This window comes from Zalophus californianus, chromosome 15, assembly GCF_009762305.2.
Source record: "Zalophus californianus isolate mZalCal1 chromosome 15, mZalCal1.pri.v2, whole genome shotgun sequence".
Classification (NCBI taxonomy): domain Eukaryota; kingdom Metazoa; phylum Chordata; class Mammalia; order Carnivora; family Otariidae; genus Zalophus; species Zalophus californianus.
In genome coordinates, this window is record NC_045609.1 from 57,816,401 (window position 1) to 57,938,296 (window position 121,896).

General features: G+C 41.4%; 2 protein-coding genes across 9 annotated transcripts; one reads left to right on the forward strand and one right to left on the reverse strand.

Annotated features, from left to right (window-relative positions):
- Positions 1-1,909: 1,909 nt before the first annotated feature.
- Positions 1,910-98,502, forward strand: R3HCC1L (R3H domain and coiled-coil containing 1 like). Of its 6 annotated transcripts, XM_027596425.1 has the most exons (10): positions 1,910-1,999; positions 22,234-22,342; positions 26,856-27,083; positions 28,470-28,538; positions 59,185-61,004; positions 80,722-80,897; positions 86,030-86,100; positions 86,977-87,072; positions 88,155-88,295; positions 89,491-89,724. In XM_027596425.1, exons 5-10 carry the CDS (start codon positions 59,199-59,201, stop codon positions 89,613-89,615), a joined length of 2,415 nt encoding a protein of 804 aa, XP_027452226.1. In that variant the 5' UTR covers positions 1,910-1,999; positions 22,234-22,342; positions 26,856-27,083; positions 28,470-28,538; positions 59,185-59,198; the 3' UTR covers positions 89,616-89,724. The 6 variants fall into 6 exon arrangements, 4 of the variants coding, with proteins under 4 accessions (XP_027452226.1, XP_027452227.1, XP_027452224.1 ...); XM_027596426.1 differs by lacking the exons at positions 26,856-27,083; positions 28,470-28,538; positions 89,491-89,724 and adding an exon at positions 97,728-98,502; XM_027596423.1 differs by lacking the exons at positions 26,856-27,083; positions 28,470-28,538 and having other exon boundaries at positions 89,491-89,723.
- Positions 98,503-101,229: 2,727 nt separating this feature from the next.
- Positions 101,230-121,112, reverse strand: LOXL4 (lysyl oxidase like 4). Of its 3 annotated transcripts, XM_027586786.2 has the most exons (15): positions 120,986-121,112; positions 116,243-116,545; positions 115,507-115,685; positions 114,405-114,610; positions 113,011-113,049; positions 112,646-112,865; positions 111,603-111,786; positions 111,272-111,426; positions 110,343-110,510; positions 109,106-109,268; positions 106,794-107,037; positions 105,622-105,737; positions 104,787-104,923; positions 104,348-104,459; positions 101,230-102,231 (listed from the first exon to the last, which is right to left on the reverse strand). In XM_027586786.2, exons 2-15 carry the CDS (start codon positions 116,508-116,510, stop codon positions 102,161-102,163), a joined length of 2,262 nt encoding a protein of 753 aa, XP_027442587.2. In that variant the 5' UTR covers positions 116,511-116,545; positions 120,986-121,112; the 3' UTR covers positions 101,230-102,160. The 3 variants fall into 3 exon arrangements, with proteins under 3 accessions (XP_027442587.2, XP_027442602.2, XP_027442594.2); XM_027586793.2 differs by lacking the exons at positions 101,230-102,231; positions 104,348-104,459 and having other exon boundaries at positions 104,808-105,291; XM_027586801.2 differs by lacking the exons at positions 113,011-113,049; positions 114,405-114,610; positions 115,507-115,685; positions 116,243-116,545; positions 120,986-121,112 and adding an exon at positions 112,213-112,327 and having other exon boundaries at positions 112,646-112,688.
- Between the last annotated feature and the right edge of the window lie 784 nt (positions 121,113-121,896).

Below are 121,896 nucleotides of genomic sequence, written 5' to 3' on the forward strand. Positions count from 1 at the left end.
TGGAAGAGAGGTCGGCATGGGTGCAATGAATACCCAGGAAAGAGGCAGTAGTTTTTCTTGGGGGAGCTCAGCAAAGCCTTCCTGGAGGAGGCAACACTTGATCTGTGTTGTGAAGGATGGGTATGTTGGCTCAGGCCCTGTGCTTCTAAACTGGCTAATGTAGCTCTGCTCCCAGTAGCCCACATTCAACCTCCCCTCTGCTTGCCTGGGAGTTATCAGCTGACTCAGCACAATCCTTAGAAAATCCTTCCATGTGCTGGTGTTCTATTGGGTTTGTTTTTAGTCCAACAGAGGAGAATTAGACAGGATAGAAACTAGTAAAGGGAGAAGGGGAAGGGTTTTCGGAACAGAGGAACAGCTTTTGCAAAGGTGAGAGAGCAAGTGCAATCCAGGAGTCTAGTAAGTCTAGACATATGTGGGAGGGAGTGGGAGGAGATTAGCTCCTGACGGGTTTAGTTTGACAGCTGATTCCCACTCTGGGCTGGAGGCGGTGGCAGAGGGGAAGGGAAAGGGACTGGTTGCTTTTCCTGCAAAATTCTTATCAGAGCTGGTAATTGTGAGCTTTGTTTATTATTGTTGGTTTTGTTTTTTAGTATGTAATCATTTGATTAATATCTGTCTCTTTCAAGAGAATGTAAACTCCATAAGGGCAAGGATTGTCTCGTTCACTAGTCTTTTCTCAGCCCCCAGCACAATGCCTAGTGTACAGTAGGCAATAAAAAAAAAAATCCTTGTTAAAAGAGTCAATCACCTGGGGAAACTTTAAAATTTGCCTATGCCCACCTACCCTAAAATAAGTCTCCCTTCTCTGAACCTCCTAACCATAATATGGGATGGGGATGGTGGGGGGCGTAGTGGGGCTGGCATTCTTGTTTTGTAAAAGCTGCCTAAGGGATTCACCTCCACACCTCTCCCCAAATCCAATCGAGTGAATTCTTTAAAGGATATTACCAAAAGTATGACATGATTAAATTTGCCATTTGCACAAATGGGCCAGATGGCAGTGGGGAGGACTTAAACAGAGGTGCTGAGGTGCTGAGACCTGTAAGGAAGCCAATGCAAGAAATGATGCAGGTCTGAGTTAAATCACTGGCACTGGGTGTGAAGAGAGAACAAATTCAAGAGATACTTGGGAAAAAGACTCTTAAGATTCGGTGACCATTTGGGCATGGGTGGAAGAGGAAATGAGGTAAGGAGGAATCTAGGTTGGAGGTTGGAGTGACTATTAGTGAATGGGGGGGGGTAGAGGGTTGTTTCCTTGTCAAGTTGCTACATTTGAGATGCCTGTGGGACATGGATGAGGAGGGGGCCTCTATGAAGTTGGGAATACAAATGTGGCACTCAGCCCCCCCCACCCCCCCAACCTTCATTCCATCGCCAAGAACTCTGGAAAACACTAATGTTTAAGAGATGGGTTAGAAAAAGAAATCTTGAAGGAGATTGAGGATGGCCTGAGAAGAAGGAAAATTCAGGTAGTAACATAGAAAGTAAGTGATAAAGAATGTCCAACAGCCTCAAATGGTGCCTAGAGGTTAAGTTAGAATACCTGAAAATTCCTCCTGTGAGTCTGGCAATGAGGATAATGATTGGCAACAAGGGCATTTTCGGGGGGGCAGAACCTGCAGGGCAGAGCACGCAGCAAGAAGCGGACACGAGTTAAATTGCCTTTTTCAAAAAACTTGGCTGTGAAAGGAAAAGGAGGGATGGTGTGACCGAGCGGGATGAGAGGCGGTCTGAGCACCTTTATAGCTGAGAGGAAGCGGGGAGGGTGCGCAGACAAGGGCGCAAACGTCTTCCCATCCTCGCAGTTTTTGCCGGCCCTCCCCCACGTGACCGGGAAGCAGCTCACGCAGCACCGACCTAGAGGGACTACAGTCCCCAGAAGGCCCCGCGGCGCGAAGGGGGGGCGGAGTCTAGGCCTGGCGCGCGCCCCAGCGGCGCGAGCGGAAGAGCAAGAGCTTCGAGGAGGCGGCGGAAGCAGAGAGCGACGGCGTCCCCGGTAACTAGCAATCCCGCGTCCTTGTCCCTCCCTCCACACCCCCAGCCGGGGCTGGTCGCTCCCACCTCTCCCCACTTTGGACAAGACTTCCTTTCCCCTTTTGTTTGTTACCGGTATTTCTTTTCCCTCACGTGACGCGAGGGGCGGGTCTCCGCCTGGGGCGGAGGTTACTGGGAAGCTGCCGCCCTTCGACCCTGCGGGCCCTGGGTTGCGGGGTTCCTTCGAGGCCCTTTTGCTGTCCTAAGGGGCTGCATGCCCACCTTGGGCCCTCTTCCCAAGTACTCTCTGTGGAGAGGACATTTCTTCCCCGGGTTTCAACAGGTACTGAGCGGGTCCGTGGAGGGACCCCCCCCCCCACCCCCAGGGTATGGGGCTGTAGGCCACCGAGGCCGCCCCGAGAGGACCCCGGGGCGGCTGGCGATTTCCGGGCTGCGAGCCTTTCGAGTGAGTCCGCTCGGCTGGCCCGGAGCCCCGGGCTATGGGCTGTGGGTTGGGAGTGAGCTGTCCGTACGGGAGGATGTACTTCCTGGTTTTCTTGGGCGGCCCTCGGAAAACCCCAAGTCCGATGATTAAAAGTTTTCTTTATCAATAAAGCCGCCTCTCAGAGTTGAGAAAGGGAAGAAGCATAGGATTTGGAGTCTAATGTCCTAGGAGTCTCAGGTCTGCCACTTGTTGGGCTGGTGATCTTTTGTAGCCCGTTTACTGCAGCCTCGGTTTCTGTATTTGAAAAATGGGGATAATAGTCTTTGGCCTGCCTGCCTTCCAGTGTTGGGGAGTTCAACAGATGTGATATATGTGAGAAAGCATGTATCAGATACAATCTCACTATCCTGTCTTGAGTGTAGGTCAGTTGTAGTTTAAAACCGCATTTCCGTCTTTATGAACTCGATTATAAATATGACCACGGTCTTTGTGAAAATGAAATGAGTTAATAAATAGGTGGAAGTGTCTCAGGAAAGGAATACAAGCCATACAAACATTCTTAAGCCATGTTCCTGTTGAAGAGGTGACATTAAGGCTCTAGCACCTGTGGAGTCAATTTTAAACTTCATCTGGATTTTAAGGTCCCCCAGAATTTGGACACTTCCCTTCCCCTAACATACCCACCTGTCTACCCCTTTTGCTCTGTTACAACCTTCCTTCATTACACAAGTACAAGTATCTCAGCACTTAATGTTCCTCAGTTGTGCTAACCTAATGCCTGTCTCCAGCAGGTCTTGTGTTTTTTTCCCCTTTTCAGATACTACTGGTGCTAAATCTAGCTCTAACACAATCCCACTAACCTTGTGTGCATACTAGCTGAAATATTGGGTTTACCTTCACCTGTCTCCTAGGTATATGTGCTAGAACTCTGTTTCCTCATAGTTAGAATTCAGAATATAAATAGCCCCTATCCTAGTCTTCTGACAGTTAAGATCTGAGACTCCAAGCAGGTGGCTTTTTGTCTTATTTCCCCCTTATTGAGAATGGGATTTTACAATCAATTTTTTATGGGTTTGGAGGTATAGTAATTAGGTAATCCTATATTTATACTGAAATCACTGGTTGAAAAATGCCTGAATGCGGTTCAAAAAACAGGATGGCGGTATAGTGAATTAGTTGAATGTACAAAATTGAACAAATTGAGTTCAACTTCTGGTCCTGTGACTTCTGCTTTGACTTTTGGCAGATTGGTTGACCTCTCTAAGCCTGTTTACTAGTCTTTAAAATAGATATAATATTTACCTCACAAGGTGTCTATAAGGATTAAATGAGATTGAGTATAAGGAGCTTAGTACCTGGAGTAAGTGCTCATTGTTTTATTGCTATTGTAATTGTTGACTATGATGATGATCAGAAATGATAATTTTAGATTATGTATTTCTTGAGAGCTTTTTTTTTTTCCCCTGTAAAATGAGGTAGCTGTCTTAAACCCAAAAATACTGTAAATAGAAGTACTCAGATTGCAGGGTGTTTTTTAGCAATTGCACTTTATGTAAAGATTATATTATGTCATTTTTTACTTTTAGAGGTTTCCAGATGCTGTTGTGAAAAGGTTGGCAGGATGTGCTTTGGACTGGTGCTTTACTTGTAACCTGTAATAAGAATGGTTTTCTGTCTGCACATTGTAACTTGTAGTAGAGTAATTATCTATGTTTATGATTTAGATATTAACTATTGACTAGGACAGAGTTTTGTAGAGCATTTTTTGTCTTTCCCCTCACCCCTGCCTTTTTTTTTTAAGTTAGGCTATTCAACTCTAAAAGTTAGCTTAGTGGGTAGGTTCCAGAAGGCTTGGTGACCTCATTTTTTGAGGGTGAAACTCTTGGTGACATTTGTGTATGTGCATTTGCAAGGAGTGAGAGTTTAGAGAAACCAAGAAGGAAAGTCTGATAGAGAAAACTGATTTGTTGGTCAAAGCAAAATCTTAGGTTTAAGAATTGAAATGTTTATTTTTAGTTCCTACAAATGGGTGTTGACTAGAAGATATCTGCAGACTCAGATACTTAGGAAATGTTTCCTTCACTTTCTTTGATGTGGTATCCTCTGGCTCTGCCTTGCCAATTTCATTCTTTTATTTATTTATTTATTAAAGATTTATTTATTTGCAAGAGAGAATCTTAAGCAGGCTCCACCATGTTCAGCACGGAGCCTGACATAGGGCTCCATCTCACAACCCTGAAATCACGACCTGAGCTGAAACCAAGAGTAGGACTGCCACACGGGCACCCCTCATTCTTACTTTTAGTTACGAATCAGCAAGATAACTATTTTTTCACTGTAGACTTTTATACAAAGCTATGACAAAAGTCACTTCATTAAAATTTACTTTGTGTGCTATATAATATGTTTTTCTCCTTTGTTTTAAACACTTGTTCTTTGGCTTTTTTTTACTTAGAGAAGTTTTGGAAGGTAGACTCATTCTCAGCTGTAGCATCTAAGTGTATGTAGTAGATATGCTCAGTTAGTAATGACTGTGCTGAATAGTTCTGAATAAAAACATTTTGTTGATTGTCCTATGTCCCTAAGGCACACTCTCAAGAGACTGTATGGTATTGTGGAAATAACCTAAGCTTTGGAGTTAGATCAAGTTTTGAATCCAGGCTCCACTACTTAATAGTAATTTATGACTTCAGTTTGTATTATCATTCTGAGTTCATTTTCTTATCATCTGTCAAACAGGGATAGTAATACCAACTCCATATGACTGAAAAGATTAGAGATTATTTGAACTAGGCACATACTAACCAGGCTTAGCAAAAGGTAGATTATGTTATTATTATTTCTTTAAAAATTTTTATTACACTTTTCTGATAGTCATTGATTTTGGTAGTACATCTGTATTCATTCCCTTAATGCTTCACATGATGAGCTTTTTTTGTTGTTGTTTTGTTTTTTTATTTTTGTGGGTTTTTTTTGTTGTTGTTAGCCAAGGTTAAGGTTGGTGACTGTGACCATGGAACCCTGAAACACGGCAAAGCTCATTGCCAGCATGTTTGAATCTATGACCCTGTCCTCATTAGCTCCATAAGCTAACTGCTCAGAAAATAGCTCACCAGAATGAATAATAAAACTGGTATGTTGTTGATGTAGCACTCATGCACTCATTAGACATAAAAGAATTAAATGAATTATTGCCAGAAGTAAAAGTATAGACTTTTAATTGTAACCCTGTATAAATATACTAGCTCTCACACTTTAGGATGATCTTTGACAACCACTAACCAGAGTTATAATTTAGACATTTCTTTTAGTTGTTGAACTGTATTTGTTGCAGATTTGCTACTCATAGGGGAAGTGAGAAGAAATGGAATTAGGATATTCATATCTTGAAAGAGAACCCTCCTTCTACTGTGCCACCCACCAGAAAATGTGCACTTAGCTAGTGGAGAAAACATTTAGAGTTCCCCGTTAATGAGCCCAGCAGGATGGATGAAGCCCATGTAACTCATAAGAGTTTATTGAATTACAGAGAAATTCCAGTTGTCAGAGCTTTAGGTAGAAGAGAAGTTATAGGGTGTTGCTCAGCAAGCTATAAGCCTGCATTTGAAGAGGGTTTTCTCCTCTCTCAATAAAACATAGACCAGTTGCTCCCAGTCTGTGGTGTGCATTTTTCACTTGTCTTATGCTAGTCTTCTATATAGCTTTCCATTCTTCAAATTCACTCTTCAGTTTTATTAATATTTGTTGTCCCTCTTGTATCTTTTTTTTTCTTTTTATGTCAAACATAGCTGTTTTCAGGCTAGGGATAAAAATAGAAAAGCAGAGAAGCACTGTTGGAAACAGCAGGGTCTGGTGTTTAGTGTTGTGAGGTTCCCAGATAACACAGGTTAACCTGTGAATATAATGGTATTGATTTGTGACAGCTCCTGACCATTTAATTTGTCACAGAGGCAAAAATAGGGGAAAAAGGTATGTGGCACTCCTTAATAGGAGATTTGCTTCTTAGGAAAGAATATACGTAATTTTAATATTGGCTTGTAGTTGGGCTGTTTCAAGTTCTTTGCCATGGAATACCAGAAGAGTTTTTAAGAACGAAGAGAAGTATTTTGATTTAAATCCTAAGCTCTCAAATTTATACCAGTAGTCCAGTTTGTGTTTTCTTATTATCTGTAAAATAGGGATAATGATAGCAATCCTGCTTGTTTACAAAGATCAGAGGGAAAAGGTAACAAGAATGATTTGGAAATGGGGTGGGTAGCTGGCGGGAAGAAACTGACTGAAAGGCACAGTGTAAGAGAGGAACACAAACTCATACATGAATTTGTGAGTTCCGAAGCCTCTCTGACCCCAAGAGTTTTGGATAAGGGATTTTGGACTGGAATTAAAAACCTAGCACTAGGAAAAATGAATTTATTAGCCTATATATGGCTCTAAACTTCTTTATTCTGTGAATCTTTTCAGACCTTTTGTGCTTTCATTTCACATTTCATTTTAGGAAAAGACCCAGAGGAAAATAAATAGCCTTGATTTGTTTATGTGGTTGGTAATTCTCTGCAACCATCCCAGATAACAGTTTCAAACTCAGTGTGACCATCTTTCAATACAGTTTCCAGTGACCTTTTTGGCCTCTTGACTCTTCTAGTGTGAGAACCAATGATTTATTAAGTACTGGAGTTGACAAGCCCCATGAGCCATGTATCTCTTGGTTTCTGCCACCACTATTGTTAATGTGACATTGCTTTTCTTTCCCTGCTTGCCATAGTGTTTCTTTTTTTGTATTGTGCTTCTTGTTTGTTTCCTTGGGTAGCCTGAAACTTTTCTTTGCTTCTGACACTTAAGTTCACAGCCAAGGAATTTATCTTTGACTCTATAATGTTACACAGTTTTAATTTTGTAAGTATTTCTTATTAATATTATTATATATTCAATACGTGCTCATTACAGAGGATTTGGAAAATATACCTGTATTTTCACCATTTGGAAGTAACTATTAACATTTTGGATTATTTCCTTCCTTTCTGTTTTCTGTGTATTTTTTTAAATGTAACACAGACACACTTAAATTGGAATCTCTTGCTATTGTTTATAAATTTTGTATCCTGATTGAAAAAAAGTAACATGTTTATGAATAGTGTCTAGCATAATTTCTAGAACTAGCATGAATTATATATTCTGGGCAATGATCTTTAAATTTGTATTCATTTTGGGTGGGAAATTAGAAGATAGGTTCAAATACTGCTTTACCATTGCCAAACTGAAAAGCAGGGCAAGTTGTAGGATATCTCTGGGCTTTCATTGTGGCAGCTGTCCAACAAACTTTCTGAGGTACTTGACACAACTATCTGATGAAAGTTAACCTTTTCCTTAGAAAATCACTCATACACAGAAGAAGACCTAGTCCGGTCGGTCTTTGAGATTCTTCTAGTTCTGCTACTGGATGATCCTTGTGTTGAGGAATACAAAATAGAGCAGTATCTGTGAGGTTATTTGGGCCTCAAGGAAGAGGAGGATCTTTTTATTTTCTTTAAATTTTTTATTGTTATGTTAATCACCATACCTCATTAGTTTTTGATGTAGTGTTCCATGATTCATTGTTTGTGCATAACACCCAGTGCTCCACGCAGAACGTGCCCTCTTTAATACCCATCACCAGGCTAACTCATTCCCCCCCTCCCCCAGAACCCTCAGTTTGTTTTTCAGAGTCCATCGTCTCTCATGGTTCGTCACCCCCTCCGATTTCCCCCACCTTCATTCCTCCCTCCTGCTATCTTTTTTTTTTCTTAACGTATCCTGCATTATTTGTCTCAGAGGTACAGATCTGCGACCCAACAGTCTTGCAGAATTCACAGTGCTCACCATAGCACAGACCCTCCCCAATGTCCATCACCCAGCCACCCCATCCCTCCCACCCCAACCCCACCCCAGCAACCCTCAGTTTGTTTCCTGAGATTAAGAATTCCTCATATCAGTGATGTCAAATGATACATGTCTTTGATTGACTTATTTCACTCAGCATAACACCCTCCAGTTCCATCCATGTCGTTGCAAATGGCAAGATCTCATTCCTTTTGATGGCTGCATAATATTCCATTGTGTATATATACCACCTCTTCTTTATCCATTCATCTGGTGATGGACATCTTGGCTCTTTCCACAGTTTGGCTATTGTGGACATTGCTGCTATAAACATTGGGGTGCACGTACCCCTTCGGATCCCTACATTTGTATCTTTGGGGTAAATACCCAGTAGTGGAACTGCTGGATTGTATGGTAGCTCTATTTTCAACTGTTTGAGGAACCTCCATACTGTTTTCCAGAGTGGTTGCACCAGCTTGCATTCCCATCGACAGTGTAGGAGGGTTCCCCTTTCTCCGCATCCCCGCCAACATCTGTCGTTTCCTGACTTGTTAATTCTAGCCATTCTGACTGGTGTGGTATCTCATTGAGGTTTTGATTTCGATTTCCCTGATGTTGAGTGATGTTGAGCACTTCTTCATGTGTCTGTTGGCCATTTGGATGTCTTCTTTGGAAAAATGTCTGTTCATGTCTTCTGCCCGTTTCTTGATTGGATTGTTTGTTCTTTGGGTGCTGAGTTTGATAAGTTCTTTATAGATTTTGGATACTAGCCCTTTATCTGATATGTCATTTGCAAATATCTTCTCCATTCTGTCGGTTGTCTTTTGGTTTTGTGGACTGTTTCTTTTGCTGTGCAAAAGCTTTTTATCTTGATGAGGTCCCAATAGTTCATTTTTGCCCTGGCTTCCCTTGCCTTTGGTGATGTTTCTAGGAAGAAGTTGCTGTGGCTGAGGTCGAAGATGTTGCTGCGTGTGTTCTCCTTTAGGATTTTGATGGACTCCTGTCTCACCTTTAGGTGTTTCAACCATTTGGAGTCTCTTTTTGTGTGTGGTGTAAGGAAATCGTCCAGTTTCATTCTTCTGCATGTGGCTGTCCAATTTTCCCAACACCATTTGTTGAAGAGACTGTCTTTTTTCGATTGGACATTCTTTCCTGTTTTGTCAAAGATGAGTTTACCAGGGCACCTGGGTGGCTCAGTTGGTTAAGCGACTGCCTTCGGCTCAGGTCATGATCCTGGAGTCCCGGGATCGAGTCCCACATCGGGCTCCCTGCTCAGCAGGGAGTCTGCTTCTCCCTCTGACCCTCTTCCCTCTCGTGCTCTCTATCTCTCATTCTCTCTCAAATAAATAAAATCTTTAAAAAAAAAAAAAAAAAGATGAGTTGACCATAGAGTTGAGGGTCCATTTCTGGGCTCTCGATTCTGTTCCATTGATCTATGTGTCTGTTTTTGTGCCAGTACCATACTGTCTTGGTGATCACAGCTTTGTAATAGAGTTGGAAGTCTGGAATTGTGATGCCAGCAGCTTTGCTTTTCTTTTTCAACATTCCTCTGGCTATTCGGGGGTCTTTTCTGGTTCCATACAAATTTTAGGATTATTTGTTCCATTTCTTTGAAAAAAGTGGATGGTATTTTGATGGGGATTGTATTTGATGGGAATGTGTAGATTGCTCTAGGTAGCATTCACATCTTCATAGTATTTGTTCTTCCAATCCATGAGCATGGAACGTTTTTCCATTTCTTTGTGTCTTCCTCAATTTCTTTCTGAGTATTTTACAGTTTTCTGAGTACAGATCCTTTGCCTCTTTGGTTGGATTTATTCCTAGGTATCTTAGGGTTTTGGGTGCAATTGTAAATGGGATTGACTCCTTAATCTCTCTCTCATCTTGTTGGTGTATAAGAATGCCACTGATTTCTGTGTATTGATTTTCTATCCTGCTACTTTACTGAATTCCTGTATGAGTTCTAGCAGTTTTGGGGTGGAGTCTTTTGGGTTTTCCACATACAGTATCATATCATCTGCAAAGAGTGAGAGTTTGACTTCCTCTTTGCCGATTTGGATGCCTTTGATTTCTTTTTGTTGTCTGATTGCTGTGGCTAGGACTTCTAATACTATGTTGAATAGCAGTGGTGATAGTGGACGTGGCTGCTGCGTTCCTGACCTTAGTAAGGGGAAAGCTCTCAGTTTTTTCCCATTGAGAATGATATTCGCTGTAGGTTTTTCATAGGTGGTCTTTATAATATTGATGTATGTATCCTTTATCCCTATACTCTGAAGAGTTTTGATCAAGAAAGGATGCTGTACTTTGTCAAATGCTTTTTCTGCATCTATTGAGAGGATCATATGATTCTTGTTCTTTCTTTTGTTAATGTATTGTATCACGTTGATTGATCTGCAGATGATGAACCAGCCTTGCAGCCCAGGGATAAATCCCATTTGGTCGTGGTGAATAATCCTTTTAATGTACTGTTGGATCCTATTGGCTAGTATTTTGGTGAGAATTTTTGCATCCATGTTCATTAAGGATATTGGTCTGTAATTCTCCTTTTTGATGGGGTCTTTGGTTTGGGGATCAAGGTAATGGTGGCCTCATAAAACGAGTTTGGAAGTTTTCCTTCCATTTCTATTTTTTGGAAGAGTTTCAGGAGAATAGGTACTAATTCTTCTCTAAATGTTTGGTAGAATTCCCCTGGGAAGCCATCTGGCTCTGGGCTTTTGTTTGTTGGGAGATTTTTGATGACTGCTTCAATTTCCTTGTGGTTATAGGTCTGTTCAGGTTTTCTTTTTCTTCCTGGTTAAGTTTTGGTAGTTGATACGTCTCTAGGAATGCATCCATTTGGAAGAGGAGGATCTTAAAGGAAGTGATAGAATAACAGATTGACTGGAGAGGACAGAAGAAAATTCCACACAGAGAGGAGCAATGAGAAGTTAGAAGCAAAAATGAGTACAATATGTGAGTTGAGTGAGACAAAAAGGGAATGTTAACAGTATTGGACAAATGAAAGGTATGATTTTTACTGATAATGAGTAGTAAAGAGATGTGACTTGTTAGGTTTATATGTGTGTGATAATGAGGAAGAATTAATGAAAGGCTTTGAAGGCTAGGCTGAAGAATGTAGATTTGGTCCTGTAGGTGATGGTACTTCTGTTGAAAGTCATATGATGAAAACAGTGAGAAAGGTTGTCTTGGTAGCTTTGTGGGATAACCACAAAGCTGAGAGTTTTTGGAGAGTATTTCAGTAGGACAGTGGTGGGGTAATGTGGAAACAAAACCTGATAGCTCTTGTGGAGGAAGAACAGTAAACATGAGTTTGGAAGAGCTGGAAGAATCAGAATACCTCAAAGTTTTTAGCCTGACCTAGCAAGTATATTGTGGTGTAATTGATGGTGTCATTGGGAAAGGAGCTCAGATAGGCCTAGGGAGAAAGATAATGAGTTCAAATGCTAATACAAATTTTAGGTATTAGATAATTTGAGTGGTAGTTAAAAAAAATCTGGTGCTTTAAAACTAAACTTAAAAATGAATCTTATTTCTAAATTGTTTTTGAGGCCATGCATTTATTTTAGCAAATAAATATTCTTTGGAATTTGTCTTTTGAAACTGCTTTCAGAACCAGTAGAGTCATACAAGAAAACCAGTCTTATTACTTGATGATCATATCCTTTGTCTTCAAAAGAGTATTTTCTAGCTCGATCACTCATCTTATTTACTGATTGCAAAGTGATATTTGACAGTTTCTAAAAATGTAGAGGCATAAAATTTATTACCATGGTGGATGTGTAAATGATTATAGTGTGGTCGCTGAGGACAACTTAAAAAGTCTGAAGCTGTAATGGCATCCTTAGAATAAAGTGCTAGTGTACTCTGGTTAAGAGGGTCGGTTCTGGAAAGCCTAGGTTTGAATGATCTCTTTGTACATTAGTTATGTGTCTTGAGCAAGTTATTTAATTTGTCTGGGGCTCAGTTTCCTCATTTTTTAAAATGGGTATGGTGATAATACTCCTTACTTCATAGAATTGTTGTCAGGATTAGCTCTTATACTGGGAACAGTGCGTGGCAGATATTAAGAGCCCAGTAAATAGTAGCTATTGATGAGCGTCACAACAACCACTGCTATTGCTACCATCACTACTGTATTTATTTTGTTTTATTTATTTATTTATTTATTTATTTTTTAAAAAGATTTTATTTTATTTGACAGAGACAGTGAGAGAGGGAACAGAAGCAGGGGGAGTGGAAGAGGGAGAAGCAGGCTTCCCGCTGAGCGGGGAGCCCGACGCGGGGCTCGATCCCAGGACCCTGGGATCACGACCTGAGCCGAAGGCAGACGCTTAACGACTGAGCCACTCAGGGGCCCCTATTTTGTTTTAAAAATCACTTATGTTCCTGTTTAGTTATGTCTTAGACAAGTGAAATCATAGGCAGCTGGAGGTAAAACTAGAGCACAAATAAAAGACGTGTGTGTGTGTGTGTGTGTGTGTGTGTGTGTGTGTGTGTGTGTGTGTGTGTGTGTGTGTGTGTGTGTGTGTGTGTGTGTGTGTGTGTGTGTGTGTGTGTGTGTGTGTGTGTGTGTGTGTGTGTGTGTGTGTGTGTGTGTGTGTGTGTGTGTTGTTTTGTTTTTCAGAATGTTGCCCTAGGAGAAGAGTGGAAAAGACCGAGGGTGGGATATTGGTGAATACTTGTGGTAAAGGTTTGGGAAACAAAAGGGGCTGGCAGAGAAGCAGGTGGAGATTGTTTAGAGAAAGAAAGAAAACAAGGAGTGGGGCTTAGTAATAGAGGTTATACTAATTAGGATTAGATTTGGTTGCAGCCAAATAACAGACACTTAAATATCATAGCAATGTATTTCTCTTCATGTCGGGAATTCCGAGAGCAGACTAGGACTGGTATGGTTGGTGTGTTGTGTTGCTGCTCTTCTGTGCACGGATTCTGTTCTTTTCCAAAGTTCACTTTATGGTCGGAGATAATTACTGGAGCTCCAGCTGTTTCATTCATGTTCCAACCATCAGAAAGGAGGAAGAGAATACATCTCCTTCCCTTTAAGGATATTTACTGAAAGTTAAATGTGCCACTTCTGCTCATATTCCATTGGTGAAAATTCGTCGCTTAGCCACACCTTCCTGCTGGAGAGGTTGGGATTTGAAGACTATTTTGAGTGGTCAGTGCCTGGGCATAAAGAACAGGAACAATGAGGATAATCCAAATATAGCTAGATGAAGAATATAGGGTAGATAACCGAGTTAATTCTCCCTTTAGGACAGTTTGCCATTATTGGTAATCCTTGACAGAGTTTCTATACTTAGGAAAACTGCGAATATAAAACCACCCTTGTCAGATTGTGTCAATAGTACTTTGTTTTTAGGGTGTAATCCTTCACGAATCCTTGTTTAATAAGGATTATCAGTCTCATAAGGAAAAAATTATTTGTATGTACATGTATGCATGTGTGTATACAAATACATAATGTGTGTGTGTTTTTATATATTTCCTCATTTAACCTTGGCATTGGCCTAAATTACCTTATATGGCAACAATGTGCAGTAAAATGTTGGTAAATAAGCCTCTATATTTCTCTTTTGTAGTTTTAAGCCCATAATTTTACTTAGCTTTCCTTCCACTCTCCAGTTTGGTTGTTTTGGGCAATGTTTTAATCCATCTGTGTCCTTTTATATTACTACTCTCTTTTACTGCTGTTAATTGTACTTCCCAAAATAGATAAATGAGCAAATTTAATTAAATGTTATTTGCACTCTCCTGATCATTAATGAATTTGTAAGATCAGACCTACAATCTTTCTAGTATTAAAATTACTGAATTCTGTCCACTCAAGTGGTAATTATTTGCTTTAAGATTTCTTTATTTTTAAAGCTTCTATATTTTGTGTGTTTGTGTTCTTTCAGTATTGGAAATATGAAGGTTTTCCAAAAAAAAAAGGCGGGGGGAGAACTTTTTTCCTTAGGATTTTTTTTTTATTCCTTTCAGTTGGAAATATTTTATTTATATATTTTTGAATGATGAACAATACATTTAAGATAAGAAATTCATCAGTTGCTGTTTTTTTGTATTTTATCAACAGACATACAGTTTAAAATAGACAAGTTTTAAAAGTCATATAGTAAAAAAGGGATTTATAACAAAATATAGTGAATCTCCCTGCTCTCTAGTTTCCTCCCTAAAGGTAACCACTTTCAGCTCCTTAAGCTATTTCTTCTCGCATTTATGTATCTCCATGTTTCAAAATAATATATGTGCAATGCACTCCTTTTTCATTATATATTGAGTCTCTATTGTGGGAGAGAAAGCTGTACTGTTCTTAAACCACCATCACCACTACTGTTCTCTAGCTTCCTAATTTAGTTGTAATATTCGGTTAAATGAGATAGTTCATGTTGTGTTTACATTATTATGCCTGTGCAAATTTTACTTGCTGATAGTGTCTGAAATAGTAGCCTCTCAGTGCAGTTTTCCACAAGGTCAGTCACAATAATCTGTCAGTTCCAATTTTCTTTCCTTTTAAAAAATATTTTTGGCAACTTCTCTTCTGGAGACCTTCATTGTCCTCCTATCTGGGCCTAACTGTCTGGGCCTACTTCACAGCTCTTTTCCTGGGAAGATTTCCCTTTGTAATCTTTAGACTTTTCTCTCCTTTTCAGTTTGATTCCCAGTATTATAACTCTTAATCTTCCTTATTCCTCATTTACCCTCTTGCTAGGTAGAGCACATCCTCTAGTAGTTGTGTTGGATGAAAAAGATGGTAGTATGGCAGAGAACATGGGGATGACAACCTTCAACATGCCTGACTCTGTCACCTAGCTTCAGTCTGAACCGGTTGCCTTCTACTTTTGGTGCAGTTTGCATCCTGGAATCCTGGAATGTCCACTCACCGATATTCCTTCTCTTTTCTCTTGTGTTGGATATCCTGTTTTCCAGACCCCATGCCTTTCTTTGTTTTGGTTTGTTTCTTCATTTGGTGTCAAAGGATGATGAGACCATGACACCCTATCTAGAATATCTCATCAGGCACAATCTCCCTGAACAAAGAGGATTGTTAATTCTTACATAGTGGTTTTGGGGAGGGTGGAGTTCAGGGATTGGAGGATTTTAAGAGGTGGAAGTGGGTTAACATCATCTATAGAAGCATGGTTACTTGGGTGATGTCGTTCATTGGTTGGCACTTGGGAGTGTATTTATTGGAGTGAATCTGTCCCTATTGTTTGGCTTGTAAAAGAGTGCCTCCTGTGTTAAGTTGTCCTTATCAATTGAATGGATTTAAAACTGGTACTTCTGGCAATTTACCGTGGCAACGAATAATCTGTCTTTTCTTGAATTTGTTAGAATTTTAAATTTTCAGTCCTCCGGTAATTTTCTAAGAAAGTGTATACGTGGGAGGTAATTTTTTGAGCCTTTCCCTGTCAGAGTGTCTTTTTTTTTCCTCCCCGTCCTCACATTTGGTGAATATGGTTTGGATGAGTGTAAAATTTTAGATTGGAAATGTTTTTCTTTGGAATTTTGAAAGCATAGTTTTTTCTCCTTGTCCTCTGTTGCTGTTGAGAATTCCTCAGCAAACACAAATCCTCTTCTTTTGTTTGGACCTACTCGTCGGAAGCTTGTTGGAGTCTCTGCTTTGCACCCAGTACGAAATTTAACAGTGATGTGCCTTGGTGTGGGGTCTTTGTCTATTTTTATGTAGTGCTGGGTATTTGTAGGTCCTTGGAGGTCCTTGTAATCTACAATTTGCATTTTTTGGGGAGCTGGTATGTGGGGATGGGGTGGGGAACATAGATCTTAGCTATTAACATCCTCGCTTAATCACCCTGTTTGAAAGACCACTGCATTTTTGTAGTCAGCCTAGAGATCATCTTTTTTACATTCTGCAGAGATAACCTCAAGTTTTCTTTCAAGGCGGAGAACGGAATCTAAGGATCTAACTGCTTCTCAAACAGTCTCCATTTCACTTCCAATTCCAGAGGTGGTGCTGGCTGTAAATTGGGTTGGGGCTCAGCTTTCTCTACTGCTGGATTGGGATTTGGCTCTCCAGGACCTGCTATAAATACCTGTATATGTTCCAACTTCCAAAGTTGTGTTACTCTTTTCTCCTCTTTCCATCCTTGTTGATTTGTATGTTAAAAAAACCCCAAACTTTTATATTAATAGGATTTTGTAAAGAAGCAAGTTTATATGTGTATGTCCATTCCACTTTCTTAATCCACAGGGCTGAAAGGATTTGATAAGACTAACTGCAATATTTTTATGTGAAATGATACTACATGATCATTATAATTTTAATTCATGAAAGACAAATAACAGGATATGGTGCTCAAAAACAATAACTGCATATGGGTCTGCAGAGAGGGTACTGTTATAGTAAAGGAAGAATGTCATGCCCCCTTGACTGCAGGCTATCCCTTTAATCTCTACAGATAATTTTTGGTAAAAAACATAAAAATGATTCATTTTCATTATAAGAAATCTAGTATATACTGATAAGTATGAGGAAGAAAATAAGAATCACTTTGAATCCTCAGTGTATTTTCTAGTCTTTTCTGTGTATTTACTTACGTATCTGTGCAAGTATGTTTAAATGAAACGTGTATTATTTTGCTTCCCCCCCCCCCCCATTTTTTCCCACCGTAAATGTATATATCTCTTAAGAGGATTGTTTTGTGCAGAATCTAAAGATAACAGTAACAACTTCTAACAGCTGCCATTTGTTTGATTACAGATTATGTGCCAGGTACTGTGCTAATATCTTTTTTTTTTCTGTTTAAGTTATGTTGACGTTATTTCAGACTGCAGGAAAGTTAGAAGAATACAAAAAATTTACCCAGATACCTCAGACGTTAACACTTCTGTACATTTCCCTTTTCTCTGCCTCCTTCCCTTTCTCCTTTTCCTCCTCCTCCTTCCTTTTCTCTCCCTCTCTCTCTATCTCTCTATATATACACACACATATATATATACACTCTTTGTATATGCATTTCTTTTTTTTTAAGATTTTTTATTTATTTGACAGAGAGAGACACAGAGAGAGAGAGAGGGAATACAAGCAGGGGGAGAGGGAGCCCGATGTGGGGCTTGATCCCAGGACCCTGGGACCATGACCTGGGCCAAAGGCAGACGCTTAACGACTGAGCCACCCAGGTGCCCCTGTATATGCATTTCTTGAACTATTTGAGTTAGGTGCAGGCCTGTTTCCCTGTATACCTAAATACTTCAGAGTGCATTTTCTGAAAATAAGGATTTTTTTTTTATGTAACTACAGTACAGTTGTCAAAATCAGGAAATAGACATTGATTTAATGTTATTATCTATAGACTTGTTCAAATTTCAACCCTTGTCCCAGTGATGTGCTTTTATAGCAAAAGAAAATTCTGCATTCCAATGGTCATATCTCTTTAGTTTCCTTTAATCTGGAGCATTTCCTCAGTCTGTGTTTTTTTCATGACATTGGCATTTTTGAAGAGTGCAGGCCAGTTGTTTTGTAGAATGCCTCTAATTTGGGTTTATCTGATGTTTTCTCATGATTGGATTTAGGTTATCTATTTTTGGCAGGAGTACCATAGAAGTAATGTTATGCTTCTCAGTGCATCATGTCAGGAGGCGTAGGATGAATTACTAGTAATGTGATCTTGGATCACTTCATTAAAAATCCATCCTTGTTTTATACCTTTAGAAAAAAACACTTTTTTTTTTTTTTTTTTTTTAAGTTTTTTAAAAGGTAGTGTCTGCCAGGTTTTCCAGTGTGGTTACGGTTTTTCCTTTTGTAATTTTTTTGGTGGTAAAACATACATAACATAAAATTTACCAGTTTAGCTATTTTTATGTGTATAGTTTAGTGGGGTTAAGTACATTCACTTTTTTTTTTTTAAGAGCGAGAAAGCTCATTTGTGCACACGTGTGAGCAGGGGTTGGGGGGTGAGGAGCAGAGGGAGAGAGAGAATCTCAAGCAGGTTTCACGCCCATTGCAGAGCCCAAAGAGGGAGGGAGGGGGCTTGATCTCATGACCCAAGAGTTGGACACTCAACTGACAGAGCCACCCACATTTTGTTTGTAATTCTGAAGTATCTTTGAAAAAAACAATTTGGGACTTTATGAATGTCTTGTTACTTCTTGAACTTTTACTCACCAATTTTAGTATTTAGTGATTTCTGCCTGAATCATTTTCATGATGGTTCCTAAATGGTGAGTTTCTAATTCTGCCATTTTTTTTCTGCACTTATTTATAATAATACTTTATTTAATTTATTTCATAATTATTTGTTTTGTTGCTGTCCCTGATTTAGCCAGTGGGAGCCCCTTCAAGCTGATTCCTGTCATTCTTTTGGCTTGCCCTTCTCATTCTTTGAGTACTGCCTTACTTTTTACCACAACAAAATGTTTAGGCTCATCCTGTACTTTCCCACCCTGAGCACTGGAATGAGCTATTTCTTCAAGGAGCTCTGGTTCCTTTTAGTAGAGAATGGTTTTAAAAGCCATGATTGGGACTCCAGATGCCCTCGTTACTACTGGGTATTATTGCTCCAGGACCTCTGGGCAGGCATCTAGGAAATAGATGTATGTGGTATTTGTGTGTGTGTCCGTGCACACTCAGTACATCTTCATCTGTCTACTGAAAGCACTGAGTTTATACTGATAACCTCTGATCCCAGCCAGTACTACAGGGTTTATTCTGTCCTTCCTTTATTCTGTACTTATAACTCCCTCTTCCAACAGTGAGAAATATAGCCCTGTTATTCATATTTTTACTTATTGGCTCAATCCTGGAATATCAGAAAATAGTTTAAGAATTACTTACTCATACCACTATTTAAAAGATACCTACTAAGGATAGTTCAATATATAGGTTTTCCTTTAGCCTAAGGGTATGTAGTCTAAATCTCCACTGTCAAATAGGGTAGCTACAACACATGAATTGTGTCCCAAGTGTAAAATATAGATTGGATTTTGAAAACTTAGTATGAAATAAGGAATGTCAAATATCTCATTAGCATTTTATTAATATCTTTATGTTAAAATAGTTTAGATATATTAGATAAGATATATTAATAAAATTAATTCCACCTGTTTTATTTTAATGTGGCTACTGGAAAATACTAAATTACATATGTGGCTCCCATTATGTTTCTTTTGGACAGTGCTGATCTAAAAATCATGTTTAAAAGTTACTTGGATTAGTTTTCTCTCTCCAGCATTCTTCCCTCCCTCCCATGGTTATGTTAGTCATTTGAAATACAGTTCAATTCTATTTCTGTTCTGAGTTTTTCCCCTTGTCCTAATTGATCTTCCTTATTTTTGAGTATGTGAAACATTAACATGGTTCCAAAAGTCAGAATTGTACAAAAAATACATACTCAGAGCAGTGTGTCACCCTTTTCTTTTTCCTTACCACCTGTTTCCACCCACCCTCTATAGATAACCAGTTTCATCATTCCCTGAATTATCCTCACTGTGTGTTTTTCCCCCAGGAATGATGAGATACACGTATATTTTCTTATTTCCTCTTCTTTTTTACACAAAAGGTGCATATTCTAGATAACTCTTTTGTACTTTGGTTTTCTCAATTAACACAATATATTTTGGAATCCATTCCATATCAATTTATAGACTCACTCTCCCTCTCTCTGTCTTTTCTTCCCCCTGACAATTGTGTAGTACTACTCTATTGTGAGGATATTAACTATTCTTTTATGCTGTTTGCAATATTTTGCATTTACAAACTGTGCTGCAGAGACTAACCTGGTCATATACATTTTTGTATGTTGGAAATAAATGTTTGGGTAATTTCCTAAAAAGGGATGGTTGGGTCAGAAGTTTAAAAGCATGTGTAGTTTTCATAAATATTGCTAAATCCCCTTCTTTGGGGGTTGTATAAATTTGAATTCTCACCAGCAGTGTATGAGAGTGTTCATTTCCCCACAACCTTGTCATCACAAGTGTTGTTAATACTTCTTAATTTTTGCTGACCTTATAGGTAAGAAGTGGTATCTCCATATAGTTTTAATGTTTATTTCTTTTGTTTGTAGTAGGGTTGAACATCTTTTCATATGTATAAAAGTCATTTAAATACCTTTTTTATGTGAATTGTCTTGTATCTTTTTATTAATTTCTCTGTTAGGGTTTTTTTCTCCTTCAGTTTTTTTTTTTAAAGATTTTATTTATTTGAGAGAGAGATAGTGAGAGAGAGCACAAGTGGGCAGGAGAGGGAGAAGCGGGGTCCCTGCTCAGCAGGGTGCCCCATGTGGGGCTCAGTCCCAGGACCCTGAGATCAAGACCTGAGCTGAAGGCAGCTGCTTAACCGACTGAGCCACCCATGTGCCCCTCTCCCTCAGTTTTTAAGAGTTCTTTATTTTTAGGGATATTAGCTCTTTATAAGTCATATATGTTAAGATATTTTCTCCCAGTTTGTCAGTTGTCTTTTGACACACGTGCATGTGTGTGTGCACGTGTGTGTGTTTAGGCTTTCATTTTATCTAGTTCACTTTTTCAGTCTTTTGTTGCATCTGAATTTTGGGTTATAATTGGAGTACCTTTCCCTTTCCCCTGGGTGGGGAAGAATTTACATATTTTCTTCAGATATTTGTATCATTTTAGTTGTTTCATTCAGATCCCTGCTCCATTTAGAGTTTTTTTAAAATGAGTATTATACAAGTTTAATAATCTTTTTCCAAATGCTAATTCGTTGTCCTGGCATATTTTTTCTTTAAAAAGTATAATTTTGCCCCAGTGTGTTTTGAGGTGCCCCCTTTAGCATACATTAAGTTTCCATTGAGTTTATTTCTGGACTTTCTTTTGCACTGATCTATTTCTGTACCATTATCAACGCTTTTAATTATAGAGGCTTGATAATATATCGAGGGATAGCTTTTAACATTTTTAATATTTCAGTGGTTATTCTTATATCTTTATTCTCTTGAACTTTAGTAATCAGCTGTCTATCTCCATAAGAAAGTTTGCTCAAGTAAGATTTTTATTGGGATTATGTTAAATTCATAAGTTACTTGAAGGAGAACTGACATCTTTATGATGTTGAATTGTGTTGAGTCCATTTGTTAAATCTACTTGTGTGTCAGGAATGTTTCAAAATTTTTATATTGGTTTTATACACTTCTTGTTAAATTTTCCATTTTTAAAAAATGTTTGTAGGTCTTTATATCAATAGTTATAGAGCTACATTATTCTTTCTAATGACTGTATTTTTCTATAGTTGAGATGTACCATAATCTATTTAACCTTGCCCGTATGGGTGCACATTAAAATTTATAATTTCTCACTATTATAAAGAGTTCTGGAATAAGTCTTCTGATAGAAGTTCATTATCTGAAATTTGTTAAAATGCTTTATACATTAATAAAATGTGTGCCTCCACTATCAATGTGTGAATGTTATTCAGTCTCCATTTACCAAAACAGGACCTTATTGCTCTTTTTTTAAATCTTTGTCAGTTTGACAGACAAAAAAAGGTACATTTATTTTGCTTTCTCTGCTCACTGATGTGATTTATTTTTTCTTAGCTAGTTTATTTTTTATCCATCCAACCATCCATTCAGTATATTCTTATTGAGCATCCACCATGTGCCATCCTGTAAGTTAGAACTATAATGATGACTGGAAGTTAATCTTTTTGTGTTTTTCATCATTTGTATTGTTTTGTTTTTTATCTCTCTCTTTTTTTAATGGCAGTTAATAGGCACTTCTGCCCTCTCAGATTAGTTCTCATAGGGCTGAGAGTGAGAAAAGATGACATTTTTATTCTGTTTGGGTCATGAGCTTCCAAGAAGTATTTTTGTTATTTGTATTTATTTTCATTGCACATTCTATGGTAGGTAAATGACTGTGTTAAGCTCTTAGTATTCACAAAATGAGATAATGAAAGTTAACTGCATACACTAGTGTCAAAGAAGTGATAATTACATATTTTTATAAAAGTAACTTTTATTATTATTATTATTTTCCAGGTGAGGCTGCTCTTTATCAGAAGGAAAGCTCTGTGTCGTTTGCCTTCAGACACAATCTATCTGCGTGTTCTAAGGTTTTATTATTCAGAAAATAAATGTCATTTATTTGGTAAGTCAGTTAATTACGACTTTTGCATATATTATAGAAATATTTATTACTCTAAATATTTGCTTGCTTGCTTATATTTTGTTTCTTTAGTGTCATTTTATTTGTAACTCTCATGTAAAAAACAAGTTTAAGAGTGGCAATTACCTGAAGGACTAACGGTCTCTTAAAGATTTTCTTCTATTCACTGTTCTTAATTTTGGTGTTTGTGGTAAAGAGAAAAGGGGCTGGTTAAATATTAGCATTAGTTCTCACAGCTGGAATACTAGTTTTGCTCTTTTTAGTCTCTCTCCATCTAAGAATTGAGAATTGACATCCTTCCTGTCAAGCTCTAGAACTTCCGTCTCGTTCATACAGGGAGCAGTTCAGCCATCCCTGGTGGTCTAGTGGGTAGGATTCGGCGCTCTCTCATACAGGGAGCAGTAAAGAAGCTGTGTTATTGTAGAGGTTTGAAGAACTGATTCAGGAAGAGTAGATGGTCAATTATGTCTTCAGTAAGGCATAATGAAGCAGAATGAAAATGCTATCAAAGGAATTATAAATGAAAAATAATGAGGTATATAGTGAAACTGATTTTAGTTGTTTAATATTACTCTGTAGGTGTTTTTTTTTAATTAAGTTTTTTTCCAGGAAGATATAAGTTGATATGATCACTGTTTTTTAAGAGGTTATTCTTACCCACATCCTCATAATGATCTTTTTAGTCTATTCCAGGTTCTGATTCTTATGTGTCACCAGTGATAACTGGGAAGCTGATATGTAGGGTGAAGTCTTGAGTGGTATCAAGAGGGTTAGTCATAGCACATGTCAGAAGATAATCATACTTGGGTGCTGCTGAAGCATATGGCAAAAAATTGGAAACTAATGAAATGATACTGGTGACTTGCAGAACTTTCTATTAAATGGTTTTACGTAGCAATATATAATGAAGAGTAAATATTGACATTGAGAGCTGAGCTTAAAAGTATTCTCAAATAGAATCTAAGGATGAGGAGCCACAGCTATGGAAAAAACAGGGAAAGAAGATTCTCTTTTCATATCTTTTTTGGTAATCCCTTTGCTTTTGTTAGCATCAGAAAGCTGACTTCTGATGTTCTTAGAGTGTGTGTCTGCCTTGTGTGAGTAGAGGGTTTGGATTTCATTGTGCATGAGTCTGAAACGGCCCCGATCTGAGAGCATACCAAAGTGAGTTTTAATATTGGTTATTTAAAATCTCCTTGTACCTGTCTTATTAGGAGTATTATTTTTTTAAGAAGAAACTAATTTGCAACTGCTATAAAGAGTGACATTGTGTCCGGGAAAATGCTGTACTAACACACTGTGTTGTCCCACAAGAGTACTTCCCAAGTCCCTGAACGCAGTGCTGACAATCTGTGACGGCCTGTGAATGGTTGGGCAGCAGTTGGGGAAGAGCGCCAGCAGAGTGAGGTGGTTGTGTGTAAGTCATAGAGGAGGTGGGGAGGGCAGCAAATGAGAGGAGAGCAGAGCAACTTGGGTTCTGTGGGCAGTTTGAATGGAAGCTATTGTTAGCTCTGCTAAAATGACTGTGAAGTGAGCAGCCAGAGAGTGTGGGGGGCTTTTGGTGGAGCAGAAAAATCGAGTATTTCACTTTTCTTTTCAAAGTGTCATTGTTTCATTCTGTCTCCAAACTGTAAGGCTAAATGTTCTATTGATGAGAGTATGGATTGGATAGATTTAAAAATTTTGAAGACACTAGAAATACCACTTCATGCCAGGAAATGAGACTATAAAAATCAGGGTGATAGGGATGGGACTTATCTTTTCCAGGAATTATTGTAATGGTAGTAAGGCCAGTTAGCATATCTAGATCCGGAATGACTGGGCCTTTATCTCAGACAAATGTATATCCTGTTATTTATTTATATATTAGATTTTTTATACATTTACCTCCAACTGGTGGTGTTTTAGAAACATTTGGCCAGCTAGAGCAGTCTTCATCAGACATCAAGGCATGGGTTTCTGAGTATTTCTGGATTGTGGAATAGAATTTAATGTGGGGCAAGTTATGGTTCAGTATGGTTCAAGCTTTGGCTCTAGCTAGACTAGTGTCTTTAACTGTCTTCAAAATAACATTCTTTGACTTACTGCCTCTTCATATTGTTCACACTGTTCCTTCTCCTGGGAATGTCTACCTCTGATTCTCTTTCCCTAAACCAGCTTATAAAGGCCTCGCTCCACTTCCACCTACTTTATGACATCGTCAACCATTCCAGGCCCTTACTGATATTTCACTTTCTATGTTTTTATCATTTACTGCTTTTCTCTTTATTTGGCTATCATATATTACCTTAAAATTTTTTTTTTAGATTTTGTTTATTTATTTATTTGTCAGAGAAAGAGAAAGCATGCAAGTGAGCACAAGCAGGGGGAGCGGCAGGCAGAGGGAGAAGCAGGCTCCCTGCTGAGCAAGGAGCCCAATGCACGAGACTCAATCTTAGGACCCTGGGATCATGTCTTGAGCCAAAGGCAGATGCTCAACCGACTCAGCCACCCAGGTGTCCCAAAATTTTTTGAAAAAATTTTTTTACCTTCCCAATTAGGTGGGGACAACTTAAAGGGGAGGTTACATTATTCATGTGGTTCAAACCATGTTATATTATTGTAGTCTTACTTTACAATCTCCACTGTCCCAGCATAGATCTCAGTACAGTATCTGCACTTAGTAAATATTTGTTTTGACTTGGAGAAAATGCCATTACCTGTTGTTAGCTTTTCCAGTCTTTAACATATATCTTTCTTTTTGTATCATAAGAATAATAGATTAAAATGCAGTTTAAGTACCTGAGTTATGTTTGTTCAGTACACTGTACTTCTTGGAAAGTCTTCTGTAGTGCTCGATACAGGCCTCCTGATTTTTTAAAGGAGGATTGCTCTTAAGATACTATATTCTAAGGTAATTACAGTATTTGTTTTTCTTGAATCTCTAATTAGTAAACCTTTAATCTGCATGTAAAAGAAGCTCTTATTTGTTAATTTTCTAATGTTTTCTTTGCCTGCTTTGAAGTGCAACTTGCTTCTTTTGGTTTTTCAGATTCTTAACCAGCCACATTTGGCCTTCACACTTGCGAGCATAGCTACATGGAGGGAGGAGACAGAGTTGTGACTGTATCTCTAACAGAGGGATTCCACTCCCTTTGCAATTCTCTTACTGCTATTGCACTTCTTTTGTTTTGTTTTATTTTTAAAGCTCTTCTCTGCTATCTGTTGTTTTACCCCAGTTTTTCTTTTTTGGATTTATTTATTTTAGAGACAGAGGAGTGCCCATGAGCAGGGGAAGGACAGAGGGAGACAAGCAGACTCCCTGCTGAGTGGGAGCCCTAAATGGGGCTCAATCCCAGGATCCCGAGATATGACTTGAGCCAAAACCGGTCGTTTGATTTAGCCACCCAGGTGCCCTTACTCCAATTTTTGGAAGGCATGTATTCTAGTCGGCTACACTAGTTAAGTGCAGGGACTTTGGAATCGTAATCAATACTTGGAGGCTGTGTGATTTTAAGTAACTTAAGTTTCAAATTTCTCATCTGTAAAATTGAGATAATCATAGCTACCTCTTAGTTTGTAGTTGGGATCAAATGAGGTAATATATATAACAGCACAGATTAAGCCTACTGGCATCTACTTTCAAAATTTACTGTGTGGTTTATTAGATTTAGTTTGTGATTCCTAAAGGGAAAGAAAGATCAAGGTGAATGCATGTCAGGTTTGAGGTGCAGTCCTAAAGTCTTGTCCATTTCAACTGTCTTGTCAACTATAGGATATCAGTGAGTGAAACCCAGGATAGACCCAGGAGAGAAACTAATTTCTAATAAGTCTAGAAATACAGACCAACCTCCAGATGTCTAGTAAGGAAAGAAGTTTTAGGAGGGAGTTTTTCCTTTCTCTTTTCCCCAGGTATATATGCAGAGTAGGAAGCAGAATTTTCTTTCCACCTTTCTATTACATGTTATATTGCTGTTGTTCAGTTATATTAAAGTTTTGGTCTGACTGCCTTTTGAGGTGGTCAATAAAAGGTGCACTAACATTAAACTTCGAACAGTTAAGTTGGTGAACTATGGGGTTACCATGTCAGTGGAGTGTGAAAGAGACTAAGCTTCAGACTGTTTCCCAGCCTATAAAGCGTGAAATCAGTTGGTGCCGATGCATGGCGACTCTAGTCACTGGAGTGTAAAATAACTTGAGGACATGAATTGTGTTTCATTGTGAGAAAAAGCCTTTCATGCCATGGTTTGTTTATGTGTTTTGGTGCCCCTACGATCCTACTGGAATCATGTATCCTGTATATAGTTTCATTGTCTTGAAAATCAGATTTTCATGAAATATTTCTTCCAGTTATGCAAGCTGTATTCTTCTGCAACTGCATGTAGAGAGGCAAAGGCTGTAAATCTCCAACACAGACTAATAATAAAATACTGTAGCTATTATATCCTGTTTAAGATTGTATCTGAAAATACCATCTTCAGTAGGTATTTGATGTACATGTTTCTTCTGTTTTTAGACTCAGGTTTGAAAGTGCACTCTACATTCTGCTTTGAAGCTTCCTTCAGTCTAAGAATTGTGTTACCAGTTTCACTGGTTGCTGTTCCCACGTTCACATGTGCTTCTGGAGAAAGGGAAGTATGCAGAGAAGGACAATGTTTTCAAATGGTTGGGGGAGTTGGAGGAAGAAGTATAGAGATTATTCTTGTGGGGAATAGAAGAGAGGGAGTTCCTCTCCTGACACCTGGTGAGATTCTTCACCATATGGCTTTGAGGGTGAGGCAAGGTGAATGAGGAAGTTTCAGAGACAATAGTGAATTATTATTGTCAGCACTTTTAAGGCTGGAGGGTTATTGGAAATAGGCATGCCATGAAAGCATTCAAGAATGGTTCTTTCATTCTTATCCTCGGTTTTCGTGTTTTACTTCAGCGGTGTTTTAACTCTGGTTGTTTTTGTATTTATACAGAAGCAAATTGTGAATATTTATGAAATTAATACATTATTATAAGAAACCATCTTGCTGAATATCAAGCAGTGTATTTGTAGCAGTTAAATGCAGGGACTTTGAAATCCTAACTGGTGCTCAGAACTGTGTGATCTTGAATTACTTAAGCTTCAGGTTTCTCATTTGTAAAACTGGGATAATAAGAAGCACCTCATGGTATTATAGTTGGAATCAAATGAGATCTCTTATATATGTATTTATATATATATATATATATTTGTTTTTCTTGAATCACTAATTAGTAAACCCTCAATCTGCATAAAAGAGAAGCTTCATATTTGTTAATTTTCTAATGTTTTCTTTGCCTGCTTTGAAGTGAAACTTGCTTCTTTTGGTTTTTCAGTTTCTTACCAGCCACATTTGGCCTTCACACTTGCGAGCATAGCTACATGGAGGGAGGAGAGAGACAGAGTTGTGACTGTATCTCTAACAGAGGGATTCCACCCCCTTTGCAATTATATATATATAAAACACTTAGCATAGTCCCTGTCACATGGTAAATACTCATTAAATGGTAGTTGGTTATTTTTTCCTCTTTTTCTTCCTCTGTTACTACTCTTGGTACTACTCTACCACTTTTTCAGTTTTGCTTGTAGGGCCTAAACCTTAATGAAACAGAAAACATAATTAGAGTTCACAGCAGCAGATTTTGGGTGAAAAATATGTCGTTGTTCTCTTAGCCATGGCTTAATAGATCCTAACCAAATAGAAGCTCTGTAAAAAGACTTTTTTCATGAAAGGATTGTTATGTTGACTTAGTAAGATAGCCTTACAAATAAATATAAAAAATTATTTTAAAATGTATTTGGTTAATGCAAATAAAATAGCCTTTCTATGAACTTAGGGAGTTTACAGACATAAAATAAGAGTTCAGAGTATTGTCATTTCTTGTTACTCACTTAACACAAGCTGTTTTTTTCTGAGGAAGTGCCTTTTTAAAAATTCTTAGGAGAAATGTTTTGTCTGATGTTAAGAATAGTCGTAGTAGAGTTCCTGTCTAGTGTATGAGGCACTTTTTTGTGGGAATGGGATGGAAAAGTCTTCCTGATCATTTATACTAATGGAGATGAGCATTAGTGTGGGTAATATATTTGGTTTTGATCTGCATTATGTGATTCTTTTTGCAGCATAATTAACTCCCTGATTGACTTCTGTTCAGCTAGTATTTCTGGAGCACATACGGGGTGAAAACCTGGGTAAGGCAACTATGATGAGGATAAAACTACTAGTTTTAGTTGATATGAGACGTGGGTTTTGATCTCAGTTCCTACTCTTAGATGAATTCCTCAAGCACTTTTCCTCATCTTTAAAATGAGGAGGTGATACCACTTGGTTTTCAAAGATCTTTTTCATCTGGAAGCTTTTAAGATAGATATGGAGGTAGCTTGGCAGTTGGGAAATGCAGCAGTGACACATTTTGGCCACCAGAGTTTGAAGTCCATCAGTCAGCTTGTGCTATGTTTTAACAAGAAGGTAAGCCAGCATCCTTGGAAATGAGGAGGTCACGTTGCTTTTATATCCGTTTAGTTTAAATAAGTTATGGAGCTTCTTGCTTTTCTGATTCTACTTGGATTAAATCTATTTCTGCTTTTGTTATTTTCAACCTTCTAGATAGGACTGTGAGAAATATGTAAGAAGGGAGAAGAGTAGAGGTTTCTAGTTGTCAGGGATTCATTAAATTTTTTTTTATTAAAGATTTTTATTTATTTATTGAGAGAGAGAGAATGGTAGAGAGCATGAGAGAGAGGAAGGTCAGAGGGAGAAGCAGACTCCCTGCTGAGCAGGGAGCCCGACGCGGGACTCGATCCCGGGACTCCAGGATCACGACCTGAGCCGAAGGCAGTCGCTTAACCAACTGAGCCACCCAGGCGCCCGGGATTCATTAAATTTTGTTCTCCAAGATAGTGAGTGGCTCTCAGATGACCCATGGGCAACTTTGATGGGAGGCACAATAGTATGGGTGACCAAATTCAGTTATTTTTGGTCACCTTCTTCCCCCCAAATACACAGGCACACACACAAATGATACTCAACCCTAATTATCTCCATTGTCTTTGAAATCCCAAGGATGAAAATGAAATGTCTGAGAAATATAATAGAACGAGCACAGCACTTATAATTAAAACCTATGTTCCAGCCTTTCTTTGTCACTTAATATCTATTTAACCATGGACATCACAACCTCAGATCCTCAGTTTCCTTATTTGGAAAATAAAGATGTTGAATTCTGACCTATGCAATCCCTTTCAGTAGTGTAATTTAAGATTCTGTAAAAATTCTTTAATATTTATGTGAAGGGCAGTGATATTCTGGATACATTATAATTAAGTAGTATTTTATAAAAATAGTACATAATTTGTTTTTTGGGGGGGCAAGAAACAGGACTATAAGTGTTGTTAAGGCATTAACGTTAAAATATTAAAGTCAACTACATAAGAGCAAGAAGAACAGCACTCCACTGAGACATTTTTCTAACCCCACAAACAAATTCTCTAGACCGTAGGCTCAGGGTGCAACAAGTCAACCAAGAGGGGCCATACTAGGCAGGGACCAGGCCAAGCTGATTTGGGGTATAGCTGATAATGAAGCATTCATAGGGGAAGTCATTTGGGGATAAATTAGCTTGAAAAAAGAGGGCATCTATATCACAAAGGGAATCTATATCAAAAAGCTGGAGTCCGAATCCGTTTCTTCCAGCTACACAAGTGAAAATAACTTTGATACAGAGTCCAGTTATGAGAGTCTGAGTTGCTGTCTGAGAGCACTGGATAATGGATAATGTGGAAGGAACAAAGAGGGCATGGAGTCCAAATAGACAAGCTGAGTGTCTAGAAGGCGACAGAGCAAATGGATGCAGGGGCGTGCTTGTGAAAACGAGCAAGGATTAGTACTTAGATTCGATATTTACACAAGAGAGTAGAAGCCAGCCAGGCAGACTGGATAGAAACAGAATTTTGGGATTATCCTGACTTTAATTAAGCACCATCCTTGGTGTTGGTAGGCAGGGTCTGCTTGGTGTACCCAAGGCTCCACACATTTGAGGCTAGTGATTTTTATCTCTGACAAACCCTACATGGTTGTATGGTTCTGATGGCTTTACACTCCACCGGGTACACATATTCACAGATCTGTGCACTAACACTGCAGAGTTCATTTCACGGAACTGGCTAGTAAAAAATTTGGCAGGCAAGCTAGCTTTCTGAGTGCTCCTAGGAATGGAGCCCAGCTGTTCCCTTTGGGCTTTGAGCTGTTGGAATTCATTGGGATAGCAGCTAGAAAGAATGAAACTGTAACATTTTCAGCCTAGTTCATGACAGCAAAGCAGAGGTGTTAGAATTTCTGTTCTAGAGGTTTACACTGCAAGTAACTTAACCTGCTTGTGTGTCTTAATATTACTGGGCTTCTGACCGCTGAAATATGGCTTGGATCGATGGTGGTTTGGAGAAAGTAGAAAGAGGTCTATCCATCATTCAGAGGCTCCGTAGAAGCTGCCTGATAATGCTGCTTTCACCAAGCAGCCATCTGTCCATCCATCCATCAGTAGGATGAAATGAGATTTAGCGGAACAGGCAGCCGTAACTCTGAGACACTTTCTGACCAACAATTGCAGCCCTGGCCCGAGTCTGACCACAAAGCACAGCGCTGGGGATTGGCGGGATGTGGCAGCAAGTGCAGTCTCATTCCCGTCAGTGCAAGCAAGCATACTGAATGTGTTCAGTATGAGACCAGAGCACAGCCATACTTCCCATACAAAATTTTATAAACTTGGGGTGATCAGCAAACAGTAATGTTCCTTTAGCTCCATACTGTTTTACAAGTTGAACAGATCCTTTTGCTGGAGAGTTTTTTGTTTGGCTTGGAGAAGAAATAGAATTAAGACCTGATTTCCTTTTGCTGGAATCCCACCACAGTGTAGCCTTTAACCTGTATCTTATATTGGCAGAATGCTTTGTAAATGCAAATGAATCAGGATGATCACCTTTTTCTCCATTGAAAATACTGGGTACTTTTGGCAATTCCCAGTTTGTCATAGTATTGAGGGATAAGGCTAAATTAAATTTGAGGATAATTCAGTGATTTTATTTTGTACAAATTCTTTTTCCTATTAAATTGAAATTTGTACCTAGGTTGTTAGGTGGCAGAAATGGAATTTTCTTTCTCTTATTTCTCTCTACTTTATATTAGTGGTGTCAATATGAAGGAAAGAAAAGAAAATATGGATAGAAAAATGACTAAAAGACTAGAAGCTAGAAGCGGATTACTCCTAAAATGGATAATCAGGCTCTGAGTGATTGACTGTTAACTGTCATCTTCCTCCTTCCCTGCTTTTCCAGGGCCCTGAGCCGTCTAAAAGCCTCTTGGTCAGTACAGATCTCCTGGACTAACGATGGGGTTATGTTCTGATAAACCCATTGTAAGTTGAAAATATCATAAGTTCAAAGTATGTTTAATATACCTACCTTAGGGAACATCAGAGCTTAGCATGGCCTAATCTAAATGCTCTCATTTACATTAGCCTGTAGTTGAGCAAAATCATCCAACACAAAGCCTATTTTATAATAGAGTGTTGAATATCTATTGTATTGAGCACTGTACCGAAAGGGAAGAGGTGCAGGTTGGCTTTAAGTCTATCAGTTGTCTCTCCTTGTGATGATGGCGTGGCTGATGGGAAGCTGCAGCTCACTGCCGCTGACCAGCATCACCAGAAAGTATTGTACCGCATATTGCTTGCAAGCCCGGGAAGAAATGAAAGTTCGCAATTCAAAATATGGTTTCTGCTTAACACATATGCATTCCCACTGTTGTAAAGTTGTAGAATTGTTAAGTCAAACCATTGTAAGGCAGGGACAATGGGTATAGCTCTGTGCTCATGTTGCCTATCCTGGTACCTTTCCTACCCTGGCCAGCTTCCTTTGACTGTTTTCTTGCAGTGGTCACTTCAGACCTCAGCTCCTGCCCTTTGTTCTGAAGCCTTGCTTTTCATTTCAGATTGGGGGAGGGGTCGGGGGAGCCTAATGTACCGGAGATGCCTCGGAAATGAGAACCTTGGATGAATTCCTGGGCCTATTGATCCACCGGCAGTTTATGCATCCTGACATTCATAATCTCAGTAGGCTGCTGATGTTCCTGATTAATGGGCCCAGGGGCTGTCCATCCGTCACTTCACATTAATTACTGAAGAGGTGTTTTTCCAGTGATTTACCTGACAGTGGGCTGTGATAAATACCCCTAAGCAGAGTGGGCAGTGATTAATCATAGGGCCACACCCCTCCCCCCCCCCCACTTTCCTTTCCCCCTAACCACAGGCCAGCATTGGGACCTGACCAAAGAGTGCCCCCTCCCCGTAAACTATCTATCTCCATAATTGCTTGTGGATGCATATTTATTGGGGCAATGGACGTGGCAGATAGCATTCTAGAATTTTTGCCAAAGATGATGAAAAATAAATCTTCCCAGTAGGAAGAGTAACTAGTATGTTTTTACATGGGGCAGAAAAGTATGTATGAGCTGCCTTTATGTTGCTTTTAAGAAATCTGATAGAAGTATTGCCTACCTACTCTGCATGTGCTCAGCACTGTGGTAGTTGCTCTGTGAGCTTTAAAAGGAGGAGAAAGTATAGTTTTTGTTTTTGTGAAATTAAATTCTCCCTATTCGGGGAGAATCTGTGAACACATAGGAAAAATTAGAGAACATTTCAAGGCCCTAATATAATCTTGGCAGGATTGGGGTAGAATTCCAGGATTTCAGTTCTTGCTTTGGCCTTAGAAAATGAAATTTAGTAAAATATTTGAATATTAAGTATTTTCCATGTGTCTGGCATTCTGTTGAACCCTGGAACTATGAAGATGAATGTGAGATACAGCACAGACCTCGGGAAGCAAAGGCTAGTGCCCTTGGCTTCAGTTTCTCAAGCTTTAAAATAAGGTTTTCCAGGAAGTTAAATATTTTAAATTAATTTAAAATTAATTACTTTAAAATTTAAAGTGATTTAAAATTATTTTTTTTAAGTAGGTTCCACGCCCAGCGTGGAGCCCAACACAGGACTTGAACTCATGACCCTGACTAAGATCAAGACCTGACCTGAAATCAAGAGTTGGAGGCTTAACTGACTGAGCCACCCAGGCACCCCTAAATTTACTTTTATATTAACTTTCACATTAATGTTTTTTCTTGGGATATTTATTGAGTACTTGTTATGTTCCTGAAGATATAAGAAGCATGTGAGAAATAGTATTTGCTCTCAAAAAACTGTATTACAGAATATGAGGTGACATTCAGTGAAACATTTAAAGAAGCATATAAGTTTGTATGTAATGACATGAATACCGTAGATATGAATGCACATGAATTCACAGAAGGGTGAAATCAACGTGTCTTCAAACAGTTAAAGGAAAAAGCTGGATCTGAGATAAGTCTTTTGAAGGAATGGTGACTAGGAGGTGCGTTTAAACTGAGACAATTCAAGGAGAGCATTTCAGAAATTGGAGTGAACAGATCATGAGGCCATCTGATGCAGAATGGAGGATTTGTGTCTGAGAGTGATAGAAATATGATTGGAACAGTAGAGTGACACCAAATTTTGGAGAACCTTGAATCCTGGGTAAGATTATTCTATATCTTGTAGACTCTGGTGAGTCACTAAGGTTTTGAGCAAGGGATTATGAAAAGAAGGTGTGTTTTAGATAAAAGTATTATATATTGATGTACCTAAAGTTATTTGGAATTACCAGAGTATCTTAGAATATTCTCAGTGTCCTCTTCTCTGAGGTTGTTCAGAGTAAAACTATCCAGATTAAAAATATAGTTTGATATATCTCCCTGAGTGCAATGCAAAGATTGTGTGGTTTGGTTATATATAGAATAGATAATAGACTAGGTTTTACAATCTTTATTCATGCAAAATTGAGTGAGTCAGTGGGAGTTTTAAGTAATGACTGCAGAATTAAATTAGGAAAGACTATAGCCTCAAGTTTTAAGAAACAAATTGGTCTTTAGTCTTACTAATGTAACTTCATTAAGCTTGGGCTAATTACTCACTGGCTTCTTAAAGCCAAGAATCAGGAATTAAGAAGTCAGTGCGGTCACCTATATTTTGATAGGAATTTCTGGAGGATGTGATTTTTTTTCATTAAATTAATATATAATTTACATACAGTATAATTTACTTTTCTTAGAGTATATTGTGTCAGTTTTGACAAAAGCATGCAGTCCTGTAACTCCCACACAATTAAGATACAGAACAGTTCCATCAATCCAAAAAATTCCTCTGCCCCTTTGTAATCAACCCCTCATCTGAACTTGAGCTTCTGGAAGCTACTGATACATTTTCTTTCTGTTAAGTTTTGCTTTTTTCAGAATTTCTTATAAATGGAATTGTATTTCCCTAGTGATGTTGAGCATTTTGTGGTGTGCTTATTTGCCATCTTTATATCTTCTTTGGTAAAGTATTGTTCAAAATGTTGTTTGTTTTTGGATATTGAATTTTTAGAGGCCATTATGTATTCTGGATAAAGTTCTTTATCAGATACACATTTTGCAAATATTTTCTCCCAGTCTGTGATTTGTCTTTTCATTCTCTTAACAGTGTCTTTGAGAAACAGAAGTTCTTAATTTTGCTGAAGTCCACTTTATTGATTTAAACATTTTTTTCTTATTTTATGGATCATGCTTTTGGTGTTGTATCTAATAAATCTTTGCTTAACCCAAAGTCAAAAAGATTTCCTTCTATATTTTCTTCTAGTAATGGTATAGTTTTAGGTTTTATATTTAGGTCTGTGATTCATTTTGAGTTAGTTTTTGCATATGGTGTGAGGTATGGATAGAAATTATCTTCTTGTTATCAATATGAATTTTTAATTGTTTCAGCACCATTTATTGGAAAGTCTGTCTTCATTGAATTTCTTTTGTACCTTTGTTGAAAATCAGCTGATCATATATGTGTGGGTCAGTTTCTGGACTTTTTCCCCCATTCTGTTGATCTTCCCCCAGATCTGTTGATCTGATGATTTATCCTTTCTCCAATACCACACTGGTTTGATTACTATACAGTAATCAGGTGAGGTAGAGTAAATTGTCTTAACTTGGTTCTTTTTTCAAAATTGTTTTGGCATTTCTGGTTTCTTTGCCCCTCTATAATTGTTTGAGAATGAGTTTGTTAATTTCTATAAAATTCCTTTTGGGATTCTGATTGAAATGTAAAGACAATTTGGGGAGAATTGACATCTTGATATTGAAGCTTCCCATTCATGAACTTGATTTAGATATTCTTTGATTTATCAGTGTCTTACAGTTTTCAGTGTAGAGACTACATATATTTTGTTAGATTTATACCCAAGTATTTCATGTTTTTGAGTGATGTTGTAAGTGGTACTCTTTACATTTTCTGTTTTTATTTGTTCATTAATAGCACATAGAACTATTTATATCCTGTTACCTTGCTAAACTCACTTATGAGTTCTACTGGCTTTGTTGTAAATTCTGTGGGATTTTATTTATATGTAGAAGGTAATTCTGCAAAGACAATTTTGTTTCTTTCCAATCTGGATGTCTTTCTTCCCCCCCCCCCCCGCCCCGCACCCTTGCCTTATTGCATTGGCTAGAACCTACATTTCACTGTTGAGTAGAGGTAGTGAGAGTGATCATCCTTACCTTGTTTTTGGTTTTAGGAGGAAAGCAATTGATTTTTCACCATCAAGTGTGATGCAAGCTGTATGTTTTTTCCATGGTTTCATTTTTGTGTTTTGGCTTTTTGTAGATACCCTTTATCAAGGTGAAGAAGTTCCCTTTTGTTTCTAGCTTGCTGAGAATTTTTTTTATTATGGATGAATATTGAATTTTGTCCTACTTTTTGTGCATCTGTTGAGATGATTATATATTTTATCTTCTGTGGTCTTTTGCTACGGTGAATTATATTTTGTTTGGCTGAGAAAGTTTTTGTTCTTCAGTTTTGAAAGATATTCTTGCCGGGTGTAGAATTCAAGTTGACAGTTTTTTCTGTCGGCACTGTAATGATGTCTGGCTTTCATAGTTTCTAAAAGTTCTTGTCTTGTTCCTCTGTATATAATAGGTCTTTTTCACTATGGCTGCCTTTAAGCTTTTTCTTTATCTTTAATTCTTTTTTCCTGCAATTTAAATATGATGTGTCTAGGTGTTGGTTTCTGTTGTTGTTTGTTTGATGCTTGGTGTTCAGTGCTTGGTGTTCTTTGAAACTTTTGGATCTGTGGTTAGACATTATTTTTAGAAAATTCTTAGCTATTACCTTTTTTTTTAAACAAACACAATTACATGCCTTTACATCATTTTTTAAAAATTTTTTTTTAAGATTTTATTTATTTGTGAGAGAGAGAATGAGAGACAGAGCGCATGAGAGGGAGGAGGGTCAGAAGGAGAAGCAGACTCCCCGCCGAGCAGGGAGCCCGATGTGGGGCTCGATCCCGGGACTCCAGGATCATGACCTGAGCCGAAGGCAGTCGTCCAACCAACTGAGCCACCCAGGCGCCCTAGCTATTACCTTTTTAAAGATTGCTCTGTCACATCTCTCTCTTTTATTTCTTGGGATTTCAAGTACACATATGTTAGACTATTTGATATTTTCCCATAGTACTTGGATGCTGTCTTCTGTTTTGTTTTGTTTTCATTCTCTTTTTTTTGTTTGTTTAGTTTGAGTAATTTCTGTTGACCCCTCTTTACTTACTCTTTCCATGGCTGTGTTGAGTCCACTGATAAGGTCATTGAGGGTTTTTTCTATTACTCTGTTTTTATTTCTGGCATTTCCATTTGGTTGGTTCTTCTAGTTTCTGCCTCTCTGCTTAAATTGCCCATCTGCTTGTACATGTTGTCCACATTTGCCTTTAGAACTTTCAACATAATCATAATTATTTTAAATTCCATGTATAATAGTTTCAACATCAGGGTCATACTGAATCTGGTTCTTTTGGTTCCCTTGTCTCATAACAGTGCAGGTTATGTTTGTTTCATTTTTGATTTTTGTGTTTTTGCCCTTTTTTATGTTTTTTTTTTGTTAAAATCTGAATATTTTGTATAGAGTAGTAAATAGTATTTATGCCTGGAAATGAGCATGCTTTTATCTTTTGCTGAGATGTTTCTGTGTGTGTGTTGAGGGGAGAGGGCTTTGAGCTAGCCCAATCTGGTCAGGATTTTGAGCTGAGTTTGTTTTTTTTAAGATTTTATTTATTTATTTGAGAGAGAGAGAATGAGAGATAGCACGAGAGGGAAGAGGGTCAGAGGAAGAAGCAGACTCCCTGCTGAGCAGGGAGCCCAATGTGGGACTCGATCCCAGGACTCCAGGATCATGACCTGAGCCGAAGGCAGTCGCTTAACCAACTGAGCCACCCAGGCGCCCGAGCTGAGTTTGGGTTTGATCATAGGCTTCAACTTTCTCTTGTGTTAATTTGTGTTTAGGGTGGGATTTGGCTTGCGGAAGAAGAGTTTCTCCTAATTTCTGTTCTCCCCTCGGCTTTAGATCTTCCCCTGAACTTGCATCTCAGAGAGGTCTTTGTGCTTTTGTTCTTCCCATAGTAGTCAATTGCTGTTACGTCTTACTAGCCTGTTGTTGGGGTAAGAGGAAGAGGGCATGGCATTTTTTGTTGGTTTGGTTCAGTCTCAGTTTTAGGTAGATGCTTTCCCCGAGTCTCAGAGGTGGGGCTTTTTCAGCACTCTTGCCCCTTTAGGCGTAGAGGTGTTATTGTTTTTGTTGTTTACTTTCCCTAGCTGCAGTGGATCTTCACCTGCTGCCTGAGGGCAACATGATTTGCTACCTTTCCCCAGTTACTTAAGGCTTTTTTTCCCCCCATAGGGGAGGTAGGCAAGAAGGATCCAGGTGGGGCTTGGTACTTTTCCCACATGGGCTGCTCTTTCTTTCTCCCAAGTCTGCAGCACAAGGCTAGACTTAGACTTCCCTGTCTCTTGCCTATCCTTAGTCTTTTGAGCCTTCAGTGAGGTCTGTGGAAAAGATTCTGTGAGTGGTGAGAATCCCCCTCCTTTCTGTGTTTGCCAAGGGTTCTGTCTTCTCACGGTAGTGCACATTTGGCCTTTAGCAACATTTTTTTTTTTTAAAGATTTTATTTATTTATTTGACAGAGAGAGACACAGTGACAGAGGGAACACAAGCAGGGGGAGCAGGAGGGGGAAGCAGGCTTCCCGCGAAGCAGGGAGCCCGATGCGGGCCCGATCCCAGGACCCTGGGATCATGACCTGAGCCGAAGGCAGACGCTTAACGACTGAGCCACCCAGGCGCCCTGGCCTTTAGCAACTTTTTAAAACACTTTAACTGAGTTCTTCATAGTGGCTTTTATGGTGTCCGGTGTTCACTGCAGGTAAGGAAGTGTTCATGTTCCATCTCTCCTTTGAGGACCCTGGCTTCTTTCCTTAGATTGGGGGTTAGTTGCTTGTCCTGTGACCTTGCTCCTCTGATGAGTTCAATAAAATCTGTGATTGTGCACATTTTCCACATTTAATTTTGTTTGTTAAGGGTGGAAATGACATTCTCCAGCTTTCTACACCATAAACAGTGTCTAGAAGTCCTCCTTATTTGAGGATGTGATTTTGATGGGATTTTTGTTGATCAGAATCTCATTTAAATCTGTCCTTTTCAATTTCTGCTCTCAAACTTATTTTTGTTTGTTCATTCATTCATTATACAAAAAAAGAAAAAAATTATTTTGATTCTATGCTATATGTCCAGGTGTGGGGGATACAGTGATGGGCAGGAAGACATAATTCCTTCTCTAATGAACATATAGTACAGTGGTGAAGACCAGAGAATTAAAGAAGTAATTGTAATCAAATATAAGAGCTGTAACAGGAGAGGTATATGGCAAAGACACCTCACCTAATCTAAAATGATTAGGTAAGGCTCTTAAAGAATAATGTACAGACCTAAAGGTTAAGTAGACATTAGGTGAAGTGATTAGGAGGCTGCAGGGGAGTAGACTAGGTAGAGGGAAGAGATTGTGTAGAGATGAAAGATGATGGAAAAGATGAACCCCCCCCCGAAAATTAATAACCTGGAGAGTTCAAGAATCTGAAAGAAGTTTGATGTGGCTATATGGCATATGAAGACAGCAGTGACAGGAAGCTAAGAGAAATTGATTGGAGCCAGGTTAAGAAGAGTCTTGTAAGCCATGTTTAAAAAGTTGATTTTATCATAAGAATGATGGGAAGTCACTGAAAGATTTTAAGGAGGGGGAAGCCTGAGCAGCTAATTGTTTTAAATGGGTCATTCTTGATGTAAGGTGAAGAATGAATAGAAAGTAAACAACACAGGCCAGTTAGATGGGTTTTTATAGTAATCTAGGCATTTGTATGAATGGGTTTAACCTGGAGTATCTTTAGGGATGGGGAACACTAGACAGATTGAAAAGATACTCAGGTATGAAGATCAGTGGAACTTGTCAAGTGATTTGAGTATAGAGAAGAGAGAAGACTTGAAGTATATTGAATAAGAGGACCCTATCTTCTTTCCTTAGATTTAGGGTTAGTTGCTTGTCCTGTGACTTGCTTCTCTGATGGGTTCAAGAAAATTTGTGATTGTGCACATTTTCCACCTTTTATTTTTTATGTGTTACGGGTAGAAGTTATATTCTCCAGCTTTCTACATCATCAGCAGCGTCCAGAAGTCCTGCTTATTTGAGGGTGTTTCTGCAGAACCTCCAAATTTCCTTTTGTTCCTAAGAAAAAAGCAGAAAGAAAAGATATTTGGTTTACTTTATACCACCATTTATGGCCCATGATTCAAAATTCATTGAGGTTTTGGGTGGAAGTAAGTCAGAAAAGTATATACAGGGAAGAAACATCTAAATAATATGTAAGCCATGGTGAATAAAGTTGGTTCTTTTCTGTTTTTTGAGTACTAAGAAAAACAGAAGACTTTGATTCCTTCATTGTTGATGTTTAGCCTGTTGGCATATAAATGAATAAAATCTGCAAACTGGCTTCCTTGCACTTTTGGAACAAAAATAGCATACAATCGATCTTCTGAAAGAGCTGTTCCATGCAGAGAGAAATTTACTATATTTAATCACTTAATTTCCTTGTTTTTTTCAGATGTTTTTATTCAACATTTCATGCGGTACATACTATAAAAACCTTTAGAACAAGCATTAGAGAGTACAAGTCTTCTAAGACTCCAGTGTCACCAAGGTGGTGATCACTGCCACTAACACAGTAGTGGATGCGGACAGTGTTTTCATAGTATGGAGGAGCAAAGTCTTAATTTTCAGAAAAGGGGAAGTTGGTGACAAACGGCCTCTATATGATTCAAGGTTTTAGTGGTTAAATTGGGAAAGTAGATGTGGAGCTCATGAAGGTAAACCATTTTCCTTAATTTTATGTCTCAGAATGAAGTTAAAAATAAGTACAGTATGTTATCACAGTGTTAAAGTTAGTGTGATTCAGAAAATTCAAGAGTTGTTTTGTTGAGGATATACTGTAGGGTGTGGAGTTTTAAGCAGTTACAAGCTTGAATATCAGTCAAAGCTAGGTTTCAGTTCTGGTTCCAACGCTTACTAGCTAGATGTATGACCTTGATTCTTAGTGGCATTATCTTTAAAATGGTAATAGTTGTACATACCTCAAGGACTTGTTTATGATGGTTAAATGAGATAATGTATATGAGCACTTAGCATAGTGCTTTATTTGTCGACTTTAGTGCAGCACAAATTTAAATTATGTTGCCATGTACAGTTCTTTAAATTCAACATACTACAAGGTTTTTGTAATCTCGGAAACATTTATAGTCTTAGCGCTTTTCAGCATCTCATAATTGGAATATGTATGTTAACTATCTGTAAAAATGGGTAATAATTTAAAAATATAGAGCATCATTTCTTTGATGGTGGTAGTGCATTGTGGTATTTAGGAATGCAGCAGGTATGGGGGAGAGGGCTTTAACCTGGCTCTGGTTTAATTTTGCTCTCACCATTTTTGCACATAAGGTCTCTTTCTGTAAATAGATATGTACCATGTGTCATATATACATTTAAGAAAGGTCCACTTGTGGGGAAATAGGTAATGAATAAAAAAAATAGTACAGGGCGCCTGGGTGGCGCAGATGTTAAGCGTCTGCCTTCGGCTCGGGTCATGATCCCAGAGTTCTGGGATCGAGTCACGCATCGGGCTCCCTGCTCCTTGGGAGCCTGCTTCTCCCTCTGCTTCTCTCTCTCTCTCCCTCCCTCTCTCTCTCCCTCTGTCTCTCATGAATAAATAAATAAAATCTTTAAAAAAAAATAGTACAATGGGATGGGCACCTGGGTGGCTCATTCGTTAAGCGTCTGCCTTTGGCTCAGTCCCGCATCGGGTTCCGTGCTCGGCGGGAAGCCTGCTTCTCCCTCTCCCAGTCCCTCTGCTTGTGTTCCCTTTCTCGCTGTCTCACTCTCTGTCAAATAAATAAATAAAATCTTTTTAAAAAAATAGTACAATGATAAAGAATTCTTAACTTTCATTGAGAACACTTACACCTGTTGAATCTCAAATTAAGGAGAAACATCTGGATTAATATTGCTTTGTGTTAGGAACATTTGTTTTTATACTCATTTATTTACCAATTATTTATTGAATGCCATCCATTGCCAGGAGTGGTGCTGGGCACTGAGGATATAACAGTGATAAGGCATTTTTTGCTTTCAAGGAGCTAAGGTATAATTGAGATTCAGGTGAGCTAGTAGTTTGGTACGGCAGCAGGGAGCAGAAAATACCTACCCCACATTTACTCAGGGAATGTTTATTGAAATCTACAACATGCAGCAGGCATTCAGAGAGATCATTTAGGCCTGCATCTCAAAAGGAACAGTCCTAAATCATCCTTGGCAAGTAGATCTTCAAATGGTAATGGAGAGTCTTGGATTTGGATTCACTATAGAACAGGTATGGTGTAATCTTAGACAAGGCTAGACCTCTGAAAACTTCCTGAACAGCTTTGTTGACCAACTGGTGTTCCTCTGGCTTTTCTTTACTTCCATGGCTCAATTATGTTTTTTGGAGCAACTTTTGAAGAAGCGAAAGGTGGTAGTTAGGGCTTCTGATCTCCTGAGCATCAGCTAATTGATGCAGTTATTCCTATTTCTTTTCCCCAAAGGATTGTCAGAGATATTAAAGCTGAGGGTACTAAACATACTGGGATATTCATATTGTCATAAGGCGGCAGAGCATATTGTCAAAAGGAGAGTTAGGAGCACACACACTGGAATCAGATTATCTAGATTAGAATCAGCCACATTCTAGTTCTTTGGCCTTTGATGTATTGTTTAGTATCCCCGTGGCTTAGTTTTCTTATCTGTAAAATTGGACTGGTAATAATACCACTTTGTAGGGTCCTTGGGAGGTTTGAATGAGGATGATGATATTTGAATATCATCAAATAAGCAAATAATATCTGATAGGGGGCCAAAATAGTCATCATAAAGTTTATATATATATATAATACATATATATTTTAAATATTTATTTGACAGAGCGAGAGCAGGAACACAAGCAGGTGGAGTGGGAGAGGGAGAAGCAGGCTTCCTGCTGAGCAGGGAGCCCGATATGGAGCTCGATCCCAGCACCCTGGGATCATGACCTGAGCCGAAGGGAGACGCTTAACAACTGAGCCACCAAGGCATCCCATAAAGTTCATATATTAAAGTTCATACACTTTGCTCAAATAAGAGGCATCTCTGATCCTTACTTAGAAGCCTTTTATTCTTATTTTATATATACTTTGAACAGTGGAATTTACAGCACTCATTAGATTGAGAGAAATGAAATGGTTAGAGTGGCAAGAAATGACAGGTGGTGAAGAGACAGAAGCAATAAAAAGCAGGTACTCTACTAAAAAATAGTAATGTGGAAGTCATAATATAGTTGTGTTGTATGTGGGCTGAGAGCAGACTTTCACAGTGAATAAGACCCTGATGTGTTAGTTTATACATGGCCAGTTTAGCAGTTTGGATAATGCTTCCCATTAATGAATCTGTTTCCTCCATACCTTTGAGTAAAGTCTATGTAAGGTCCTCTAAATGAGTGTCTAAAACTTAATTTTTTCAGTCCAGAGTATGTTAAAAGAAGGCCCTAGAGTCATCTCTTCAACTGTAGATACTAATGTATCTATAAAGACAAATTATTGTCTTTATTATGTTGATTTGAAATATAAAATATATTTTGTAAGCCTGGTTTGAATAGAAGTAAGAATAAACCTTCAAGTGGATGTAGGAATTATTTTGTGTTTTCAGAGTATAAAATATGTCATTGTATTAACTAGTGCAAGTGCATTTACGGAAGGATGCATTAAGAAAACTGCAGCAGAATCAGGTGTGGTTCATTAGCAGATTTTATAGTTTTTAAATATGAAGCCATTTCTCTGCTGTCCAAGTATAGTTTTTTATGTTGTTATATCACACACACGTGCTTCTGTGTTGTGTTTAGGTCAAGTATATTTTAAAGTGAAGCTCTTTTGCAGAGGAGGGACATTTCTTGTTTTCTTTATTTGCAGAAGTGTGTTCAACCGTGAGTAGAGGACCTTAAAAGTGTGGAAAGAGTAGGTATAGATATATTCCTAATTTTATTATTTTGCCAAAGACTCCTGGTCAGGTGGTACAGTCTTCTGATGTTTTAATTTCCCTTTTATCTTGCTCTACAATAAAAATCTAAATCATTTGAAATAGAGAATGTTTTCTATGTCTGCTGTGAAAATTTCTGATATGAATATGCTCTTTAGAGTAGTATTTTTCAAAGTCAATCAAGTAAAACAACTTAGTGAATAAACTGATTTTAAATTATAAGAATCTACATTTTTTAAAAATAAAATAAGATTAAAAAATAAGAACAGTGCAAATAGGGTATTTTATTGAATCTGTTTCAGTCTCATCTGTGTGTGTGAATCTGTACTGTGTCATGATGTGAAATGTCTTTAACTGGAGTGCAAGAAAAAAATTCGAAAACAAAACTGGCTTAGGAAGTCTAACAGGAATCTATGCTCATAGCAGAGAAGTCTCACAAAGCTTTTTAAAAAATACGAAAAGGCCTAGAAAAATACATAGCAGTGTTAATAGTGATTATCTTTGTAAGGTGAGGATACAGCTTTTTTATTTTGGGGTTTATTGTATAATGTTTTTGCATTAAGGAAAATACTGAAAAAGCTTTACTTTTTGAGTTTTATACTTTATTAAATATTTTTTAATGAGATTTTCCGTCTATCACAGACCTTTCTTTGAGCCATCTAGTTATCTTTAAAAAAAGGTAACCTGTCTGAAGAAATTCCCCCCCCCCCTTTTTTTTTTACTTGGAGACTTCATTCCTCAGGTAGTAGCCCATAGTGACCAAGTAAAAGAACTTTGTAATCTAGCTTGGCTATCAGAACACTGAGTACTCTATAAAAGTTGTAAATGAATATTAACTGCTACATTCCCAAGATCATCACCCAGTACTCCAAAGTTATATATGTCCATTGCTGAAAGAGCAGAATTTATGTATTTGTGACTGAATTCAAGTGACTGAAGAACTGATTTTGTACAGGCTTTAATGAATCCTGAACTTTGCTAAGGTACAAATAACTTTTAAGAAAGATGTTGAATGTGTGAGCTTGATTTATGTATAAATACCGAGGCTCATGGTACTTTAACTGGCCTGAGGTGAATAATTGAGCACTTCAGAATATTATATTCTCCTTAACACTACCTTTGCATTTCACTTGGTTTCTGGGATACTACATGCTTCTGTTTCTCCTGTTTTCTTCTTCATTCTCCTTTGCTGGCTGCATCTCCTCTTCCTGACGTCTAGAGGTCATAGGTTTTCCCCAAGACTCAATCCCCTTGGCCTCCTTTCTCTGTCACTCCCTAGGTGGTAGTCTTCTCTTGTTCCTTGGCTAGAATCCTTATGGCGATGACTCCCCAGATTTTATCTCCCAATTCTTGCACCTCCCCTGAGCTTCAGACTTACATTCCCGGTTGCTTCCTTAGCAACTCTATAGGATGTCCAAATACAACTCCAAATACAACTCTTGATTTTTCTTTTCCTATTTCCTTCCCCCAGCTACTTCCGTAGCTTCGTAAATGTAAGTGTCTTCACCAAGGTCAATCAGACCAAACTCTAAAAGTACTCTTCTTTTCCCTTCACATCCCATACAGTCATTCCACTAAGTTTTTGTTAGCTTTGCCTTCGGTATATAGCATTACTCTGGCTACTTTTTGTGACCTCCTCTGTTGAAGGAGACTAGTTTTTAGATTTTTTTTTTTTTTTTTTTTTTTACAGATTTTCCTTCTTCTGCTCTTACCCTTTATAGTCAATTCCTCACGTTTCTGCCAGAATTATCTATAGCAAAGGTGAGTCAGATCATGTCATTCTCTTGCTGAAACCTTCTAGGGATTTTTTAACATGTTCAAAATAAGTTCCAAAGCTCTTGCCTTGGCCTGTGGGCCCCGCCTTGTTTTGACCCTTAGCTATCGTATAGTGCCCCTTCTTATTCTCTTGTTACTATACCTGTTTTCTGTTATACCTTGAATGTTTCAAGCTTGTCTTGCCTCAGTGCTTTGGCACTTGCTCTTCTTTTTTCCTAGAATTCTCTTTTCCCTAGATAATTTGTGTGACTCACTGACTCAGTTCAAGTATCAGCTCAGGTATTAACTCAGAGTGATCTTCCCTGCTTTACTATATGGTTTTGCTTTCTAAAATAACCACATACCCCATCACTCTGTATCTGTGTCCCTGTCATTTTACTCCATTGCATTTATCCTATCAGACATTATATGTCTAAATGTTTTTTTTTTTGTCTCCACTACTACAGTATAAGCTCCATGAGTCCAGAGACTTTGTTTTGTTTATTGTTGTGTTCCCAGTGCCTAAGACGGGACGTGGCACATAATAGGTTTTCAGTAAATGTTTGTGGAATGAATAAATGTATGGGGCCCCAAATCTCAGCTGGAGGTTAGGAAAGCATCTATCAAGAAATCTCACTTGCCACGATTGGACAGGTAATCATTTAGTGTCAAACGTAGTGCTGTGGCATTGTAGATACAAAGTTAAAAAAACATTAACCCTACACTGAAGGAACTTGATGTTCAGAAGAGAGATAAACAAACACCTGACTGTAAAGCAATATGATAATTGCTTTGATGAAGGTATATGTAAAGGTATATAGTGAGTGGGAACTTATTGGTAGTACCAGAGCATATCAGGGAGAGTCAGTGATGAAGTTACAGAGGAGGTAACCTTTAAGGTGAGAGTTGAAGGACAGGTAGGAGACCATTAGGCAAGCATCCAACAGAGAAGGTAGTAAGTCTTAAACCACAGAGGTGCAAGAAGGCAGCTGGGCATGTTTCTAGTCGTACCAGGAGTTGGAATTGATGGAATATAATGTCTGAAATGAGGAGTGGCTGGAGATGAAACTAGGCAGATAAGTAGTTTTAGGGGTGGCTGTGGAGTTAGATCACATAGGGCCGAGTATGCTATATGCAAGGTACTTAAAGTTGGTATGTGCTAAGGAACCACTGAAGAATTTTGTACAAGGAAACAGCCAAACCTAATTTGTATTCTAGAAAATTACTGGAAGCAGTGTAGAAGTAGAATGAACAGGGCTTGGTAATTGATTGAAGTGTCAGGGATAATGACTTCCAGGTTGCTGGTGTGAACAACTGGGTTGACCGTGATTCCATTCACCCAGCCATGAGATTGGGGAGGAATGGGGAATCTTTCTGAGGGGATGGCTAGAATTTAAAAGTAGATCATTATTTTAGTGCTCAGAAATCCGTTCACTTGTGTCACTTAATATATTTTGTATGTTACATTTAATTATAAACATTATTAAATTTATTCTTAAGATATTTTTATTCCTTACAAATGGACATACATGTTGTTGAACTGGAAGATTTTGGCATTTCTTAGTTTTGCCAGTTTGTAAGTAGACCAGTGAGAATAAGAATGCTCTTGATATAATAATAGCACAAAGGAAGCTTTATTAATATGTAAAGAAATGATTCTAAATCTAGGGCCCTCAACAGTTTTAAACATTCATGAAAAAATGCACCTAAGTTTGAGTTGAGGGTAACTTTTACCATATAGTTAATCAGTCTTACTTTCTTTTTTTTTTTTTTTAAGATTTTATTTATTTGACAGAGAGAGACACAGCAAGAGGGGGAACACAAGCAGGGGGAGTGGGAGAGGGAGAAGCAGGCCTCCTGTGGAGCAGGGAGCCCGATGTGGGGCTCGATGCCAGGACCCTGTGATCATGACCTGAGCCGAAGGCAGATGCCTAACAACTGAGCCACCCAGGCTACCTTACTTTCTGATTTGTAAAATATAAGTAGACTTTGCTTCTTTTGATGCTTTATTATTATTTTTTTATCATTGTGAACTTATGGAACATTAAAGTGTTTTGTCTGTGCAGAGATAAGCTTATCTACACATTTATGTTTTAGTTGATTTCTTGGTTTGGTGTATTCCCTTGTTGAAAGTGGAAAATTCTGAAACAGGTAAGACACAAGAGGAAAAGCAGACTGTTACTGTGGTATTAAGGATATGGCAAGATCTTAGACCAGTGCTATCGAATTAGACATATAACATAGCCCACAAACATGAGCCACATCTGTAATTCTAAGTTCTCTAGTAGTCACATTTGAATATACAAAAATAAACAGTTGAAGTTAATTTTAATGTGTTTTATTTAACCCATTATATTCAAAATAGTATCACTTCAACATGTATAAATTTAAAAATATTAGTGAGACATTTTCCTTTTGTTTTTATTTATTTATTTATTTTTTTGGTGTACCAGGCCTTTGAAATCCAGGGGGTATTTTACATGCATAGCACATCTCAATTTAGACTGGCCACTTTTCAAATGCTCAATAAGTACATGTGGCTAGTGGTTATGTATTGGACAGTGTTGTTCTAGATCATTCTTAGACCAAAGAGTAGAAGTTGCTCAGCATTCTGCAACATTTGAGGGTATCTTTCCAACATCAAGTAATTTATATGCTACTTGTTTTATTATACTGTCAGGTATATTAAAGAGGTTGCTCTTTTCTCCATTCATCATTTTCCTACTTGGAGTACTTTTGTCCAATATCAATTTTCATTGTCTTTGCTTTCTCCTCCAGCAAATCATGGTAATGGCCTCTTATAAAAAACAATAGCATATCTTTAAATTTTAGGGGTTTTATTTTTAATTACAAAAAGCCCCATAGTTATTGTAACAAATTCAAACACTACTAAGGTATATGTATAAAAAGATAATTAATCCTTAATTCTTTTTCATCTCTCATTTTCTTCTCTCCAAGGGGTAACCACTGTTAACAGTTTAGATGATAGCCTTTCTCCCCTTAGAAATATACATTTATGAGAAATTCTAAGTGAGAAAATTGCTACTTTGAAAATACCTCTTAAAGTGTTTCTTAGTAATGAAAAAAAGATTTGTTAGAGACCGTTTTCTGAAATAAAAGCATTTATTTTACCATGTATTTAATAAAATTTAGGTTTTAATTACGGCTATACTAATTCTCCATTAACAAAGAATGATAAATTTTCTTGGTATAATTTTTCCACTAAAACTGTGTGATAGTCTAATATAGCATCCTTCACTTTGTTTGATTTTCTTAGTATTTATCATACAGACTAGACCTAGTGCATCAGTTTTAGGAGAACTATTGAGAGCTTTAGCAGTTTCTCAAGGGATTTTTCTTAATCCCTTGACATTTTCTTTCTTGTTTCCTATTCTGTCATCATCCTTGTTGCATTTTCCCTTCTTCAGATGTTACTGGTTTGGTTCAGCCAGATCTTCATTTCCCCAGGGTTTTGCTGTGAGATGAACACTTCCTTCAATATTATTTTCATAGACTTCATGAAATCCTACATTTTTTTCAAGATTTGTATTTTCACTTTACAGCTGAGTTGCATTGTGTTTACTTTGAATTATCGGATGTTTACAACATTAGACTTTCAGTGAGTGGTAAGCAAAACCAGGATACATAGTTTCAGTAGATGTTAGTGTTAAGTAGAAATGGATTTTATAGGTGATCAAGGCACGTTTTGAATATTACTATATTATAAGGGCTTTTGATTCTCTCTGCAAACTTGTAACTTAAGGAACTCAACTACTTATTTACACTTATTTAAATAATAGCTAACTTTTATTGAGACTTTACCATGACTGGCAAATTTGTATACATGGATCATTTTATTTAATCTGTTCAGTGTGCCTATGAATAAGTCTGTTATTATCCTCTGAGTAAACTGAGGCTGAGAGTGGTAACTTTTGCCCCAGTGAAGTTAAGTAATTTGTCTAAGGTAAGGGCTAATCAAGTGTGGGGCTGGGATTCTAACCCAGGAAACACAGCCTGTATTGACTGCTCACTACGTATGCATGTGCGAGCATGTGCACACATACACACACTTGTGCAAAAAAAAAGATTGGATTATAATTTTCTTTTTTAACTTAGTATTATGTTTTGGATATAGATCCATTTATGGATGGGCCATAATTTTAAGGAATTACTCCTGTGTTGTTTAGTTTTTTTTTTAAATTTATTTTGCTTTTGTTGCTGTTCTTGATAAGTAAGAAGCTTAGATTGTAATAGCCATGTGGGAAATAGGAGTGGAGCCATTGGGCTTGGGAGAGATGAGTTAGAAACTGAGTTCACCCCCTAAAGCCTTAATTCTCAAAGGGTTGTACCCTACTCAGAGGGTAGACTAGAAAAAAAATTAGGGAAATAAGAAAGAAAATAAGAAGCTTGTCTGTTTTCACTGGGTTCTGAGTGAAGGGGAAAAGTTTCCTGAGATTTTGTAGCTACTGTTTTACCCTTATGTGGTTTGTGTTTCATAGTTATACTTACTGGATGGTCCAGAAAACCTCAGACTTAAAAATTGACATTAATGGAGAACCACTCTTTAGAAGGAACACTTGTAGTCTCGCTGTATGAAATTCCCATAGATAAAGCCCCACTGATGTTCAGCTCACTACCCAAAATTACCAGAAGAAAACGAAAGATCATGCCTTAAGCAAAAGTCAGTGATACAAAACACAGCAGAATTAAATCCTCAAGAATTTCAAAAGTAAAACTGTTCAATAATAAATATTTGATGTTATAATAAAAATTAATAAAATAAGCAAATGCCACAATCACAATTAACATTAAAAGATAAAACGGAAATGTTTAAAAATGATTAAAGATAAAAGAAGAAAACAAATATCAGAACAACATCAACACAGTTTTTAAAAAAACATAATACCAGGGAGATCAGGGGGAAGCTAGGAGGTAAATATGACTTCTGTGACAAAACCTTAGTCATTAAAATTTAAAAACTGATTGGATAGGATAAGATGCAGAACAGGCAAATTTGGAGAGAAAACCAGTGATGGGGATGGTGGATTCTGCCTAAGAGAATAGTTTAAGAATATCTTAGGAGTAAACAGAGATTACCTACAAACCAATGACAGACTGACAACACATTTCTTAACAGTAACAGTGAAAGTCAAAATCCATTAAAGGATGGGAACAGTGTAAAGATATTTTCAGACAAAAACTAAGAGTACATATGGAAGGCATTGTGAAATAAAAGCATTGTACAGTTGTTTAGGAGACAGATACAAATAATAGTTAACTTTAGATATTTAGATAAGCACTCATGTTAAAACACTAACAGACTAGAAATAAGGTTATAGAACCTTTTGAGCAGTAGAGAAAAAAACTTAAAGCAGGAAAATAAGAAAGTTATAAAAAGTAGGATAAATGGAAAGGAAGCACAAAATAAAAAGGTAGAAATACTCCCAGATGGATCCATAATTGCAATAAATGTAAATGGACTAAATTTTCGTTAAAAGATTAACATTGACAGAATGGGTAAAGAATGCCCTGTTTAGTTGTATACTTTTTGCAAAGGACAAACCTAAAACATGGTAACACAGGTTGAAAGTAAAAAGACAAGATACCTAATGATACCAATGAAAGTTGCATAGTTATATTCCTTTTAAACAAAAAACACTTTAGTACCCCCCCAATTCAACAATAGAAGGGATTGCTGCATAATGGTAAAAGTAACAATTTACCAGGGAAGTAAAATAATTCTAAATATAAGTATCTATAACATCAAAAAATTGCATAAAAATATAAAAATTAATATACAAAAACAGAGAAACCAGTAAATCCACAAATAGGTATTTTACATATACATCTCAGTGATTAATTAAGCCAACAGATAATAAGGATATGATTTGAACGGTGCTTTAATAAACATGATTTAATGAAGACACATGTAATACCCATGATTAATTAAGCAGACAGATAGTAAGTAAAGATATCACTTGAATAATACTTCAATACACTTGATTAATGATTACACACACATACAGCACCCCAAAATTTAGTCAGTATACATTATTTTTAGGCACAGATGAGACATTTACCAAAATTGACCATTTACTAGACCATAAAACAAAATCAACAAATTTTGAAGAATTGATCTCATTTTGACCACAGTGTAGTTAAGTTGGAAATCAATTTAAAAATAAAATATATATCGGCAGATATTTCTAAATAACTTAGGAGATGGAAGAAGCATAGAAATAGGTATTTCATTATCATTTCTTTCCAGGAATCAAAAAGCTTGTGAGATCTAAAAGGGCTTAGACACAATGACCAGTAGCAGTGGCAGTAAACTCATGTAGCAGTAAACTCATGTTAGTGCCCAGATTGTGGTTTTAAAATACTATTTTTCATTAAAATAAATCAGGGCTTCTTGAAAAATGTGGCTAATTCCAGCTCTGGGTAGGCCATAGTAGGACATCTTGTCATAAAAAAAGGAAAAGAAGAAACTGTCAAAGACAACTTGGGGTTATGTGAAAAAAGGCCCTCTGATGGGGCTGCCATTGGTCAAAGATAGTTTGAGCTTCAAGAAGAATAATTATTGCAGTAGATTGAAACATAGTAAGTTAAAATCAACAGGGGTGCCTGGGTGGCTCAGTTGGTTAAGCGACTGCCTTCGGCTTAAGTCATGATCCCAGGGTGCTGGGATCGAGCCCTGCATCCGGGCTCCCTGCTCAGTGGGATGCCTGCCTCTCCCTCTCCCACTCCCCCTGCTTGTGTTCCCTCTCTCTGTCTCTCTCTCTCTATCTCTGTCAATTAAATAAATAAATAAGATCTTTAAAAAAAAATCAATAAAATGGTCACCTTTGGAAGATGCCATGGAACCAGTTCGTTCAGAAACTGGTAAATAAATAATCAAGTATTCTGTGTTACCCATATAAACTGTACCTCAGAGTCACAAAATAGTTGATGAAAGTTCATTATAAAAGAATTTCAGCTAATGAATTCAAAAAGAACAAAAACTAGAATGTCATCATTTTGTAAACCCTGATGAAATAGTATGTCTTGGCAGTATTCATCAGAGGTTGCTAAAACCACTGGGTGACAGTCTCATACAAAACTTTATGGTGAATGGTTCAGGCTGACGGTACGTGAACCCACTGATCAATGTTAACATTACAAAAAGGAGACAATCAGATATCATAGCTTTCAGGTATCAGACAATAGGAAGTTCATAGCACCATTTAAGACATGTTCTTGCTATAAAAAAAATTAAACCGAAATCCTATCAAGCCTCTAGATCAACCACTACTTTATAGGAAATAGACTATATATGAGACTTTATTGAACAATACTGCAAGAATGCAATCAGCAAACTCCAGAATACAGGAAATTCTATAGGACAGATAACCCAGTTTCTTTAACAAATGAATGGCAAGATAGGAAAATAAAAACAGATTGACAGGCACTTATAAATTAAAAGACAGTCTGTAGATCTTTTTGGATCCTGATTTTAACAAACCAAGTGTTCAAGAAAGGGGGAGACAGTTGGCAAAATTTGGGCACTGGAAATGTGATGATATAAGGAATTATTCCCTCCCCATTTTAAGGTGTATATTGGTATTATGATTTTGTGTAAAAAAAAAGTCTTAATTTTTTAAAGATAGATACTGAGGTACTTAAGGAAAAAATGAAATGATATTTGGGAATGTGTGCACAGATAAAGTGAGGAAACACTGACCATCATTTGAAGCTGAGTGATGGGTATTTGAGAGTCATTATATAAATGTTTTCTCCTTTTATGTATGTTTGAAATTTTTTATAATACAAAAGTAATAACAGCAACAACAAAAACTTTAGAATAAAGCTAATTAAGTCACTAACTCAGGAAGTTAATCAGAGAAGAATAGAGTTATCCCAAAGAAAATTGAAGGAAGAAAATAATAAAGATAAGAGCAGAAATTAATGATATGGAGGTGTTACAGAGAAGATCCTTTTTCTGTTTATTAACATACATGAATTGATTGTACCTTGCCTCCTTCCCAAAGGAATTTGAGATGACTTTAAAAAGGGACAGAGAAATAAATATTACCAGACATCTGGGATGGATTAATCATTGTGTTTGTATACCCAAGTTAATTCTGTGTCTTCTGGAAAAGAGCAGAAAGGGACATGTTCGCTATCCCTGATAAAGGGATTATGTTAACTTTGTCCGAGAGACATGCCTTTTTGCCTTCTTTTTCATACATGCGAGATGGGGTAAGATGATAGAGTTACTTACAACTTTGGTTTGCAAAAGTTAGAAAATGTTTTTCAGGTAAACATTTCCTATATCCACCAACTGTGAAAACAGATTTTAACATTGAATTTTAACTTAGGAAATTTGTGGTGAGTGAAGATACATGGTTTACTTCTGCTTTCAGAAAAAATACCAAGGATTGACTAGTAAATGTGGAGGGACTTTCAGAGTTGGAAGGTCATTTTGCAACCATCATAATAAAGATTGGATCGGATTAAAATCATTAGTGGATGCTAAATCTAGGGGGAAATTTTGATCAGGAACAGGATATTTGCATGCTCTTGGAGTGTTACCCACAGGCTGCTTTTAGTTGCAAGAGAGAAAATACACAGTAATTATTCAGTGGAGAAATTGGACAATACCTTGACCAGGTAATCAGAATAACGGTCACCACTGAAGGACAGATGGGAATCACGTGCCTCCAGATGTGATGCCCTGAGAAGGACATATGACCCTCTATGTACTATTCTGAGAATATATAACCTAATATGGCTGAGACTGTATAACCTCAATCTAATCATGAGAAACATCAGACAAACCTTAAATGAGGAATGTTCTATTAAAAAAAGGGTGGGAGGGGAAGCAGTCTTCCAAAATGTCAATGTCATAAAATACAGTGAAAGGCTGTGGAAACATTCTAGAAGGTAGGAGGCTAAAGAGATGTGGTAACTAAATGCATTACCTGATTCTAAACCGGATCCAGTATTGGAGAGGGAAATATTCTGTAAAGGACATTACTGGGTCAGCCGACAAAATTGGAATACCTATGTTTGATTTGATAAAAGTATCAATGTTAAATTTGCCGACATTGTTAACTGTATAATATGCCTATTTATAGAAAATATACTCTGAAGTATTTAGGGATAAAGGGCCATAATGTCTGTACTTTGCCCTCAAAAGGTTTAAAAAAAAATTCGTGTGTGTGTGTGTAGAGAGTGGGAGCATGCACGATTGCAAATGATAAGCAAATGGGGTAAAATTACCAGTAGATAAATATGGGTAAAAGATGTACAGGTGCTCTTTGTAGTATTTTTACTTTTGTAACTTATCTGTGAATTTGAAATTATTTCCAAGTAAAAAGGTAAGATATATGCTGTTGTTATGATGTATCTTAATGAGTTAACAAAGTGATGGTGCTTAATTTGTTCTCAAAGAAGGAATAGTTAACATGCCCATTGGGCAGTTTCTCTCAAATATCAGATGTCTCAAGTGAGCCATTGGTAAGTACTGAATCAAATCAAGTTCATGGTTGAATTATGCAGTGAATGCCTTAAGTGCCAGTATTCTCTGCTGTTAATTGAAGAGGGATCCATATGTTTTATAAGCCAAACATGGACAAACAGCATTAAAATTCTGTTATAAAAACGTAAAAGCCTTATTTGCTTTGTGCTAGTTCACTTACTCATGAAGATGGAGTGGAGAGGTACTTAGGGGAAGTTACTGATTATTTGCTCTTATTTGAAACCGTAGAAGCAATTGGTGGAGAGGTTCTCACATATAATCCTAGAGTTCAGAAGTATAGTATAGAAAAAAGATGGTTTGGCCTAAAATATTTTAAAGGTGTATGTTAGCAATTAACTGCCCACCATCATAAAAGAAAATAAATTTTTGTCTCTTTTAGATAATATAATTTTGAACGGAATTGCATGCTGATGGCTATTCCAGGATAAGTTGGCTGCAGAATACACCCCAAATAACTGATTCTCTCTCCAGTTAAGAAGCAAACTGGACCAATTAAAGCATGTGGAATATTGTAAAAAAGTTAAAACCATGTAAAGAGAAAAATAAAACATCAAGTGCTATTAGTAAATACCTGGGTGGGAAATTTTTAAGGTACATTTTAAAAATTGTTTATGACAGGCACCCCTTCTCCCCGTGTTAAAGGCCTTTCGTGCCTACAGTTGCAAAATAAGTTCACAAAAACACAACAGGGCTTTCAACTGAATTGGCATTATCTTGAAAGTCCACAAGATGGGGATGCTTCTCTTTTTTTGTAGGTCTTTAAGTTATTATGAAAGAACTGTTCTAGCCAGTGGTGTATTGGAGCATCTCCTACTGGCCTGAGAGCTGATTATTAAAATTTTAGGAATTATGCAAACTGATTGTTAAATACAGGCATCATTAAAAATTAAATTACATAGCTTATTATTAAATAAATGGCATTTATAAAAAGGTAATAGAACTTAAAATTCATCATTTCCTAATTATTTCACTATATTTTACTATGATTTATGTTCTTGAAATTATTTATGAATATTGTACCTTTAAGTTGAAATAACATATTATGGTGTGCTACTGTGTGTCTTCTTCCCAGCTCTGTTTTCAGTGATGTTACAGTGATAGCTTGAAATTAGCTATGGTGGGAATATTTACATCATAGAGTTAGGCAAATCCATAAATCAGGGCTTGATTTATTGTTTATTCCTTGTCTAGATGTAAGGTGATGGAGAAAATGCTAATAACGCAAACTTAAAAGTGTCATGTCTTTAGCTATTACGTTGTACATAGCTCAAAAATTTGAGAATATATTTTGCAATTCAAAAATGATTATCCACTTCAGCAATGATGTTATTCACATTGTTGACATCATTGATGTAAATGAAAATATCAGCCAGTACTCTGAATTACATGTGGAAAGTTGGTTGCTAAACATTTACCAGCACTTTGCTGGTCATGGCATAATGGAGTTCGGTGTATTGGCAAGAAGTGGATGGTATAAATTTATTATGCTGTTTTTCAGCTTTAGGGAATCATATCATGACATGTGGGCATTAAGAAAAAAGAAAGGTTGAGTTTTAAAAGTCATTAGCTATAGCAGAAATAATTTTAAATTTGAATCCTTTGATTATATGCCTATTATAAAACAGAAATAGAATCATAGAATTCAGGTTCAAAGAATGCTTAAAATAAATCCAGACCCATCTACAGATAGAAAGTCTTTCTCTAGTGTATCAATCATCCAGACTATAGAGACAGGGCTCATTACCTGATAGTAGTGTTGGAGAGCTCTTAGAGTTCTATATATTGAGTTAAACTATGTTTTCCTTTAATTTCTACCAGTTGGTTCTGGTACTGACTTCTGAGAAACATAGAAGCATAGAAACAGTGAAGAGAACATTTATTGCTTCTGTAGAGCAACCAACCCTTCAGGTATAAAGGTAGTTTGGATGTTTCCATTTAGACCTTTTTGGGCAAGAAGTATACCTTTATTTAGTTCCTTTAACCATATTTTGTGTGGTAAATGTTCTGAGCCATCTAATCGAAGACTGTGTTGCCTTTCTAAATATCCACATAGCTACCTTTTGGGTTTATTGACTTTGTAGATGAAGTAAAAGCTTTTAAATCATTTTTTTGTGCAAATTATACACAAGTCAAGTGTTGGGTTGTTTTTTTTTTTTAAATCAAAGTAGATCTTTGTATTTATTCATAGTGCTTTCAGCACAGCATTCTAGATTGTAGAAGTAATATTGTAATTTTATCATTTTTGGTATTTATTAATCATTGATTTTATGTCAGTTGCAGATTTGATAAGCACTCAGTGTTTATTGCTTATATTCAAATTATTGTTTAAAATGTTGAATTTCAAAGGGCTGTTGGGGACACAGATCACCTTTAAATAATCCTAAATTCACTTTTACCTATTATTTTTTGCTGTGGGTGCTATTAGTTTTATTAAGTAGCCCACATTTTCCATACTACATGCAGAAGTTCATCATGATGGGGTGCCTGGGTAGCTCAGATGGTTAAGCGTCTGCCTTCGGCTCAGGTCATGATCCCAGGGTCCTGGGATCGAGTCCCGCATCGGGCTCCCTGCTAGGTGGGGAGCCTGCCTCTCCCTCTTCCTCTGCCTCTCTCTCTCTCTCTCTCTCTCTCTCTCTCTCTCTCTGACTCTCATGAATAAATAAATAAAACATTTAAAAAAAGAAGTTCATCATGATGTATATTGTCAGATGCGTTGTTACCTGAGATCAAGACACATGATGTCTGTGGGATCCCCTCCAATGAAATACACTTTAGTACTTCTGTTTTTGAAAGGTAGGCATTTTTGAAAAATCCTGGCATGTCTAAATGTTAAAGTCCTATTCACTCACAATTGGAAAGAAAGAAAATCTATCATGAATTGTGGGTTAGATAATAATGAAGTCATCAGAAGAGAAAAGGAATGAGAGAATTCCTGGGAACACTTGGTGATCAGGGCCATGGCCATGGTATATACCTGGGCTGAAAAGAAAACAGCCTGTGCCATGAGAGCCCAGCTTCTTCACTGAGAAAGTATTCTGGATCAGGTTAGAGTTTAGGGATCTGGAAATAGTTTCTCTCTTATTATCTATTTCCTTTGAAATGTGTGTGGTGAAATCTTAGCAATGAGTGCTTCTGAGTGTATAAGGGTGTTTCTTTGCTATGTAGTGCACCTTATTCTCTTTACTGTGGATACATTAATACTTTATAGTATTATTTTGAAGATTAAAAGAACTCAATATGAAGTTGACTGGCACATTTTCTTGTATTTTTCTCATAGTAGATAAAGGTTTATTTAACCGTTTGTTAAATTTTTTCCCTTTGTTAATTTCCATTGACCAATCGTGGTGGAGGTTGTCAAGCAGTTATGTGAGTTGTCTCATCACATTTCTTATTCTCCACTCTTCTTCATCCTGCTTTATTGCTGTTTTTTGTTGCTGCTGGAAGAAAAATTTATAGTTGGTCTTTTGATTAAATAGTAAACATCTTTTAGAAGGCAGTCCTGGATTTGTTGTCTCGTTTTCTAGCCTACATTCAAGTTATTTTTAAAAATCTTATTTATGTGTATACATTTATGTTGAACAAATGTGTTTTTAGGGGTCCTCCTTGCATATACTTTTCAGTGTAAATTCTGGGCTCTTAAGAATAGAGTAGTGTTTTATGCGTACTTAATAGCTGGCAGTCACTTTTTTCTAATAATCTTTTAATTTAGCCAAAATAAGGCTACTTGTTAAAAAGGTAGAGAGGACTTGGGACGTAGAGATAAAGGGTTTTGGGAATACGAAGAAAGAGGATATATGGATAAAATTCATGGGCTCATAAATTATTTTGGAATTTACTTTCCTTAGTTGCCTACCTGATTACATTCATTATTTTATGGCAGGTTTTGCTTTCTTTTAACTTGAGGGTTTCTGTAGGATGAATTAGTAGGCCCTCTACCTAGTCTTTAAAAGTCTTTTGGTTCAGTACATTGTAATTAGTCTTTGGTAATTGAATTATTCTCTCTTCTTGCAGATTGAGGTGGTACCATGCAGCAAGGAGCAGAGAGATGCAGAGTTCGAGCCAGAAGGCCTGACATGGCACTTTATGTACCTAAAGCTCGAAGGGGTGTAGTGCTGCTCAAGTCAGGTGATGAGGAAAAAAGCTGTGGTCCACCTAGCTCCGTGGTGAAAGAAGAACAAAAAGAAGATTGTTTCTTGCAAAAGGCGATCTTTAGAGACAAATCTGAGACTCAGAGCCTAAGCATTAATCCCGATAAAAAGGAGCACAACCGTAGAGAAGGAAAGAAATTTTCAACAAAATTAAGAAAAGGCATGTGCCTTCAAGAAAGAAAGAAAGATAGGGTTTGTGTTAAGAGGGGAACTACAGAATCCAAAGAAACATTATCCCAAGGACATCAGCAAAGCATCCCAAATCCTGGGATACCTAGGGTACCTTTACAAAGACATTTTAAACCAAAGCAGGTGGAGCGTTTGGAGGTTGAAACCACAGATGTGACGGGACCTGGGAAGTTGCTTCTATCTCCGTCTTACTCAGAAATGAGTGAGGCCCAGGTTCTAAACAAACCATTCCAAAATGTGGAATTCTGTGATGTCAGTAGGCATGAATTAAGTGGCAAAACATTTGAAGGCAGAGGTTTAGAAAGCAGAATTGAAACTGATGCCAAGGTTGTGGAGATACTATCCCAGTTTCCTGGAGTTTTTAATTCTGTGTTGAAACCTGAGAGTATGATTGTACCTGTAAAACTGAATTCTGATTCTGGAATTGTACAACAAAGCATGCAAACATCGTGTGGAATGTTGACTCCCAGCAGTGGAGGCATCACTGCAATTTCTATTCTTGGAAGTCCGGATGGTGTCACTGACCAAACCTGTGTAGGCTTTGAAGCTGAGAATGTTGGTGATGTAGCCAACAGTACAGATTTCATCTTGGGTCAGAGAGGTACAGGTTCCATTCCTGAGACTGTGGATCACATTTTTCATAAAATGACTATAGTCAGCAAATTAGAGAGCATAAATGGCATTTTTGATCCGACAGTGATTAGAGAGTGTGAGGAGAATGACAGCACTGCTGATGACTTGTGTATAAAGTATGAACCTTCTGATACAGCTCTCCTTGCTCATGAAATAGATACAGATAATGAGTCGAAGAGTGTAGGTGACATTACCAATAAGGCATGTAAGGTGGACATTACACATGTCTTGTCTGATCCGATAACTATGGGCAGCCCTTGTGTAGTTGCAGTTAGAACAGCTGATGAGGCCTGTAGTAACACAGGTAGTTTCTCAAAATATTTAGAAATGAGTGCAGATACAGCCCCTCTTCATGTAACTAGAAGTGGGAATGACATGGAAAATTTCAGCAATCTGACTGCTTGCTCAGATATTTATGCTGAGAGTATTTCATCTAGTTTCACAGAGTCAACAGGAAAGTTGATAGAGAGCTTGTCAGATTGTGCTTCCTCCTTACCTATAAAGAAGATTGCTGGTAGTAATTGTAACACTTTTTTGGACTCTGAACTCAGTATGTTAAATGGGACAAAAATACTTTCAGATAGTGCCTTGGGCAATGATCTAGATTGTACTGGTGATATAACAGAGGCATTGCATGAACTAAAAACTGCTGAAGAGTTCAAAACAAAAGAGGAAGATGACTCAGAGAATATAGAATTTGGTGTATCCTTTCCTGATACAGAATCTGTATCTATGGAAATACCCATGGAACCGAAAGCAACAGAAATGTCTCGTGTGGAGGGAAGTGCTGCTACTGAGGAGAGCTGGGAGTCTTTGTTTAATGATGATGGTGACTGCCTGGATCCACGTCTTCTACAAGAGGTCTGTTTAGTAGAAGTTGCTCAATGTTTGCATAATTTATAGATTTATAGAGCCTGGTATTTTGGGGGTAATTTTGATAGATATTTGTGTACACCCAAACCTTTACTCATATTACATCCAGTCTAAGGGTTCCTGCAATAAACAGATAGGATTGTAGATTGAGAAAAGAATGCCTGGTAGATCTTTACAAAGTAAAACATACCAAATTGAGCTGTATTTATAATAGCCAAGTCCTGAGAGATCTTATTGAATAGATTAAGGATGAACTTAATGGATTCTGGCTATCTGTTGAGGAAATACAGAGGGAAATTTCTTCAAAAGGGATTTTCTGCATTGACAAGATGTATTTTACACAGGCCTATTTGAGGGAGGAGAATAACTTATTATTCATATTTATTGTGTTTTTCCAGGAAATGTTGGAATGTTGTTAGACACTGGAGGGAAGGAAGTAGAGAAGGGAAGGATAAAATAAGGGAAGGTGTGATTGTTTCTTACGTAGTTTATGCTGAGTTAAAGAATAAATGGTTGTTGTGTATATATAGAAAATATGAATAATGACATGCTGATTAGAGTTCATAAATACAAAATGTTGGGTTTGAAGGCATTTTAGAAATTATTTAATCTTTTCATTTTCTTAATTTAGACATTCATTCTCTATTCAGTATTTAAATTCCTAACCACAAATAACAATCATTGGCTTTAAATAGTAGAACCACTTCCCCCTTCATTCCTTATAGTGGGTTCACATAACCTTTGTCTGGAAGGGGAAAAAATAATTTCCCTGTGCAGTCCCCAGTTTTATAAATGAGGCAATTGAAGCTTAGTGGTCATATGTTTAGAAAAGGCAGAAGCAAGATTTCAGTCTAGTTCTCTCAATCCAGTGTTGATGTTCTTTCTACCAGACCACATATTTACCTATAAGATAGTTTTGTTTGATTCCAGAGAGCCTTTTAAATATGAAGTGATTAGTGCTTTTGTTTCTGAGAATTAAACCAGAAGTACAGAAAAACGATCACATGGATGTGAAGAGACACGTGAGACTGAAGAGGGGGCAGGCCATTGGACAGAACTGACTTTCTAATACCAAGCAGTTCCTTGTCATTCTTAGGTGTTTGCATGCGCACCTCTACCACAGTTAGCACTTCTTATGGTCAAGTCGGAAACACTATGTCCTAAACATTCCTTAGAAAGAAATATAGAGCAGAAGGTTATCTGTGAATGGGCATCCATGAACCTCTTGAAATTGCATGCAAAATTTTATATGCATGTGCAGTTTTTCATTAGATTCTCAAAGGCATTGCTTCCCAAAGTGTCATCCCTGGACCAGCAGCATGAGTGTCACCTGGGAACTTATTAGAAATGCAAACTCTTCAGCTAGCTCAGCAGTCTGTATATTTATGTGTTTTCCAGGTGACTCTGCTGCACATAAAGTGAGAGCCATTGCCCAAAAGGTAATAGACTTAACTATGTATCAGAATGTGAGTGTGGTAACTAGAGATGGCTGTCCAACCATAACTAGAAAGAAAAACACTGTTCAGCAGAGGTTTTAGGCCCAAATTAGGTTAAGAAATACAGTAATGTGGGAAGTTAGGTGAATATAGAGAAATTATTAAGGATCCCAGCACTGGAAGAAGGTCTCAGTGTTGGCAGAGGGATTACCTGAGGGGTAGAGAGCATGGTTATGCATAGGAGAGAAGGAATAGCTTCCTGAGAAGAAAGGCATGGCACACACAGCCTTTTATGCATGATGGGACTCAGTAAATATTTATTGAATGGATGTAGGTGATAGGGCAGAGTTGGAGCTCTGCTTTTTTAGGGTGGACTCCAGGGGCTCTCAAAATTTCATTGCTGCTGGAACTTGGATTCTCTATGGTGGTAGATTAGGAATATGGCTTCTCTAATAGGGGAGGAGGGTTCATGTGTGCAACTCTGTTTTTCAGGTCTTTACGCTTTTTAGAATAGGTGCAGAAGAATGTAGGCAATCACTGAGTGTTTTGAGGAGCATAGTAATGTAGCCAAAGAGGACACTTGCATGACCTAAAGCTAGGAATGGCTAGAAAATGGGGTATGTAATGTTTTAAGCTGAAGACAGCCAGTGCCTAGGTGTTGTGTTTGGATATCACATACTGGGTTGGTGCTTGCCAGGGGGTGGGGTCTGTGTTGAGGTATAAGGGGTGATGAGAGCAAGAGGGAAGGAAATGGATTGAGAATGCAAGTAGTGGATCCAACTCCAAAGTATGGTCTCCTGTGCTTTGAGTTTTAGGAGATGTAATAATAATTTTATTAAAAGATGTCACAAATCCAGTAACATTAATAGCCCTCTGGTGACTATTACTCTTAATTTATTATTTATATTGCTCCAAACATACTTTATTAAAGGCTAAACCGAATGTCTGCCTCTCTTGAAAACTTTCCAGCCAATGATTTTTGGCTCTTATCCCAGCGGGTCTGTTTCTTTGTTGACAGTGGCTACACGTGGAGGTATGTCTAATACTTATGTTAGGCAGGGAGGTATGCTGTAGAGCAGGGTGACAGTCATTGGCATGTGAAGCAGTTTCCTGCACATTTGAACTTCTAATACTGCCTGAGTGGGTAGAGAGCATAGATAGGTCATTACTGAATTCCTGGAACTGCAGTTCTTGATGAGTTTCTAAAGATCACACTTAATCTAAAGCCATGGTTTGGGATGCCCAGAAATTTAAGTTGGTAATTGATAAAGAAAAAGATGTTGGCCTGACTTCTTCTAACCCTCTGAGATCTTGGTACAAGAACACAGGAATTATTGTTGTCTAGATAAAACTTCCATAGCCCCTGCTGCCTCCTGTAGTGATCTGCAAATCTCTTGATTGGTAGGAAGGTTAGTAAGATACCAGCAACGTAACACTGTTGTTGAAAGACTGTGGCATCTGGTCCCTTCACTGGCCATTTGACACTGGTCATTTGACACTGGTAATTTCTGGCCTTGATTTAGGTAGGAATCTCCTTTTGTTACAGAAGACTGCTAACAATGTTACAACCATGGAAAAGAGAAGAGTAAAAGAACATGAGCCATCCCATACTGTCTTCCTTTGTGTGTACTGACTCAACATTTATGTGCTCTCTTCCTATATAGACCTTTGCAAAAATGCTGTGTTTAAGTAGGAAACCCAAAAGTGAAAGGAAAACTTCAAAATCCAATCACTAAAAGCAAATTATATGAAGTATGAAGGGAAGAAAGTCCTTCATATCCCATCCCCTAGGGACTTCATTAATAGTTGGTACTTCACTTTGCAGTTAAATGGAAAGATTGAGTACTTAGAGTTTGATAAACTATAAATTTGTAAATAGCTAGATATATATGGTTATTATCACTTCCATTTGAAAGGCACCGTGTTACATGCCAGCTTTTTTCTCAGCTTAGTTATCTAAAGTTCCTTTTATTTGGAGAGACAGGATGTAACCGTGTAATTAGATAGTCAAGTAACAGTCTGAAGGATAATTTATATAAAACCACCATATAAGAGATGTCCTAGATTTGATTGTCTGATGGGTGATCTAGACAGTGGCTTCAACAAAGGATGAGATCCCTGAGGGCTAAACTGGTTGACACTGTTGCATGTTTTTGAGGCCGTAGAATTAAACAAGATTTGAAGCCCCACTTCAGAGATTGTTGTATGTTCCCAATTTCTACTTTCTATTTCTTAAAGTTGATAGATTTTCGTTTTTTGAGTAGTTTTAGGTTTACATAAAAAAAAACTGAGAAGTTTGGGGTTCCCATATAACTCCTTCACTGTTTTATTACTATTTTAATTTTTATTTTCACAGTGCCTTTTATTATTAGTTGCAACTCATTTTAATAGGCTTAATATTTTTATTAAAATGTCTGAATTAATATGTTATTGACTGCCTAAGTGAGGATTCCAGATGCCATATATTTGAATGCAGTCACTCGAGACATGCCATGAAGAATCTGATTGAATTATGTACTCTGTGGTTCAGTCCACTAGTGAATGATGACTAGATCTCTGGTTCATACAGAAAGAGGGAACATTAAGGGGATACCATTGCTCACAGTTTGCTCATTTCTAAGCCAAACATCTCCTAAAATGAAAAATCTCCCATCTGAGCTCCATTAGGTTTGTTGCATAATATTATTTTCCTCTGAATCTGCATTCATACCAATAGCATATTAATTTCTGATGCTTTTTCAGAACTAGAGAGAGGTAAACAGTTCTAGGCCTCTGTTATCGGTACAAGGAGGCATTCTTGTCTGAAGCTTCAGAGCTTCCTGGTGTGCCTTACTCTGTCCTGGCGGTGCATTTGCTTTAGAGAGCTCCGTGAGATGTGGTATGTGGGATATAGTGGGGGCAGGTGGGGTAGGAGTAGCGAAATAACTCATAACGTTTATTCCATCTAATTCATTCCCTGTTTAGTGGCAGTAGCGGCAGGGGAAATGGTAGGGTTGGCAAAGAGAACCAGAGTGTACACTCCACCCCAGTCAGAAGAAAAACCTACTAAGAGCTGTATCCCAAAATTAAAAATTCATTTGTGTTAAAAAGTTTGGTTAAAGATAGAAACATACCTTTAGGAGAATTAAGCTCATCTACACTTTGATTTAAATTAATGTAATCATTTGTATCAGAAATTTCGTGGAGGGCATGTTGGATACTCTGTTGCTGGGCTTTGGGGAGGGAGTGTTCGAAAGGAAGAGAGGGACCCAGCTATAGGCCTGACTCCTGAAGTGGGTAGCCAATGGTCAAAATACATTTAAATTCAGACTGTTTTGTGTTACGAATTTGGGGTTGGGGTGTGAGGAGGTATAAATTTGTAATAAAGCCTTTGGGACATTAGGGACAGAGGGAAATTAATGCTAGTCAGCAACTTGTACAGATCTTTTGTGTGAATTGGCCAAAAACTGAGATTGTTGAGAAAAGCCAAGAGGATACCGAGGCATACTAGATCCTAGGCTTGATGCACGAAGACTGTGTTTCTGATCCTTCAGATGATGGGTCATGCTATTATATTGCCTGCCCAGGACATGACTGACTCATTTCTTTCTTTCTTTCTTTCTTTTTTTTTTTTTTAAGATTTTATTTATTTATTTGACAGAGACACAGTGAGAGAGGGAACACAAGCAGGGGGAGTGGGAGAGGGAGAAGCAGGCTTCCCGTGGAGCAGGGAGCCTGATGCGGGCTCGATCCCAGGACCCTGGGATCACGACCTGAGCTGAAGGCAGATGCTTAACGACTGCGCCACCCAGGCGCCCCAAGACTGACTCATTTCTTAAAGCAGTGGGTCTCAGTCTGCAGTTTGAAGGTCAGAAGTACATACGTGTTGCCTGATGGGGACAGATAGATAAGGGCTAATACTCTATAAAGTAATAAAGAAAAAAAATTTTATTTGGGAGAACTGGCATAGATATGATGTAGGTAGGATCTTAGGTAGCTGAAAGGAGCATAATCAGGGACTAGAGAAACTAAGCAAGAAGTGGAATGGCAGTAAATGCTAAGTTTATCTGTTTTGCAGTGTTTCTTAGGTCTTGTGGGCAGCCATTGTCACTGATTATCATAGCAGTACCTGAGTCAAACTATCAGGGGTAGTTTGGGAAGATTCAAACCTATAGCAGTCTCCTATTCTTGGGTGGTCTGGTCTTAGGTCTTTCTTCTTCATTATTGGCATCTCTCCGTCTAGTTTTTCCAATCATCCTGGGAAGAGGAGGAAATAGAGATGTTCTCCCTGCCTTCTTAGTGCTTCTCTTGACTATAAATTAAATCTGTTCGGTGGATCTGTTTAGCATCTTGTCAAGGATGCCACCATCAGTCTGCCATGTTAACTTATGTACTGCCTGAACAGGAATCAGGTCCGTGTTGGTTCAGGATGTTCACTTGGTTTTTGCCCATATATTCATGTGTCATACATTACTATCCATGGGAGAGAACTAGAGCTCTCAAATTTATCCTCTGGCACTGGGGTCAGTAAATGATCATCTGAGCCAGTTGTTGGGCACCATACATGTCTCCTTGTTATACCTTTTTTATTTCCGTTTGCCCTTTTCCTTTTCTGCTTCCTTGTTCATTCTCCGCCCCCCCCCCTTTAATTATGCCTAATCCAAAGCTATGGCCATGGCTTTCTCCCACTGAGGATAATCAGAGGTATTGAGATACTGCTTATACCTATTCTAGAGAAACTATAGATGGCACCTTTCAGGGCATTCTACCCATTCTTGTTACAAATTTTATGAAGCCAAAGTTTGCCTTTCCGGCTTTGGTTTCCTGGTAAGGTCAGTGGGGGCGTAGCCTAGATATGGTAGATAATTTTATTTGTGGGTAGGGAATTCCACTGGGGACAGTATCTCCTCTTATACTTACTATATAGAATGAGAGTTTTAAAGTCAAATTTTCCTTCTGTTGAAAAGGACATAAGTCCAGAATAGTACAAAAGGGGGCTAGAAGCTATCATTTATGCTGCATAGCATACAGATATTTATGCTGTAATACTTTATTGGTATTACCTTTTTAGGGAACTCCTTTTGGATGTTTTTTAACTTGGGTCATGGGAAATTTGAAAAAACTTGAAATACTTTTTTTTTTTTAATAGTGTTATTTCCCTGGCTGCCAAAGACGAGACGTTAAATGGGTAAAACATTTTAATTGTAGCTTTTGGTTTATTCACAGTACCATAGACCGACATGAAAAATTCTTGGCTGTTACCCTCAACTTTCTGTAATACTGGCATGACCTTAGATAGAATTAAATCCAGATAGTTCAAAAACCTTTTTTTGTTGTTTTTTTTTATAGCTTTAACCTGTTCTTCAACCAAATCTTTTAATTTATTGAGGTTTATAGGAAATAATGACATTTTAAATTGATTTTCAACAGAAAGTGACTTAATAAGCAGTTATGTAGCCAGAAGATATAAGGGGAAGAGAAATATAGAAACAAAGAACTTGAATAACCTAACCTATGTAATTGAGAATTGACTGTATGGGTTAATTCTGTAAGTAATGTTATCATGTTATACTACCAACTTGTGGTCAAGTCTTTGTTGTCTTTGTCCCTGTAACTTGATGCCCCCATGTTTAAATTTACAGACACACCTATAGTTTAAAGTGGTTTATTATGTTTAATACAACTTTATTACATACTGAAATTCAAGTTCTTTTTGTAATGTATGCTGAACATACATTAAATGTTGGGTGGGTGGTTAGGCAATCAGGATGAGGTTGGAGGAAGAGACAGGTCCAGCTCTAATATAAGGTGTTGTGTCATGAGTATTTCAAAAGTAGTGCACATGAGGTAAATGCTGTAGAAGGGTAGAGGAAGATCAGATTATACATGCTTTGGGGTCCTTAGGGGAGGAATCAGAGAAGAGGTGGTGTTTGAATATGTCCTTGGAGAATGGTGTGATATATTTTGAGATGTGCAAACTGACAGATGTTAGCACTTGCAAAATAATAAGACCAAAGCAATAGGCAGGAGGAAATAAGATGTGTTTAGGCATAGTGAATATTACTCTTTGGTTGGAATGTAGCATATTTTAAGGGATGACGTGAGATAAAGCTAGAAAGGTGTATTAGTATACTGTTGCTGCCGTAATAAATTACCACAAACTAGTGTCTTAAAACAACACAAATTTACTATCTTATAGTTCTGGAGGTCAGAAGTCTAAAATGGGTCTCACTGGGCTAATTAATTAAGCTGTCGGCAGGCCTGTATTCCTTTCGAGAGGCTCTTGGGGAGAACCTATTCTCTTGCCTTTTCAGCTTCTAGAGGCTGCCCACATTCTTTGGCTCATGGTCCCTTCCATTTCAAAGCCAGCAATGGTCAGTTGAGTCTTTCTAATATCATCGCTCTGACTCACTGTCTCTTTTCCTCTGAGTTCTTCTGCTTTTAAGGACCCTTGTGATTATAACTGGGTCCACCCAGATAATCCAGGATTATCTTCCGAATTTAAAGTCAGCTGATTAGCAACCTTAATTCCATCCGCTACCTCAGTTCTCCTTTGCCATGTACCATAATCACAGGTTAAGGGAATTAGGACATGGATATCTTTGAGAGGCTCTTATTCTGCCTACCACAGGTAGGTTGGGGCCAAATTATGGGAGGTTTAAGTACAGCCACTGAAGATTTTTGATCAAAGGAATGACATGGCCACAGCAGTGTTTTGGAAAGTTTAATTTATGCTCTGTATGCTATCTAGAATATACAACTAGTAAGAAATCAGCAACCTTGTATTATCTTTTAAGTTTTGCCATTGATCTTCCCTCCCTCCCTCCTTCCTTTTCTCTTTTTGCCCTTCCCTTCCATCTTCCTAGAATACCTTATATCCACAAATCCTTAACCAGAGAGAATTAGTTGTCCTGAACATTAATACAGCACTGTTTCTGATTGTGTTCACTGAAAGACCTTTTCATCATGTTATGGAAGGAATACTAGACTAGCAATCAGAAGACCTGAGTTATGATTCAAACTCTGTCAGTAACTTGATTTGTAATCTTAAGGATATCCTTTAGTTTCTCGGTGATGCAATCCTCCATCTTTGTAATCAGGATAATAATAGCAGCCATCTGACATGCTTGTCTGACAGAGATATAAATATGACTTTATTCCAAAATAATGTAGCATATTTTTGTTTTTTGTCTGTAGAGAGTAACTGGCTGGTGACTTCATAACTTTCTGTTTTTCTTTTTGTATCTTGAAGAACCAAGGATCAAACAAAAAACAACAAAAAATAAAAAACTCGATCCATGCCTAATTGACCTACTTTGCCCACCTTTTTTTTCTCTACAAAAAGGGATCAAGGCAATTAAGTCATAGCAAGTCAGGTACTGTTTTGCAGACTTGTTTTCAAGACCAGACTACCAGGCTGTAAGAGTCTTAAAACCCTCACTTTGGGGAAGATAATTTAGTTGAATGGTTTTGTGGAAGCTGGTTATGCCTGTGAAGGAACACTCAGATTTCACTTATGCTTTATAAATAAACAAGACAGACCATTGGTAAAAAAAAAAAAAAAATCCTAAAATGTTTGTGATTCATAACTCAAAATTATTTGGTCTGAGTTATTTGCAAACTTTACCTTGGTCTAATAGATCAGGGTGAATCAAATTCAAAACCTCTCCCCTCTATTGCTCTATCAAACATTTCTTCGTCATCAGAAAGAAAAAATACATATGTAGGTCTTAGAATATGAAAGTTTCACATTGACAGTATAGCAGATATTGTTTCAGTATATGTGACTCTTAGAGTAAATGTTTCAGTTGTCTATAATAGAAATATGATGCAAGCTACAAATAGGAACCATGTATATAATTAAAAATTTTCTAGTAGCCACATTAAGAAAAATAAAAAGAAACAGGTGAAATGTATAATATATCCAGAATATCATTTCAACATATGTAATCAATATAAATTATTGATTTTTTTGTATTGTCTTTGAAATCTGATGTGTATTTTATGCATAAAACACATCTCAATTTAGATTAGCCACAGTTTTCAAGTACTCAGTAGCCACGTGGCGACTACTATGTTGGACAGTGTGGGTGTGCTGCAGGTGTATCTATATATAATTGGTGCGTGAAATCTTAGAACCTCTCCTTAAAGCTGTGTGTATTGCCTTGTCTAATCCCACTGTGACAGCGGCCCCACCCGCTCACTTCCCTTCACAGTCTTGCTCTGATCCTCACTTCATTCTGTATTGTTCTCTTTTAGACATTTCCCTCTTCAGAGTCACAGACTCCCCTCTCCTTTACTATCAAGGCTCCCTGTCATGTTTGACTGAGATTCTCAGGAGAGAAAGCGCCATTAACGGTATGGACTCCTACCTACCACCATACCTCCACAAAAAATGTGTTACTAGTAGATATGTAAACTGATCTCACCAAAATCCATACTGGGGGGAAATGAAATGAAGTTCTTCCTCCTTGGAAAAGTTAGGAATCCCCGATAAACAGTGGTGTCTGATAGGAAAATCTAGTCAGGAGTATCTAATTTGCAGGCTTTATATCTATTGTTATGAAATGTAGAATAAGAATTGTGTGTTTTGCTATTATTAATACTTTGCATTTAACCAGTCCCAGAAGCCAAAACACTTTCCTTAGAAATGGGATGTAAGTATGTAAAAGTTCAATTTTGCTGAGTAGGTTAGAGCAAAGGACCATAATCAAATGTTCCTGGCAGACCATTCTGCCTCTCTTTATTTTTTTTAAGATTTTATTTATTTGTTTGACAGAGCACAAGCAGAGGGAGCTACAGGCAGAGGGAGAGGGAGAGGGAGTAGCAGGCTTCCCGCTGAGCAAGGTTCCTGACACAGGGCTCCATCCCAGGACCCTGGGATCACGACCTGAGCCGAAGGCAGATGCTTAACCGACTGAGCCACCGAGACGCCCCTTTCCTTCCTCTTATGTAATCAATTCTTAGGGTTTATAATTCCAAGGCATTTTGTAGTCATGCATTGTTTATGTCTCACAATGCATTATTTAGCCCCAATTTATAAATGCACAACCATGCAGTGATTTGTTTCCGTTTTTGCAAAGTAACTCAAAAAGTCAGTGCCGGAAATCCAAAAATGAAATTAAGAAAACAGTTCCATTTACAATTGTATTTAAAAACTATTTAGGAATAAATTTAAGAAAAGAAGTATGAAACTTGTACTCCAGAAACTACAAAACAATTGTTGGAAGAAATTAAAGAAGACCTAAATCAATGGAAAAATATCTCATGTTCATCTTTTCTTTTTATTATTGAGCTACCTCTCAAATTGATTTACATATTCAGCAAATCCCAGCTGTCCTTTTCTTTTTTTCTTTTTTTTTTTTTGGCAGAAATTGACAGGCTGATACTCAAATTTATATGGAAATCCAAGGGACCAGAATAGCCAAAATGATTTTGAAAAAGGACAAAATAGGAAGACATAAAACTTTCTGATTTCAAAACCTATTATAAAACTACAGTAATCAAGACAGTGTGGCACTGACGTAAGGATGGACTTGGAAATGACTGCAGACCTTCCTTGTCTCGGGGACAGTTATTTTAAACTGACAGACCAGCCCACTTGAGGCTTTTAAGAATTTAAGTTTAGCTGATTTCTTCTTGCCAACTTTTGTAGTGCCCACTTCTTTGACCATGATCTGCCAATGGCAAACAGTTTCTCTGTTCTGTTTCTCTTTGGAGGGACTTGTCACTCTTGAGGTTTCAGTTTTTTTGGTTGTCTCCCATACTCAGCCATCTGGTGAATTCAAGAAAAGTTACTATTTTATGGATCACCTAATCTTTTCTCGTGGTTATGGTGGAAGGAATAATTCTCTTCCTGCTTTCTACATCCTAAGCAGAGTGGAAATAACATGGCGCTTGGCCTGTAATAGATTCAGCACTCAGTTAAAATTTAAGTTGGTTGAATTCATTGAATACTTAGGTATTATATAAGTATAATACTTAGTGTGCTGAGCACTTACAAATCATTTAATCCACATACCTATCTGTGAAGTGTAGATGCTATTATTATTCCTTTTTTTAAAAAATGTAAACTAAAGCTTAATGGAGAAAAGGAACTAGAGGTACAACAATAAACATTTTTGTTGATTTTACCTATATCACCTTCTCTCTCTTCTCCCTCCCAAATAAAATTCTTGAATCCATTTTTTACTTTTGCAAAGAAAGGAGCTGTATCCTTGGCATTGCAAATTCTCATTTCCTCATTTGATGGGCAGTAAGGCACAATAGAAATGAGGGAAAAGTTTGAAGAGATCTGGTTGGACTTTTGATTAACAAGGAGAAGACACTCTCAGATCTGAAGGCTTTGGGTGATCAGTACTAGCAGCTAGGCTTTAAAACAGGTGAATGACAAAAGGACTGTGTTGACTTTGCTGCCACTTCCCATTTTTCCCCCTTCCCTTCTGCTTCCAGAAGTGTGAAATAGTTAATAGCCTTCGGTTTTCTCATAGAATAGTAGAATTTTAAGTATTTTCATTACTGTTATTTGTGTGTGTGTGTGTGATGTACACTCTTTTTATTTTTTTTGCATTTTAATTTTATTATGTTAATCACCATACATTACATCATTAGTTCTTGATGTAGTGTTCCATGATTCATTGTTTCTGCATAACACCCAGTGCTCCATGCAGAATGTGCCCTCTTTAATACCCATCACCAGGCTAACCCATCCCCCCACCCTCCTCCCCTCTAGAACCCTCAGTTTGTTTTTCAGAGTCCATCGTCTCTCATGGTTCGTCTCCCCCTCCACTTACTCCCCTTCATTCTTCCCCTCCTGCTATCTTCTTCTTTTTCTTTTTTCTTAACATATGTTGCATTGTTTGTTTCAGAAGTACAGATCTGTGATTCAACAGTCTTGCACAATTCACAGCACTCACCATAGCACACACTCTACCCAGTGTCTGTCACCCAGCCACCCCATCCCTCCCACCCCCCACCACTCCAGCAACCCTCAGTTTGTTTCCTGAGATTAAGAATTCCTCATATCAGGAGGTCATATGATACATGTCTTTCTCTGATTGACTTATCACTCAGCATAACACCCTCCAGTTCCATCCACGTCGTTGCAAATGGCAAGATCTCATTCCTTTTGATGGCTGCATAATATTCCATTGTGTGAATATACCACTTCTTCTTTATCCATTCATCTGTCGATGGGCATCTTGGCTCTTTCCACAGTTTGGCTATTGTGGACGTTGCTGCTATAAACATCGGGGTGCACGTACCCCTTCGGATCCCTACATTTGTATCTTTGGGGTAAATACCCAGTAGTGCAGTTGCTGGATCGTATGGTAGCTCTATTTTCAACTGTTTGAGGAACCTCCATACTGTTTTCCAGAGTGGTTGCACCAGCTTGCATTCCCATCGACAGTGTAGGAGGGTTCCCCTTTCTCCGCATCCCCGCCAACATTAATTCTAGCCATTCTGACTGGTGTGGTATCTCATTGAGGTTTTGATTTCGATTTCCCTGATGCCGAGCGATGTTGAGCACTTCTTCATGTGTCTGTTGGCCATTTGGATGTCTTCTTTGGAAAAATGTCTGTTCATGTCTTCTGCCCGTTTCTTGATTGGATTATTTGTTCTTTGGGTGCTGAGTTTGATAAGTTCTTTATAGATTTTGGATACTAGCCCTTTATCTGATATGTCATTTGCAAATATCTTCTCCATTCTGTCGGTTGTCTTTTGGTTTTGTGGACTGTTTCTTTTGCTGTGCAAAAGCTTTTTATCTTGATGAAATCCCAATAGTTCATTTTTGCCCTTGCTTCCCTTGCCTTTGGCGATGTTTCTAGGAAGAAGTTGCTGTGGCTGAGGTCGAAGAGGTTGCTGCGTGTGTTCTCCTTTAGGATTTTGATGGACTCCTGTCTCACGTTTAGGTCTTTCAACCATTTGGAGTCTCTTTTTGTGTGTGGTATAAGGATATGGTCCAGTTTCATTCTTCTGCATGTGGCTGTCCAATTTTCTCAACACCATTTGTTGAAGAGACTGTCTTTTTTCCATTGGACATTCTTTCCTGCTTTGTCAAAGATTAGTTGACCATAGAGTTGAGGGTCCATTTCTGGGCTCTCGATTCTGTTCCATTGATCTTTGTGTCTGTTTTTGTGCCAGTACCATATTGTCTTGATGATGACAGCTTTGTAATAGAGCCGGAAGTCCGGAATTGTGATGCCGCCAGCTTTGCTTTTCTTTTTCAATATTCCTTTGGCTATTCGGGGTCTCTTCTGGTTCCATACAAATTTTAGGATTCTTTGTTCCATTTCTTTGAAAAAAGTGGATGGTATTTTGATGGGGATTGCATTGAATGTGTAGATTGCTCTAGGTAGCATTGACATCTTCACAATGTTTGTTCTTCCAATCCGTGATCATGGCACGTTTTTCCATTTCTTTGTGTCTTCTTCAATTTCTTTCATGAGTATTTTATAGTTTTCTGAGTACAGATCCTTTGCCTCTTTGGTTAAATTTATTCCTAGGTATCTTATGGTTTTGGGTGCAATTGTAAATGGGATCGACTCCTTGATTTGTCTCTCTTCTGTCTTGTTGGTGTATAGGAATGCCACTGATTTCTGTGCATTGATTTTATATCCTGCTACTTTACTGAATTCCTGTATGAGTTCTAGCAGTTTTGGGGTGGAGTCTTTTGGGTTTTCCACATACAGTATCATATCATCTGCAAAGAGTGGGAGTTTGACTTCCTCTTTGCTGATTTGGATGCCTTTGATTTCTTTTTGTTGTCTGATTGCTGTGGCTAGGACTTCTAATACTATGTTGAATAGCAGTGGTGAGAGTGGACATCCCTGCCACGTTCCTGACCTTTGGGGGAAAGCTCTCAGCTTTTCCCCATTGAGAATGATATTTGCTGTAGGTTTTTCATAGATGGCTTTTATGATATTGAGGTATGTACCCTCTATCCCTATACTCTGAAGAGTTTTGATCAAGAAAGGATGCTGTACTTTGTCAAATGCATCTATTGAGAGGATCATATGATTCTTGTTCTTTCTCTTGTTAATGTATCCTATCACGTTGATTGATTTGCGGTTGTTGAACCAGCCTTGCATCCCAGGGATAAATCCCATTTGGTCGTGGTGAATAATCCTTTTAATGTACTGTTGTATCCTATTGGCTAGTATTTTGGCGAGAATTTTTGCATCCATGTTCATCAAGGATATTGGTCTGTAATTCTCCTTTTTGTGGGGTCTTTGGTTTTGGGATCAAGGTAATGGTGGCCTCATAAAATGAGTTTGGAAGTTTTCCTTCCATTTCTATGTTTTGGAACAGTTTCAGGAGAATAGGTATTAATTCTTCTTTAAATGTCTGCTAGAATTCCCCTGGGAAGCCATCTGGCCCTGGGCTTTTGTTTGTTGGGAGATTTTTGATGACTGCTTCAATTTCCTTAGTGGTTATAGGTCTGTTCAGATTTCCTATTTCTTCCTGGTTCAATCTTGGTAGTTGATACATCTCTAGGCATGCATCCATTTCTTCCAGGTTATCTAATTTGCTGGCATGTAGTTGCTCATAATATGTTCTTATAATTGTTTGTATTTCTTTGGTGTTGGTTGTGATCTCTCCTCTTTCATTCATGATTTTGTTGATTTGGGTCATTTCTCTTTTCTTTTTGATAAGTCTGGCCAGGGGTTTATCAATCTTGTTAATTCTTTCAGAGAACCAGCTCCTAGTTCCATTGATCTGTTCTACTGTTCTTTTGGTTTCTAGTTCATTGATTTCTGCTCTGATCTTTATGATTTCTCTTCTCCTGCTGGGTTTAGGCTTTATTTGTTGGTCTTTCTCCAGCTCCTTTAGGTGTAGGGTTAGGTTGTGTATTTGAGACCTTTTTTGTGTTTTGAGAAAGGCTTGTATTGCTATATACTTTCCTCTCAGGACTGCCTTTGCTGTATCCCAAAGATTTTGAATAGTTGTGTTTTCATTTTCATTGGTTTCCATGAATTTTTTGAATTCTTCTTTAATTTCCTGGTTGACCCATTCATTCTTTAGTAGGATGCTCTTTAGCCTCCATGTATTTGAGTTCTTTCCGACTTTCCTCTTGTGATTGAGTTCTAGTTTCAAAGCATTGTGGTCTGAAAATATGCAGGGAATGATCCCAATCTTTTGGTACCAGTTGAGACCTGATTTGTGACCTAGGATGTGATCAATTCTGGAGAATGTTCCATGGGCACTAGAGAAGAATGTGTATTCCGTTGCTCTGGGATGGAATGTTCTGAATATGTCTGTGAAGTCCATTTGGTCCAGTGTGTCATGTAAAGTCTTTATTTCCTTCTTGATCTTTTGCTTAGATGATCTGTCCATTTCAGTCAGGGGGGTGTTAAAGTCCCCCACTATCATTGTATTGTTGTCAATGTGTTTCTTCGCTTTTGTTATTAATTGCCTTATATAATTGGCTGCTCCCATGTTAGGGACATAGATATTTACAATTGTTATATCTTCTTTTTGGAGAGACCTGTTAAGTAGGATAGAGTGTCCTTCCTCATCTCTTATTACAGTCTTTGTTTTAAAATCTAATTTGTCTGATACAAGGATTGCCACCCCAGCTTTCTTTTGGTGTCCATTAGCATGGTAAATGGTTTTCCACCCCGTCACTTTCAATCTGGGCATGTCTTTGGGTCTAAAATGAGTTTCTTGCAGACAGCATATCGATGGGTCTTGTTTTTTAATCCAATCTGATATCCTGTGTCTTTTGATTGGGCATTTAGCCCATTTACATTCAGGGTAACTATTGAAAGGTATGAATTTAGTGTCATTGTATTGCCTGTAAGGTGACTGTTACTGTATATTGTCTCTGTTCCTTTCTGATCTATGCTGCTTTTAGGCTCTGTCTTTGCTTAGAGGACCCCTTTTAATATTTCTTGGATGGCTGGTTTTGTGTTTGCAAATTCCTTTAGTTTTTGTTTGTCCTGGAAGCTTTTATCTCTCCTTCAATTTTCAATGAGAGCCTAGCTGGATATAGTATTCTTGGCTGCATATTTTTCTTGTTTAGTGCTCTGAAGATATCATGCCAGTCCTTTCTGGCCTGCCAGGTCTCTGTGGATAGGTCTGTTGCCAATCTAATGTTTCTGCTATTGTAGGTTACATATCTCTTCTCCCGAGCTGCTTTCAGGATTTTTTCTTTGTCTCTGAGACTCGTAAGTTTTACTATTAGATGTTGGGGTGTTGACGTATTTTTATTGATTCTGAGAGGGGTTCTCTGTGCTTCCTGGATTTTGATGCCTGTTTCCTTCCTCACATTAGGGAAGTTCTCTGCTATTATTTGCTCCAATATACCTTCTGCCCCTGTCTCTCTTTCTTCTTCTGGGATCCCCATTATTCTAATGTTGTTTCATCTTATCGTATCGCTTATCTCTCGAATTCTGCCCTCGTGATCCTGTAGTTGTTTCTCTTTTTCTCAGCCTCGTTATTTTGCATCATTTGGTCTTCTATATCGCTGATTCTCTCTTCTGCCTCATTTATGCTAGCAGTTAGTGCCCCCCGTTTTTATTGCACCTCATTAATAGCCATTTTGTTTTCGACTTGGTTAGATTTTAGTTCTTTTATTTCTCCAGAAAGGGTTTCTCTAATAACTTCCACGCTTTTTTCAAGCCCAGCTAGTATCTTTAAAGTCATGATTCTGAACTGTAGGTCTGACATCATACTAATGTCTGTATTGAGTAGGTCCCTGGCAGACAGTAGTATCTCTTGTTCTTTTTGCTGAGGTGATTTTTTTCGTCTTGTCATTTTGTCCATAGGAGAATAGATGAATGAGGGAACAAAATGCTAACAGGTTAACAACGTCCCCAGCGAATATACTCTATACAAATCAGAAAAGACCTGACAGCAGGGGAAAAGAAAGGGAAAGAAAGAGAAAAGAAAGATAAAAGAAAAAGAAAAGAAAGAAAAAAAAGAAAAAGATAAAAACAAAAACAGAACAATACAAAAAAATAGATTATGATCAAATATGATCAGGCTAGTGCATAGATCAGTGCCGCACACTAGATTTTGGGCGCATTTTTGTCTGTTAGAAAAAAGTGCCTCCTAAAATTTTAAAGGAAGAGAGACTTATATATGTACCAAATAAGGCTTGATACAATGAAGGGATGGAAGATGAGTGTAAAGATGAAAATTATAAAAGATTTTATAAAAGGATTTGGTAAGTTGTTTGAAAAAAGAAAGATTAAAAAAAAAAGAATGTGATCACGCAGGAGACTAGAACAAAGCCATACACTAGTGATTTAGGGTATATTTTGATCTGTGAGAAGAAACTGTATCTCAAAATTTTAAAGAGAGAACAACATATATATATATATATATGTGTATATATATATATATATGTGTGTATATATATATGTGTACATATATATATATGTGTGTATATATATATATGTGTATATATATATATATATGTGTGTATATATATATATATATATATATATATGCCAAAAATAAGGGTAACTAGTATGAAGGGATAAAATATGACTCTAAAAATGAAGAATAAAAAATGTTTTTTTAAAAAAAGGGATTGATAAGATGTTGGTTGAAAAAGGGAAAAAGAAAAATTAAAAAACAGTTAAAAAAATTAACTTTGAAAAACTAATGAATCATGGTAAAAACCATGAATTCTATGTGCAGTATTCCCGTAGCGCTGGAGTTCTCCCGTTCTCCTTGATCGGTAAACTTGGTCTTGGCTTGCTGGCTGTTCGTGCTGATCTTCTGGGGGAGGGGCCTGTTGCCGTGGTTCCCAAATGTCTTTGCCGGAGCGGAATTGCCCTGCCCTTGTGGGTCCGGGCTAAGCAAGCTGTTTGGGTTTGCTCTCAGGAGCTTTTGTTCCCTGCAAGCTCTCAGTACAGCTTTGGAAGACCAGGGCGAAAATGGTGGCCTCCCAATCTCCACTTGGAGGAGCTGGGAACTCGGGGCCCCGCTCCTCAGTGCGCCCCCAGAGAAAAGCAGTCACTCCCGTCTCCCTGGTCTCCGGCTGCACTGTGTGCTCACCCGGCCTGTGACCGAGCATTTCTATCTCTGGCACTCGACCCCGTGTGGAGTCTCCAAACCGAGCAGATTCCTGGGGTGCGCTCCTGCGCCGCTCCTTCCGGGGGAGGGAGGGGAGTCTCCCGGGATCTGCCGCTTGTTGGGTCCCTGCTGGAGGAGCAGTGGCCCGACTGGGCCGCGAATCACAGTTTATGGCAACCCCGAGCTGAGAGCCGGTGCCTGGGCTCCGTTTCCGTGGCCGGCTTCCCCGCTCCGATACCTGGGAGCTCTGCTGCACTCAGGCGCCCCCGGTCTTTCTGTGACCCTGATGGTCCTGAGACCACACTGTCCCGCGAAGGTTCTACCCCCCACTTAGCCACTGGAGCGACGTCCCTCAGCGGAGCCGGCTTCTAAAAGTTCCGATTTTGTGCTCCGAGGCTCTATCACATGCCAGAAGCGGCGGGCGGAGGCCCCCTCCCCCGCCATCTATCCTGCCGAATATTGCCTCGGATTCACTACTCCGCACGTCCTACCTTTCCAGTAAGTGGTCGCTTCTCTGTTCAGAGAGTTGTTGCTACTCTCTTCTTCGGTCTCCTGTTGAGTTCGTAGGTATTCAGAATGGTTTGATCCCTATTCAGCTGAATTCCTGAGACCAGACGAAATCTAGGTCTCCTACTCCTCCGCCATCTTGCTCCGCCTCCCACCCATTACTGTTATTTTTTAAACTAATCTGCTATGTGGGAATTCCTATAGGTCGCTGTCATGCTAGAGACCTTAAATATAATTACTTCTACCACTCATATTTGTCTTAACAAATTCCCTTGTAAGCTACATATAAGAAAAGGTAGACTAACAAAGTGTTTTCATTTTTAAAATTTGTTTTGTTTTTGTTTACTTCCAGAAAAGAAACTGAGATGAGCCTGATAATAAGCTCAAATAAAACAAATGTTATTAATTCATCTCTTCAGCTATTGAAATTCATTTTCCAAGATGTACCATTTGTATCTCACCACATTAATCATTCTGCATTTTCTCACACTCTGGTTGATAGATGCAAGTTAAGTTTCATGCATTGCCTCTCTTTGTTGCAATTTCAACACCTTTTTAAGTATTCCACATGTTAATATAAACTGGATGATAGACCTCTGGTCATTATTGTATTCTTGAACAGCATTAATACGGAGACAGTGCTAAAGGTTAAGGAATTGGAATATGGAGACAAGGCAGATTATTTACATATGGTAGGATATTTTATAATGCTTTGGCTTGATGTAACAGTTACTTATATGCTTCTTCTTCTCTAGTTATCAGGCAATATGAAGAATAGAGAAAGCATCCAGGAACCTAGATTTGATTATTACAACCATGAAGTTTCTGATATTGACCTCAGTGATTGTGAATTTCCACATGTCATTGAAATTTATGACTTCCCCCAAGAATTTCGTACTGAAGACCTCCTGCGCGTTTTTTGCAGTTATCAGTAAGTATTTGCAAATAGCTGGGCATGTTTGGGAAGGCGGGATGAAATTTTCTTAAAATGTCTTCTGAAAAATCATCTCTTGTTTGCATATTCCCTGTTGTTCACTTTATTTAGCATCAGTTTTGTTTATTGTCTTTTCCAAGTCCTTTAGAAATCTTCTGTATCAAGCCTGTCTTCTAAGTTCTTTAAAAATGCCAAATAGTCTTTCTAGACCCCACTTTGAGCATTTAAGAGTATTTTCAGTTATATCTTCTGGATGTCTTTGTGATGCATTTAGTCCATTTATAGTTATTATAATTATTGATATATTTGGATGTATGCCTGCCATCTTTTTTTGTGTTTACTTGTTTCATTTTTTTCTCTTCTTTCTTGCCTTCTTTTGGATTGATGAGGTATTTTTTTCTCATTCGATTTTGTTTGGAAATGATACTCTGTTTCTATTCTTTGGTGGTTACTTTAGAAATTACAAAATGCATGCTTAACTTACCAATGCCTAAAGTTAGTATTTTTACACTCTTTCCAAACAGTATAAGGGCTTTTTAACTCCATTTCCCAATTCCATTCCCTCCCTTTCCACCACCCCCAACTGATATGCTATTGAGACTGTTTTCTTTTTAACATTTTTTCTTTTTAAACTCCATTTGATGTTACTATTTTATAGAGTCAGCATTCAGATTGATCCACTTTCTGTGTTCTTCCTTTATATCTCTTGCATCTCATTTCTTCCATCTGAAATCATTTTCTTTTTGCATGGAACATACTCTTTTACCATTTAATTTAGTAACAATCTGCTGTTAACAAACTTGGTTGGGTTTTTTATTGTTTTTTTAATGGCATTATTTCAGTTATTTCATTTTTGAAAGACATGTTTGCTAGGTATAGAATTCTAGGTTGGCAGTCATTTTTCTCTCAGAAAAGTGCAGATTTATTCTACTGCCTCCTGGCTTTCTCTGTGGAGAATAAGAAGCCTGCTGAAAGTTCACAACCGTTGCTTCTGAATGTAATCTGTCTTTTCTCTTTGGATGCTCTTAGGGGTTTCTCTTTGTCTTGTATTGTGCATTTTAGTATGGTGTGGCTTTGTGTTTTTTAAATTTTATTCTTCTTGAGATTATTTGAGCTTCTTAAATCAGTAAGGATTTTTCATTGGTTTTGGAGAACACGTAGTTATCTCTTCAGGTAGTGCCTTTGTGCCAGTCTTTCTCTTTTCCCTTCTCTAAGATGCCAAGAAAATATATATTAGAACTTTTCACTTAATCTTCATGTTACCTCTCTTTTATATTTTCCGTGTTTGTCTCTGTTACATTCTGAATAGTTTCCTTGGCTCTTATTTCCAGTTCACTAATTTTTTCTTCAGCTGTGTTTAATTTGCTGTTAAGTCTGTCCATTGAATGTTTAAATTTCATTTATATTTTTCATTTTTCTAAGTTCTCTATTTCTCTTTCAAATCTGTATGGTCATTTTTTTAGTTTCTTGTTTTTTTCTAAAATATTTTCAAGATTTAAAAAATGTCTTAAATGTATTAAACATAGACCTTCTGTGGTTTGTGTCTGGTAATTCCTCTACCTGAAGTCTTTTTAGTTCTGTTTCTGCAAATTCTCACACATGGTGCCTTGCTTTTTTGGCGGTTTAGTTATTTTTTTTATTACTGTGAGCCAACTATTTTCCTTGGAATTTTATTTATGGGAATTGAAGTCTACAGTAGAAGAGGATTTCTCCTGAGAGGATACGTGTTTTCTTCTGCCAAGCACCAAGAGCCCAAAGAGTTCAGCAGCACTGTAAATTAAATTATTGATTTGAGGTTATTCTGACCACTGAGATAGAAATAGTCAAGTGGAGAACAATAAAAAAATGATTGTTATGTGTCAACTAGTTTATTTTAACAACACATATAAATGTCTAGTCACTTGCCAGTCTTTGATGTGGTGCTAAGGCCTTTTTTATTTCTTTTAAGTTACTGGTCTATTGATAGAAGAGTTCTTGTATGTTATCCTCATAATATATCAACTAAAGTGGAGTGAGAACTTTAATGTACCTTTAGAGGCATCTGAGTGCTTACTCCTTATAGGTTAAAATGTTTTCTCTGTCTTTTTATAGCTGTCTTGCCCAAACATAATTGATAGTCATTTTTGGATTTTTTAGTGACTTCACCATTCTCTACTCTTCCAAAGCATTCAGTTAAGTTTTTATGGATACAACATCTTTTCTTTTTCACACTCATATTTCATTGTTTTAATTTTATTAAATTAGTGAAAATATAAATTAAAACTGATGTGAGTTTGAAAACAATTGCATTAACTCTTCATACATAGTTCATACATATATAGGACAGGGTAAAACAATCAGAAGTATACCTCTGTATCTTTAGTTTATAAGAAGAAAATAAGCTTCAGGAATAAAGAAACAATAAAAAATAAGCTTCAGAAAGAAAGTTATTAGGGAAAAGATCTTAAGGATCTGGGAGAAGTCAATACCAAGAAGGATTATACTTTAACATTCTAATCCTGATACGAAAAATGAACTAGGTTTTTTGTCTGATACTACACATTTAAATTTAAAATTCCATGCATGTAGATCTTGAATTTGTAAGATTCTGTGTCAGTTAGGGTTTAACCCCCCACATCTTACAGAGCCAGATAGGAAATATTTTAGGCCGCTCTGCCATCGTTTCACAAAAGCAGCCACAGACAGTATGTGAACACATGACCATGGCTGTATTCAGTGAAATTTGATGTACAAAAACAAGGGGCGCCGAACCATTAGAGATGATGGACTCTGAAAAACAAACTGAGGGTTCTAGAGGGGAGGGGCATGGGGGGATGGGTTAGCCTGGTGATGGGTATTAAAGAGGGCACATTTTGCGTGGAGCACTGGGTGTTATGCAGAAACAATGAATCATGGAACACTACATCAAAAACTAATGATGTAATGTATGGTGATTAACATAACAATAAAAAATCATTAAAAAAAAACAAGGGGCGCCTGGGCGGCTCAGCTGGTTAAGCATCTACCTTTGGCTCAGGTCATGATCTCGGAGTCCTGGGATCGAGCCCTGCATTGGGCTTCCTGCTCAGCGGGGAGCCTGCTTTTCCCTTTCCTTCTGCCCCCCCCCCCACTGCTCATTCTCTCTCTCTCTCTCTCTCTCAAATAAATAAATTCTTAAAAAAAAAAGAGCACCCTGTTTTTCTATAAAGTTCTAGAACAGGCAAAATTAGTTAGCAGCCATGTACCTCACTTAAATTTGGATGGAGGGGAGGGTATCAGTTCTATAGCTAAAAGAAATAAGGGGGTGACTGGATCCTGGAGGACAGTTAATCTTTCCAAAGACCTTCCGCTAAATGTATTGGGTCAGTCAGTCTGATATCAGGGCCTGTTCCATATAGAGTGCCTAATAGATTTTAAAAAGCAGTCAATGAGCTTAAATCTCAAATTAGTACTACCTTAGATTGTTATTAGTAATGATTTTTAAAGCCAAGGTTAGTTTTGTTGATGTCTAGAATTTCCTAAAGGCTAGTTAATTCTTACGAATTATTAATTTCCCTTTGCTTTGTTTCTTCCTAATCTTACCTGCAAGACCATTTTTCTGTCAAACCCAAAAACATTCCCAAAAGAGGAGAAGCATTTTAAAGGATTATGACATTCCAAAGTCTAAAAGGCTCTCCAGATCCCATCTAAGGTCTTTTTCTAAGCTTTTTGTAAACTCTTATTATACAGGCTCTTCTGCTATTGAACTTTTTCAGTCTCCAACCCCTGTGGTCATTTTATGCCATGGTCAAACTTACCCTTACATTCAGGAAATTCTCTAACCTTCAAAGCCTCCTTCATTCCTTTTTTCCTCAAAGCAATTTTTTTTCTTGACTGAAGGAAGATATTTTAGCTGTTGTCTCTTTTTCTTTCTTTATTAGTGCTTTATAAAAATAAAATCAAGGTCACGGTGCAAAAGCCTATAATAATGTCTGAGAGTCAGGTACCCGAGTCAACTTTATATTTTAGTCACCATGTTTATCAGTATTAATAATCTTTCTGATGAATATTGCTCTTAGTCATAAAAAATGAGCACCATTTATTTATTAAATGCCTGTAAGTGCTCAACACTGTGCTCTTTGCCTTGTCACAGATGATCTCATTTCCATTTTCACAATAACTCTGTTTGGAAGGTGCTATGCCCATTTCTACAGATGAGCAGACCTAGCTTCAAGAGAAGTTAAATCTGCCCAAGATCTCAAGGTGGCAGAACCCCGAGTCCTTTTGTATCTGACCCTCAGCCCCATGCCCTTTCTACAGAACTATGTTGAATCTGTGAGCAGTTTTTAAGTTCCTCGCTGAAAAAATGTCATCATTTTGAATAGTTATTGTGCTCATTCTCTCTCTCTCAAATAAATAAATTCTTAAAAAAAATATATAATAGCTCTGCTCCAGAATAAAGGTGTTTTTAATAGTCATTCTTTTGATTCTCTCTAATCCTGTCTGATGTTTCTCTGATCCTGTACCTTTTATCCTGAATTTTTCTGACTTTGCCACAATTCTTTCCTGTTTTCCCTTTCTTACTTCCTTTCTACAGCTAGAAATAATAGGTCAGCCTCTCTGATTATAGTTGTCTTTTTTCTCAATTACTTGGTTTTTTTTTTTGTTTTTTGGGGGGTTTCTTTTTTGTTTGTTTCTTGCTTTAAATGACCTGTCTCCCTCTCTTTCTGTCTCTCCGTGTGCCTACATTTGCATGAAATCCAGGTGACCTTCTCTGCCTACCTCCTCTTCCAATATTCTTCTGCCCCTCCTCTGCTTCCTCCTTTCATTTCTTCTTCTTCTGTGCCCGTAAGAGCATCTCTTGTAAATAGTGCGATAAATACTTCACCTCCCCAAGGGACATGTGAGGATTAATTAGTTGATGTCTATAAAATGGCTGGGAACGTAAAATACTCCCAGGTATTTCTTTATGACTAATAGGTATTATTGCTTTTAGAATTCAGTGGCTTCTTCTGTCCTCCAAGCTGTTTTTTGTGTCATTATCCTCATTCCACCTGTGTGCTCGTTGAGTGTTTATCTCATCATGAAATGCTTTATGAGACTCTATTTGAAAGATGTTTCATAAAAGTAAATTTTATTTTAAGAAATAAAATTGTATTGTTTTGTTGCAGAAAGAAAGGATTTGATATTAAATGGGTGGATGACACACACGCCCTAGGAGTATTCTCCAGTCCAATTACAGGTATTCACCCAGTGGATTGCTGTGGTCTTTCCTTATTGTCTATTTTCTCTTGCTACTTGTTCTTATTTCCCTTGTATTCTAGCCAACTGGCATTTTATTCAGCCAGTGTAGGTAAATGGCAGATACAGATTTTTGAGGCATAGTACTTTGTACCCATGTGCTCTCCCTCTCCCTTTCCACCTTAATCCAGTCGTAATTTGGAGAGAGAGCCAACTTCCAAGGTTATGTGCTATATAACTGTCAGTTATGATCATACATAAACAGATTATAGGTAGAAATTTAAGAAGCATTTTGTGATTTTTTTTTTTCCCACCCAGACAAATGAATTTGAAGTAGCTCTTAAATCTTTCCAGTGTGAAATTATAATACCTACTTTCTGAATATATGATTGGGCCTTTTCACTTATATCATTAGCCTCATGATAGACGTGATACAGAGGCATTCAAAGAAATTAGAGATGTTGGTTCCTCTCTGAACCATGTAGAATAGGGGTCTGCAAACTGTAAAGGGCCAGGTAGTAAATATTTTGGGGTGTAAGGTGTCTGTCACTACTTAATTCTGCTGTTGTAACAAGGAAGTATCCCTAAACCAGTATTCAAACGAATAGAAATGGCTCTGTTTCAGTAAAATGTTAACAAGAACAGGTGGATGGCTGGATTTGGTCACAAAACTATAGTTTGCTGATCCCTGATATAAAATAATCACTTGCCAAGCTGTTCATGGATTTTCTAGAGCTGACCATCTCTTTTGTTTGCCATGAAAAAAAAAAGGTGTAACATCTAGACATCTAGGAAATACTGAGAGCTAGCCTTAAATTTTCCTTTGTATCACTCTTCTTCATATCTTCTGCTTTCTTATATTTATTCCTCTTCACAGCTCGTGATGCTCTGGGTAGTAAACAGACTGTGGTGAAAACCCGGCCCTTGTCACAGGCCACAAGAGCGGCCAAGGCCAAAGCCAGAGCGTATGCCGGTGAGCCAGTCATCTCAGGGGCTTTTTCTTGTTGGTAGCTGTGTTACTGTTTTTTCTAGCACTTGTACCTCATCTAGAGTTCTAAAGGCGTATCACTTTTATTTTTAATGTTAAAGGAAGTACGTTTTTTTAAAATAATTTTTAGTGTTATGTTAATCACCATACATTACATCATTAGTTTTTGATGTGTTCCATTATTCATTGTTTGTGCATAACACCCAGTGCTCCACGCAGAATGTGCCCTCTTCAATACCCATCACCAGGCTAACCCATCCCCCCACCCCTCTCCCCTCTAGAACCCTCAGTTTGTTTTTCAGAGTCCATCGTCTCTCATGGTTCGTCTCCCCCTCTGACTTACTCCCCTTCATTCTCCCCCTCCTGCTATCTTCTTCTTCTTCTTTTTTTCTTAACATATACTGCATTATTTGTTTCAGAAGTACAGATCCGTGATTCATCAGTCTTGTACAATTCACAGTGCTCACCGTAGCACATACCCTCCCCAATGTCTGTCACCCAGCCACCCAATCCCTCCCACCCCCCACCACTCCAGCAACCCTCAGTTTGTTTCCTGAGATTAAGAATTCCTCATATCAGTGAGGTCATATGATACACGTCTTTCTCTGACTGACCCATTTCACTCAGCATAACACCCTCCAGTTCCATCCACGTCGTTGCAAATGGCAAGATCTCATTAAAGGAAGTATGTTTTTAAGGAAAAGACAAAAGGCTATTTTGGAAATACGGCATCTGAGCAGCCACTTGGAGAGAGGAGAGAGTGGGAGATACAGCCAAGCAATGCAGCAACCATTTTCTGATGACATCCTTCTCTGGTTTACCTCAATGTTGAACTGTTTGCAAGGGTCACCGTAGAAATTGTGTTAATACAGATAACGAAGCCAGGGTTGTTTGTATATTGCCATGTTAGTTTCCTCTGATCATCATCTATTGGCCTGTGTTAATTACTGCTGAGGCAGCCCTTGTTAGTCTATTTTATATGTTAATTACAGAGTTAAATCATTTGGTGCTAGATTTCTCTTCCTTACTTGCTTCTGCTCCCCTCCCTCCGCTTTTTTCCCTTTTAGAGTTCCTGCAGCCAGCCAAGGAGCGTCCTGAGACTTCGGCAGCCCTAGCCAGAAGGTTAGTCATCAGTGCCCTTGGGGTTCGAAGTAAACAGAGCAAAACTGAAAGGGAAGCAGAGCTCAAGAAACTGCAGGAAGCTCGAGGTGAGTTGAAGTGATGGTGTTCCTCTCTAGTTCTCTAGACTCACTGTAAGGCATGTGTTTAAAAAAAAAAAAATGAATGAAGCCCACTCCATTTCCTAGAAGCCTCTCAAGTTTATTAAAATTGTTTTCATGCCTTATGTTTAGAGGGAAGACATTTCAGGATTTGTTCTCCTGTTCCACACACCAAGCCATCCTAATCCATGCTCTTTAATTGTTTTCCAAGAGATAGGTTTGGGCTTTTCAGCTCATCATCCATGGCTTTTTTCTATAGTTCTTGCTCTAAAGTCTGAGCAAAATTTTCCTGTGAAGACATAGGAGTCTCCCAGGCAGAAAACATTTGCTGTGGTTTTACGGGGCCATGATTGCCTTGATATTATCTAATGGTTTAGGTTGCAAGTGGAAGACAGATTAAGGAAAATCAGCAACTGACATGGATGATAGTAACTGTAGGAGGTATTTTTTTCTCCAAAGACAGTCTTGGGTGGCTCCATTAGAGTACATCTAGATTAACCTATCTTCTGATTATTTCGCAGTACCTGCGAGTTCTTAGAAAATATTTCCACTGATCCACAGCAGGGTTTTTTTTTCCCTGTAGTTTGGAATTTAGGTTAAAATCTCTCTCTTTCCCTCTTTTTAGGCTGTTGACTTATATGTAAAGGTCAGGGACTCTGGCTTTACACTTAAGGACTTTTTATCAACCTTCCAGGCTTTAGTCTCATTGCCTGAGCCCACGAACTCTGGAATCTGCAAAGGCAATTTATTCTGAAAATTCCACTTACCAAAAAGTAACTTCATTTTTCCATTAAACGAATTGAAGTTTCAAACTCCTTGTTTATTGCCGGTCTAACAAGGCCATTAATACTTCCTGTCCACTCTGTTGTGGTGATAGCAGGCAGCTTGCGGACTCTAAGCTGCACTGGCCAGATAACCAGTGACAGAGTGTGTCATGGCAGGTGCTGGAGTTTCAGCGTGGAACCCAACTAATTTTTGAAACCTTAATGATTATAATGAGGCAGTTTTGATTTTTCCAATGCATGTTCACTCAAAGGCCCTTTACAGACTATATAGAAACTGTTTTTTTATAGATGGCAATAATAGAACTAGAGTAAAGGTGAATGTGTAATATCCTTAACCCTTTAGTAGTTGGTTATCTCTGAAGAAAGTGCTTTCTCTCTGATAACCACAATTATCTCAGAAGATCAGAAGAGGGAGAAGATCCGACTCTTTGTGCAGTGTCTCATGCCTCCCTACCCTGTGCGTGTCACATTAACTGGAATGCTCTGTGTACTGTGGCAGGCATTTTGCACAGGTACGTTTTGAGTATTGCCCTCCGTTTTTCTGTAAGTGCATTAGCATACAGCTTCATTTGAAGTATTTGATTTAAATGCCCACTTACTCAGCGGACATTTCAGTGATGTAATTAAAAATGGCTCAGTGAGTACTCTCTTACTTACTTTTTAAAAGAAAGCCTTTAGGGGCGCCTGGGTGCCTCAGATGGTTGGGCGTCTGCCTTCGGCTCAGGTCCTGATCCCGGGGTCCTGGGATCGAGCCCCACATCGGGCTCCTGGCTCGGTGGGAAGCCTGCTTCTCCCTCTCCCTCTGCCTCTCCCCCGGCTCATGCTCTCTCTCTCTCTCTCTCTCTCTCTCTCTCAAATGAATAAAATCTTTAAAAAAAATAAATAAAAGAAAGCCTTTAGTTGTGAATGAAGACTCACTTTGGTGCTGAGGCTGTACAGATTATAGAAGATTCTTCCTTTATTATGCTTCATAGCTCTCCCATTCTTCATATCTGAGAAAACGCATATGGAAGATTCCTGATATATTTCCTTCTGACTTCTTTATGCTTTAGGCAGATATTCTTATACCTGCCTGCAAAAGAGTTTTTTCATTAAAAAAAAAAATTTTTTTTTCCTGTGGAAATTAAAAGTACTATTTAGTTATTAAACAGAGCAGATATTTTTGTTCCACATCTTCTTCCACTGCGGGGGGAGGGATCAGTACAGCGTAGTGGATAACATTAGGTTGTGGCATCATACTGCCTAGGTCTCTCTACAAGCTCTACCATTTACTGTCTTGGTGGCCTTGGGCAGATTACTTATTCTCTGGAGGCCTCTGTTTCCTCATCCATAAAAATGGAAATGAAGTGAGATAATCCACAAAAGATGCTTAGTCATCTTCGAGACCCATCGGAATGCGTGCTCTCCTGTTTCTATACACCTGTAATAAGTAAATGATGAATGTTAGCTGCTGCTGTTTTTAGTAATAGTGGAAATATTGTATGGTGAGTCTAACACAGATTCCAGTGCATGTTTTTTTTCAGTACTTTTTTATTTTAAATTTCCTGTGATACTCTATCAACAACATTTGGCATTTCACTAGGTACTTGTCCTCTAGCATTGTGCTCTTATTTGGGAGAATTAGATGGAAAAATTTTGTTCCTTTACTTAAGACTTACAATCAGCTGAGGATATCTGCCTTCAGTAAGGAAGACAATATGATTTTAAGCAGTTGTCTCTTCTCACTTCAGTTCTGAAGAATTTTTAAATTTCAGTAGCGTTAACATACAATGTTAAGTTAGTTTCAGGTGTATGATACAGTGATTCAGCAATTCTGTACATTACTCAGGCCTCATCAAGATGAGTGTACTCTTAAATCCCCATCACCTATTTCACCCATCCCCCCACCCACCGCCGCTCTAGTAACCATCAGTTTGTTCTCTATAGTTAACAGTCTGTTTTTTTTTGGTTTGTCTCCTTTTTTTCCTTTGTTCCTTTGTTTTTTAAATTCCATGTATGAATGAAAAATCATATGGTATTCTTTTGCTTGGCATTACACTCTCTAGCTCCATCCATGTTGTTGTAAATGGCAAGATTTCATTCTTTTTTATGGCTCGATAATACTCCATTGTATATATATACACCACCTCTTCTTTATCCATTCATCTATTGATGGATGCTTGGGCTGCTTCCATAATTTGGCTTTTGTAAATAGTGCTGCAGTAAACATAGGGGTGCATGTATCCTTTCAAATTAGTTTTTTTTTTTTTTTAAGATTTTATTTATTTATTTGACAGAGAGACACACGAGAGAGAGAACACAAGCAGAGGGAGTGGGAGAGGGAGAAGCAGGCTTCCCGCGGAGCAGGGAGCCAGATGCAGGGCTTGATCCCAGGACCCTGGGATCATGATCCGAGCCGAAGGCAGATGCTTAACCGACTGAGCCACTCAGGCGCCCCTCAAATTAGTTTTTTTTTATTCTTTGGATAAGTACCCAGTTGTGTGATTACTGGATCATATGGTAGTTCTATTTTTAATGTTTTGAGGAACCTCCATACCATCTTTCACAGTGGCTGTACCAGTTTGCCTTCCCACCAACAGTGCACAAGAGTTCTCCACATCCTCACCAACACTTGTTGTTTCTTCTGTTTTTGATTTTAGCCACTCTGGCAGGTGTGAGATGATATCTTATTGGGGTTTTGATTTGCATTTCCCTGAGGATGAGTGATGTTGAGCCTCTTTTCATGTGTCTTTGGCCATCTGTATGTTGTCTTTTTGGAGAAATACCTGTTCAAGTCTTTTACCCATTTTTAATTGGATTGTTTTTAGTTCTGAAGATTTTAAGATTAAAAGCATGACGAGGTTTTTGTGATTAAAAGGTTGGGAAGGCAACTCCAGGCAATGTAATAAGTTACGATAATTCCATGATGAAAGATAAATTATCTCCAGTTTAGAGCTGGCCTAGGGAAGTTAAGTACCTGGCCTAAAGTTACCTGGTTGGTAAATTGAGAGGAGGCATTTGAACCAAGGCCTCTCTAATTAAAACCCATGCTCTCTCCACAATACTGCAATCTCTCTTGAAGGACTTTTGTAGTAATTAACATTTTTCCCCCCAGGGGAAAAAAAACAAAAGAATTTTTAAGATCTTTAGAAAGTAAAATATGGCAAGCTTTTTTTTAGTTATCTGTTCCAATGGTTAGCAACTTTCACTGTCAAAAAATTCTTCCCTAGGTCTAACTTAAATCTGTACAATAGTTTAAGCCAGTTCCCTTTTCTTTTTTCCTTTGTAGAAATAAGGAGCATATGGACACCATCCTGTTCTAATCTTTAGAGATCAAGGGCAGATTATTTAGGAATAAGGGAATCTCGGCTATCATAGAGTTTTTGCCATTAACTGTAGCTGTGTTGCTACAGATTCGTCTCTTAGACTCTGTGCTCTAGTTTCCAACAAAGCAAAACTAATGCCTGACTTACGCTGAAGAATTTTTTGTGCAGAATCTAAGTTAACGTGTAAAAACGTTTATTTAGAAAGGTGCTTTACAAATTCAGGATACTATTATTTATGTGACTCTTAGAAAATTAGTGTTTATTATAATGAGACGGTAAAGAGAAATATGTGTTATGTACTGCTGCTTCCCATCCATTATATGACAAACAGTGCTAATCAGTCATGACACTCTTGTGAGTTTTGACTTGACCACTGCCAGTTGATCAGAATTAGCATGGAAATTAAAATCTGTGTGCCATCCTGATACAGGTACTTTTATAAATAGTACTATAGAATAGATAGGCTTTCCCCCCTCCCTCACTTGAGGAGTTCTGCTGTCTGGCATAGTGTCTGGTTCATAAAAAGATACTCAATATGTATGTTCATTGAAGAACACATGACTGACATTGGTCACTTTTTCTTCATAAATCTTATTTCATTCATGATTCTACTCTGAACTCTTTTAAGTCCTCTATATTTTTCTTTATAAAACCCAGAGTTGAACACTGCATATGAAAACCTAATTAATGAATTTGGGATTTGTGATTTTGAGTTTTAAATACTTCCTGCTCAGTTCCCTCACTTTACTTTGGTCTTCTTACCCTTTTAAAGAGAAATCTATGTCTTAGTCCTTCATTAAAAAGGAGATTCAGGGGCTCCTGGGTGGCTTAGTTGGTTAAGTGTCTGACCCTTGATCTCAGCACAGGTCTTGATCTCAAGGTTGTGGTTCAGGCCCTGTGTTGGGCTCCACAATGGGCATGGAGCCTATAGATAGAGAAGGAAAGTAAGAATTTTTTTTTTTTTAAAGGAGATTGAGAAAGTAACATTACCCTGGGAAGAATCAAGAAAAAAGTACCCAAATCATTTTAAGCAAGTCATATTGTGTATATCTGGAGGATAAGAACTTCAGTTTGTAGGTCTTAGAACATGGGGATGTGATTTTTAGTCAGCAGAGCGCATAATAGATCAGAGCCACACAGAGAGCAGGAAATCAAAGCATAGATCATCCTTGATCCTTTGTATTTGACTTAATCATGTTTTAAGCTAGTGATTCACACAAAACAATAAAACTACATTTGAAAGACCAGATTCAGGAGTATGTATAAAATTTCCCCATGTTTGACTTATCAAAACACTTGATTCCCACCTAAAATTGGAGATAGAAGATATCATTACTTCTCAGAATAAGCTACTCTCTCATTTTCAAACATGTCAAAATTTTATTTCATAACTTCTTTCCATTTTACTCCTGGGGATAGGTGATTAATTGACTGGTTCTAAAAGGCATCTTTTGGGTCACAGGCCTGAAGGGCAGAGTAAGTAAACAGTGATTTGATTCCCTAGTTCGCTTAATTAAATCACTAAGAACTTAAAAGTAAAATCACCCCTATAGAATACTTAGTCAACTGTAATAAAAAAATTTAATCACAACTGCTACCTTTTGAAATCCTATTTAGGCATTCCATTATTCTGCCTTCAAGGGCTCGGCTGCATTGCTGACTCATAATCTAGGTCCTGTGGCATTTTCTGTGTGTCTTTTCTTCCCTAATGTGAAATTCCCTTCATTCTACCCACATTTCTCTTTTCATCTGAATGTGATCTTTTTCTCTGGGATGCAGTATTTATGTGTGTTTTTGCCTTCGCCTTCTATTTAGTAAATTTATATCCCTGACCTATATCATAGATGAAAATGTTAACCCTGGGATTAACTGACCAGTTTACCAACTATTGCTAAATAAATAGCACATAGTTCTTTGTACTGACACTTAATACATTGATGAACGTTCCACTCTCCACAGTTATAAATGCCCCCTTAACCCTTCTGTGATCCAGACTATATATTTCCCAGTATATTAATGATTATATAAATACTTGGTAAGCCTAAAATCTAAAACCTTGCTAAAATTAAGAGGTTACTTAAATTACTTCTCAGTCTATCAGGTCTGTCAGTCCATAAAAGAAGGCAATTAGATGAGTTTGACCAGACTTGTACTTCCAATCTTCATGTTGATTATTACTCTGTAGGTGGCTGCCCGGGAATTTTGTGATGATTTTTCTCCATTATTTTCTTAGGTGTAGAAGTAGATTTTGAAAGTTTTAATTTACATCCCTCTTCTTTATTTTCTTTTGAAATGACACCAAATTGGCCCTTTTTTTCATCTTCAGCCCCTTCCGTTCCCTCAGTGATAAGTGGTAATTCAGTCACCTCATTTAATAGAATCATTTCTGCCAGTTGATTTCTCGTACTGGGAAATGAAAGTCTGCAGGGCCAGCTCATGTGTGCTGTAGGTTAATCACCTCACACGAATTTTTCTCTTCTTCCTTTCATTCCTTGCCCTTATGGCTGCTGTTGAGCTTTCTCTTTACTTAGTTTACTTTTTTTAATTGTTGGAGGTAAAGTTAATAGCTCTTTTCATGTAGTCTGTCAGCTATTATCTGCTTTCCTTTCTCTTTTTATTAAAGGGATGACATGCTTCCTTATCTTTCTGACAATACATTTTTTTTTTTTCATTTTTCTCATTTCTTTGTAGATATTTTCAGATGTCAGGACAGTGGAAAGTATGCTGGTTTAAGAATTAAGGACCCAGGGGCGCCTGGGTGGCTCAGTTGGTTAAGCGACTGCCTTCGGCTCAGGTCATGATCCCGGAGTCCCGGGATCGAGTCCCCCATCGGGCTCCCTGCTCAGCGGGGAGTCTGCTTCTCCCTCTGAACCTCTTGCCTCTCATGCTCTCTATCTCTCATTCTCTCTCTCTCTCAAATAAATAAATAAAATCTTTAAAAAAAAAAAAAAAAAAAAAAAAGAATTAAGGACCCAGGTTCCAGCTTTAGTTTTTCACTGGTTATGTAACCTTAGGCAAGTCACTTAGCCTCTCCAGGCTTCCATTTCCTCTTTTAAAAAGTCCTTCTCTACTCATGTTCTGAGTTTTGGAATGTGTGCCTCACATTGCTACTCTTTCCTTGTGTTTCTCAGTTTGTGTCCCAGCCTTCACTGGTTTCTCATATGGCTTACCACCAGAGTTGCCCGTTATATTTACATATATTTGGCAATAGAGATTTATAATCTTTTATTTGAAAGCGTTAGGGTAGATAATGTTTCAGTATTCTAAACTTTTTCAATTTTAGAAAGATAATATGGTTATTTTAATATATATTTCATAACACCAAAATCAAACACACTAACAATATTTCCGCCACAGAGTGTATGACTTCCATAAAATGACATATATAAGACTTTAAGCAGCTTCTTATTTTTTCAGGTTATATTTACCACCAAATGAGTTTTGGCCCTAAACTTTAAAAAAAAAATTGTTTTCAGAACTGCTTTGATTTTGGACTTGTGGTTTTATGGGCAGCCATTATATATTTCTACTGCATCTGGATCTCTTTTCTTAGAACTTCCCAGATAGCCTTTCTGATTTAAATTTATGTGTTTATTGAAAAATTTGAGTTCTGGTAGTTCACTTTCCTGGTTTCCTCACTTTTCTAGGAATCTAGAACCAGTTTATGATAGCTTTTGGCCAAAACTGCTTTTTTTTTTTTTTAAGATTTTATTTATTTGAGAGAGAGTGAGAAAGCTAGAGACAGAGCACAAGCGGAGGGGGAGGGGCAGAGGGAGAGGGAGTGGCTGACTCCCCTCTGAGCAGGGAGCTTGATTCTGGGCTACATCCCAGGACCCCGGGATCATGACCTGAGCTGAAGGCAGACACTTACCTGGCTGGGCCGCCCAGGCGCCCCTCATCCAGCGTTGCTTTTACCTTTAGATCCCCTTCTAACTTTACCCAGTTTGTAAGAATCAGAACCGAAGTGCCTTCCTAAGAAACCCTGGAATCCTTTAGACAAGACAGTTTTCCTTAGTGCTGTCTCCCTGGAGAATCCCAATCCCAATTCAAGCCTGTCTTAAAGCCAAGTCACAAGGCACTGAATTAATTAGCCTTCAGTTTGGAATTTGATGACTGCCCCCCCCCCCCCGCCCCCGCCTTTTTTGCCTAAGTTAGAACTTTGCTGCTATATTCGGATAATGCCACAAGGTGGTGCCCAAATAGCAGTGAATTTCTCTTTCTCATGTTTCCAAGTGCCAGTCAACTTCCTGACCCAAGTTCTTTGCCCTTAAAGTACAGTCAGATATTTAGTAAAGGAATTTTATAAGGGATTCAGCTGATTTGGAAAGGTATGTTAACATAGCAAGTGTTAACTCTAAACTCACCTTGATTTCTGTAATAATTCCCCTGGTTCATGACTTGCAAAATCTTTTACAGACATTATTTGAAATAATAGTCCTTGAGAGGAAGCACTTAGGCTTATCATGTACATTTCATTGTAAAGCTAAGTGATTAGCCATGAAATTAGAACTAGTGTTGTGGCACCTAACGAAGTGCTTACGACACTAGATCATGCATGGTCTATATTGTCTCAGGTTTTGGTAAAAGTATTAAATGGAAACCAAGCTTCTCTGTTAAAAGTTGAAGATGGATTGCCCAGATTTGTGTTTTTGTTTTGTTTTTAGAAATAGTTCTTTGTTTCCCTTCATTGTATGTGGTCATTTTTCCATGTTGGAATTGTGCATCCCAGAAGATTTTGGCTCCTGGAAGTACTCTGAAAATACTGAAATTTGATTTGCCTCTGAAATATTTTTTCTGATATAACTAAAGCCCTGTGGCTACCATTTCCATTTGAGCAAGAAGGCAGAAGAATATTGAAACATACTCTCTATCCCTATTGAAAATTTTTAAACATCAGTGAAGTGGGAATAACAGACAATTATATTGAACCACTAACACAGTTGAGAAATGGAATTAAAATAAATACATTATCAGCAAGACTGGATTGTGGAGCCCAACAAGTGGCCGGAACCCTTGACCCTTCTGAGATCAGGACCTGAGCTGAGATCAGGAGTCAGACGCTTAACCGACTGAGCCACCCAGGTGCCCCACTCCGTAGACTTTTTATTTCTGTTAGCCCCAGATCTTTCTCTTTATTATAAAGTACTAGTGACATTGTTTCCACTTACAAAGCACTTGGAAAGTTGAAAATATTAGCTCTTGGAATCAGGTAAGAGAAGACCAGGAAATCCTCCTGTCTCATGATTAAAGTTTGCTTATAATTTGGATTAAAGGAAAGTCCCTGGTGGTATGAAGTGTACTCCCACTTTTAACACTCTCCTTACTTCCAGAGAGAAAACGACTGGAAGCCAAGCAACGGGAAGATATCTGGGAAGGCAGAGAGCAGTCTGCGGTTTGAACATTATTCAACGAAGGGGATAGTTCTATGAATTCAGAAAATATTTCCATAGTTTTCAGATAGGAGGATCCTTCTAGAGTTCTGTGTACATGCAGAAGTACGTGTTAATGAAAGAAAGAGAGAAAGCCATCAAGACGGGCACTGACTGGGTACAGAAAGATGGACTCCTGTCCGTCTTCGCTTCTAACTGCAGTTCTTTGGAACTGCCCTACTGTGCTGGGCATAGAAGGGAGCCATCAGCCAGGAAGCTGACTTGTGACAGCTTGGATAGGACTTCCGAGAGTCTTCTGCAGGGGGGGTGGGGGGCAAGTCCCATCGTTTGCCTGGCTCACACGTCTAAGATGTCTGAAGAAGATACGAAACAGAGGATTCAAACCTGCAATGATGGGAGATTTCGGCCCTGCAAAGGCAGCGTGTTCCTTCGGACCTCACAGAACTGAGGGCTGGTGGAGCAGCAGTTAGTTCAGAGAGATGGAACAGTGCACAGAATCGACACTGTCACTCGCAGAACTGCAGCACCGGTGAGCTGTGGCCTAGGTGGGTGTTTGGACTGAGCGGGGGCCTGGGGCTGCTCCAGTAGCAGCCAGAGGTCTGCCAGCTTCGGTCCTCACGGGAAGCCAGCCGCGCGTGGAAGCCGAGCGCTGGTTCCAGAGGAACCGTACTGTCATGTTGTGAGAGGGAGACATTAAAGCTCATTTTACGACACACGTCACTCTGCTCTTTGTCAATTTTGTCCTCCCCACAAAAGAATTGGAGAACAGCTCTCCTCGAATCCTCATCCCGGTAGTGCTGTGCACGGGTTCAGGGGCCTGCTGGCTCTCTTGAGCCCCACTGAGTAGACTGCTGCTCCCCTCTCTGCCCCAGAGTGTACTACAAAAATATGTCTCTTGGGATTGGCGTGTGGTAGCTCCCCTCCCCTTCTTGCCCTCCCTGTACACCCCCACCCCGGCCTCTTGCCTTCTGTTTCTGTCACACCTGACATTCTGCAGAAGGCATCTGGCACTCAGCATGTTCTTGGTATCATCTTCCCAGCCTGTGCCAGAGGTGCTTGGCAAGCAACACCAAACCATCCATTACAGTGAAGAGTTGCCAGGATAAAACAAACACCTCTGGGCAGTGAGAAATTTCCTTAAAGGACACTGACATGCCTGAGCCACCAGTTTAGGCTTTATCCATCTTCTACCTGTATTCTCATTGGTTTTGGAAAGAAGTTCTGCACTGAAGAAATGGTAGTGCCAGGCCTTAAGAGGCTGAGGTAGTAAGAAATGGTGTCCCATTGTGCTTTCATTGAAGGCAACAGCCTCCTATTTGGATGATTTCATGCCCATGACAATGATGGAGTATTAGCATTGCCTACAACATGGTAGAGTGGGGGCTCTGTTCAGATGTTCCTCAAATGACACTGGCCTTAGTTCTTAGCTGCTCCTCTAGTCTTGGAGCCCTCTGGCAGTTTGTCAGCATTGTTTTTCTCATTCTTGGTCAGTTCTGAAAGTGTCCATTGTTCATATTCAGTGCTTCCTTTTCAAGTTTGGAGGATTAAAAAAATCCTTCTCTTGACCACCTGTCCTAGTACTGCCTAGACCAGTGCACCTCTCTTTGGCTGCTAGCTACAGGATTTGTGCTCTGGGTCTTCACAGAACAGAGTTCTGTAAGATAGGCAGGTCTGGTTGGATAATATGGCTGCATTGGAAAGGAAAGGCAGGGCATTGTAGCCAGGCTTCATACTGAATGGTGTATTTCTGAGGTATAGCTTTGCTCTGTTTGATTCTTCAAGGCTAAGAGTGACCTTGGGCAGTAAAAAAAATGATTGTTCCTATCACTTGTCTTTGAGGTGCTTCCCCTTTCTGATAGCATTCTGGCTTTTAAAGGCCTTGTTAACGGTCACATAAAGCCACATGTTTATTACCCAGTTTCCTTGTATTAGTCATAACTTCATGAGGTACTATTCTCATTCTGTGTACTAGGTGGCTAGTAGCATATGCTTTTTTTCAGCCACCCTCGAGCTTTCAGATTTATCCTTATAATTAGACCCAGAAAAGGGATTTGTTTTTAGCTAATACTGAAAGCTGTGGAGTGTTGCTGCTTCTGCATTAGTAGAAAATGTGCTTTTTAGTTATATTTTTCCAATTGTTGGAACTGTATACTGGGTGGAGGTAAGAGGAGCTGCCATGGCCTAGCATGGACTCCACTGAGCTTGTCCAGATGGGAACCAAATCCTTGGCCACATCTGAACCGTGCCTTCACAAGCTGAGCTAACTGGAGAGCACCCTGTAGCTGCCACTGGCTCCTTTGTTAGATATTCCCGAAGATTGTGAATGCGTTCTGCGAGGTGTGTTTGTTGCTTCGCATATGTTAAATGACAAAATCCCAGTGTCACCTGGAATTTAGAGTAGAAAGGTACATTCCCCTTGAGTTCTAATATGCTCCCCATGGTGTGAAGGTCTTGGTGGAATAGAAATAAATTAAGCTTCTAATTAGTAAGCTGAGGTTCCCAGCCCTTCAACTTCTGTGAGACCAAAAAATGCCGAAGTGAAAATCTTTAGACATTTTTGGTTCTGTCTGGAATTTGGTGGTTGGTATTCTGTTAACATTCCTCATCTAGTTACAAGTCATGCCAGCCACCGGTCTTCCCATGTCCTTCCCTTTGAACTCGGTGGTGTAACAGCACAGCCCTTGTATAGCTTTTTCCAAGAATTAGAACTGGCTGCACCTATCGAACGTGTGATGTGGGCAGCAAGACTGAGACCAGAGCCAGTGGCTGGCGGCCTGGCCTGCTTTTTCTGGCCCTCTGGGAAACTGGATCCAGGAAGAAGCGGTGGGTAACCTCCAGCCTGAATGTAGTCATCAGTCGCCACACACTCCCCCACGGGCTGCACATTCTTTCACAGACCATTAGCTGCATGCGTGAGTATAATGTTGTTACTGTTTGGGCGATGTTTGCCGGGTCCAACAGGAAATCAGTCCTTCCCTTGTTTACCTAAACTGCCATGCCAAGATATAATGCTCCCTTTGCCTAGTGAAGGCATGGAGAAGAGAGAAGGTAGAAGAAGGAAGAAAGCACTTCTTTGTATTCATAGAGGATAGCTGTGGATCATGTCCCTTTTCACTCCCTAAGGAGGGGATGGCTCTCACAATGTGGGGAGGGGAGTACTATTGTAAATCTGCTCCATCTGCTACTGTTCATTTTAGTTTTGCAGCCTCAGTTATAAAAGTTTACAATCCTTGAACTTTTCCTTCTCGCCTCCTCCCCTTCATCCCTTAACCTTTCCTATCCATGTTTCAGCACTGACCCTGGGGAGGGAATTGGGAAGCAGACCATAGGCTCATATCAGAGAAATGTAGTGGGACTGTTGTGAGTAGTGTGTGTGCCCCACACATCCTAGTCCCCAGCCGAGCAAGAGTGGAAGAGGAAGACTTCGTGTGCTGAGAACTGCAAAGAGCCACAGCCAGTCTAGTCTTTGTAGCTGTCCATAGTGAGCAACCTTTATTGGCATTAGGGCATCAGACCTGTAGAGATCATCTCTTATGTGTGTCTAATTTATTCCATGCAAAGTTCACTTCCAGAAACTTGGTTGAAATTTAGGCCAGTCCTGAGATGCACAGTGATCTTGAGGGAGACCGGATTGCCTGCCAGGTGAATGGCATATATTTTTTTTTTCCTTGGCAGAGGTCCTGGCAGGCCTGGGGTCCATCCTACTGCAGCAGTCTTGGCCTTCTCTTGCTGTTTTGTAGGAAGGCCCTATCTGGCCACCTCTGCAAGTCCTTCCCCTTCTCAAGCACTCAGTAACTGGTGGTGTTGGCCCATCAGGAGATAGGGGATGCCTGAGGCCTATGCGAAATACCCACAGTGTGCAGTAAATAAAGGTAAAGGCACTAGAGTGGACCCTTAGAATATCGGGTGAGTTCTAAATGAGCACAGTCCAAATGAGGGCCTGCATTCATCAACATCTCTGCCAGTTGTGACTTTGAGCTTCTAGCAGAGTTAATCCTATCTCCTGTGTATGTTTGTCCTTTTGTCCTCTACTCCTCCAAGACATTTGCAAAGCACCATTTAAATGGGGGACTGGGCCATAGTCCATCTCTAAGTAAAGACCCAGTAAAGACTTGTGGAAGACGAGCTCAGCTGAACAAAGCCTGGAGGCCATAGACCATAGACCAAAGGCCCTTAGGGGACAGGCCCAGAGTCCTCCTGCGGGAGCAGTACCATTTTGGTCTGGTGATCTTGCCATCCAAAGGCTTCCTGAGCAGTTCTTGGTGCCCCTTGGCACTGGCCCCTTTCCCTCTGAGGGTGCTGTGAAGGGCATGGCTCCAGTAAGCTGAGGTATCTGGTGTGTGGGCAGCAGCTGGAAGTGTGCAGTCATGGCTTCAGATGAGGTTGTTCCTGAGACGCTGTTCCTGCTCCAGGGAGAGCTCTGCATTGGCGCGGTAGGAATCCCCTGTGGACCAAAGGAGAATGGGTAAGTAGCCAACCCTACCATGCTCTCATGCCCTCCCTGACAGTTTCTCTCTCTCTCTCTCACACACACACACTCTCTCTCTCTCACACTCTCTCTCTCTCTCTCTCTCTCTCTGCCCCACTCACCCTTTACATCAGGTCAGTCATGGGTATAAACATTTTGTAGAAATAGACCCTGATACGTAGTTTCAGGGACATCAGAAAGAATAGGCTATTGAGTGGAAAGGGTTGTGCTGATTATTCTTTGCCCACCCTCCATCCCCAGATTCATTCTCTATCCTTCTTTGTTTTCTCTGTGCCCTAGATCACTTCACCCTAGCTTCCTCATCCTCTGGTTTCTGGTTGATTTAGGTCAGTGGGAAGCAACAGCAGGAGATTAGCGGATGGAAGGAAGGAGAGATTGGGGTATATCTTCCCTGTTCCTGTGGTCATGGCCTCCCATGCCTCCTGCTACAGTCAGGTTCTCCCTCCAAGCTTGAGCTTTTCTCTGCCTCCAGGACACCCTGTACCCCTTCAAGCTAAAAGGCGTTAACAATTTCCCACTCTTGCTTCTCCCCAGATGCCTCAACACCCCTCATTTCCTTGGTCCTAGTCACACCTCTATAGGTAGTCCTTTCATTAAGTAACTTTGCATTCTCACCTGGTATGTCCTCTCTTTTCTGCAAGGACCCCTACAGTGGTCAGAAGTGCACTGTTTTTCTTTCCTTCCTCACCACCCCGGATCCCTTGCAGCCTTAGGTTCCAATTTTTGGTATCTCTGATGTTCCTGTCTCATTTCATGGCAGCAAAACCCACGCAGTTACACAATTTTGAATCCTTGGACTATTTCCTCTTTCTCCTCTTACTGTCTTGCATCCATTGGTAGAGTTACCCTTTTGAAAACATGAATCTGATCTTTTTGCCCCCCCTTGACTGAAATTTGTCAGTGGTTCCCAGAAGCCCACAGGAGAGTCATTCTCTTAGCAAGAACCATCATAACCCTCCTTGAAAAGCACTTCAGTGGTTTTGAAATATATAGTCCCCCATTTTAAAAAAAGAGAAAAACTTCTTCAAGGTTGAGATGTTCCTCAGTCTTACAGCTAGAAAGTGGTGGGCTGGGTTTGGAACCCAGTGAAGCCTTCTGGAGCCAAATCCTATGCTCCTTCTCCTATTCTTCTTTCTTCCCTGACTTCTGCCTCTCCTTTGAAACCCAGTTCAAACGTCACTTCCTCTGGGAAACCTTGCTGGCCTCCAGGTTGTTGCTTTCTCTCAGTGCTTGCTCAGCATTAGTTCATACTGGTTTGGAGTACTCTAGTATTGGGGTTATCCATTTGCATGCCTGCTTACCCTATTTGACACTGAGCTCCACATTTTACTCCTATTTATTTTTCTAGTGCCTGGCACAGTATTTGGCACAAAAGTAGGTCTTAAATGTTTGTTGACTGAATAAACCAGTCCTGCCTCACCCCATATGTGCAAAGTGTGGGTGTGAATGCATACACCCCATAGCAAGTACAGGCATTTCATAACTTTAAGATAGAGGAGGGACTGCTACCTTTCTTTACAGACAAGTAGGGCAACCACCTCCATACTCTGTCCCCCACTGAATCATTGTTTCTTCCATTGTCCAATACTACCAATCCTGCAAATGTCCTGAGCCCTGTTCTCTGTGGCTGCCTTCTTGTGCTCAGCGATCACAGCTGGAGACAGCAACACAGAGCTGGCGGACTTCTTCTGCCTGTGAGGCAGTCAACTTAGACGGGCACGACAAAGGAAGACCATACAAAAGGGAGGGTGAACAATAACAGGGCTGGGAAAGAGAAATCCGGACTTGGCTTGAAGTAACAGAAAAGACTCCAGGACAGATGGGAGACAGAGTTTATAAAACAAACAGCCTTAAGGACAAAGAGGGGTGTAGAAGTTAAGTCATGGCTGGGTGAGGCTGCTGGTGTGACCAGTTGGGTCTAGAAATGTGCCTATGAGGAGGTCAAGGGAAGTTCATCTCTGTCCTATCCCTAGCCTTACACATCTGCCTTCCAGCCCCATGGCGGGTACAGGTCGCGTCTCCCAGCTTTCCAAACTCGTACGCGGCTGGCCCCACAAGGGCTTGCAGTTACCTGTGTGGCAGTTGTGCAGCCAGACCCGGTGCCCGTCATACTTGCAACGGCACCGCATCATGTTGTTTGAGAAATCGGACTCCGCCACCTCGTACTGGGGGTTCACAACCACCTGGAGTGAGACAAGGGGACACGTGAAAGGTGACGATTGTGGCTGTGATCATCCTTTACCTTTCATGCAGTCTCACAAAGGGTGTTTATACCCTTAGCTTCCCTAATCCTTCAAGGCACCCAGAGGGCGGGCGTTAATGTTCCTGTTCTACATTGTCCACTGAATCAAGACTCAAACCCAGGTCCTCGGGATCCTCCTTCAGTGTCCAAATGCCAGGCCTGTGGGAGACCCTAGCTGTGAAACTCTTCTCTCCTGTGACTGCAGGGAGACTTTTGGAATATCCGCAGGAAATGGAGTTCCTATGGGGGAATCCCCAAGCCCCCTTACCTGGAAGATGTAATTCCCAGGGCCCACATCTGTGATATCCACCCACTGGCAATCGATGTCATGCCGGTAGGTGTCCCAGCAGCCGACAGTCACTCCCTGTTCCCCGAAGTTGGCACATGCATAGCGCTTCTGCAGTCCTGTGAGGAAGGGTGCCAACGGTTACTGAGGCAGGGAAGAGGTGCTGGGGAGCCAGCGCGCTGCTAGGCCCTGCACACCGAATCCTCACACGCGTCATACCCTTACGTGCAATCAGATGAGGGACTCACGGTTCCGCTAGATAACTTGCCTGAGTGTCAGAGCCCGAATTCTGACTAACCCTGAATCCAGCGCGGTAGCAAGTCCCATCTGTGACAGAGATGATATCTCTGGATGCTCTAGTGGAAATTCCTGTTGGCCTAGGAATTGTGGGTGGAAGGTTCCAGCCCTACATGCTAATACATTTGTCTGTCCGTCCTTCCGACCCTCTGAAGAGTGAGTTTGCCATGCCATTCTGAAGGGCTAGGAACTGTGGGAATGCAAACAGGAATCGGACAATGTGCCCTCAGAGAACTGAGCCGAAGTGAAACAGGCCTGCAACTCTTATGCAAAATCCAAAGTATTCAGCCTTTACAAGTGGTACGAAGTGTGCTGGGAATGCAGTGGCAGACAGACCTTCCATCTAAGACGTCAGAAGGTAAGACACCGATCTTTTTGAAGTGCCTTGGGTGCTGACTGTTGCCAGGCCAGGGTCTCCAGGTGCCCGAGGGGGTCTTTCCCCGAGGGCAGACGGGAACCTCACCCTGACAGGGCTGAGGAAGAGAACACCAGGAGGTTATGCTGACGGGGAACCGCATACCTGTGGGGCAGTTTGTGTCCTCCAGGCAGAAGCTGGCCTTGTGCCCCTCGGCCACCTTGGAGCCATTGAGAGTGAGTAGGTCATAGTGGGTGAAGACCTCGATGCTGTGGTAGTGCCTGCAGACAGGGAGGGCTGTCAGCCTGGCAGCCGCAGCAGAGGGTCCTCTCTGGGGGAGTGGGCAGGGCAGACTGAGGCACCGGGCCCCGTCATTACCCGGGAGGGACGGTATCGTCGCGGGGCAGTGCCCTTCTCCCTCTCCAAGCCAGGATTCGTGTGATCCATGGTCTACCTTCCCAGCAGCCCCCGCCCGGTGTGAACCCGGGGTGAGGAGGGGAAAGCTAGCCGGCAGGAGGCTGGTGCCTGGACTCCAGGCCCGACCGGGGGCGGGAGGAAGGGACACCTCTAGGAACCAGCCTCGGGGCCGAGCGGCCAAGGAGGGGTGCTTACTCTGCTCCCTGGGAGCCCGAGACCAAATTGCTACCATTGTTTCCAGTGCAGTCCTAATGACAAGTCCGTTCCTGCTGCAGGGGAAGGTGCTCATTATCTCAGCAAGGCCAAGTCCCAAGTCACTGCCCACGCCACTGTGCTTTCCCCACCCACGCTGCGTCCTGAAGGAAAAAACCACCACTTTCCCATTCTGCCTTTGTCACAGGCCTTATCTCTCCTGTCTGGGCTGGAGACTCCTGATAGGAAAGAATGCCCATTGTCTCCTTTCAGTCCCAGCGTTCCTGCTTTCCTTGGGGGGGGGCTCGCTCTGTGGCTACAGAAACCAGCAGGTTTTTCTGCAGAGCCAGCATCCTGGATGGGATGTCTATTTTGGGTTTCTAGGTTTCTAGGAGTCCCCACTTTATGCGGCTTTTAGAGACAAGGCCTAAGGTCCACCAGAGAAAAATTAATTGTCCCATATCATTCTAACAGAGACCAGCTCTGCTGGCAGTGACTGTTCTGCCGGCTGCTGCTGGGGGAAATGCACCCTGGGAGCACTGCCCAGGGCGGTACCATTGGGGCAGGGCCGGTCAGTGCCCCCGGAGTTCCCTACTGGCTCCTGGAGACAAAGCCACTGAGGCGTTGAGGAAGGAAGGCTCTCACTCAGAGTGCACACCCCTCCCAGGAAAGTGCCCAGGGTCAGGGACAGACCACACTGGTTTGGTTCCTGCACTCTGCTTACGAACCTGTGGCACTGGTGCCAAATCCAGCTGTGACGCCCTGTCTTGGGACGGAAGTCGGCCCGGCCCAGGTTGTAGATCTGTGAGGAGAAGCGCAAGAGGCGCCGGTGCCCGTAGGGCCAGTCCATGCTGTCGGCAGACTGGGAGAGGCAGTTCTCTTCGTGGGCGCAGTACAGCTGGCTGAGCGGGCGGTCCTCCAAGTAGGCCGTCTCCTGCACCAGCTGGGCGTTCATCACCAGGTCCGGAGCGCCTGCGGCCACAGGCCAAAGCTAGGAAGGCAGCCGTGTTGCTCTTGGGCATTGCGGGATGGGCTTGCCCCAAACCGGGCTCTTTGGGGGAGCTACCAGGAGGGCAGGGCTCTGCCCAGAAGAGGAGGGCGGTGTAGGAGTCAGGAGAAGTGAGTTCAAGCAGCTACCGCGCCACGGTTTAGCATGACGGCTTTGGAGCCAGGCGGCTGGGGTTCAAGTCTTGCTTAGTTTCTGACCACATCTTTCACTAGCTCTGTGACTTGCTTAACCTTCTGTCCCTTATTTTCCTCAACCATAAGATGGGGATTGTAATAATGCCAATAATTCCAATACCTGTAACGTGCTCAGGTCACTGTCGGGTAAGCATGCAGTTGATGTAAGCTGGTATTTCATTGTAAGATGCTCCTCAGCTTACAAGTGCCTTTGCGTGGTCTAGCTCACACAGCCCCTCCTAAGCCCTGCTGCGCCAGCTTGGCTTCCTCAGCTCAGTCACTCTCTCTGGGTCTCAGTTCCTTCCAGGTAGGGGCGCGGAGGGGAGAGTCCGGAGAGTTCATCTCTGAGCCTGCTCCGGAGCTCTGCCGCTCCGGTCCATCCTGCTGCAGTTTTAGGCTTGGCCTCCCCCAGGGTTCCTGTTCTAACCTGACTGCTATCCTGGATATTCGCAGCAGCCCATCCTGTGCGTTCTCCCCTGAGGACACTTCCCATGCTTCCCTGTGCGTAAACGTCCACCGTGCTGGAAATGCTGCTCCCTTCCTGTCACAGGGGCTCTCACCCACCTCGGAAGCCACATGTCTCCCCACCACTGGGGATCTGCCCCTGTTGCCATGTCACATCAGGAGAGGAAAATTGCCCATTCTCAGGGCTTTTTCTTGCAAAAGCAGGGATACAGTTCAGATTTTGGCCGAGGCATCAGCAGGGTGAGAGCCTGTGTGCTGAGGATGGGGAGACGGGGCTGCTGGTTAATTTCAGCAGGCGCCACTGAGGGTGGCAGTGGGGGCTGGGCTGGTTGCCAGAGGATGCCTGGACCATCACTAAATGCTCCCGAAAGTCCTGTGCTTATTGCTATGCTCACTGGCAAACCCTACAGTTCCTGAGGGAAAGGAGAGCTTCCAGAGAGACGGAGAAGGAGAGAGAGCAAAGAAAAAAAGGAATGAGAGCGATCACAGAAGAAACAGGGATGGTCACACGGTTGGCAGGTAGCCTGTCTGTGCTCAGCCGTGGCGAAACATCAGAAGCCTTCAGGAGGAGAGCTGCTGCTGCAGGCAGCAGAACAGGGAAGGCTACAAGGGTCCCAGGTGGGGGAGAGACTGGGGAGCAGGCCCCCAACGTGCTGTGAGCCCCGGTGCTGGGAAGGCCCGGGCTGGTACCACACCCTGCTGGCGAGGGTGTGCCGTGACGACCTAGTATCTTCTAGGGCGCACTGGTCAGAGAGGAGCCCTCAAGCTCACTGACAAAGAGTAAGGATGTCTTGGCATGGAAACCTGGCTGGGAAGAGGGTCGCATGGCCGCTTGGTGTGGTGCCAGCTGCAGCCCTTGGACTGCATGTAGTATCTCGGCCTTGGCCTGGTTGGCGGTGTCTGCCCGAGAATCTGGGTGTGTGGGGCGGGCCCGTGCCTCAAAACAGTCTTGTCCTACGGGCTGCTGGGCGAATCCCACAGGGCAGGAAGAGGACACACGGCTGTGGCCTAGTGCATACGTACATAATTCCCAGGAGAAAAGTCTGTGCTTATGAAGTCCAGCACATTCTCTTGTTTTCGCTCCCGTTTTGTTTTTCTTTCAACTATCGGTCACCACACGGAAAGTGAAAGACGCGATTGTGTATTCTTGTGTTTTCCCATATTCCCTGCCTTACTCCTCACCGTAACCCCATGAGCCGGGCAGGGCAGGGCTGGGTCCCCAGGTGACAGGTTACTTGGCCACCCACAGCTGGTCAATGGCAGAGCTGCTGCTCCAAGTCCAGCCCTCCTCCCACCGCCCACTGTTCCAGGCCCTCCCCGAGAATGGGAGGTGTGGGCGGGCCCCGCCGGCATGGGGCAGGGGGCGGGCAGCGGCTCCATGGGCCTTACTCACTGTCTGTGCAGGAAACCCCGGCGGCGAAGCGCCCCGAGCCGTGGGGGCAGTGCACCGGCCCGTGCCTCTGACACTGCTGCAGGGCTAGCTCTGGGCCCGAGCAGTGCACACCGCTCATCACCACGTCTGTGGCCCCTGGCGTCCCCTGCCAGTACCAGGTGTCCTGAGAAAAGAGCCGCCAGCGCCCCGTCAAGGCTGGGGGTGCTTTGGAGCCATCCCCTCTGACGCCAGTCTGATGTTTGAACCCCGTTGGACCACCCCCACCGGGCTGTGCCCAGCCCCAGCTTGAAAGTCTTCAGCAAGGTGACAGTCCCTGCTACTTTGCACCCCTCCGATATCAGAAGTTTCTTGCATGCATTGAGGCAGGGAGATTCTTCCCCCACTGGCCTTGCCCCCACCCTCGCCCACACGGCAGCCCTCAGCTGTCGAAGAGGATGGTCCTGTCCCTTGCTGGCCACTCAGCCGGCTGCCCCGTCTCTCCAGCTGTGCTTCCTGTAGCCCGGGGGGTCGGGGGTGCTCAAGATTGGGCCCCGTTTCCTAGGTGCAGTGTGCCCAGCATTGTCCCACCGGCCAGGGTGGGCCCAGCAGAAGACGTTGTGCCATCCCAGCCCCGCCACGGCCTCACGATTTTCTTTCCCGGACCCTCTTGAATCTACCCGCATCTCCCCCGGGACTGCCTCTCGTCTGGACCACGCCAGTGTCATCTCTCAGCTGGGCTACTGTGATGTCAGGTTTCCTGTATTCCTGTTCCTCATTGTTCCTCGCTGCCCCACAGTGTGCCAGACAGCACAGAAGAAATGTTTGAAATATCTGCACTGCAGACGGAACGGTTTGCCTGCCTCTTCCTCCCTCCCTCACACATCACACCCTTGACAGCCCCACTCTGGCCCTGGTCCCTGATTTCCCAACGGGCCAAGCTTCCTTGGGCTACAGGGCCTCCGCGTGGGCTGTTCATCCCCACCCCACCTCGTCTGGTGAGCTTCGAGTCATCTTTCCTAGAGGCGAAGGTGCATGCCTGTTGTGTGAATGTTTTGTTAACAACCGCCTTACTCACTTTGCTGACTGTTCCCCAAGGCGGGAGCTATGTCTTGTTCACCACACTATCCCCGGCCCCCAGCATGATGTCAGCCCCCAGTTTCACTCAGTAACTAATCACTGAATGAATGAATGAATGAATGAATGAATGAAGGGTTAGCCCTTTTAGCACAGGAAGTTTGGAAGCAAGACGGGGACCTACCTTGATCGCGTGGTTGGCAAAACCCAGGCCGAGCTGTCGGCAGGCCACCATGGCTTCGGTGAGCCCCCAGTGGTCGCTGCACACGGCCCCCCAGCGTCGGACTCCGTTCACCTCCACCTGCACCTCCACCACACCCTCCTCAGGGCCACGCCCACCGGCCAAGCGCACCTGCAGTGGTCAGAGGTGTGTGAGGAGCACGGCGGCCTTCAGAGGGCAGGGCTCAGGACTGCCAGCCAGGAGACGGGTCGGGGCCGGCTCCCTGGGCAGCCCTGGGCACGGCTCTCCCCTTCTCTGACTTCGACTCCCTCTCTGTTACTTGAGGACATTTTGCTAATGGTCCCTGCTGTCCCTGCCCACTAGAGCGATCTGACTCAGGGTGCCTGCCCCTGGGCCTCCTGCTCTGGGACTTGCTCTCCTCTTACCTGAAATTCTACCATTAATGATGACTTGCCAATTGCAAAGGGCTTTCGTATCTATTGTTGCATTCACAATAACCCGAGGAGACAATTAACCCCACCTGACAGAAGAGAGAGCCAAGCTCAGAGACATGAGCGACTTGTCCACTGTGCACATGATGCAAGACACTTGAACTCAGGCCATCCTACGTAGCCTCGCCAGTGACACTCCCCAGCACCGACAGCCCTGTGGTCCTCTGCCCTAGCCCCCTTCTTTCTCAGCCTCTCTGGGGACCTGAGAGGGTGTAGTGGGAGAATGCATCCACCTGAAGAGTCCCTGTCACCACGGGACATCTCTGAAGGCCAGAACCTGGCCCCAAGGAGACGTGGGCCAGGCCAGGGGAGACTTAGAGGAGAGGGCTTTCCAGACTGGCTCTGAGAACCCCCTCTCCACTGGTGCAATATGATGTCCTGGGGGCTCTCTCAGGGCTTCCCAGCCCCCTAGCCTGAAGCCAGGCCCGAATCCGAGCTCACCTGATTCTGGAAGCCCATGTCAGGGACGTTGCACCTGACAGCAGCATCATTCTCATGTTGACAACCATTCTGGGACCCTTCCAGGGAGGGGCAGTCACTGAGGGTCCGCTCATAACCCCTGCAGCGCACCTCACTCAGGTGGATGGGTCCCAAGCCTAGTGGGGAGAGGGAGAGGTGCTGTGTAAGGCTCCACCTCTGTAACCTCACACCTGTGGCTTCCCCCCATAGCCGGGGAGAATTTTCTCTCCTGGGCCTTGGCACCAGAGCCACCAAGGGATGGAGCAGTGGCACATCCATGGCCTCCTACCTCACCCCAGGCCTCCTCACTTACCTTGGCCCAGCTGGGCCCCAAAGAGGGCCTCCCGAGCCGAGCCAAAGCCAAGCTGACGACACACGATGCTGGCAGAGACGAGGTTCCATCCGTGGTCACAGACCGTCCCCCACTGGTGGTTCATGAGCACCTCGACCCTGCCCTCACCCACCTGGGCCCCGGAACGGAGGCGCACCTTTAGCTCCTGCCAGGAGAAAATTGGCTTCAGGGCAGGCAGAGGGGGAGGCAGTGGGCAAGGCGGAGCCACCAGGGGAGGGGAGCCTGGGCCAGGCCCCTTCAAGCTGGGCGAGCCCATGACCGGGAGTTCCAGTCCCACCTCTGACGGCTCATAGCTACTACCTCGAATTCTCCAATAAGCCGTTCTTCTCAAGCACCCTTTCCTCGTGACAAAGACCCACCACACGAGCCACAGTGGTAACAAGGGAGCCTCAGGAGCTGGGATTCGTGGCCTTCACAACCCTCTGGCTGCTCTCTAGGGGGGTCCCTTCCTCTCATCCAGCCCCAGCTCCTTCCTTGTCCTTGGGGGCTGAACTAGATCAGTGTTCCCAAAGGGATCCGTGAGATGATTTCAGAGCTGCGCAGGGACATGGTATGAATTAAGCTGACTCACACAGTGGGGAAGTGATTTCCGTGTTAAATCTTCTCCAGTCCTTCCTGTTTCCTGGAGGATGCTATCCCACTGCCGGGCTGCCATGTCGGGAACAGCTCACCAGCACACGCTGTGGCTTTTTATAACAGAGGGCCGGGCTCAGGTTCAGAACCTTCGGCCTCAACTGGGTGTTAGCTACGGCGTAATTACTGTTTTTATGGTTACCTTCTATTCGTGGCCAGTGATGTCAGCTTTCCATTTATGGTCGGGTTATAAACGGTTCCTTTTACATAAATTCCCAGTTTCTACCATGCTATGCTTCGCTCTCCTCCTCCCACTCTGTACCAAGTCCTCCTCGATAGGGGCGATTGGTCCCTCCGCTCCTGCCTGTCCTGGAGGGCCCCTCACTGCCCGTGCCTCCCACCTGCTCCTGCTGACACCTGGCCGGACCCACCTCTGCCTGGGACTCCTTGTGCCCGGGCTTTGCCTTTGCAGGGTGGAAGCGGGGCCCCGCCACACAGCTGACCACAGCGTGCATGCCGCCCGGGCAGGCCGGCCGCAGCTTGCCCTGTGCTGGTGCCACCTGCACCTGGCAGTTGGCCATGTGGGGCTCTGTCCCCAGGCAGTTGACCCGGTGGATCCAGAAGGAATTCTTCTGTGTCAGGCTCTTCAGCCTGGAAGACAAGGGAGACTGAAGGTGGGGAGGGGTTGAGGGAGCTCAGGAGTCAGGGAGGCCGAGGCACTGGGCAGGAGAGGGACATGCCCTCCCCCTTCGTGCCATGCCCCTCTGCACCCTCCCCTCAGGATGCGGCTCCTCACCTAGATTTGGGGTCCTTCATCTTCAAATTCCAGACTTTCCTAGGTGGGAGAAAACAGGTGGTGGGTGGAAGGAATGCCAAATGCCCTCTGTCCCCTGGCTCCTCATGGCTGTCCTTGAGTTGGCACGGGGATTCCGTCTGTAAACTCGGTCGCATTATTTTAATACCGAGCCTCACAGCAGCCCTGGCAATGTGATCTGCTCGCAGACACCGACGATGTCCATGTCACAGGGAGAAGAGCGGGGCCCAGCAAGGTACCTCCTCAACTAGTCCCAAACTGGGGTCTCTTCTGCACCGGACTGCCCCTGAGTGGGCAGTCCCCAGCTTGCCCTCTCCCCATGCAGACGGAGGGGAGCCTCTAGGGAGTGTCCTGAGAAAAGAGACCCAGGGGAAAAGTCCTCCGGGGGCAGGTACAAGTTGAAGGCCTGGCTGCCCACCCAGAGGCTATAATCAGGACTGCCCTCCTCGGGTGGTGAGCGAGTCAGCCAGGTCCAGAGGTGCAATTACCAGGCCGCGGGGAGTCAGGGGCCTGCACCCCAGTCGTCCCCAGGGATGGAGCCAGGTGGCTGATCTTCGGGAGCCGGCCCATCTAAGTCAGAGCCACTAAACTGCCTGGAGGTGGGCAGGGGGAGACCACTCAGACGGAGTGTGGGGGATGTCTCCCTTGATGAGAAACACACAGAGTTTTCACCAGCACCGAGCAGGTGCCATTTAGAGGCTAATGCAGTCTTGTGACGGTTCAGTCACATTTTCGACAGAAGATTTTTATGTCTCCTCTCCCAAGTGCTGCCCCACCCCATGCCTCGCTCACACGCAACACAGTCAAAGCCTGGCTCGGATCAGAGTGGAAGAAGTTCCCTGCCGACTGGCTGATCGAGGCCCCGGGGGCCCTACCGACGGCGCATGGGGCATTACTGGCAGAGATGAGACTGGAACTCAGGTGGTCTCTCCCTGTGGGCCCTGCCAGAAGCATCTTCAGTCAAGTCCAGTTCTTTAATCAGGGGCACAGCTTTGCATTCAGTTGTTTTCAGCTCTTTCCATACGACTAGCAAGGACCACGTTTCTTTTTTGTTTCTAGGTACTTCCCAGGGTCTCCAAACTCATCCTCACTCTCTTCCTCATTATTCTGAGAGCCCTGCAACTGGCAACTCGGGAGGTCCGCAGGGCTCGTTTCCCTCCCGGTCCCACGCTCATCTCACTACACTCTGCAAGGCCCCGCATGTCACACACACACACACACACACACACACACACACACACACACACACACACACACGCATCCTTGTCTGTCTCACACACAGGAGAACACGTGTATACTTGCACAGGCGTGCACACACTCAGTCACCGCCCCACAACCCACGCCCCCACGGCCCTCTGCCCACCTGTTCTTCCTACCTGTAGTAGAGGCTGTCGACAGGTGCCTCGCTGGGGAAGCCCAGCATCCCACACACCACCTTGCTGTTGTTCCTGGTCCAGTCCTGGTCACACACCTGCCGCCAGTGGCCCTCGTACTTCACCTCCACCGCTCCCTCGGTCACCAGGCTGTGCCGCTTGGCGCTGGCGAGGATAGGCTTGAGCCGCACCTCCTCCAGCCGCCGGCCCTGCAGGGTGCATGGTCACTACGGGCCCCAGGGCTCCTGCCCTGGCTGAACCCGCTGCAGATCTTCACATGGGTGAGCCAGGGCTCAGAGCATTTAAAGATCACCCTCCACACATACCCGCGGGCCTCCCTGGACAGGTCAGGAAACAGAGGCCCAGAGATGAGGGCTCTTGCCAAGGCCACACAGTGAGCGCGAGGCAGAGCCTTGGTCTGTCTGTGCTCCTCTCTCAACTGCAGAGAGAACCAGGCAGGTCTGTGCCCGCCCTGGGATCAGGCTCAGGCACTTTGGAGTTTGGGAGCCTTCTGCTGGGCGCAGAGGGACTTTCTCTATGCCACCTGGGGAGAGCTGAGGATGGGCACAGACCAGCTGCTTGAGACTACCAGCAGGATCGTTGGCCCAGGGGACCGTAGGTCTGGGGTGACTTAGACCATGAAGACCACCGCACCCTGGTCTGCTGCATTTGTGGGCCAGGGCTAGCTGTCCTCAGGCTGGGGTTGCCCAGCAGTGGAGGGTAAGGGCCAGGATCTGCCCTGCCTGCTCCTGTTGTTTGGCTTGGGCTGTTTTTAGCTCGAGGTTGTTTGTGCTGGGAAGAGGCAGCAATTGTGGCTGGCCTTGTGGGTGAGGCAGCCCCTCACCCCCTCCTGCCTCTCATGGGGAGCAGCTTCAGCGATCCCCAGCAGGCCCAGCTTGGCACCCCCCAGCCTGCCCTGCTACACGCTGGGCCTCTGTCCATGCACCTGCTCCAGGCCACCAACAGGAGGTGGGGCCCTGGGGGACATTTCTCAGCCCAGTCTCCTCCCTTTCTCTTCCCTCTTCCTCCAGGTTCATCACCCAGGAGTTTCTCTGACCCGTGACTCAACCCTTGGCTCAGGCCAGGGCCTGAACAGCCTCCTTACCTGGGGCCCAAGGGCATTGGACACCCTCTCAGAAAGATAGCCGCGCTGGCGCTGGGGGTGGCACACCACCCCGATGTCCTCTGAGTGGCTGCAGTCACTGACACCCCAGCCATTGGATGTGCACTGGTCCAAGGAGCTCTCTGTGCCCATACAGCGCACGTTGTCCAGCCAGATGGGTCCTGAGGGCAGGGGAAGGGTGATGCTTAGGGACAGAGAGGCATTCATGGGCTGTGCCTCCTTCCTAGGACCCCACAGTTATCAACTGTCTTCTTCCAGAGCCTGAGTAGAAAGGAGGGGGTGGGGGAGAGGAGTCAGTTCTCCTGGGATCTTGGAATCTATAAACCTACCTACTGCCAAGAGGAGGTAGAATCTGTTTTTGGAAAATGCCAGGTGGGTCTAGTAATTAGATCTACCTGTCCACCGATCCATCCATCCATCCATCCATCCATCCATCCATCCATCCATTCACTCAACATTTGCTGAGCACCTACTGCGTGCCAGTCACTCTGCAAGAGTGGACTGGGGTGGTGGTGGTGACGGCGGGGGCCTCACCGCAGGCAAGAATGGGAGGGTCAGCACAGGGGGTGCTTGTAGCTGGGGCACTCAGGAAATGCCTCATGGAGGAGGTCAGTTGAGCTGGGTATTAAAGGGTGGGCAGGAGTCTGTGGAAGCCTCAGGGAGCCCAGCGCCTGAGAGAAACCCACCATCATCCTGCTGGGTAGCACCAGGCACTCACCCTCCCCTTGGCCATACTTGGCACTGTGGGCCCAGGTCAGGGCAGTTTCAAAGCCCAGTTGGCGGCAGGCCACGGTGGCCTCTCGGAGAGCGAAGTCATCATCACACACGGTACCCCACTGGCCCTGGTACAGCACCTCCAGGCGGCCCTCCTCTGGTCTGCTCCCTGGGCCCACCAGCCGTAGCTTCACGGGGCTCAGTGACTGTAGCCTGCAAGGAGGGGCCTGCAGCAGCAGGAGCAGGGAGAGGGCAGCTGATAGGGACCACATCGTGCTGACTTCAAGGGCAGCTGTGGCCCAGGCACCTGGGAAGGAGCAAACATGATATAGATCACCACCTCTACCCCTGATCTCGGCCTCTTCTGCTGAAGGGACAAAAGATGGCAGGGCCCCTCCACATGTGTGTATGCTATGGGCATGTGTGTTTGGTGGCATCGATTGAGTCTGGGCTCTGAGATTGGTCAACTGGGTTTAAACCCACCATTCATTGTTCATGAGACCTTGAGGAAGTTTAAGTTTGACCTTACTGAGTCTCAATTTCCTCCTCTGTAAAGTGGGAATAATAATCCTTGCCTCAGCGTTGTTAGTGCTAAATAAAACACCACACAGTTGGCGCGCAGTAAATAGCTCACCTTGATATAGTCCTGTATGTAGGTAGAGGGGGTAGCCTAGCCTCTGAGTGATAGGAGAGCCCCCAGGGTGCCCTCAGGGCCAGAAAAACGACCCCGGGGCATCACTCTTGCCTTTCTTTAGATGTCCCTGGCCACCGTCCCCATAGGAGGTACATGGAATGCTGGGATGGAAAAAAGTTATTTGAGGGGAGTCTAGGCCTCCACCCCTCATTTGCTGTGTGGCTTGGGCAAGTCTCTTAAACTCTCTAGATCCTAACTCCTTATTTCTAAAGTGAGGAAATTGAACCAAAAATGGTCTAATATCTCCTCCAGCTCAGATGGTCTATGCTATCTTCAAGCTCGGGGTCCGTCTAGGCCCGTGATTCAACAAACATGTTTGGAATACTTGCTTCCCGCCAACTATTAGGCCAGGTGCCAAGCCACAGACGTGAGGACACCAAACACTACTCCCTGCTCTCGTGAAGCTCTGAGAAGCACTACTTAAGCTGGGCCTTGCTGGGTGGGCAAAGGGGTATTCCATGTAGAGAGGACGGGATGGGTAAAGGAGCAAAGAGGTGAGTCTGTGCAGGGGCAGAAAGTATCCTCTCTTTCCCTTGTACTGCAGTAGAGGAGGATGAGGGGGATGAAGGCGGAGGCATGGGCTGGGGCCGGATAACCGAGGGCCCTGTGCACCTGCGGAGGGTCTGCTTTTCATCCTGTAGGAGGCGAGGGGCCATGGGAGGGTTTTAGGCAGTGAGCACACACCAGAGAGAGGGCTCCTGTCTCCAGGAGGCTGTCATCAGCTGCTCTTTGGGTCCTTGGAGGGGGATGAAGTTAAGGGCTGGTGTTCTCCCCCTTACACATTAGCCGCCTTGGTCCTAGAACAGGGTGGGGGAGGAGCATGGGGGGAGAGGTCATGGCTGGTGAGGGCTGCCAGAGGGTCTCCAGCCCCCAGTGCTGAAGGTCCTCCCCTGCCTGGCTCTGCAGCCAGTGAGGAGCTGAGGCCAGCCTGGAACACAACGGAGAAAGTTGGGTCTTGACTTCCTGTTCCGTGCTGGAGTCTTAAGAGAGCTCGTTCTGGGGAGACCCCATTTCCATGGCCTCTGCTGTCCCTGGGGCACTGTGTAGCTGGTCAGTCTCAGTAGGGAGGGCTTCCCAGGACCCCCTGCCACTCCCTTTCGCACAGATGGTACCTGGCTGGGAATCAGTCCTATTCCTTCCTGCTGTGACACAGCCCCACGCCCTCTGGCCACCAATCCTCTGGCTTTGGTGAGCCCAGGGCTGGCTGGAGGGGCTCCTAGAAGGACACTAGATGGGCTCAGGACTGATGCTCCACGGGGATGGCGACTCTGTGTCGTGCCCCCAGTGCCCAGAAGAGTGCTAGGCCGGTCCGTAGGTGGCCCCCATAAATACCCGCGGTTGCATGGCAGCGAGGCACGGCACCGTGCTTAAGGGTCCAGACTGGGAGTCAGACTGCCTGAGTTCTCACTCCACTTCCAACAGTGAGTTTCTGGGTAGTCTTGGGCAGGTGATTTCATAGCTCAGTGCCACGGTTTTGCCTCTGTGAAATGGGGATACTAAATAGCACCGGCCTCATAGGATTCTTGTGAAGCTTAGATGAACGGATGCAAGCTGAACCCTGAGAGTTCAGCTCTCCCTGACAGTTAACTCTCATGACAGCAGCTTAACAGCCACTATGGAGCCCCTGGGCTGGGGTGGCCCAGCCCCTCTTGGATAAAGAAGGAATGGAGGCCACATCTGAACTCAAGAGCAAGTCCCCGGTACCCTTCTTTGCGACAGCCTCCAGATTTGCCTCTTTTCCCTCCAAGCCCAGGTTCTCCAGGTTCCCGGCCCTGGGGCCCGGTGTTGCGGCAAAGTCTCTATCCACCATGATCCCTCCTGCACTTCCTTTCCAGACTTAAACACTGTTTTCTTTCTGTGACTCTGCTCTGGAACCTGTGGGGGCTCCTGACTGGCTGTCACCAGGAGCAGCGTGTGCTCTGCTGCTCGGGGCATGCCGCTCCCTCCTCTGTGCCCCGCTAAGGACGAGGTGAACCGCTAGGGACTGAGGCAAACTGAAGTCACCATGGGTAGGGACCGTCCCCAGGTGACAAGGGAGAAAAGATTGGGTTCAGGGCCCTCCAGCTGCTAGGACCCAGTGGTCACTTTGAGTCTGACTTGAGAGATGACCCCACCCCCCCACCCTGGCCCCCATCCCCCAGGAGTCAGGAGGCTCCTTGCTCTGCCACCAAATTGTTATGTGACTTGAGTCAGGGCCTTTCCTCTCTCTGAGACTCTCTGAGACCTAGTGCCAATCCCTCATTTTATAGCTGTTGCACAGGGATTGGCACTAGGGGTGCAACAGCTATAAAATGAGGGGTTGGCACTAGGGGTCCCGCTCTCTACGACGTGCTGTGATGGGCCCTGGGGTGGGCTGATGTCCCACAGCACCCTGGAGGTCTCATTGGAGGCTGTGCATAGTCCCGGGCCTGCCTGGAGGCTGGGGTGGCCTTCTGTGCAGGACCCTGGGATCTGGGTAAGGGCAGCTCCCTCCCATGAGAGCTCCCCGGGGAGGGGGAGGGTGGCCGCAGGAACTGAGAGTCAGAAGTGGGGGGCAGGGCCCCTCTTCCCAGCCTGCCTGCCACTGCAGGGCCCACTGTAGCTTCTGCTCACCCCAACTTGCCTTCTCGCCATTCCCCAAACATACCCGTCCATTCTCTGCTTCCACATCCCGACCTCTGCTCTCACTGCTCCATCTACTTGGAGTATTCTTTCCCTCTGTGTCGGATTGGCAAATCCCTACAGATCTTCCCACACCCAGCTTAGATGCTCCCCCCTCCACTAAGCCCTCCCAGCGGCCCCCCCACCCCCAGCACTCCTGGTTTGCTCGCTGTCCCCACACCCAGCCTCCACAGCATCTCCCCAAAACTATTCCTCCAGTGCCCAGCACGGGGAAGACCACCCAGCTGAGAAGCCCCCCTTAGAGAAGGAAACAGCTTCAAAAGTGGCAGTTCTCTTCACAAGCGGAGGAGAAGGGGACAGGGTAGGGGAAGGAAGGTGGGGGAGTAGTTAGTAATTAATTATTATAATACATTTAAAACTAGTTACGGAGTACCTATCTCTACTTTATAGGTGAGAAGCTGAGGTCCAGAGAAGTGAAATAACTTGCCCAGCCAGGATTCAAAGCCAGGTAGCCTGGCTCCAGAAGCCAGGCTCTCAGCCATGGGAGAGCCGGACGCTGGAGGAGGAAGGTAGGAGGAAGGGAGGCAGGGGGATGAATGAAATTCCACCCTGCAGCTGGCTGATTGATGACCCGGCCGTGGTGTGAGGGCACTGGGGTTGGTGCCAACACTGAGTGCAACTGAGTGACAGATCCAGGATCCTGCCAGCTTGACGCAGAGAGGCACCTGCTCAGGTGCTACCAGGGGACTCTGGCACCTGGCCTGACCTGGCCCCCCTAGAGAGGGCTGGAAATGCCCAACGATATTCAGGAGAGAACATGGTGGGTGCGGGGTGCTGCCCTTGTGGGTATCACCCTCAGGATCACTCAAAGAAGCCCCTTCTCTCTAGCTCTTTGGGGGATGGGGTCCCTCCCTGGGACCACTAATTATGGTGACCTGAAGTGGTGCCAGCAAATGGCTCAAAGCTCTACCTGGCCAAGACACATTGAGGTTGAAGCCCTCTGCCCACCCTTGGTCCTCTGCCTCCCCACCCCCCAGCATAATCAGTTCTGGTTTATTTAATTGGAGAGCCTGGTTCCACCCTGCCTCTCTGTCCCCCAAGTCACAAGAGTGACATCTGAACCCACCTTGCCCCTTCCCTTGCTTCTCCCTCGGGGAGGGCAGAGAAATGGTTACACACAGCGTGTTCACAAACAAGACACGCAGGCACCCCGGGGCCAGGACCAGCCACCCTGGGCGGGCTTTGGGCCAAGCTACCTAATTTGGTCACTTCCATTGGAAGCAGGTTGGTGAGCGACTAGGAGGCTAGGCCATCTGTCCATGGGACCCCCATCCTTCCCAGCCCCCAGCCCTCGGGAGCCTTCAGAGGCTGGCTGCCCCACAGAGAGACAGAAGTGGGACAGACAGGACAGCGAGAGACAGACCCGGGGCCAGGGGCCAGGCGGGGGCTCACCAGCTGGAGCACGGACGGTCGGGCAGAGGCCGGACGCCACCGCTGAGCAGCGCTGACGGGCCTCCCGGGGCGCCCTGGGGCCCTTTTATCCGGCTGCGGCCCGCGCGGGCGCCCCCCGCCCCGCCGCCCGCCGAGGAGGCCCCGCAGGCCCCGCCCCCGGGCGGACCCGGTCGAGGCGGGCGCCCAGCCCGGCCCGGCCCGCTCGGCCCCTCTGCCCTGCGCCCCGGCCAGGGAGCGCGCGTCCACCCGCCTCCGGCCCTGCCCGGGATAGTCCTGGGGTCGCGAGGTGCGGGGGGCGGCGGGGGGCCGGCAGGGGTCAGCTGGTTCCCGAGGAGGAAACTGGCGCTGCAGCGGGAGGGCCTGTGGGAGGATCGGAGTCCCCGTGAGAGGCGGCGGGCGCGGCGCCAGCGGGCTGCGTTTGCCCGGGGTGCCTGTGGCCTCGGGAGTCCCTGTCCCACGCGCAGTGTCCTTCTCTGCGAAACCGGGTGACCTGCCCACCCCCGAGAGTTCCCCCCCTACCCCCCCCCCCCCGCCACCGCCATTCAGTGAGGCGCGGGAAGTGTCAGTGGCCCAGAGCGCAGTATCCTTCACACGGGACCGCCTCACTATCGTAGGGGCCACCAGACTGACTCCTTTGGGGGCAGGGGCGGCGACAGGAGAGTGGGGGCTCAGTTCAAACGAGGTCGGAATGGTGTGGTGCAGGTGTGCTTTCTTTGGAGTAACAGGTGGCCCTCGCCATTGCCCTGGTCCCTCGAAATGTATTGAGTACTTCGAGAGCCGGAGGCCTCTGGTCTGCCCATTGCACAGTTGGGAACATTGAGCCCCAAGAGATACGACTGACTTGCTCCCCCCCAGTAATAAACAGTAAATGGAAGAACTTAAGTCCTTCTCTACAAGTTACACAGTTGAAA

Bases quoted from the DNA above. Each gene is read 5' to 3' on its own strand.
- LOXL4 (XM_027586786.2), bottom strand. From the start codon at position 116,510: ATGTGGTCCCTATCAGCTGCCCTCTCCCTGCTCCTGCTGCTGCAGGCC. The intron at 114,611-115,506 runs GTAAGGAGGCTG...TGCACCCTGCAG, and splicing joins CCAATGCCCTTGGGCCCCAG to GGCCGGCGGCTGGAGGAGGT. The intron at 111,787-112,645 runs GTGGGTCCGGCC...TTCTCCTGGCAG, and splicing joins ACAAGGAGTCCCAGGCAGAG to GAGCTAAAGGTGCGCCTCCG.
- R3HCC1L (XM_027596425.1), top strand. From the start codon at position 59,199: ATGCAGCAAGGAGCAGAGAGATGCAGAGTTCGAGCCAGAAGGCCTGAC. The intron at 61,005-80,721 runs GTCTGTTTAGTA...CTTCTTCTCTAG, and splicing joins ATCCACGTCTTCTACAAGAG to TTATCAGGCAATATGAAGAA. The intron at 86,101-86,976 runs GTATTCACCCAG...TCCTCTTCACAG, and splicing joins ATTCTCCAGTCCAATTACAG to CTCGTGATGCTCTGGGTAGT.